The sequence below is a fragment of the Eulemur rufifrons genome, chromosome 11, assembly GCF_041146395.1.
Source record: "Eulemur rufifrons isolate Redbay chromosome 11, OSU_ERuf_1, whole genome shotgun sequence".
In the NCBI taxonomy this organism is placed as follows: Eukaryota; Metazoa; Chordata; class Mammalia; order Primates; family Lemuridae; genus Eulemur; species Eulemur rufifrons.
In genome coordinates this window covers 1,452,186-1,595,621 of record NC_090993.1, presented here as the reverse complement: position 1 = coordinate 1,595,621, position 143,436 = coordinate 1,452,186, and the positions used below count along the sequence as shown (strand labels likewise).

Here is a 143,436-nt window from a genome sequence, read left to right as displayed (position 1 = left end):
AAAGTTCAAAAATTAATTTAGAGGACTTGTTTTCTTTTGACCCCTGAGGAATTTAAACGATGGTTACTTTTCAGACTCTAACACGAGCCATCGCTGAAAATTCTGAAGCCCGTGCAACCCAGCTCGGCCACACGCCAGCTATGTGGTTTTCTGTGCCTCAGTTTATCACCTGTAAAACGGGACCCATAAAAGCACAGGCCTCATGTGGCTGATGGGAAGATGGAGATAGCACGGCGGTCTATGTAAAACACTTACAACAGCGCCTGGCCCACAGCGGTAGGTGTTGGCTCTCACAATTATTTCATTACTGTGGAAGCCCCGCTGTGGACATGGGCCGCCCCAGGAAAGAAAGGGTACGAATGGAACAAGTGGGCACTAGGAAATAAAATGAAAAGAGCAGTGTTGTTGGAATTCCTAAGAACACATCTATTTCTACTCCATAGTATTTGTCCATCATAGGCTGGGCTGCGGTGGCTCACATACCCTTTGGGAGGCTGAGGCAGGAGGATGGCTTGAGGCCAGCAAGTTCAAGACCAGCCTGGGTAAGACAGTGAGACCCAGTACCTACAAAAATTTAAAAATTAGCTGGGTGTGGGGGTGCAGGCCTGTAGACCTCGCTACATGGGAGACTGAGGCAGGAGGATCATTTCACTTGAGCCCAGGAGTGTTCGAGGCTGCGGTGAGCTATGATGGCACCGTTGCACTCCAGCCTGGATGACAGAGCGAGACCCTGTCTCAAAAAAAATAATAGTAATTTGGGGATAGAGAAAAGAACATTCTGAGATAAGAGGTCATCGGTATAGCAGGAAAGTGGGGATCCTTACTTTTCATCAATGTATAGAGAAAGGTACTCTTGTGTGTGAGGACACAAACGCATTAGTAGGAAGGGAACCAACAAACCTTTAAAACTCTGTTAGTTCTGGGGTAGCCAAGCACCCTCCACCGGCCACAGGAAGCTAAGGGCTCCTGTTCTGCTCTTCTGCTGTGAATCACTGGCGCTCACGGCCTCACATTCAACAGACCTTTTTTAAAATTTAGGTGATGATAATGTTTCATGTTTGCTTATACATTTATTATTATTTAGTAAAGAGCACACTTTTAAAGTCAAAATAATTAACTGAAGAAGTTTAAAGATCCCTTTCAACAATTTTTGAAACTTTCTAAACAACTAACCTACTGTAGTCTTTAAAATTTTTCAGTTTTAAATGTCTGATCATGGGTTTGTGACTATAGGGGCTGCATATCCTTTTTCAGAAAACTTATTTTCTCGTAATAATTGGAACGTGTCTGTGAACAGTCACAATTGTATTTTAGCATTATTACTGATGATTTTCATGATGCCAAAGGATGAACGGCACATTTGAAACTGAGAAGAAGGGAGCACAGTCCATGCAGGGACTCCCAAGGCTATCAATTATTAATCTACTTTTCAAACTTAATAAATAGGAATGTCTTTTTGCCCTTTATTCCCCAGACGAATTTAACCAAATGAGAGATGGGGTGTGTGTGCGCAAGACAGCAGTCTGAGAATATAGGAGGCACAGGGAATGGAAAGGAGGAGATTTTAGGAAAACAAATATATTTAACGTCCAAGAAATCGGTATACCATTGCTTTGTCAGGCTTGTTGTCATTATGATTAAGCTCTCATGAATATTTTGATGGTTTTTGAGTGTTCGTTTAAAAACATGAGCGCTTTAAAAGTATAACGTTAATACAAAAAAGAAGGCAAAATTGTCTAAGCTTATAACTCAATAACCCCTGTTGACACTTTAAAAAAAATACTTATACTATAGTTAGAAAATTGAAACACTGAAGAACAGGATAAAATGAAAAATAAATAAGAACTTCCCTCCTCACTATCCCAGTCTATCCAACCAAACACAAACCACTGTTTATGCTTTTCTGTGCTACCAGAGAAAATAATGTATAAATAGATATATCTCCACTTATTTACCAAAATGAATCATATTATGCACTGTTTTGTAACATGCATTTTTCACTTAATAACATATCTTGGCACTATGTCCTTATCAGCACACGGTGATCACCACTTGCCTTTTGCTCTTAAAATAAAGCTTCAGTGACGGTCTCTGCACCCACAGCTTAGCGTTACATGTGTTGTTTTTAATGTGACCCTACCACAGAGTCAGCGCAGCAAACCCAAGCTACTCACGCCGTCTATCCCAGCTGTAGGGCGGGAAAAGAACAATCTGGTTTCTATGGTTCATTTCAGTTCCTCCAGAAAATTTCCTGAGACGTTGTTATTTGCGCCAAATTGGGTCTCAGCAACAGCTCGAGATGGCTGCCGAGAAAAGGATCCTTTTCAGCTGAGAGGAAGGTGACTCTGTCCACCTGTTCACTTCTGGCTGCAAAGGTTCCCACGGCGAAGCAGTAGTCCCGTCTTGGCATTTAATCTCCCCGGTGTGCCACCCCACCCCTGCTTGCAGAAGTGCACCGAATGCCCACGGCGCACGGCGCGCACGGAATGCTTGCAGAAAGGGAAAATAAGCAAGCACCGGATCGACACGCACAGAACTGCAGGCGAAACCGCCGGATGACCGTGGCCCTCATCTCGTCACGAAGACCACAGCATGCAGAGCTGCCCGCCAGAGCAATGCAGGACGCAGCCGGGTGGCGGAGTCGGGGTAAGAAAGTGACTGCAGTCCGGCTCAGAAATTTCAATAATAAAAAACATTTATACCTTTGCATTGAACTGCCTGAAATCCTTTCTAAATGGTAGAGGATTTAAATTTTATTTTGAAGGCCGGGCGCGGTGGCTCACGCCTGTGATCCTGGCACTCTGGGAGGCCGAGGCAGGAGGATTACTCAAGGTCAGGAGTTCAAGACCCGCCTGAGCAAGAGCGAGACCCCGTCTCTACTAAAAAAAATAGAAAGAAATTATCTGGACAGCTAAAAATATATAGAAAAAAAAAAATTAGCCGGGCATGGTGGCGCATGCCTGTAGTCCCAGCTACTCGGGAGGCTGGGGCAGGAGGATTGCTTGAGCCCAGGAGTTTGAGGTTGCTGTGAGCTAGGCTGACGCCACAGCACTCTAGCCAGGGTGACAGAGCGAGACTCTGTCTCAAAAAAAATAAATAAATAAATAATTAAAAAAATTTATTTTGAAACATTTCAACATAGTACTTTTCCAAATATCTGTTATATTTGTGATTTCATTAGACCCACACATCAAGCCTCTCAGGCTCGTGGGGTAGCGTCATTGTCCCCGCTTCAAGATGACATGACTGAGGGGCAGCAAAGTAAGGTGACTTGCCCAGGATCAATCAGCTGACCGAGCCCTCGGGCCCAGGAACTGTGCTGTCCTGAATTCTCCTAAGCCTTCCCACGTCCAACAAGCCCAGCTTGCCAGTTTGAGAGTCCTAAACAAAAACGAGCTAGGAATGAAGCTGAAGATGCAAATATAAATGTTAATATATCCCTCCCCAGGGACACCTGAGATCCTGAAAACTCTCTCTTCCTAACAAAAATCTAATAAACGGAATATTGTTGTTGCTAAGTGCCAGGCTGACGTGCCAAACTTACATCCTGACAGCAGAATTGCCGTCTCGACTGGTTTTACAAAGACTTGTGAAAATCTGGTTTTATGTTTTATTATAAACACCCACATGATGTCAGCTTTTTTAAAATATAGTGGCACTTAATTTTTACAGCTAAGATTTTGCCGTGGACAGTACTAGTTGTCGTTTATATATCCAAGGCTCATACCTGTAATCCTAGCACTCTGGCAGGCCGAGGCAAGAGGATCGCTTAAGCCCAGGAGTTCCACACCTGCCTGAGCAAGAGTGAGACTTCATCTCTATTTAAAAACAACAACAACAACAGAAAACAAGCAGCCTTCAAGATCGAGGGGCTTAATAAATTATACTCACAGCGAGGGACAGGAGGATAGAATCCAGGAAAGGCTCCCCTGTGGAGGTTCAAAATGAGCTGAGTCTAGAAAGATTGGAATCCGACAGGGGGAGAAAAGATAGAAGACTGTGGTCAAAGCTTCCTAAGAAGAAATGAGCCCAGTACATTTGGGGGACGATATAGCGATGGGCTCAAGAGGAACAGTAATAGATAAAGCCAAAAAGAAAGACTGAGACCAATCTATGGAGAGCAAGACAGAACTTTTTTTATTCATTCATTTAGACAGTGTCTGATTCTGTCACCAGGGCCAGAGTGCAGTCATGTCAGCCTAGCTCACAGCAACCTCAAACTCAAGGGCTCAAGCGATCCTCCTGCCTCAGCCTCCTGGGTAGCTGGGAACTACAAGCGTGTGCCACCAGGCCCAGCTAATTTTTCTATTTTTCATAGAGATGGGGTCTGGCTCTCTTGCTCAGACTGGTCTCAAACTTGCTGGCCTCAAGCAATCCTCCCGCCTCGACTTCCCAACAAGCTGGGATTATAGGCGTGAAGCACTGCGCCTAGCCAGAATCTAGATTTTCTCCTGCAGATAATACAATCAATATTATTGAAGGTTTCTGAGTGTGTAGAGTGGCATTTCAGAATCATTCATCTGCATGCGGACCTGAAGCCTGGCTCTGAAAAGACCCAGAGTTCAGATAGCAGGTTCTGAAGCTGCGTTTTAGTATAGGAGAAAAATGTGTGTACATTAGTTCATAAATTCAGAACTCTAATAAGTAGTCTTAGTTACCTACAAAGTAGAAAAGCAAGGGATATATGTTTTGAGTTTAGACAGCAATGGAATCCAATTTCTTTTTCCTTTTCCTTTTATCAATGCAGTGCGAGCCTTGTGTGTAGCTACCACTAAGTGATCGATTGTTTCCTTTATAACAGCTATAAGGCCGGGCGCGGTGGCTCATCCCTGTAATCCTAGCACTCTGGGAGGCCGAGGCGGGTGGATCGCTCAAGGTCAGGAGTTCGAGACCAGCCTGAGCAACAGTGAGACCCCCGTCTCTACTAAAAATAGAAAGAAATTATCTGGCCAACTAAAATATATATAGAAAAAATTAGCCGGGCATGGTGGCGCATGCCTGTAGTCCCAGCTACTCGGGAGGCTGAGGCAGGAGGATCGCTTAAGCCCAGGAGTTTGAGGTTGCTGTGAGCGAGGCTGACGCCACGGCACTCACTCTAGCCCGGGCAACAAAGCGAGACTCTGTCTCAAAAAAATAAATAAATAAAAAAAATAAAAGCTATAGACTTTACTCAGAAGCAAGTCCTCAATGCTGCTAAGGGCCTAATAAATTATCTTGCAGAAATTACATTGTGCCTAAACAATAACACCACTTTGAATAATAAGGTTGTCTAAAGTTTACACACAAACAGGGATCTCTGAAAGTGTTAACTATCTAGTAATTCAGGCTCTGCTGGATACAGGAACAGTGCCCTATGAACCTCAGCTAGAACTCAGGGCCGCCTCAGGTGAACATAAACATCCTATGTGAGTCACCTTGCAATTACAGCTGCCACCTGGAAACATATTTAAGGAGAGCTACAAAGCTAAATCTCTGTAAGATCCTGCGCTGGTCTTCTTTCTTTCAGTCTAAGGATCAATAAAGCCCAAGATTCTTTCCTAATTTGTCATCCGCATCATTTTTTTTATATTTCCAAATTTAGAAATGACTGTCTCCAAAGGCCTCAAAATTACTTTGAGTTATTAATGTTGTGTAAATTTCAGAGATACAAGATGTATTAGTTAGGTCTATGTCTTTCTCCCCCCCCCCCCCCCCAGAGAGACTACTTCAGGGAAAGATTTTTTTAAATTTCTGAGAAAATGTTCGTACTTACCAGGTATATGTGCTATGAACCACATACATGCACATCATTGCTTGGGGGTAATGTAGCACATTTGCCAGTGATTAAGATTCAGCCTAGTTTTTTGTCCCTGCCTTTCTACATCCACGTCCATTGGTAAGTCATGATGACACGGAAGCCTCACACGCCAAGCAAAAACTTCAAGCCCGGATCCGAATTGGAGCCTGAATTCTCCTTCGGATGCATGTTTTGGAGGCAACTGTTTGGTCTACGTTTCTGCTCCCTAAACTGGGCAGTGACTCAAGAGGCAGTTGGAAAGGAGGAGGCGCTGGGCAAGAAGCCCCAGCAGCCAAGTCCCTCCCCTTCTCCGCACACTCACGGCCTTTTTGTGGCTTCTTGTCCCCATCGGATACGCTCCTATAGACCAGTCCGCCTTTGCAGGGTGGAGCACGGAGTCTCACCTGCGCATGATCTCCAACCTCCCGGGATGGCCCCGGATACAACAACCGTGTGTGGCACCTGGCCGTGGAAATTCAAGTTTTTTCACCCTAACCCGAGGAGGCTGTGAACGCTAAGTTTCAGCCCTGGTCACCACTAAGCGGGCCGACAGGAGCCTACCACACCCCTGGGCCTGGAAGCGCTCGCCGGAAAAGCTCGCCACCTGCGCGCCCCCCACCTTCGGCCCGCGACGGGGCAGGTGCGGCCCCTCCGCACATCTTACATTTCTAGGTCACACTGGTGCACACGCGCACGCACGCAAACTCTGCCGTCCCGTGCACGCCCGGCCTCGGAGGGCGGCCCCGAACCCGCCGCCCGCGGAGCCGGCCCCGCCGGCGCGCAGAGGGAGAGGCCCGGGCCGGGCCGGGGCCGGGGCGGAGCCGGGGCCGGGGTCGCGTCGGACCCCGCCGGCCCGCCGGCCTCCCTCCCCTGCGGCCCGGGCCTGCCCCCGGCGCACGTGCTGGGTGACAGGCCCCCTATAGGTTCCATACCTGCCACCGGAAGTGAGTGAGGAGGGCAGTATAGGCATTTCCTGTGACGCGAGCGCCTGGACTCCATTAGGCAGCAGCTGGGGGAAGAATCAACACACCAGGGAGCAGAGCGGAGCGGACCCGAGGACAGAGGCGGCAGCTGCCTCCGCTGCCGCCCGCCGCCGCCGCCGCCACCGCCGGGGCTCAGCCCAGCGGCGGGCCCCGCGCCCCCGCAGCCGCCCCGCGGCGCCCCCCGGCGCGACCCCCAGGCCGCGCACCCCGAGCTGCCTCCGGGAGGGGGGGGGGAAAGGGCCCGGATCCTCCTTCTCCCCCTCCTCCTCCTCCCCTCCTCCCGCCCCCACCCTCCTGCCCCGACCCCCTCCCCGCCTCCCCGGTCCCCCCTCACCCCGACCCTCTCCCCGGCCCCCGCCTCCCCTCCCCCGCCTCGCCCCACCGGCTTCCCACCACGGCCTCTCTCAGCGAGGAAACTCTGGCCTCCGCTTCCTCCTCCTCCGACTCGGACACCGGCGGAGCCTCCCCGCCCCCGCGGAAGAAACCCCGAGCCTCGGCGGCGGAGGGAGCAGGAGAGCCCGGGGCTTCGGCAGGCAGAGCAGGCCTCTCCCCTCCGTCCTCGTCGTCCTCGTCCTCGTCCTCCTCCTCCTCCTCCTCCGTGGTGGTAGTGGTGGGACTCCCCCCGGCTGCTGCCCCTTCCGCCGCCGGTGCCGTCCCCCACCGAAGTAGCGGCCACAGCCTGGTCGGCGGCAGCATCATGCAGGCCAACGGGGCAGGAGGAGGAGGAGGAGGTGGCGGCGGCGGCGGTGGAGGAGGAGGGGGCGGCGGGGGCCAGGGACAGACCCAGGAACTCGCCTGCCTGTCGGCCCAGAACGGGGAGTCGTCCCCCTCGTCGTCGTCGTCGGCGGGGGACCTGGCCCACGCCAATGGGCTCCTGCCTTCCGCCCCCTCCGCCGCCAGCAACAATAGCAACAGCCTGAATGTCAATAACGGGGTTCCCGGCGGGGCGGCCGCCGCAGCCTCAGCCTCCGTCGCAGCTGCCTCCGCCACCACCGCCGCCTCCTCCTCCTTGGCCACCCCAGAGCTGGGCAGCAGCCTCAAGAAGAAGAAGCGGCTCTCCCAGTCGGACGAGGATGTCATTAGGCTAATAGGACAGCACTTGAATGGCTTAGGGCTCAAGTAAGTATCCCTTCCCGGCAGCTGGTGATGGACGGACCGAGGGACGAGGCGGCGGGGGCCGGGGGCGGGGGCTGCAAAGAGCTCGGGCGGGGAGAGAATTGCTGCTGGGCACGCAGGGCCCGGTCCCTCGGAGGCCGACCGGGGAGGAGCAGCGGACCCGAAGGGAAATACGGGGAAATCAATCACGCTGACGAATTGTGAGACAAGACAGGCGGTGGAGGGGTCTGGGGAGGGACAGGAGAAGCCAAAAGAATGACTCCTCCCCACGCACCTTCGGAGCTTAATTGTCTGTCAATAAAGACAGATGCAGGAGTGTGTCTCTGTATGTGTTGGGGGAGGGGTGGATTAGAGCGGCTGGAAATAATGAACCTTGGAGGATTTGTTTTTCGAGTATATCTTAGAGGCATCTTTGTGGGACACCTCCCCACCCCCAGCCATGACAGACAACAGCCCAGGCAAACTACCAATCAGGAAAGACAATCCCCTACAAGTGTTTATGGGAACTGAGGGGCTGGGATAATTTGGAAAGAGGTGGCTGAATAAATCTCATGGGAATAATGAAGATACAGTGTTGATGTCATTTGAAGGCCCTTGTGTGTGTGTGCAGGAGGCCTAGCGTTAACTAGTTTGAAATCCCAGTTTAATGCCGAGAAGGTGATCGCCTCTGAAAAAGGCACATCTGATCTGGCGAATCACTTGTTTTCAGATACAATTTAGGTGGCCTTGTGTCCCCAACGTAGGGTGAAGGTAGACAGCGACCTTGGCCAAAAACCACAAAGAAAAACCAAGAGGGTGGAAGGTAGGATTGGTGGGTGTGCTCTGGAGCCGGATGAAGGAGGTGCAGGAGACAGAACCAGAATGAGATGAAGGGGGAAAAAAACGTGCAACGGTCAATTTCCTAGCTTCAAAGTGTAGACTAAAATAAGCCTTTAGGCTAGCCAATGTGTAGTTTGGGATTTATGGATTTGTTGAGAAGGTTGGCACTTCTAAAAAGTGGCATAAGTATTTTGATTTTCGGGCAGATCATCGCGCTGTTTAGCTGAAAGTTAAGTAGAGCTGAATGAAAAGGCATTGAAACATAAACACAAATATGTAAGACTGATAAATGAAGGTCCTTAGATATCAAAATACATGAGGGAAGAAAATACATTGATGAGTCTTTTTAGCTCTCAAAGAGAAATATGCTGTAGGAAGATTTCTCTTTATTCCCTAAGGAAAAGGATTAGTACGAAAACAGATTTTGTAAATGCTAACAGAACATATTACTGAGACAAGAAGCAAGCTGACAGCAGCAGGAGGAAATAACTCGTGACTGTTTGGAACCTACACCATAGTAAATTTGCTATTTTTAGTATAGAGAGAAAGGGAATGATTTTTTTATGCTGGATTTATTTTAATTTTAAAGATTGACCTACTAGAATTTTTCTATGCTGATACAGTATCTGGATGTAAGCTCTAACCTAACACGGATCATCTCTTTTCACCTTGTATGGAACTAATATGGATGATTTTTATCTTTCAAAATGTAACAGTAGTAGTATGTAGATCCTGGTTTTTCATTTATTTTGCTAGTTGGTTACAACACATTTTTAGAAATTTTATACTTCGTTAAACTTCTGAGGCATTAAATGGCAAAAGTAGGAAGAACCGATTTTGATTCTGGTTTCAAGAAAGGTTTTTAACTTGACTAGGAATAAGTGTAGGTGGTAGCTTTAAATCAAGTTAGTTTAGCCAAGCACATCAAAGCTTTTTTTTTTTTTTTTTCCCTTCATCATGAGGTTAGCTTAAAACCTTTACAACCGTGTTCATGGACATGAGTTTATTTGGAAGAGTAAAACCCTAAAGTTGGTCAGGTCTGTTTTACACTGTATCTCTCCTGCAGCCAGACTGTTGATCTCCTCATGCAAGAGTCAGGATGTCGTTTAGAACATCCTTCTGCTACCAAATTCCGAAATCATGTCATGGAAGGAGACTGGGATAAGGTAAAGTAGGGCATATAGAGCTGTGTGACTGCTGCTAAAATTACATATTTGATGTGCATTTTGTGACATTTCTGTTTTTCTTTTATACCAATTTTTACAGGCAGAAAATGACCTGAATGAACTAAAGCCTTTAGTGCATTCTCCTCATGCTATTGTGGTAAGAGGCGCACTTGAAATCTCTCAAACGTTGTTGGGAATAATTGTGGTAAATACACTTTTGTTCTTAGTTTCCCATTTATGCTTATTGTAGTAGGTTATTGATAACTCTAGGCTTCTGCCTCTTATGCAAGATAAGGCCTAAAAGTAGTTAAAATTTCATATAATTAAGTTTGTAAACTAAGATGAGTGTTTATGATGTTTTAAAGTATGAGTTTTGTATTTTTAAAATCATACTTAAAGTGTTGTTTGAACCTATTTTACGAAGTAAGCTCTACAAAAATTATATGGCAATATCTTCATGCTTTTAATGCTCTCGATAGGAGTTTTATATTTACAGAGTTTAGGATAAATTATAGTTTTATGTTACTTATAATACTGAATGTGCTATTTGAAGAGAAATGTGTTTGGGTGTGTGTATATATCCATACTGCCTTGAGAAGCTGATATGTTACTTATTTTTTTTTTTTTTTTTTTCAATCTTTGGGAATTGTGATTAAGTCAAACCAGCTCCCTTGGTGTGCTCCCCATTTTCCACTCTTGCATTCCAGTTGTGTGCATTGACAGTGTCAGAGTTGGTGTAATTGTGTGTCACCCTGCTGGAGGGTTTGCGTGCACATTTGACCCACCGGGCCCTGCTTACTGGCCTTATTTCCCTGACAAGATCAGTTTAGTAGTTTAACCTGTTGGCCTCTTCCATAAATCTTAATGAATCTTTTATACTGCTGAGCTTAAATTCTTCAACTGTTGGTGAGGAAAAGGAGGGAATAAGTTTTTTCTAAGTGCTGGTGATTAGAAACCGGGAAGAATCGGCTGCTAGCTGCTGGCTTTTTAACTTCTAGCTGATTCATTTGTTGTCAAAAGCAGTTTCCTGTCTGGTGGGGGAGGGAAAGAAGGTGAATAGGAAGTGAAGTAGGGAAACCAGCTATTTGTTAAATATTAGTAAATGACTTACATTTTGGGCTTTTTAAATTGAGTCAAACATTAATCTTTCCTGTCTGTCTATAAACTTAGCCTTGTATTTTTTTCTTTTTCTTTCTTTTGAAATCTTATTACAAAAGAGTTTTAAAACTCTTACTACAATTCTATACAATAGTATTAATCCTAGACAGAATGAGTTTCAGGTGAATTGAAGGTGCAATCAAGTATGGACAAATACAGACTCATTTAAATTGATCTAGGGTATTATTTTTAGTCTTTCAGTAAATATTTAAAATATTAAAAGTTTAAAACTACTATTGGGTCAGATGATTGATAATAAATTAACTTATGTAATAATCAATTCCACAGTAAAATTTAAAAATAAAAAGAAGCTAAAATAGTTAAACACTTGTATTCAAATGAGTTACAAATTTTTCAGTAACTAAAGTTTCCCCAGTCAGTGTTTGAGGGTTAAAAGAAAGACAAAAACTAAGTATATTTTATTGGGCAGTCTCTCATAAATTTTTAGCTCTGAATGACCTACAATAAGGACAATTAAATGGCCAAAATAGGAATTTGAGTTCCTTTCCCATTGGGCAAGTAGGCATGGTTTGTGAGGTGACAGTAAAGAACTTGCCTGTGGACTATTTTAAAATGTATGTGATTTCTTGGAGGTCGTTTTCCTTTTTTAAGCTTCACCCAAATTATATATGTAATTTAGTGACAATTTTATAGGCTTACTTCCTGTTTTTTTCTTGTTTATCTTCCTGTTTTTTTATTGTTTATAGTAATTTCAGACTTCTATATTGGATTTAGATCATACCTATCTCATTAGAAACCTTCATTAGAAGTAACATGTAAACTGAAGAAAGGGAGTTGTAGATAATAAGGAGGAATCCTTTTTTTTTTACAGCCTGTTCAGTCTGTAGAACATTCTAGGATCTAATAAACGATGAAGATTAAATCTCTGGCTGAGCCTCACATCTTCAAACTGTTTAGGTATTTATGCAAAGAAAGGGGTTCCAACTTTTATCTCACTTTAAGCATTGATGAATCAATCGCTTTTAAAGAGTCAGTTCAGCATTTTTTGAAGTTGCTCTTCACTTTTCTAATTGTGTTTAAATTTACTTCTCTTCCCACCCCATCTCCAGAAGAAGAGAATGTAATACAAGCTTAAATTTGTAATAATATCGTAGACAACTATTAAGGTTTTTTTAAACATAATTGTATTAGTTATATACCCAGACACATTTGATGACTTAGTCTAGACTAAAATTGTACTTTATTTTTTAAACGTGAATGTTTTTATTGATCCAATCCATTTCCCCTGCACCCCATCCCCCATTTTTAAATGGTTTCCAATCAGATCATACTAGGAATAGCAGAAGTTGCTGTCATGAATCAGCATTTTTAGTTTGGGTCAAATATGCTTAGCCATGTCTGGGCAATTTGGATGGGTGTTTGAGACCAATAACAGAAAACTTTTGTATGTCTAAAAATGTTTGGTTCTTTATTTTTAATATAATAGAGATATGCTTAACAAAACTGTTCCAAATATTGACTTGACATATAAAAATTAATACATTTTAAAATCAAATAAGGAGTTTTGAGAGTCATGGTTTAATGTAATTCATTTCCCCTTTCCTCTGAGTCATGATTTAATTGATAAAACTTCCTTACAGCCTTACTTCAGAGTTAGTCAGAACCACCACTGAGTTAGCTAGGAGGCTGCCCTTGACGGCCAGACTTTCTGTGTTTCATAACTTCTGAGTTTTTCTTTCATGTTGAGTTCAGTTTACTAACATGGGAGGAGAGGATAGAGCAGCTCAGTTTGGGTGGGGGCTGGTAGGGAGGCAACAGCAGAGTTGCCTGTGTGAAACTGTCATTCGAGTATCCAACTCACTTATCAATTTCAAGTTATTAGATACTAAAATAGAGAAGGAAATATTGCAGGGCCCAGAGATGTTGAAAAATCATCAGAGACCAGAACTAATCTCTTGAAGGTCTAACTGAGAGTTGGAGGAAGATACAAAAGAGAGTTTATTTCCTCAACCTTTTTTTCTTTTTTTTTTTAATCATTTTTTTTTTTTTTACATTTACTGGTTTATTATACAGGATATTACAAAGCAGACAGATGAAGAGGTGTGTAGGGTGAGGTGTGGGGGCGGGGCCATGGAGCTTCCATGCTCTCCCTGGTGTTTTTTTCTTTTTTCTTTTTAAGAAGCTCAAGATCTTTTAAAAATATATATACACGAGTAGAGAGAGCCCTGTCCCCATCTCAGCAAGCTGTAAGCAAGCCTGATTTTTTTACAACTTTTTCAGTAAATGACATTATTTGTTAATTAAAAGGACTTTATTTCCTTGAGATTATGTTTACATTTTAGTGTTTTAAATTTTGGGAGGTAAAATACAGTTTTACTCCCCATCCTTATCCTATGTGTCAAATACTTAAGGTTGAACTGATTTTTAGGAGAATAAACATTTCTTTCTCAACCAACTCTCTAGCTGTGCTTGGCTGGCAGCATGTTTGTTGCCATGCACAATACCAGGATTTGATATCTGTTTGAGGATATTCTTGGTCTTAATCTGGATAAAATGACTCAGAGAGAAATGCTCTTACGCTACTTTTATAGCATTCCCTGTATATACAGAAATATGTGTTTATATTGGCATCTCTCAAAGTTTTGGTCTGCCTTCCTCTTCGCTCCTGCCCTGCCTCTGCCCCACAGAAAGAGAGTAACGTGCTCTGTCAAGATCTTGGTGGGAAAATAAGGGAGAAACAGCACTTAGGGCACTGTCCTACACACATTGGAATGGAGGAGAGGGTGGGCGTGGGACCTAATGATTGATACAAATAAATAAACAATAAGTAAATAAAAGATTTTCCCTGAATTAGAACAAGCATTCCCCAAATTCCCAATTGCTAAGAAAATTTAGTGAAGAAAATTAAATGCTCTGGGCAGTTCCATGTGGCATTTAAATGAAAAAATTCTGCAACTAGATATATCTCAAGTTTGAATCAAAAATATCATAGATGAAATGAGACTTTTGTATATTGACCAATGGAACTATATGAGGTCTTCATTTCATAAAAAGTTGAGGTTTTTTTTTTTTTTTCCCAGAAGATAAAATGGTGAGAATATCCAGAGTAACTTGAAATATAAAATCCATTGATTTTTAGATTTTTTGTTTAGTTTTTGGTTTTTGTCACTTGATGAACTTCAAAGTATTTTTTATTTGACTATAAAGGTTAACTTCAGGCTACATATACGGCAATATACTTTTCAGGGCATCTTGGTAATTAAATCTATTTCTGAAACATTAAGTCAGTCTAACTTTATGTGTAAAAATTGGTAAGTGTAATTTTCCTAGATTTACAGGAACTTGTCTCAGCTTGAAATTTTTTCTGTTCTTTAGCTATAGATTTAAGGTTAATTATTAAACATAAGCAATGTATCTTATTAAGGATGTATTTAAATATATGCCTAATTTATATGAGAGAGTTAATTTTTGTTTACTTTCCCTAAAAACAATTTTTATAAGCTTGTAGTTTATGCTTCTCTTCTAAATACTCCTTGATGGAAAATCTTGTAGAGCAGTTGATTTTGCTCTTAATTCTGCAAATGTAATTTCTCCACACCATTTTGTGACAGCTGTATATTTTTGATGGTTTAAAAGTAAACATCTTGCTGAAGAAGAAAAAGCTATAATTTAGGTTTTTATTCTAAGTGGACTTGAGATCTTTACCACTATATTCCTTGGAGTCTCTGAATATGGCTAACACTTCCTACCTGCTAACTTTTCTCCATGTATCAGTTGGCTTGCTCAAGCTCCACAAGCAGCAAATATGATGAAAAAATCCCTCCAAGCAAAGGTCCTTAATTAGGTTTAAGGTTTAAAAGAAATTCTGAACATGCTATTCATAAACATCTCTTTTCTGTAGTAAAAAACTGCCAATATTGTGATGATCACTTTCAAGTTAAAAGTAAAATAGTAAAGTAACATTAAAAAGTATTAAATAGTCAAACACATTTCAGAAAAAAAACTAAATGTGAAAATGCTTCACAATAAGCTAGAAAGTGGTTTATCCTTTGTGGGGAAAAGAGCAGATAATAATTGTGCTTTAGAGTTAAATGCATCAGTGATCAGATTATTACAAACACACAAATACAAACATTGAATCTTTTTGAAGACTTTTAAGTGCAGCCTTCTGATGTCGGCAGCCCTTTATATCGTCCTAGAAGAGTGTCCATCACACTTAGCTTGTCCACTTTAGTCATGGGAAACTCAATGCTTTGCACACCAACCTGTAGTCCGTTTGTTGGACAGCTCTTTTTACTCTTGATAAGCTAAAATCTGACACTTTTCTGCTTCTGCTGAGTAGCTCTAGTTCTGCTTTCTGTTCTACTTGGTCCATCTTTCATCTTGTGACTTTTAAACAACTCCTCTATTAACTGGTTTTTCTCCAATCTTTTCCAAACTTGTTGCATAAAACCCCGCGATGTCCTAGTATAAAAGTCAGTATTTTTAAAAAGCAAACTTAGAATATTTGGAATAGTTGTAAATTTTCATACAAGAAATGTATTTCCAGGGGAATGTTTTGAGAACAGAATTTAATATTTTCCCATATTGATGCCTTAGTCACTAATGATCTTGTCTGATTTGAGTTTATTCATTCAAAGCAGAGTTTTAGTAAGATGTGGAATTGATCAAAGTCCCATTTAATCTACCGTAGCTCTATTAAACCAAAATATTTTGCATCATCTTGACGCTTTATGAAGTTATTTTCAAAGGGCGTAGTAGAATGCTTTCTACTGTTCTGTTTAGGCACAAACATTTTCTGAAACTTCCATCAACCTTTTTCCCCTGACTGCTGCTTTCTGTCATGTCAGAGGATGAAGTTTTTGCTGCTGCAGCAGAAGTACCTAGAATACCTGGAGGATGGCAAGGTCCTGGAGGCACTTCAAGTTCTACGCTGTGAATTGACGCCGCTGAAATACAATACAGAGCGCATTCATGTTCTTAGTGGGTAAGGAGGCTGAGTTCTTAGACTCAGGTCGATGAAGGGGCTGTTACGTTTACAAGGGTTACCACGGGCCAAAGTTACATTTCCTTAACATTTTTCCAAGATACAAATACCTAATTATTGCTAAATTCTGAGACTGATATTTGTCTGGGTAAATTCACTTATCTGTGTACAGACTATTTTTGTCATCCTTGGAAGCTATCCCTATTAAGATAGAGATTTAAGTGGGTGAAAGGAAGAAGGAATATACATTAGCTGTGAAATGCTATTTCAAAATCTTTCATAAACACCCTATGACATAGATCACAGTAGGCAATGAAGATTCCAGTATTGGTGCATACAAACATTTTTTTAAGTGAATACTTGTCATGTTGTCAGGTCCTTGTTAAGCATTTCATTTACAGAGTCTCATTTTGTCCTCACATCAGTACTTCAAATGTTAGAATACCCATAGTCTTGGTCTTGGGCCTCCCTGTATTCTCTAAGTGCACACTCTTTCTAAGTAATCTCATGCTGTACCATGCCTTCACGTACTATCTGTTTGCTAATGGCTCAAATCTGCCCTCTCGTCTGAACTCCCAGGGTGTGTATCTACTAATATACTTGGCAGTCTCCACCTGGATGTGTAATAGATGTCTCAAAGTTGTGTATTCAAGATAAAATTCTTGAATCTGGTTGTACGTCTACCTGTTCCACCCCTATAGACTTGTAAATGGCAAGACCTTCTACCCAGCCGCTCAGAGGAAAAACCTGAGCTTCATCCTTGCTTTTTCTTTATCTTTTAACTTTGACATATATGGCCTAACATCCCAAATTCGTAAATTTCTCTCCATCTCCACAATTTCTATCCTAGTGAAGTCATAGACATCTCTCCTAGAATATTATAGTAGCTTCCCACCTAGTTGCATTGCCTTCACTCTTAACCCCCTAACATTGCTCTTTTCACACAGCAGCCACAGAAAGACATAAGTAAAACCATAAAAAAGTCCTTTTACTCCCTTGCTTAAAACCTTCCACTGGCTTTCCCGTACACTAAAAACCCAAAATTGCTACTCAAGTCCACAAGATCCCTGGTCCTTTCCTGTTGTCTTTTCCTTAGTGACACTAATGTCTATCTGTTCCTTAACTTTCCAAGCCTTAAGGCATTTCCACTGCCTGTCCCCTCTAACGTAAATGCACTCCCCCCAATCTTTGCATAGCTGTCAACTAGTTGCTAAGTTCCCGGCTCAAATATCCTCTCCGAAGATTACCTACTGGATATTCTCTGTCACATCACTCTGTTTTAAGTTTTTTTCTTTATAGCATTTTCCACTATATGATACAGCCCTGGCATCTAGAATAGTATCTGACACGTAATGAGTCTGTAAATACAAAACAATGGACAAAAGAATGGGCCCAAAGAGGTGCAGAGTTCATTTTCCAGAAAGGGAAGCTAAGCCTCAAAGAAGTTAAGTAGCCAGCCCAAGATAAAAGCTAATAAATCAGAGAGCTCAGACTCCAAGCCTGGTTTGACTGATGCCGGAGTCTCTGGTCTTGGCCCACCACTTCTTGATCCCAGCTTCACATCTTGCCATATCTGGGCCGTTTCCTTAGGTGAAAACCTCAGGGGATAAACTTAATGCTGAAATTCACTTCAGAAGAAAAATTACATGATTAAATTGTATGTTCTACAGGGGAAAAAATCATGTGCATGATATTTAGATGATAAAGAAGGCAAACTTATGAAAAGGTAATGAGAGCAAGATAATTTGTCAGCCACCTTATCAAGATACCTAGCAGAACTTACTATTTCAGGATGTGGTGGCGCACGCCTGTAGTCCCAGCTACTCGGCTGAGGCAGGAGGATGGCTTGAGACTGTAGCGAGCTGTGATCACATCGCTGTACTCCAGCCTTGGGCAACAGAGCGAGACCCTGCCTCTATTAAAAAAAAAAAAAAAAAAAAGAATGTGCATTTTCACAAGGGCACAGAAGCAATCAATAAGTCACTTTGCAAAATTTAACAGGTGAACAATTTTTTCATGTAGTTATTGATAATAAATTTTATTCCCAGAAAGATGCTAGAAACAAAATTTTCACAATATCCAACTTCCTATAGGGTGTTTTGAGTATAATTATTTGCCCTTTTTTTAAAGGTTTTTTTCATCAGTAAGGCACTATTTATGTATTAAATAGCAAAAGAACAAGTAGTTCTGTTGGATAAGAGGCTATTAAATCATTTAGAGTCCAAATGAAATATGCTTTATGCAGTTAAGAAGGGGGTGATACTTACGTTAACTGAGAGGTGTCTGATACTTACCATTTATTGAGCTTTGCCTGTAGAGCCAGTAGTAGACCAAGTATTTCATCTTAAAAAAATCCTCATTACCCTATTTAACATATTGATACATTTTTTAATAAGTGAGAAGAACAGATTTGTCTGGCAGAGTACCAGACAAAAGAGTAGGAGAGTTACTGGCCATGTTTGAATACTGCCTTTGCTGTTTTACTTTCAAAGCCCATTCTGAGAAGAGCCAAAATCAGGTCAGGGCCGGACCCCCAGCAGGGGGCCCACATGTATTCTGCACAATCTAAGACCTTTAGCGTTTATTCTGCCTTCTGCACAAATAATGAGTAATAAAGCAGTTCCCCAGTTTTGTGTTCAGGGATCTCAGTCCCTTTCACTGGATGACACTAGGATGATAATGCAGTTATACTGCTTCCTGAGTGATGTTTGCGGTAAACTCTTAAAAGTATGTTGTCTTTGTTTAATGTAGTTTAAATATTTTTAAAGGTTTTGTTTCACTGTTGAGAAGTAAAGTTAGCATAGTTAAGAACAAGTTGTATAGCCGGAGTGCCTGAGTTCATGTTCTGACTTTGCCTCTTAACCCTTGGCCAATTACTTAATTCCTTAAGCTTTCTGTGCCTTGGTTTCTTCATTTGTAAAAGTAGAATAATAGTACTTGCTTCTTACAGGGTTGTCATAAATATTAAGTGACTTAATATATGTTGAGTGCTCAGAACAGAGCCTGGCAAGAATGATAATATAAAAATATATTAATACATTGCACAACAATAATACATCTTTAGCTACTATTGTTACTTGACATTTTAGTAATTGTATGTAGGTACCTGGTTGTATCCATGAAGTGGGTCCACTGTAGAAATTTCTTTGTGATATGTATTAGTAAGAACTGGATAGCCAAACAGTCAATGTTTTTCAGTTATGTTTATTTCAGATACATGGGTTTGATATTTGTTGTCTTTGCTGATGTATTTGTAGGTATCTGATGTGTAGCCATGCAGAAGACCTACGTGCAAAAGCAGAATGGGAAGGCAAAGGGACGGCTTCCCGGTCCAAATTGTTGGACAAACTTCAGAGTAAGAGTCTTCATTTTCAAAGTTTCTGTGTTTTCTGTTAGATTAGAAATCGGTATTATGCATCAGTTAGGATGACTTGTATCGAGACGTACTTTCATTAAGTGATTACAGGAGAAGAGGGCGCATCCATTCAGAAGCCCTTTAAACCAAAGACCTTCAAACTCCGTCACGGAGTGTAAGGATCTAACCTCAGGAGTCAGTGAAGGGTGCTGGTCCCAGAGCAGTTCTTGCACTTGTATTACACAGTGATGCTCCTCTTGAGATTTTGCCTGGGGGAAAAGTGCTGTGGTTAGAGAAAAAATATGTAAACCAGAGCTTTAAGCCACGAGTGCTGGAAACATTTTCTTGATTTCAATAGTAAGGCCCAGATCTCTTTAGGTAAATTGTTTTACTCTCCCCCAAGTATATTATATCTTCCAAATTATAGTTAATTTTTGCCATATCTTTATGTAAACGACCTTCTTCTCCTCTGTGGTTAAATCATATTCTGTAGTTTTCATGATGAGATGAGAGTGGAGATGCTAAGCACTAGAAAGCCAAGCTGTTGGGAAGTATGAGGCATTCAAGGATTGCAGTGGTTGGCATCGATACCAAAGTACCAGTTATTCCCTGAATCTCCATGGCATCCTTGGCATTAGGAGCAATTTGATAGGATCTGGGAGTTGACCTATTCCAGCCTTTTGCCAAAATTTTGTTCCTTGATAAGGGGAAATTTTTCTCATAGCTAGTCTCCTTCTGGTACTTAATCATTGTTAGATTTGCTTTTCATTATTGTCTTTTTTTCTTCTCTTTGTTGTTGCTGGTTTGCACTCCCCCCAGAAAATACTCCTACAATATAAAGTCCTACCCAAGTGTGTATCCCATTCTAGTGGCAACATGGCTCTAGCTGCTGACAGATACTCACAAAGCTCACATGTTAAATGACATTACTCAGAACTTCCCTATTTAAGGGACACGGTATTACTGAGGTAGGGACAGGTAGAGCAGAAGATGACTAAAAGTCTTAAATAAAAGTTTATGGTTTATTATTTTTTGTTTCTCTTTTTCGAACTATCTTCCATTAAAGCCTATTTACCACCATCAGTGATGCTTCCCCCACGGCGTTTGCAGACCCTGCTGCGGCAGGCGGTGGAGCTGCAGCGGGATCGGTGCCTGTACCACAACACCAAGCTCGACAGTAGCCTGGATTCTGTGTCTCTGCTCATAGATCATGTTTGTAGTAGGTAAGTGGAAAATTCCGCGTATTCCAAAACAGGCTGACATTTCGTAAACTCGGTTAAGAACTTTATTAAAATGTGTTCTTTTTTAGAGTTCTATCCTGCAACTATGTAACAGTTCGTCTCTGATTTAGCATTTGTTCACAAATAAAACTAGAACTACTAAAATTGAAAATCAAGAGAAATTTATGTTTATTTGTATAGTAAACCATACCTTGAGAATTGAAGCTGGGAAGCTAGTTTTTCCTTACCTATAGGTTTATTATTCGTTTTCTGTGTCTGACAATTTAATTATGGCTGAGGTTATTTTCCGCCCATGAAGACCATGGAAATATTTTGTCCTTAATGAAAGTTCTGCTTTTTAGTAGCAAGTGGACTCTAAAAATGGTTAGAATAAAGGTATTTTTCTGAACTGGGTTTTATTACTATACCTACCTATGTACGTAATTTAACTTCGGAGAATGCAAGTTTCTCTGTTAATATTGGCAGTATTTTGACTAAAAATGTCCCTAATATTTTAGCAACAATCTCCAAAATTAAACCAGAGCTTTAATTTTAAGATACCAAAAACAAGTTGTGAAATCTTTCAAACTCCAGGAAGGAAATGATTTGGGTCTAGTGAACCAAATACAAAGGGGAACAGCTGCAGTGCACGTGCTCGACTGTTTTTGCCAAAGATCATTGAAGAACCAACGAAAGTAGCTTAAACAAGGAGGACACAAGTATACAAGTGCGGGGGTTTGGATAGAAGAGGAACTTCTGAGTAACCATAAAAATTATGCATATATGCATATCTGTACTTCGATTTAAGATAATTTTTAGGTGATCATAAACGACATTTGTCTGTAGTTTTCTCCTCACTTTCCCCACTTACAATAAAACAATAATAATTGCTCTATTGGCCTTAAATTACTTAAAAGTGTTATTTTATTTTAAAGTAATGAATTACCCTTGGTGCATATATTAGATGTTCTACAAGAAAGTGATTGGAGGTCCTTTTTCCTTATCCCATTTTACTCTTTAACACTGTTCTTTGACTTGTTTCTGAGAATTTTTAACTCTTCCCATTTAAGTTGAAAGGGGGGAGGAGAAAATAATACAGTAAGAGGCTGTATGGTTTTGTGGTTCATAGCTCCATTAGGGGATTTGAGAACAATGTTAAAATTAAGGTACTTGTTAACCCAAATCTTTTCTTTTGGCTCATAAATGTATTGCTGTTAGAATACATTGAAAAGTGATGGCCAGACTTTATGGTTCAAGAGGTGTCAGTGGGTTAAGGGCTTGCCTTCCTATTTGGAAACTGAAGTCTGTGGGACCGTGACCTATATTTGTCCTAAGTGCTTTAATTTCTTTACCAGGACCTGTGAAACTAAATGGTGAGACTGGGTGCGGTGACTGACACCTGTAATCCTAGCTCTTTGGGAGGCCAAGGCAGGAGTTTCACTTGAGGATGGGAGTTTGAGACCAGCCTGGGCAACATAGTGAGATCCCAACACATGTGCGCCATGTGTGGTGGTGTACGCCTGTAATCCCAGATGTTCAGGAGGCTGAGGCGGGAGGATTACTTGAGGCCAGGATTTCAGAGTTGCAGTGATCTGTAATTGAGTCACTGCCCTCTAGCCTGGGCAGGACTCTTATTTCTTTTTTTTTTTTTTTTTTTTTTTTTTTGTTTTGTTTTGTTTTGTTTTGTTTTGTTTTTTTTTGAGACAGAGTCTCGCTCGGTTGCCCAGGCTAGAGTGAGTGCCGTGGCGTCAGCCTAGCTCACAGCAACCTCAAACTCCTGAGCTCAAGGGATCCTCCTGTCTCAGCCTCCCGAGTAGCTGGGACTACAGGCATGCACCACCATGCCCGGCTAATTTTTTCTATATATATTTTTAGCTGTCCGTATAATTTCTTTCTATTTTTAGTAGAGATGGGGTCTCGCTCTTGCTCAGGCTGGTCTCGAACTCCTGAGCTGAAACGATCCGCCCACCTCGGCCTCCCAGAGAGCTAGGATTACAGGCGTGAGCCACCGCGCCCGGCAGGACTCTTATTTCTAAAAATAATAATAATAAATTATGAAAAATATTTAGTCCAACTTTTTCCAACCCTCGGGTCAGGGACCAGGCTCCCACAATCCTGTGTGGGAAAACATTCCAAAGTTTTACATAGGAATGAAAGAGTTCTCGTTCTTCAGAAATAACCATTGATTAGAAGTTCTTCTGTGTAATCTTAAAACTTGGACTCTATGCTCCTCCTAGTTACCACCCTCTCTCCTCTTCCGCTTTACAGCTGACTTCTTGAAGTCGTTGCCTACTGTACATGCACAATGTCAGTCTCCGTACTTTTCCTTCGTAGCGCTAGGGCTTGTGCAGCAGCCAGAACTGTTGGTGAGGAACACATCTTTACAATTCAGTGGGGACTTGCCAGCCTGTATCTTGACCTTACTATAGCTTTTGACTACTCTGCTTTGAAACTCTTCCTTTGACCCTAAAACATTCCAGACTCTTGGTTTTATTCCTGGCTATTCCTTAGGCTCCTTCCTCTTTACCTGTCCCTTTATTACATGTATGTTCCAGAATTGTTTCCTCCCTCATCTTTCTCTCGTCCTTAGATTATACTTCCATGGTTCTGGTGACTCCTAGAGACAGGCCAGAGCTACAGAATGTGTCCCCTCAGCCTTAGATGCTAATGCACAATTTGAAGGTTGCCCAGGCACCTTCAACACAGCACATCCAAATAGAACTTCATTCCCTCTCACCTGCCCTGCAGAGTCTGCTTGTTTTCTTGAATTCCCTGTCTCAGTGAAGGTCTGCCATCTCCCCAGTTCTCCCAAGCCAAAACCAGGAGGAGTCCAGCCCTGACTGTTTACTCTCTAGAGGTAGATTTTAAAGACATTAAGGGAGTAATGTTAGGCGTTAAGTCAGTATAATATCTTGAGAGAGAGTTGTACTCTTCATTGGTAAACTGGGAAAACAGAACCTGAATTTGATTCAATTCCTAGTATTCATTTAAAAGTCTTCAAAAGAAAAGTTGATCATTTTTATTGTCTGCTTTACTTTGTTTTAGAAACTAGATTTTAGCATTGAAACTAGAAAACTGTTTTCAGAAATTAAATCTTAGCATTAAAATCTAAATACCAGTTTTTCTTTCTAGAGATGAGAGAATTGATTATGAATAAGGAAATGATGACTTTTTTTTTTTTTTGAGACAGAGCCTCACTCTGTTGCCCAGGCTAGAGTGAGTGCCGTGGCGTCAGCCTAGCTCACAGCAACCTCAAACTCCTGAGCTCAAGCGATCCTCCTGTCTCAGCCTCCCAAGTAGCTGGGACTACAGGCATGAGCCACCATGCCCGGCTAATTTTTTCTATATGTATTTTTAGCTGTCCATATAATTTCTTTCTATTTTTAGTAGAGATGGGGTCTCGCTCTTGCTCAGGCTGGTCTCGAACTCCTGAGCTCAAACGATCCGCCCACCTCGGCCTCCCAGAGTGCTAGGATTACAGGCGTGAGCCACCACGCCCGGCCGGAAATGATGACTTTTTAAAAAAATCCTAATCAACCAATTGATTATGAATAAGGAAATGGTGACTTTTTAAAAAAAATCCTAATCAACACTGAAAAGTTTTCATTAAATTGTATGTATGTAATTTTTATTTTTCACAGTTAGTCTACATATATTTTTGGTTAAATTTGACCAGTAAGGAATAATGATTTAAAAAAAAATGTTGTGTGTTTTTTTTTAAACCAGTAACCAATGGATTGCTGTTTCCACAGCTAAGTATTAATTTTTTTAGTAAAGGATTATTATAAAATATTTATAGAAACTTACAATTAAAAGATTTAATTTGGTTAAAATGCTGCATATATTTAGTTTTATTTTGGAAGGTACTTTTTTTAAATGCCATTTGAGGTTTTTTTTTTTGTTTTTTTTTTAATTTAAAAACTTAAATGTTTAGTTTTTTCTTTTGAAACAGGGTCTTGCTCTCTTGCCTGGGCTAGAGTGCAGTGGCATCATCCTAGCTCACTGTAACCTCCAACTCCTGGGCTTAAGCGATCCTCCTGCCTCAGCTTCCCAAGTAGCTGGGAATATAGGCATGTGACACCCTGCCCAGCTAATTTTTCTGATTTTTGTAGAGATGTGGGTCTTGCAGTGTTGCTCAAGCTGGTAATGAATTACTGGCCTCAAGCGATCTTTCCACCTCAGCTTCCCAAATTGCTAGGATTGTAGGTGTTAGCCACATTGCCCAGCCTTATGTTTTAAATTTATATCAAAGCAAAGACATAATATCACTTGAATACATCTAAAAATGGGCTTTAATAGATAGGGCTGTTACATTAATCTTTTTTCTTTTTCACAAGCCTATGCTTTTCCTTGGGTATTAATCTTTTTAAAAGATTAAGTACTGGGCCGGGTGTAGTGGCCCATGCCTGTAATCCTAGCACTTTTCGGGGGGCTGAGGTGGAAGGATTGCTTGAGGCCAGGAGTTTGAGACCAGCCTGGGTAACAACAGCGAGGCCCACGGCTCTACTAAAAAAAATAGAAACATTAGTCAGGCATGGTGACACACACCAGTCCCAGCTACTTGGGAGCCTGAGGCAGGAGGATCGCTTGAACCCAGGAGTTTGAGGTTGCAGTGAGCTATGATGATGTCACTGCACTCCAGCCCAGGCAACAGAGCAAGACCCCATGTCAAAAAAAAAAAAAAGTTTAAGTAATGATAAAAAATGACTATCTAAATACCACTTTAGTGATGATATTCACATACAATTGATTGTCACTAGACTAGATGATTTGTGCCCTATAGTTCTAGTTAGGAATCAATCGTTCTTAAAGATATTTTGCTACCCTAACTTTAGATACATCTTTTTGCTCATGATCAACTTCAGCCATTTGAATTACTGTGTATTTTATACCTAGATATAAAGTGTTTCTCATTGACCAAATGATAATCACTACCGACAAACACAGGAGGAAAAATCTGTTTCTGATACTGAAAGTACTTAATTGATTGGAATTTTATCCAGGAGAGCCTTGAAAAATATGAATTTGAACTGCCATTTGGAAAGGAAACTGGAGTCAGTGATGGGTTCAAATCCTAGTTCACTTACTCCTCAATTTTATGACGTCTTGTAAGTTATTTGCGCTCTCTGAGCCTCATGCAAACGGGGGAACTAGCAATATTATATGGAAAGCATGTAGTACAGTGCTTGGCACATAGTAAGTGCTCAACCAATGGCAGCCAGTAGTGATTATGTTTCAATTCAGATGTAGAATAATAGTTTCAGGTGTATAAATTAAATTGCTTTAGTTTTAATTAAAGTTTAAAACAGCCTCCAGATAGCCAGCTGCCAAGGTAGATTGCCGTATGTACCAGATAAAGAATGTTAATTTCTTTTTAGATATATATCACTTATCAGGCTGGTGAACTGACAAAATATGTTTTAGAATTATTGATTGCTTAGGGGAAAAAGAGGGGAGACCATTTTTCAAGATAAACTTAAAAGTGTCTTCATTAATGTTTACTTAACTTTTTTTTAATAATACAGAGACTTTATAATATGGAGCTGTACTGTCCAAACAGTAGTAGCCACTAATTGCATGTGACCGTTTAAATTTAAATGTACAGCAATTGGGAGTAAATCAGTCGGGTTCCTCCAGACCACTGGCCACGTTTCACTGTTAGGGAGCCACGTGGGGAGGGCTGCCATTCTGGGTGACACGGGCACCTATACTATTTCTGCTATTCCAGTAAATTCTGTCAGCGCTGATGTGTAGCTCTGAGAAGGATAGAATGATTTCTGCCAGTGAGTGCTTAATGGGAATAGTTTCTGTCTGGCGTCTTTTAAGAGGCAGGTTCTCACTCTGGCGCCCAGGCTGAGCGTGCCGGCAGGATCGTGGCTCACTCACTGCAGCCTCACGCTCCTGGGCCCCAGCCCTGCTCCTGTGTAGCTAGGACTGCAGGCACACCGTCAGACTTCGCTGATGTTTTTATTTTTTGTAGTGGTGGGGTTCTCATGATGTTGCCCAGGCTTGGAATAATTGTTTTTACAGTAATTGTTTCCTCTTTAACTTGGTAAAGTTAATCATAAATCATAGAATTTTTTTTGCCTTTGATATATATTCATTGCTATTTATCAAGTACTCGCTAAGTGTCAGATCCAGTCTAAATGCTTTGCATTCATCATCTCATCCTCTTACTTCATCCTTGTATAAGGAATTCTCAAGGCAGGTACCATTATCTTTATAGTTGGAAAAATCGAGATTTGGCGAGATTAAATAAATGTCCCAGAACCATAGCTATAGCGGGTGGCTGAGCCAGGATTTGAATCTAAGTCTGTCAGACTCTACTGTCCCCACTCTTACGGCTTTGCTCTGAGCTACCGCCGCCCCTGCCGTGGACTGCACTTCTCCCGCGCTTTCCCAAAGGTGATGGTGATCATATTTTAGCATCCATTCTATTCTAGGAATTCTAAATATATTTCTAATACTTAAGAATTCTAAGAAACCTGTTAGGTGGATGTTACTCTCATTCTTTAGATGTGGGAACTGAGGCTCAGAGGAATTTATTGACTTGCCAAAGACATCAACGTTTGTGACTGAGACGGACCCAAACCCTCTATCTAGAACTACGGCGCCTGTTCTCTTCTTGTTATACCAGGTTGCTTTTTCAGTAAAGAAAAATTTAACTGGATTTTATATAAGTGAAAATGTTACATTATTCCTTCTAGAACAATCAGCTGATACTGTCCAATTTAAATGGATAAACACAAGGCCCTGATTATATTAATTTTTTTTCTTTTATTTTTCTACTGACTACGTTCCTTGCTTTATATTAATTATTTATATGAATTGACTTAGACCAATAATCTTCCAAAGGGGAAAAAACATAAATTATAAATTGAAGCAGATTTTAGATTACTGACTTCCCGTAAGGTTGCCTCGACTAGAAAGTTCCTAATGTTATATTTTATTTCTTAACATACCTATATAAACTTGATTTTGCATTAATATCTTATGTTTAAAGTTTGTGATGTGATCTTCAAAGAAGTTTTATCAGTTATTTCACCTTTTTCATTATTATTACTCTAACCTGTTTTAAAAGAATACTTTTGGACTTCTTTGTTTTAGGAGGCAGTTCCCATGTTATACTCAGCAGATACTCACGGAGCACTGTAATGAAGTGTGGTTCTGTAAATTCTCTAATGATGGCACTAAACTAGCAACAGGATCAAAAGATACAACAGTTATCATATGGCAAGTTGATCCGGTATGTACCCCAGTGCGAGTGTTTACATTGCAACAGGAGGTAATTTTGAATCTAATTCATTGATTACGTTGTAAAGTATATATATAAGAATTTCTTTTCCAAGAGCATTTTTTGTTATCTTTGTTATTTCTTACCTCTTCCTATGTTGTATAGATAATATATGTAAATTAATATTATCGAAATTGTTGAATATTTGTGATGTGATAGTGATTGTGCTAAATATGTGGGGGCATTATCTAATTTAATCTGCTAAATAACTCTGAGATGCTACCATCTCCTATATCCAGATGAGGAAACTGAGATAGGAGTTAAATGACTTGACTCTCACAGCTAGTAAATGGCAAAGTTTGACTCACATCCAGGAGTACTTTGACTCCAAACCCACCGCTGTGAACCTCTCTGCCAATTTCTGTCTTTGTTAAAACTTGATTTACACAGAAACGTAGTGTTCATTCTGTCCGGAGGTAGAAAAGACACATTACTGTTTTGCTTTCTGAAACCCTTCCTTACCTTGGATGACTCGTGGGTCCTGGGTGAGCCCTCCCCGCTCGGTGAAGCATATGACGAGTGTTACGTTTTGGATTTCAAATTCTAAGTTCCCTCTAAAGTCAGAATTGTCTTTGTTTGTAATCAGATGACCTCAGATTTTTTGTAGGTAATAAGTATTCTCATTTCTTTCAGCCAGTTGAACATTTATCAAGCAATCAAAGAAGTACATGACTCCAAATAGGTTAAGGAGCTATTTTGGCTTAGGAGTCATTCACCTAAAATCACGAAGTAAATAAACTTATTTTCAACTTTAGAATTAAAATATGATATTAGCCCAGGATAAAGTTTTGGGCTCCCATGTTGAAAAATAGAGAAAAGGAGCCATAGATGGAAATAATTTTTAAAAGAAGGGAATCAAATTTGAGAGCATATAGCAATTCTTGCATACCTGCAATATGCTATGAACGATGAAAGGCAAATAAGATACGTTCTTTGCTGTAAAGCCAGGTTTTCTTTACTTTTGTTTTTTTTTTTACCATGTACCCCTTTGGAAGTGTGATGAACCTGTGGACCCATTCCCAGAATGTTTTTTTAGTGGCGGTGGTTTTTATGAGTTTTTTTGAGACACAGTCTAACTCTGTCACCCAGGCTGGAGTGCAGTGGTGTCATCATAGCTCACAGCAACTTTAAACTCCTGGGCTCAAGTGATCCTTCTGCCTCAGCCTACTGTGTAGCTGGGACTGCAGGCATGTGCCACCACACCCAGCTAAGTTTTCTATATTGTGTAGAGACAGGGTCTTACTATATTGCCCAAGCTGATCTCTAACTCCTGGCCTCAAGCAATCCTCCGACCTCAGCCTCCCAAAGTGCTAGGATTACAGGTGTGAGCCACTGCACCTGGCTAGAATACTGTTTTTAAATGCGTGAACTGAAACACATAGTGAGCCCAAATATATTATATATTAATTACTAAAGAAACTCAATTATATTAAAATCTAGTTATCAACATAGTATAAAAACATGTATGTTGCTGCCTTATTAACACATTAAATAATTCTAGCTCCACATATAACTATCAGAATTTTCAAGTAGGGATGAATGTAAGTAGTATTTCAAGATATTTGCAACAACTGTAATATGATCGGAAAAGATTTGATATTCTGTTGTTCAGAATAAACTCATACTACGCTATTTACTACCTAATATACTACCTGTTACAGAATACTAATATACCTATACTACCTTGTTAATTGTCGGCTTTCAAGATTGAAGGAAATACCAAATTTCAGGCTGTAGTTAATGAAAATAGAGATGTACCTTTTTCCCATTTAAGTTCAAGGCCCCTTGATTCTCTCCCTGGACCCCTTCTTACAATCTCAGATTAAGAACTTCTGTGAAAGGAATGTACGGTTTAGACAGGGAAATAAAATGCAGTGAAATAAGCATCATGTAGTATATATAAGGTATCATGAAAGCACAAAGGACCTTCAAAGGCGGGAGCACCTCATTAGGGCTTTACTGTGCATCACACAGGTGGAAATAGGGAAAGGGCATTTAGGAAGAGAGGAAACATCTTTGCCTCCCTTCCCCTCTGGAAAAAAATAATACTAAGAGAATAGGATGAATAATGGCAAAGAGTGGGAAATAAGACTAGAAAAAGAGGCCAGGTGCAGTGGCTCACATCTATAAACCACCACTTTGGAGGCCAAGGCAGGAGGATCACCTGAGCCCAGGAGTTTGAGACCAGCCTGGGCAACATAGTGAGTCCCTGTCTCTACAAAAAAATTTTTCAATTAGTCGGGTATGGTGGTGTGTGCCTGTAGTCCCAGCCACTCTGGAGGCTGAATTGGGAGGATCACTTGAGCCCCCAGAAGGTGGAGGCTGCAATGAGCTGTGATCACACCACTGCACTCCAGCGTGAGCAACAAAGTGAGACCTAATCTCTAAAATTTGTTAAAAATTTAAAAAAGAGTACAGAAAGAGTTTGGGATCAAATCATGGCCTTTTGAATACTATTCTAAGGAATTTTGTATATATATAAATATATATATGTGTGTGTATTTTTTTGGGGGGTGGGGACCGAGTCTCGCTCTGTCGCCCAGGCTGGCGTGCAGTGGCACAATCAGCTCACTGCAACCTCAAGCTCCTGGGCTCAAACAATCTTCCTTCCTCAGCTTCCCGAGTAGCTGGGACTATAGGCATGCATCAAGACATCTGTCTAATTTTTCTATTTTTAATAGAGACGGGGTCTCACTCTTGCTCAGGCTGGTCTTGAACTCCTGAGCTCAAGCAGTCCTCCTGTCTTGGCCTCCCAGAGTGCTAGGATTACAGGTGTGAGCCACCATGCCTGGCCAGGAGTTATATTTTCATTCAGCAGTTATTTGCAAGGTAGCTGAAAGGAAGGCAATGATATCAAAACCATGATTTATTCAGTTTTTTTCTAGCAACAGTGTGAGTGCTACAGGAACTCATAGAAGAGATCCTACTGGAACTGGAAAGCTAGGGAATGTAAGAAAAGTAAGTCTCAGGTGAAGAAGAGAACTATTTAGGCAAAACTAGTTAGGAATGGTCCTTGGGTGAAAGAAAGCATGGTTTGGCATATGGGCGGTTTGGGGAGAGTTTTTGGTAGACTAAGAGTTAAGGTTAATGAAGTCAGTAGCAGCCAGATGAAGGAGGATCTCGTGTGTATTTTGCTAAAGCAGAATGAAATATGTGTTACATGCAGAGGGCTGTTGTGGCCACGTTAGCTTGGGAAATGAGGAGTTAATGCTTACATTATAATCCAAAACATATAAAGGTTTTAATTTATTTATTTTTTGAGACAGGGTCTCTCTGTCGCTCAAACTCCTGGGCTCAAAGGATCCCCCTACCTCAGCCTCCCTAGTAGCTGGGACTATAGGCTTGCACCACCACTCTTGGCTGATTTTGTTGTTGAGGCGAGGTCTTGCTGTGTTGCCCAGGCTGGTCTCGGACTCTTGGCCTCAAGCGGTCCTCCTGCCTCAGCCTCCTAGAGTGCTGGGATTACAGATGTGAGCTACCATACCCAGCCTGTAGAGGGTTTTAGAGACCATAATTTTTAGATACCTGTACTACAGTAAGTCCTCTTGGACTTTTTAACTCTTATTTTTGTTATGTCAAACACTATTTGCAAAAATACTAAGAAGATATGTTCTCCTTTTGAACATGTATTGTGTGTGTGTGTGTGTGTGTGTGTGTGTGTTTTAATGGATAGAAAAGAGGCCAGATGTGGCAGCTCATGCCTGTAATCCCAGAGCTTTTAGAGGTGGAAGCAGGAGGATCTCTTGAGGCCTGGAGTTTAAGACCAGTCTGGGTAACATAGAAAGACCCTGTCTCTACCAAAAAAATAAGAAAACTTGGGTGGACATGATGGTACAAACCTGTAGTCCCAGCTACTTGGGAGGCTGAGGCCAGGAGGGATGGCTTAAGCCCAGGAGTCTGAGGCTGCAGTGAGCTGTGATCATACCACTGCACTCCAACCAGGGAAACAGAGCAAAACCCTGTCTCAAAAAAAGAAACAAGAATACATAAGAGAGCCCTGAGTTGGTATGATTCCAATGCCTAGTTTCCCTTTAACAGTTTTTTGTATCTTTGCTCCCCAAAAATGAATTTCACCCACTGCCCCCAGAAATCCAAGCAAAGTCATGTGGACTCCATGATCATGATATTTCCACTTTGAATAAGTCAGCATAAAGGCACTGTACCTGGGAAGATCCTTGTTTGTTTTCAACTTTTACAGGATTTTTTTTTTTAATTAAAATGCATGAAAACAAGTAGTTTTTGAGTTAAATAATTCTAAAGGAGTTCCTCTTCAGTTTAAAAGCGAATTTTTGTGTTGATCTGGAGTACAAGATCTGTGAATGAAAGTTTGTTCCTGGAAGACCTTGAGCTAGTCAGAAAGATTTGGCTAGTAAATTATGTATGCTACTTTGACCTAATGATACTGCTGATCTAACGCAGTTACCTCATGCCTGTTGCCCCATTCCCAAAGAAAAATCAGTAGTAGTTGCATTGTTAACTATTTAAATTTTTCAGAACAATGGAGACTTGAACTAGATGATTTTATGAATGAATGATAAACTCAGAGCCCAGTGAGAAACAAAGCACAGTCCATTTCTCGGTGACATTTCTGGGGGGAAAATCTCCAACCGAATTTTATCAGATTAGTTCCAGACTTGCTTCTAACTGCTTGTAGGCCATCGCCGTTGGAATTTCCCCTGAGGCTCAAAGCCGGACTCAGTCCGTAGACTGAAGTCTAAAACTTACTGTCTCTGCCCACTTCGAGCCAAACTCTTACTTCCTCCGTAAACGTCCACTGATACCCTCTAAACCAGAAATCTGGAGGTTGTCTTTGAACATTTCTTACTACATTCTGTTGTGTCGTTTTTTATCTCTAACGTATCTTTTAATATGACCTCTTTTAGTCCCGAGCATTTCATTTTAGGGCCTCATTTCTTGGGAACCGTGACTGTTAACCGTGGCTGCTGCACGGGCTGGTTATTGCCGTACCTCTGTCTCTCCCGTCTGGTTCATCTTCCACAGGGTTGTCCTGGTCCTCTCCCTAGGGCAGTACCATATTATATATGTCATATATATGATATATACATATAAAATATATTCCCTAGCTAAAAATTTTCAAGTGGTTTTTCACCCACAGGATAAAATTCGAGCCCTTACCCTAAAACAAACACGTCAACTCTTCCAGCATAGTCCCTCGCCGTCCACATTCACACCTCACAGTTCAGCCTGCGGTGCCCACAGAGTGGGCTTTGCAGTTAGGCAGCCCAGACTCACATCCTCACCGTACCGTAAACAGGCCTGTTTCTGGCCTTTCTACATCTCTCTTTCCTTCCCTGTCATATGGGGGAGAGGATAATACCTACCTCTTAGATTTGTAAGAAATAAGATTATTTATATATAGTGCTGATATTGATTAGCACTAAATAAGTGGTAGCTTTGCTGGTAGGAATGTAAAATGGCGCAACCGTTTGGAAAACAATTTGGCAGTTTTTCAAAACGTGAAACAGAGTTAGCATATGACCCAGAAATCCTATTACATGTATAGACAAGAGAAATAAAAAGATGTTCACGTGAAAACTCATACATGTTCATAGTAGCATTATTCATGATAGCCAAGAAGTAGAAACAATCCAGATGTTCATCAGCTGATGAGTAGATGAACAAAATATAGTATATCTGTAAAGTGGAATGTTATTCAGCAATAAAAAGGAATGAAATACTGATGCAGTCTACAACCTGGATGAACCCTGAAAACATTATGCTAAGTGGAAGAAGCCGGTTACAAGAGACCATACCTTGTATAATTCCATTTATGTGAAATGTCCAGAATAGGCAAATCCGTAGAGAAAAAATAGCGTCTGCTGAGGCTGCAAGGAGAGAGGACAAGGGCTGCTGATGGGTGTGGAGCTTCTTTTGGGGGTGATGAAAATGTTTTAATATAAGATGGTGGTAATAGTTGCACAACTCTGTCAATATACTAAAACCGCTGAATTGTACACTTTAATAAAAGGATGAACTTTATGGTAAGTTATATCACAATAAAGTTCTTAAAAATAAATAAGAGCTCTTATACCCATGTGTTTTCAGTTCCCTCGAAAGCTTCCTAAGGGCGAATTCTGCGTCATCTTTATGTTTTCGTCTAGCACAAATGCCTTGTGCAGAGTAGATGCTTAACAGATGTTGCGGTGGGAACGAGTCTGTGTGCAGCAGGCTGTCAGAGCTTCAGCCGAGGAGAAAATCGTTTGAAAATCTCCTCAGATTATGTTATCCAAGTACCTCTTTGCAGCTATTTGAGTTCTCGTGCCAGAAAACAGGACTTGTGGTACGGGAGTTAACCGAGTTGTCTATTTTCCCTCCTAGGATACACACCTGCTAAAACTGCTTAAAACGTTAGAAGGACATGCTTATGGCGTTTCTTATATTGCGTGGAGTCCAGACGACAACTATCTTGTTGCTTGTGGCCCGGATGACTGCTCTGAGCTTTGGCTTTGGAACGTACAAGTGAGCGAGTTCCGTCCTTGGTTTCGCCGTTAAGTACAGCAAAGTCACAGTGCACATACGCATTACGATTTTATCCCTGGTTTTTAGAACAGAGCCATTCAACTTAAATTACTATAATGTATCTCTTGGAACAGATAGTTCTTCAGGTGGCACCCGAGTGTTCAGATTTATGCATTTAAATATTATGCTAAATAATAGTTTTTGAAAGAGTGATCGGTGTTGTGTTTGTGATTAGGTTCAGGGAGGTGACAAACCAGAATAGATGGCTTTCTCAGTAAAACAGAGCTTGAAGTAAACCTGATCTAAAAGATGAAAGGAAGTTTTTTTTCCATTAAAGCTTTTTTTTCCTCCAGTGGGACTACGTATGTAGTCTTGATCGTATAATAGAGATTTAATTTATAGTGCTAAATGTGCCTTGGAGGCAATTTTAAATTTCTGAATGGTTAAACTGTTGTTTTATGCAATACTTTATATAATTGTTCTGAAAAGGTGATCTTTTAATCCGTTTTCAGATTATTTGTGTTTTTGGGTAGGTTTCTAAGAAATAACCTCATCTACTCATTATTTTGAGTATAACAGAAGAAAAGACCATTCCTACCTTTAGCACTTAGTGTGTTAACATATTTGTGAATAGAAAATGCCAAGAATTTAGCTGTTGTATGTGTATTTGTTTGTGCTTTTCAACTTTTATGCTAACTGTTTATATCTATCAACCCAAAAGGGTAAATAGGTGAGAGTAGTTAAAAATTTGCAGGAATGATTTAGATCACTGAACTTTTTTTTTTTTTTTTTTTTTTCCGGTGTAAGGCAGACATTTGAGTTTCTGTTTTTGTGCCCTCTTTGCTTTTAGTACTTGGCCCCATTTCCTAATCATACCCTTGGTTTTCACTCTTTATTTTTACTTTTGATTACCCATTTCTCACAGGAAAATTATGCCCATGTACTTTTTATTATATCAAGGGCAGCTATTATCTCTCAGATCCTGTTTCTAATCCCTGAACAAAATGGAATCAACACTAGATTAAATGGTATGTGTGCACCTTCTAAGTTGAGTAACTTAGAAAATGTTCACAGGATGATATCTGAGGGTTGTAACCACTAAATATTCCGGCTTGGTTGGAAAGGCTGTAGAATGGCTGTGGGGAACAGTAGAAGGCTTCCCGTTTCTATTACTTTCAATTAAAATAAGGTTACGTGTCAGAAAAATAATTTTTCTTTTCCCATCTTCCCTAGTATATTGTAAACATTTGAATATGAAACTTAACATAATTTAGACTTCTCTTTGTCCTAGCGTAAGAACATAGTTTTTCTAGCCAGTAGTCAGTCATGTTTGTGAAGAATTGCTAATTGCATTAACTAGTTTTAGAATAAAATTTACAAAGAACTTTGGACTGAGAAGTAGAATTTCAGAAGGTATAGGTATGTAGCCTTGGGATTTTCATCATCTTGCTTGGGGAAAATTACATGTTTTAGTTTATGAATGTAATTGATTAAGATGAGAGATTTATTAAAGTTTATCTCATCATATGTACTCTTTGGGTCACCTATGCCAGACATGAAGTTCAACTGTAGGTTTTTCTTCAAGGCCTTAATTTCTTTTCTGAGTGCTATAGCCTTTTTCTTTTCTTTTCTTCTTTTTTTTTTTTTTTTTTTTGGTAGGACTGGTTAAAATACCAAATTCACTAGATATCCCAGTTACCTTTTTTTTTTTTTTCACATTCTTTTTTTTTCTTTACATATTCTCTTTAGAGGGTTATCTTGAAGGTCTTATGCACAGTTTTATTTCCTTGTAGACAGGAGAACTGAGGACAAAAATGAGCCAGTCTCATGAAGACAGTTTAACAAGTGTGGCTTGGAATCCAGATGGGAAGCGCTTTGTGACTGGGGGCCAGCGTGGGCAGTTCTATCAGTGTGTGAGTATTCGGTGCCCCTTCCCGATGGCTACTTGTTTAAAAGCAAATTTAGTTTTGTTTAAATAAAGAATTCACTTGACTCAGTATCTTTTACAAAATATACTACATAAAGACCTACTTTGCCATCCTCCTAGGCAAGCACCATCCTGTAGAATTTTCTGTTATTTTTTTTCTTCATTCTTTTAATGACTTCAAATGTTTGTGTAAGGTATAGACTTTGAGTTTAGTAAAACAAAAAATTTATTTTGCTAAACATTTTTGTTCTTATAAGCAAATTTCTAATTTATAGGAATGGAAATATTTAGCATTTGATTGCTTTTGAGATTTTCTGTCCTTTAAATTTTGGTAACCAAAAAAAATTGCTGAATTTCATGGATAGACTGTCTTAAATACTTGAGGGATATTGGTGACAAGTGCTACCAGAGAACTTTTCAATCTCTGGGTTATCTTCTGCTCGGTAGCTGCTCCGATTATCTTGGATTGTTGGAATGATAACAGTAACAGGTAAAAAAGTCTTAGGACAAAGTAAACACCGATACAAATGTGTCATTACTGTTTTGTCTAGATTCTGTCATATCACTGCCTTGAATAGTTCTAATAGGCACTTTCAGATTTTATTTTTTTAGAGACGGTCTCATTCTGTCGCCCCAGGCTAGAGTGCAGTGGTGTCATCATAGCTTGAACCCCTGGGCTCAAGTAATCCTCCTGCCTCAGCCTCCCAAGTAGCTGGGACTACAGGCATGCGCCACTGCGTCCAGCTAATTTTTTAGTTTTAGTAGAGATGGGGTCTTGCTGTTGGCCAGGCTGGTCTCGAACTCCTAGGCTCAAGCAATCTTCCCACCTCAGCTCCCCAAAGTGTTAGAATTTACAGATGCGAGCCACTGTGCCCAGCCCAGATTTATTTTTTAAACTAAAATTAAGCAAGATAGATAATAAATCATTTAATTTAGCTAAAACAAGCTACCAGTTTCTTTTATTAAGCTGGTTTGAAACACAAGGAATTTAGTGTCATATTATTGCAGCATTGATTATAAGCTGTTCTCAGTTCTCGGGGTGCGAGACAACAATGTGTGTTTCTTCAGACTTCCCTGTCCCATATGGTGGTTAAGCCCTCAGGGTACCGGACTTGGTGGTTCTCTAATCTGCGCAGTGGGAACAGTAATTCCTCTCAGAACTTTGAATATGCAGTAAGATAACGACTGTAAGAGCTTTGATCTATGGAGCACATTACAGATTTGGTAAAGTTTTGAAAAATATCATAACAGATTCCTAAGTTCTGTATAAAGCTGTAAGGTGTTTTCGTAATCTTTTTCAATATCATAACTTCTGAATATTATAGGACAAATTCCAGTATAGTGAATTTTAAAGGAGTTTTTTAATTTTTTTCTAATAAAAGTGAGACCTTACTTGGAAATTAGGATTGTTTCTTTATTTTGTTTATACATGGTGTGCTATTGAAGAAAAACAGATTTACACGTCTTCCCATCCACTCTTAGGTAATGTTGTAATGAAATTTGATCTATATTTAAATTCTTATGGTTAAAAACGCTTCTGGAACAATTAGGTAGAGACCACTCTCAGGAAAAAACAAACCTATTACTAAAAGATATTGTGAGGAGATTCTTTGGTTCTTTGTTTGCTTTCTGAGTGCTATTCAGTAGTGGAGTTAATAGCAGTTTTCTCCTGCTCAGGATTTAGACGGTAATCTCCTCGACTCCTGGGAAGGGGTCAGAGTGCAATGCCTCTGGTGCTTGAGTGACGGGAAGACTGTTCTGGCATCAGATACGCACCAGCGAATTCGGGGATATAACTTCGAGGACCTTACAGATAGGAACATGTAACTATTTTTTGTTTCTATTATACAGCAGTTATCTGATTTATATTAAAATATGTAATAGAACTTTTTCAGAACAGTTTTGATTATGTTTTTTGTTTGGGTTTTGATCTGATTGGTAATTTGTATTGTCGGTCAGGTAGTACTTAGTAATCGTTAACGCAGATTCTTTTTGGTTGAAGTATAGTGCATGATAATGATTGCAGGCAAAATTGCCATATTTAAGCTGGAACATCTTATATTTATAATTTGAATGTCTTCATAATATGTTGCTTTTGACAAATTTATTTTCTGGTTGCAGAGTACAAGAAGATCATCCTATTATGTCTTTTACTATTTCAAAAAATGGCCGATTAGCTTTGTTAAATGTAGCAACTCAGGTATGTTTATTAATATAATTTTCAGAAAAAATTTAGCTTAGTATAAGTTTTATTCTAATTATGATATTAGCATATACCATATTTCTACTTCTTAAATTTTATTGCATGTTTGATCCTTAAATATGTAGAATCAATCATAAATTTATCAGAACATTGGCATTTTGCATAAATAGAAAATAAAAGTGTTCTATCAAGCAAAGAGATTCACAGATTACTTTTTAAAATTATTTTGAGTGGAGGTAGAATAAATACCTGTATTTTCTTTTGCCTGCAGGGAGTTCATTTATGGGACTTGCAAGACAGAGTTTTAGTAAGAAAGTATCAAGGTGTTACACAAGGGTTTTATACAATTCATTCGTGTTTTGGAGGCCATAACGAAGACTTCATCGCCAGCGGCAGTGAAGGTAAATCGTGTCCTGTCGGTTTACACGTGTTATGGTTTTTTAATTCTCTCTCCATTTATGAAGGTAGTCATGTCTCCAAGAAAATTCAAGACATTAAATTAAAAATTTTTTGAGTTATTTATCCAATATACTGTTAATTTCCCTTTTTTGTAATGACTTACGCCCTCCTTATTGTTACACGTCTATAGTGCCTGTTCTGACCGTGTAGAGGCGTGTTGGGGCGTGTATCAAATCAAGATGGAGTGAAATCATTATATATTTTCACGTACTAGGTTGTTTTTTCATGGGACTAGTAGTTTTCAAGGGTTGGTAGCGTCTAAAAAGTTAAAATTAGTTATGTTTTACCTGAGCTTGGACAGAATTGACTATAATGACTATAGATCTTCAGTATTTCTTCATTGGCCGTAGAGAATAATTCAGTTTGATAATTCTTATGGTTTCAGAAAAACTGAAATTAAGAGAATCGTCCGTACTCTTACTCTCTTGAATAAATTTTTTCTCCAGTCTGAAAACATCAGTATTCCAGGCAGGCATGTGTCTTAAGTCTGTCTAATCTAAAATATGAATTGTTCTGGATTCATAAAAGGTGGTGACGTAGAAAAGACAATAGTAGACAAGAAAAAATAAAATAAGAATTGTTTAAAAGATGCAAGCACAAATAAGTGAGGCAGTATTATAACTTAGTGTACTTTTAAGGTGATAGGAACATAATTAATGGCAAATTACTGGAAGTTTTCATTTAGCACATTTTTCTTGAGTACCCACTATACAGTTCTAGGTACTATAGAAGCAAATTATTTAAGGCACTTTTAAAAATAGTTTTATAAGATAGACCAAGGAACTATATTACGTTGGTAAACACTTTTGGTTATGTTCCATTTATTGTAGCTGTCCCTATCTTGACCAAAAACTGATTTCAATAGATAAGAGGATCATAAAGTAACACGAGTTTTTCCTTTAAGAATAATGTATATTTAAGGATTGGGAAAAGGGAGTTATTTAGGGATTTAGATTTTAAACATCAAGCGTATGAATTTCTCTATTCTTTCTTTACCCAAAAAATCGGTGTCAGACAAGATTGGGAGGAGAAGAGGAGTGGTTCGTTAGTCACTTTTTTCCAAATTATTTTTTACCTGTGTAAGCATGTCATGGTCTTCCAAATTCTCCATTGGTTTCTAATTGACTTTTTCTATGGTCTGAATATGCTAACGCCTTCTATTTGCCTTTTAGTTCCTCCTGTCCCCATGGTCTGTTCAGTCTTGGTTCTGCTAGTTTTTTTTTTTTTTTTTCTCTTAATTGTGCTGCAGAATCCCCCATAGCTCTCTCTAAAAATATGTACCCTAGAGGTGCTTATAAGTATGTACAGCTACCATTATCTCTATTGATGACACACTTTTTTTTTAATCTCAAACTAACTTAGAACCAAGCCTGATGAATCATGTAATTAAACCACATTTTATTCTGTTTAGAGCTAAAAATGAGACAATTATGAAGTAAAGAGATGAGATTTCTCATGACTCACGTGCTTTACAATGGTTCTGAAAATGTTTTGAAACCAGTCAGATACAGTGAATATACTATCTCCCAAGATGACCACAGTAATCCATTTGCCACTTACTTGCAGGGACCCTCCAAATCCCCACATATTCATATATAAAATGCTGGTATAAAACAGAGCCATTAGAAAACCTTTTCCCCAAAACGTTGTGCCACACTCAAGCTTTTTCACTGTGCTGGCAACATATGGGAAAACTAGACGTGGTTTTTACGCTGGAAGAAGCAGCGGGTTTCCCAGGCTGACAGAGCAGGCAGCGCTCGGTCATGAAGCCCGTCACTCTGGCCTGGATTCCATCGAATCCTGTTTTTGCTGCTTCTGCAGCTGCAATCCTGCTTGCACTGTGTCTTCACAAAAGCGTTTTCCTTCGAACCTAGGAACGGTTCAGTTGTGTCGCACTTGAACGCTCTCTTTCTCCTTTAGACCTCTTCAGTTCAGGGGAGGGAAACACGGCTAATCTGCCCCTTCTCTTTTTCTTTCTAATTTCATTTTATGCAAGAAAAAAATTATTTTCAAATTTATTCAATACCAAATGCCTTCTAAGAAAGATAAATCCATTTCTTCAATTAGTGCCTCGTAGCTTTTGCTTCACACACAAAAAAGGTTCAGATACAGGCTCAGCTTTTTATCTTTACGTTGGAAGTTTTAAAACCAGGGCACATTCTCCATGAAGTTTCCTCAGTGTGTAGCACACACAGCCGTGGAGTTTCCACGCTGACCACACAGTGGACGGGTAATCCTCAGAGTAAACACCCGTCCAGTCCACCCTGAGATCTGCCTTCTGTTCAAGAACCACCACCTGTACTTAATCTATTCACAGTGACATGGTATTTACTCTGTTCAAAACACCTTTTCATACACAAATGTATTTAATCCTCTTATAACAACAAGATAAGGTAACTTTCCCATTTACAGATGAAGAGTTGCAAAGAATGAGTAACTTGCCCAGAGTTACACAGCTAGTGACGAAGTTGGAGGAAGGATGTGATTTTGGGTAGTCCGGTTCCAGAGTCTGTGCTCTTCACTAATACTCTGTACTATTTGGTTGTTTTGGTTTGTTTTTGAAGATTAGTTTATCACAAAGAAAGAAAGCTGTAGGGATCTTGCATTGCTTGGTTGGTTTGTAGAGACAGGGTCTCACTCTGTCACCAGGCTGCAGTGCAGTGGTGTGATCATAGCTCTCTGCAACCTTGAACTCCTGGGCTTAAGTGACCCTCCCATCTCAGCCTCCCAAGTACCCAGGACTACAGGCATTCGCCTCCATGCCTGGCTAATTTACTTTTTTTTATTTTTGCACAAATGAGGACTTACTATGTTGCCCGGGCTGGTCTCAACCTCTTGGCCTCAAGCAGTCCTCTTGTCTCAGCCTCCCAAAGAGCTGGGATTATAGGCGTGAGCCACTGTACCTGGCCGATACATTGCTTTTCTGTCACCTCACATTTCCATAGATTTTTATCATCACCCAAGCCTGGATTTGTTTATGTTTAAGGACCTCGATTTGTAATTATTTATTACTCATGTATTGACAGATATATTGTAGATAGTTTTTTTTTTTGGTGACTTGAGAGCTGATCATCTTTAACAAGAAAAAAGTGTATTTTATTAAAATGACTTTTCATAAGGTAATTTGTTAGACTTTTCATGTTATACTTGTTCTCCCTCTGAGTTCTAGTAAGCAAAAGTCATATGCTCTGTGTGCGGTGAATGATGAACTTAAGATCAGTTGGTTTTGTTAATGTAAAACGACTCCCTGACTTTTCTCTAAATTACTGTGTATTCAGATCACAAGGTTTACATCTGGCACAAGCGCAGTGAGCTGCCCATTGCGGAGCTGACAGGGCACACACGTACAGTGAACTGTGTGAGCTGGAACCCACAGATCCCATCCATGATGGCCAGCGCCTCAGACGATGGCACCGTTAGAATATGGGGACCAGCACCTTTTATAGACCACCAGAATATTGAAGGTAATGCTGTCGTGTGATGTTCCCGTGTTTTCTCCAAAAGAAACATTCTGCTTGTTATGAAATTGCAGCATTTGAAAGCAGTAATTTATTTAAAGGGTGCTTTACGATTTACTTTTTTTCTCTTTTAGAGATGGTACCCTCTCTCACTCTTAAAAAAGAGTTTAATCTAAGAGCCAATAGTGGTCATTGTTTTGCGAGGGACAGGGGCAAAAAAAAAAAGCTGAAATGTGACACCTCATTTATATCCATTTAGCTGTTTTTAAAGATTTTATTGAAAATCTTGCTTCATCGTGCTACCTAAATGTAACACTGCAGGAAGCATTTTATACAGGTGAGAACTAGACAGTATACAAAATTTGAAAAACTTCAGAAGATTTAATGATCTCGATTATGGATTTTACTCTTAAACGTCTGTTAACACTATGTAGCGTACTAACACGAGCTATGTTTGATAGGGAAAGAGAAGGAAACTGAAATTTACCACGGACCTGTGTAAAGCTGGTCCCTTTATATACACTGTCTTGCATGATAAATTGTTCATGTCCTATAAGGGAAGTATTCTTACCATTTTTAGGGGTAAGGAAACTGAAGCGTGGCAAGGCTAATTAACTCGTTCACTGCTGCCAGTCTTCCAATCTAGGTCTAAAAGGTTTTTTCCACTACTTTGAGATACTTCACCAAGAAAGCACAAAGTGTAAGGCTGATAGTTAAGGGCAAAAGCAATTAACGTGATATCAGTATTAAAAGAGGTAATGAGAAATTTTACGTAAATGACTTACCTCTTTTGTCAGATGGAGCAAGTCAAATGTTTAGTTTGCTTAGAAGGAAGTAATTTACCTAGAAACAGATAAACAGATTTTTTTTGTTCAGCATGTCCCGCCTTAACGTTTTATTAAGAAAAGATGACTAACTGCTCCCTGGGAAGTGAGTCTCAGTGGAGGAGGGTTGTCAGGGTAGCCTATATGGTTTGAAAAAGTACATTCTCTGTGCTTTGTTTTTGTCTCTGTGGTACAAACTGTAGGAGGCTTGACCATTTCTCAAGGCAGGTGAGGACATGCAGCCAGAGATGGGAGCACAAAGCATGGCGAGTGTGAGGGTCGAGACGTTTGAGGACTGCCATCCAGCGGCTCAGCCCCTGGCAGGGCCTTTTTGTTTGCAGATCACTACATGACATTCTAACGTTCCTCTGGGACATCAACTAGGACCAGAAATCGATACCCTCTTTTGTTGTCCTGTTTTGAGTTTTTCAAGGCCTGCTCTAAGATAAAGTCTTTATCGATGTACAACTGTGATTGTCTGTGTTTTTCTGATGTTATTAGTCATTTGGAAATTATTTCTTCAAATAAACGTTCATTTTGAAGAAGTAGGGAAATGCGAGGTGCATGGCGACAGACTCGCCCGCAGGAGGAGAGGCCGTGCCCCCCGCCGGGGAGCGGGAAGGAGCCGCCCTGCCCTGAGCAGCGTGGGTGCTCACTGGCCGGTGAGCCAGGTTTCCGCGCAGCTGTAAGATCTGGGTCCAGTTCAGCACCCTCGGTGCTTTGACAGCAGGGGGACAGCCCTAAAAAATTCATTTTCACCTGAAGTAGAAAAACAACTTCTATATAACCAAATATTTGGTGATGTGACTTTTTTGCACATACCTTTTGGGGTCTTTCCTCCTCCTCCTCCTCACACACATTTCTTTCTAATTAAAGCAATACCTGTTTGGAATAGAACATTTGAAAAATATAGATGAAGCTAAAGAAAACAACATTTAAAAATCGTAACACCATAAGATACTATAATAAATATTTCACTTGACAACTCCATTTCAAAAGAGAGAATTTGCTGACCTTTATAACAGTAAAGTTCTAGGCCGGTTTGGGTTTGGGGGGGGGTGGCGTTTGAGGGCTATATAAAATGGGGCAGGGTGCAGTACTGATACACCTGCTACCGTGTGGGTGAGTGACAGAAGCCAGATGCAAAAGGCCACGTGTTCTGATTCCGTTCATATAAATTGGTCTCGAATAGACAGATCCATAGAAAGTAAATGCAGTGGTTTCTTGGGGGTGAGGGGGGTGTGTGGTTACTAATTGGATGGTACAGATGTTCTAAAATGGATTGTTGGTGGTTGCACCTTCCTGTGAATACTTCAAAGAGGTGCACGGTGCAGTGTGTGAATTACATCTCCAGCTGCTCCACATCCCCCAGAATGGAGCAGGGTGAATTCCAGACTGAGCCACTGAAAGGAGAAGTATTAGCTACGTAGTTATGATGCATAGTTCTACCTTAGACTGCCAAGATCTTTCTTTTTTCTTTTCTGTTATGAGCTATCATAAAGATTTTTTTACTCTGTATAACTATTGCAGGGTTAATCTAAAAAGTATGATATTTCTAACACGATTGTTCACTTGGGTTTCTCCAGTGTTCAAAATAATCATGAGTTTAGACTGTAATATTTAGCCTAAAACATGATGCAGACACATTGTTTTAATGATTATGATGATGAAAGTATCAATAGTTTGCTGTGATGTGACTACTTTTTAATGTCACTGTGTTTTGTAATGTCATGATGCCGATTCTGAAACTTTCTAACTGGTAACTTTTTTCTCTCCCTCCCCTCTTCTCCCCCCCACCCCCAAAACATTTCATCTTGTCTTCATTCAGAGGAATGCAGTAGCATGGATAGTTGATGGCGAATTTGGAGCAGACGACTTCTGTTTAACTTAAAATTAGTCGTATTTTAATGGCTTGGGATTTGGTGCAAACAAACATGATTGATAGCTGGACAGACATGCTCGTCATGAAAAAAAGAACCATTTCTGAAGCCCGATTGGGGCCAAACATTTACACCTTGCTTCATAGTAACCGGTTGAGATGAAGCACGTCGTTAGAACGTTGTTGGACACCATGTTGAATTACCCCCATCGGTTGTGAAGAACTGTGCTACATTCAGGCTTACCCATTGAACTCAGTATATATATTTTTTTCCCTCCTGCCTTTTGTCTGGCGGGATACCATTCTTGTTGCTCTTCTGTGTAATGAAGTTTAAATGCTTGTTTGGAAAACTTTATTTAACAGTTTAGAAGGCTTGATAGAAAGAGTGCATTAGTCTGAAGAGTACACATTGGATAGGAAAGAATTTCCTTCTTTTGTTTCTCCAAATCTTTCCGCCTTATTTAGCTTGAGATCTTTGCAGCTTGGTTCATGGATTCTAGCCTTGCCCGTTGCGCAGTATATACTGATCCAGATGATAAACCAGTGAACTATGTCAAAAGCACTCTCAATATTACATTTGACAAAAAGTTTTGTACTTTTCACATAGCTTGTTGCCCCGTAAAAGGGTTAACAGCACAATTTTTTAAAAATAAATTAAGAAGTATTTATAGGATTAAAGTGACTTCATTTGTATACATTTGGAATCTAAACCAGCTTAAAAACAGTTTCCTGACTTAGATATGCAGTTTAACTGATGCTCTTCTGGAATACCACCTGAGACATGGTCAGAAACAGTGCTTGGAAGGACATTACACAGGAAATTCAGAGTAATACTTTGAAGGTTTTCCCCCTTTTGTTTTATTCCTGAAGGAACATCAGTACCCAACCTTGAAGAGATTCAAGATTCAAAAAGAGAATTTTAAATATACCGTGAGAGATCAGTAGCCAGTTCATTTTCAGTAAAGCTTATTGCAAGTTGTTCTCAACTTGGGAAGTCATTTTGGTGTGATCTAGCAAGACAGTGGAAATTGGCAGATAAACCCACTTTGGAAGTTTATAGTGTGATTGAAATTGTTGGAAGAATTCAGCAGGTTACAAAAACATACTTAAACTGGGATTGACACCTCATAGTCATTTTCTTAATGGCCCTTAATATTTTGACCTATAGGATACATAAATTTAAAGAATACTGCTTCTCAGTTTTTCAGATATTGCCACATTGAACCTCATTCTAAACTGGTGCTGTGGGTAGTCTTTCCCTCCCCCCTCCCCCCTCCCCTTCCAGTTAAAGGAAAGGTTTCCTTCATGGAAAAGCACTTTTCATTTTGAGAATTTCACACTTAAGCCAAAAGCCTGATGTTCACATTGTGCTTTTTAAACCCCATGACAGCTGAATACAGCATAGCGTCCCTGGAAACTCCCTCCCTTTTCAGTAGAGGATAAATAGGGCGACCACAGCTGTTCTGTGGGGGAGAGGAGTGGGGATACCCCCAAAATAAGGTTCTAGTGAAGACAAAGTCTTGGACTAAGTCCCCCTTCGGCCCTAGCCAAGTCTGTCATACTGCCGTGAGTAGACTCTGCAGGGTCCACACGGAAGAGAAAGGCTCGGGTGTCAGATTCTTCCACTGCAGGGTGGGGGGTAGGACGGCAGCAGGCAGAGAGGGGAAAGTCAGGGAAGGGGAGAAGAGAGAGAAACACATTTGGCCTTAAAACAGCATGCATTCTCCCAAAAAGCCCATAGTAAGAGAAAATGACAGATCGTGGTCAGCAGATTATTTTATCAAATCGGTATGTAAAAGATTTCTTTCAGCTCCATTTTGCAGAGACCACCACTTAGAGAATCAAAGAATTCCTGTTTTGATACTTCTAAGTTAAAATAACTATATGTTACGATTTATCTGGTACTTCATTTTTCTTAACTAAAATTACTTTTTACTTTAAGCTTGAATAAAAATCTTCATTGGTAACTGTATATAATTAAGTGGCAACTTCTCTTTACCTCAGTACAGTTAAAACCATTCATATTTTAAGTGATTCATGTATACCCTGAAGCCATTAATGCACCCCAGTCTCTACAGTAACATCACCAACAAAACGTGGGCGTAGAAACTCCACAGCTGTTTACAAATTCGGTTACAGTGTGCCATGGTGCATTTGTAACACTCACCGAGATTTGTGCCCGTCCAGGGGCCGTCTGGCACTCAGAGTCTATCTGCTTCACCCAGCCACCCCTCGATCTGAGTTTTCAGTGCGCTTCTCAAGTACCGTTAAAAACACTTTACCAAAGTGGAGTCCAAGTGAGGCACATTTTACAAGAACATAACTCCTATCAAAACGGAGTAGCAACTATGCAAAGGTTTCTGTAGCAGCTAGGTGAGTTTGTTTTCCAGGTCTGTCTGAACTGGCAGCTTCCTGTACATACTGGTACTTTGCCGTGCCAATTTGCTGTAAACGTCTGTTTCATACATTTGCCATGCGGTGACTGTGCTAGAAAGGTGACAATAGTGGAGAAAGCTAGGACTTTACGGTGTAAGAACGTGATAGCAGGATTTTCTAATCCGTAGGTATTAACTGAAAACTTCTGAATAGTGCTATAGACTATGGTAGGGTTAAGAGTGCGAATACTGTCAAGCCAGCCTCGAGATACTAACAAATGTATAATTTGAAAAGTACCAATACTTTTTGCACATAGATCAAAATAGAGTGGAGAATTTTGGCTCCAAAAATCAGGTTAGTAGGCTCATTTCCATGTGCTTAAAAATGTTTTTGTTATTGTTATACATTGATCAAGGGCTAGAGCAAGTATGAAATTAAATGTCTTTTTCCTCCAAATAATTGGTTTTAATGGTAAAATGTTGGATTTGGGGATTACTGAGATCGGTGTGTGGGTGGTGATAAAGAATTAGAGTGGGAGTAAGTTGGGAGGGATGACCAAAGCCTGTTTTGGTTTTTGTATTTCATTAGTATTCATAACAGCTACATTTCTGTTATTCTTATTGGCCAGATAAATGTGTTATATTAAACCAGGTAAGTAGTTCCAACAGAGGAAATTTTATTTGCAAATGTCCCTACAAGCTGGCTCATTTTATTGGGTGGGAGAAGAAAAAGGCATTCCCTAACTTTAATTAAAATAGCCTGCTAGCCAAAAGATTAAAAAATCCAATTTTGTCGATGTTTTCTTGGTCTGAAAAAACACAAGTAGTAGGATGTGGTGAGTTTTATTTTTAGGCGTGTTCTGCCTCTAGAGTGGCATTCCATGGCATTAATAGAAAATCCCTCTGTCCCACCCCTCCCCATCTTGAAATTTTCTTTTTTAGGATGTTGGTTCCTGCAAAGGAGAACTGCCCCTATCACCTCTGCCTCACGTGGGTAACTATGTCGCACATCTCTTGAAAGGGAAAATATCCATGTCAGTTTCTTTCACAGCAGAAGAATGGCTGCTTTTGCTTGGGGAGGAAAGAAGACATTTTTCTTAATATCCTTTTTGCCCCATTCTAAAATGGATTAAATATTTTGATTGAGTTTGACTTTAATTTCTCACTCAGACTTGAGCAGCTCTCCTTTTGGGCTGCTCTCGGAAACACACGTCCATTTCAGAAACCACATCTGATTTAACATAAACTACTAACTTTAAAAGAAGAGGTGAATTTGCATTTACACTTAAGACACCTTCTAAAAACAGGGTGAACTTAATTGAAATTTTTCAGTGTTGTTAAGCTACGGTAGCTGCCCTATAGTTCCAAACAAAAACTATAAAACCCATCCCCTGTCTACTTAATCCAGACAGCCTGGATTTAATAAAACTAATAGTATAAAAGTGCGTGTGTGTGTGTGTGTGTGTGTGTGTTGTGTTTGTGTGGGAGAGAGTACTTAATTCATAAAAAGTCCTGGAAACACGCTGTTCTAGGTTCTTGTCATTTTTACTAAAGGTCTTGTGCACATGTGAAGTGCCCTGAGTTTAAGGTTTGGTTAATACTGGTATATTTTTATAAGATTGATACTGTGTCCCCATCTTTAAACATTTTCATTATCAGGGTCAATGTGCTCGAACTGAATTGTAACATTTTTAGGCACAGATGGAAAACATGTTATTGGCTCCTTGAAAATGTATGTGTGTGGCGAGGGGAATAGATCCACAAAAGCATGTACGTACTTACAAACCAAGCTGTAGAGATCAAGAAAGAACTTAAGTGTTGATCTCAAGATTTCTAAATTGTCAAGATTTACATGGCATTGTGGTGGAACTAGTTAACACTTAGAGCTTTTGGTATGTAATAACTATTTGCTATGGACTGATTAAATGTTTCAAAGGATTGTGTTCTTAAATTTCGGGGGGTTTTGTTTTTTGTTTTTTTAACTGCCTCTCAGATTACATTTAGTAGTTTAAATTTCTTTGCTTTATTATTTCATTAAAGTATAAAAATTTCAGGTCTCTGATATTTATTTTCACTTGTTCTACTAATTATTTACAAAACACCCTCTGTTGACTTTTATTTTATAAATGTGTAGTATATTAAACGTCTTTAAAATTGTGTTCAATTGAAACTACATTAACTTTGATTTGCTTTACTGGGATTTTTTTTTTTTTAATACACCTTTTCCATGTCAGTGCGCAGCACTTAGCCAGTCGTTTGTATTCCTTCTTTCAATCCAATAAACAGAATGGATAACTGAGTACTTCTTGGTGTGTTATATCTCCTAATATCCATTAATCCGAGTGTTTAAATGGTACTATTTTTACCTAAAACAATTTATTTGATGAGTTTTTATTTTTATTTACTTATGTATTTTAGCGATGGAGTCTCGTTACATTGCCCAGGATGGACTGAAATCTGGGCTCACGTGACCCTCCCACCTCAGCCTCCTGAGTAGCTGGGACTCCAGGCATTAGCTGCCGTGCCCGGCTTTGATTCAACTTCCCTGTGTTTGCCCTTGTGCATGGTATCTAAAGAAGCAATGCTTGGTCTGTTGGGTTATCTTTTTAAGGGCCATTGTGCAATCATGGTTAAATTTAGACAGATTTTAGGAGCATTGCATTTCAAAGGAATTGCATGCCCCACTTTGTTCAAAAATATGATTGATTTGAACTTATTTATGCAGTTAGGGATCGCACATGTTGATTAGTAGAGAAAGTGTATTTCCAGTTTGAAATTAAAACCCATTTCATAATGAATAGAGTTCCATAGTTTTCTAAAGATTTCCTTGGATGTGTTAATGGTTCTCTAAAGTTCACCTTGGAGAAAGCACTGAATGTGTACAAAACTAAGTGTAGAGTTGTGTACAATAAAAGGAAGTTCAAATACGAACAATTAGTATTTGGCAGCTGACGATGGCAGGTCCACCAACACGGCAGTGCGGAGTTGAGCCTCCGTGTGCTGCTCACTGCTCGGAAAGTCACCGCTTGCAGCTTCTGATTAACAGGCAAGAGAAGGGAGAAGTTTTTCTGCTTGTTTTCTGTAAATACAGCTATGCTTTGATGGCAGATTTAGCTAATTTGGTCAGATTATTCATCTACATTTAGAGTTTCATGCCACATCGCAGCGCCAGGCATAGATATTTTCTGAGTCTTAACAAATCTCAGAGTACAGAATTGTATTTTAAAACACAGCCTAATTCTCTTGCACGTAACCAGAACAAAAATTGGCATTTAGTTACATCATTTAATCACTTCCACTTGAATTTTTTTCCAGAAAAACTTTAAACTGTTAAGGAAGATTGAACAAACAAAATGATTCCATCATCCTTTCACCACTTCAAGAATCTTAAGTGTCTGTTGCTGGTGGTGTGGCTGTGGGCTCTTTCCCCTCAAACCTGATTAGCCTGCTCAAGTTGGCTTGCTGTGTATGCAACAGCATTTTAATCATGTAGTTAAAATTATTAAATCAGCATACAAATATAGCTAACATGGGAAACAAAAGGCCAAAGAGCGAACTTTTTTTTTTTTTTTTTTGAGACAGAGTCTCACTCTGTTGCCTGAGCTAGAGCACCGTGGCATCAGCCTAGCTCACAGCAACCTCAAACTCCTGGGCTCAAACAATCCTGCCTCAGCCTCTCAAGTAGCTGGGACTACAGGCATGCACCACCATGCCTGGCTAATTTTTTTCTGTTTTTAGTAGAGACGGGGGCGGGGGGAGGGGAGTGTCTCTCTCTTGCTCAGGCTGGTCTCGAACTCGTGAACTCAAGCTATCCTCCAGCCTCGGCCACCCAGAGTGCTAGGATTACAGGCTTGAGCCACTGCGCCCGGCCCTATAATTTTTTTAAGAGTAGTTTAAAAGTTAGCATCACACCCGCCTGAGCAAGAGCAAGACCCCATCTCTACAAAAAATAGAAAACTTAATTGGGCTTGGTGGCACAGGCCTGTAGTCTCAGCTACTTGGGAGGCTGAGGCAGGAGGATTACTCGAGCCCAGGAGTTTGAGGGCTACAGTGAGCTATGATGACACCACTGCACTCTAGCTTGGGTGACAGAGTGAGACTGTCTCTAAAAGCATCACAGGAGATGCAGTCAGCAAAATCCAGAATATTAGAACACAACAAGTGATAACTTTGCTGACCAAGTTTCTTCAACGAATTGCAAGGAAAAGAGGGGGAGGGAGGAAAGGAACCTGATAGGGTAAGAGACATCAACCAAATAAAATGTACACACCTCATTTAGATCTCAGTGCGAACAAACCAACGGCAAAACTTTTGAGTCAATGGGGAAAATTCGAGCACTGACTGGATATTTAATTATAAGGAATTACTAGTTTATGTATGACATTCTTAAAACATGCCAATGGTTATGTATGTGTTTTAAGAATCCTTATGGAGATACATACTGAAATATTACAGATGTAATGATTTCTGGGGTTTGCTTCACCACAGGTTGGGGACATGTATGCAGAGGATTAGCCTCGTCCCACGAGTTTCTTTCCCATCTGTAATAGTGGCAGCCAACGTGTTTACTTTCAACTGAGCAACGCACGGTATGTTCGACTCTCACCCAGGTGCATCCACGCTGTGAAATGGAATCTAGAAAACGGGAACGTAAGTATCTGTTGCACTGACATGTTGACTAGTGCTGTTCAATGGGAACTGACGGAGATGAAACCGAGATTGCTCCGTGACGGATGCAGCAAACCAAACACACAGCAGAGGAAGCCATGGTCCAACCTCTGGGCTCTGGGCTCGCCGATTCTGACCACCCACCCACGCGCTCCGCCCGCCACGCCTCAGAGGGGAGTGATTGAAATAAAAGCAGCCTCTACCTAGGAACTGAAATCTGAAAAGCAACCTGAGCTCAGTGTCCACGTTAGCCCAGTGGACGATCATCGCGATTACTGCAGTGCAGAATGATCACCCTGAGGATTTGATTTAAAATACATAAAACCGAGTGGCAGAGATCTAGGTGATGAGCACAGAATTTCAAACTTACCTTCTCTATCTTGCTGCTTCTGTATATTAGAACAGGTTTATTTAGATTTCTGAGACAACGAATTACACCTGGTATGTGATACTGTTCGCCACAACCACTACTCACAAAATACTAGTGAGCAAAGCTAATTTCACCAGTCACAAGTGGACCAAACATAGTCATTAACCTCTCTCAGCTTAGCGTGTCTCAGAATATCTCGTCAGGTGACTGCCTTGAACACAAGGGTGGCTTTGATTCTGTTGCTCCATTGCTTCTTCTCTGACTTAAAGGCTACCGGCTGGACTTCCTCCTGAAAAAGCAATAGAATAACACAATCTGATTGACCTGTTCATTCAACAATCGTTTATTGTTTCTGTGTGCAAGGCACTATGCTGGGTGCCCGGAGAAGGAAGAAGATACAAGTATCAGCACGTGCACTCTGCCCTCCAGGAGCGTACAATCTAAAAGGAACACTCAATGGCATAAAAATAATACCACATAGAAAGTGGTAAGTGCCACAGGAGGCTTTCTTAGCTCTCAACTGCCAAGTAAGATCAGGTCGGGGAAGCAGATTTGGACTTTGATTCCACGGTCATCCGTGTGGCAGGCATGAAAAGGCGGCTGAGGGGGCCGGGTGGGCTTTGACGAACTGAGCTGCGTCTTAGCTCCTGCTTCCTCAGCTCTCTCAGCTGAGGGTCCAGTGATTATCAAGGGCACCTGCTACCACGGAAAGGATGGAAGGAAAAAGACAAGTGAAATGACACAGATAAAAATAGGCACACATTCAGGTTCTTTGATTAAAAAAAAAAAAAACACAGCCGGGCACCGTGGTGCACGCTTGTAACCCCAGCCATGCGGGAGGCTAAGGCTGGAGGATCCCTTGAGCCCAGGAGCTGGAGTCCGGCCTGGGCAACATAGGGAAACCGCATCTCTCTCTGTGTAAAATGAAATGCACGTAGCACCCACGGTGGTCTGCACTGGCGGGACCCCAGGTACTGCCCTTACGGAGGGACAGAGGACTGGCAAGGGGGAAAGGACGCTGCCCTGAACATCAGGATTCCAGGTGCTCACAGCTGCGGAACCTCGGGCAATTTCTACGCCTCGGTTCTTTGTCTTGGGGATGAGGAAGTTAGACCAAACAATCTTTAAAGTCTTCTGCAACTCTCCAATGAAAAGCATGGAAAATTAACCTTTTGCATCTTAACCACAGCTTTTTTAAAGTCAGTGCTTTTGTCCTCCTTGTTATTTGTAGAAGAGCCCCCACAAGACAAAAAATCAGCGTGCCCCCCTTTCCTGGCTTTGACACAGACAAGCAATACAAAGGAAGAGTTTTCGTTTCCAACCACAGTTAATGCTTCACAAGTAGGGAACTCCTACCTCTGTTATAAACAAGGCACCTTTCTGATTTGCTTGGCCTCAGCAACTTATACTCGACAATATGCACACTGACAGCCCAGAGGCTCTCTTAGCTACATCAGTTTCTATTTTGTCTATTAAGAATACCTGAGACCAGGTGTGGAGGCTCCCACCTGTAATCCTAGCACTCTGGGAGGCCGAGGCGGGAGGGCCGCTTAGGCTCAGGAGTTCAGGAGTTCACGAGCAAGACCCCATCATTACAAAAAATAGAAAAATTAGCCAGGTGTGGTGGCGCATGCCTGTAGTCCCAGCTATTTGGGAGGCCAAGGCAGGAGGATCGCTTGAGCCCAAGAGTTTGAGGTTGCAGTGAGCTATGATGACACCACCGCACTCCAGCTGGGGAACAGAGCAAGACCGTCTCCAGAAAGAAAAAAAGAGAACACTTAAATGAGAAGATAAAACATTTTGATCCACATAATATGCTGGAAGAGAGGGGAAATAACAAAAAAGAAAAACAAAAAAACATTTTGATCCAAAGTCCCCCACCACCTTTAAGTTTCTTTAAGAAGCTTGTCTGGGCCGGGCGTGGTGGCTCACGCCTGTAATCCTAGCACTCTGGGAGGCCAAGGCGGGTGGATCGCTCGAGGTCAGGAGTTCAAGACCAGCCTGAGCAAGAGTGAGACCCCCGTCTCTACTAAAAATAGAAAGAAATTATATGGACAACTAAAATATATATATACAAAAAATTAGCCGGGCATGGTGGCGCATGCCTGTAGTCCCAGCTACTTGGGAGGCTGAGGCAGTAGGATCACTTAAGCCCAGGAGTTTGAGGTTGCTGTGAGCTAGGATGATGCCACGGCACTCACTCTAGCCCGGGCAACAGAGTGAGACTCTGTCTCAAAAAAAAAAAAAAAAAAAAAAAAAAAAAAAAAGAAGCTTGTCTGTCTCTCAGTTCTAAAGTTCTCCAACAGCTTCGCTGCTTTAAAAGCTCGAGCAGACCATTAAGAGGCGCTGGAAATTAGGGGAGGAGGCAGAGTGAAGGGACAGTTTTAAACAGAAGGTGCCTCGGGGAAAAGGTAAGAAAGATGCAAGCGAATATTTTCTATGGTACCGCTCCCTGGCCCTTTGCATGAGGAGCAATTTCTGTGACCCCGCAGAGGCCACCAGAACCAAGTTTGCTCTGCCTACCAGGTCGCTGTCCCCTCCATGCGCTGCCCGGCACCACTTCCATCCTCGCAACGTGGTCTCTCTGTAGCAGGAGCTCAGCTTACTGGATCCCTCGTCTGCCAAGCCTAGACTCAGTCCAGGGCTGAAAGGACACGTAACGTTTAATCTTTGGGGGACCACACACCTGTTTAGCCGCCCAATTCTGTCCCACTGAGGGAAGAATCCCTTTGGACTCGGCCATACAACACAGTCGTGTTTTGCCTAAACGCCAATGCTTAATTAAGATAGCGACATTAACGCACAAACTAGGACTGAGGATAAACCGCCAGGTTCGCTCTACACCACGAGCGTTGGCAAACAGAGCCAAAGCGGTGAACCGCTCTCGGAAACTCCAAGAGTTCGCAAATACAGCTCCAAGGAACAGTTTGGTTGACACTGCTGTGTCCACGAAACGGCCTGTGTTGGGTCTCCCGGTCCCCAAAGGGGCCAGGGCGGGACAGAAGGATTAATCCGGCACCACGCAGAGCACTAACAGGCTCCATCTCACTGACAACGAACGACGACGATTCCTGCTTCTAATCTGATTAGCATTTTCTACCCAATCTCTTCTCCAAACCCATTAAAATATATACCAGAGAGATCAGATACAATTGGAACCATTACAATACAAAAACAAGACCAGCAAGAGCCAGTGGGACTGTATGGCTTTGGGGGTGACTGTCGAGGCAGTGGCTTTGAAATGAAGCTCTTGATAAAATCTCAGTTGTTGATTTATTTTTCCTTTCTGTAAGCAGGAGTTGCATTGTACCTGGGCAAATGGCTTATGAGGTTTCACAAATTCTGCAGAGATATATCTATATATATCTTTGCTATATATAGATTGAAAGGTCATTTTCTGTTAACATTCTTACAGAAGACTTGTAGCTGACAGTCCCATATATCTTTAAACTGTACTAAATGAAGTTGCCACAATATAGGCAAAGAGGGTAATTAACTTTTTCCTTTTGTCCAGATTAACGGTGTTGTTTTGTATTCTGACTTTTCATTAGACTTGAAGAGTAAGTAGCTTCGCTCATCTCTTAAATGTCCCCTTTAAGCTGTGTCCTTTGTGTCTTTGGCCTGCTAGGCTGGGGTGGCAGTCCTGTTCCTACACACAGTAACCATCTTCCACATACAGATGATGAAAACACCTTCAAGTGTCGGGCTTCAGACCACAGTTGAGAACCAGAAATCTACAGAAACTCAATTCATGTTTTTTAAATACTTTATATGGTAAAAATACAGCAAAAATAGTTTTTTGTTCAAGGAGGAAAATATATACTGCTATGGTCACGATTCTAAGGATGATTTAAGTAGTCTCTGGCTCCCCGACTGTGCTGCAGGTTGACTTCAACCACGGCTTCTCCAGCTTCAGTCATTTATCAAAGCTAGAATCATACTGTGGAAAGAAGAAATTGATGTTACTAGTGTTTCCTCAGGAATGTTCCTACAGAGTCTCGTCTGTTCAGACTTGCATCCCTAAGATTCATCAAGGCACACTCATGTCAGTAAAAGATAATCATTTATACCTAAAGGAAAGAATATCTTTATTAAGGCCTCTCAATAGCCTAATTTTTTCATTACAAAAAGAATAACTAGGGGTGGGGTAGGGTGGGGAGAATACAACCTAAAACCAACGTTGGGCTACAGTGTAAAAACATTAGGCTATGTCCAGGGGAAAAGCCCTGAATTCTCTCGCCAGACCTTCGTACACATTGTCACCACGCCGGGCATCTCTTCTCCCCATCCCACCCCACCCCAGCAACCCAGCAAACTCCTACTCAGGCGTCACCACTGGGCTCTAAGGCACCTCCTGGGGGAAGCTGGGCTCTGAGCTCCTTCCGCAGCTCGTCGATCCTGCCCTGCACGTCGGCTCTGCCGCTGCAGCGTGAGCTGCTCTGAGACGAGAGCAGGATCCGGGCACTGCGCTTTCATGCTCTACTACAGCACCCCAAACTGCAGTCACCAGCCCTGAGCTTTCACTGTAGGGATTCTGTGCTGCTGCTCTGTGTCATCTGCAAGTGCCTTACACGATGTCTGCCACAGCAGCCACCCAATAAATACCACTCTGCTAGAACTGGCCCAGTTAAACCATGGTAACAAAACCAGCCTTTCCTTTCCAATACTGGGATCAGCCTTGCTCTGCTGAGACCGAGCCTAAAATACACAGAAATAACCGTACATGAGTCACGGCATAAATGATTCCTTGTCCAAATTTAACCATACTAAATTTGTTCAATGCACAACACAAATTAATGGTAATAACTAAGATTTCTGAAAGATTTTTAAGAGTTTACTACAGGTCAGCATAAACCTAAGCGTTTTACACGCTTTATCCCACTAGTCCGCGTTACAATCTGATGAGGCAGGTACTAGTAACATCCCATTTCTGGATGAGAAACTGAGGCAAACAGAGGTCACGAAACTTGCCCCGGGTTACACAGTAAGTGGCAGAAGCCAGATTCCACTACGCCAGCACCTAACCAAAAAACCAAAGGTATAAATTCCACTATTCTCTAAAGATGATGAGCATTTTTTTGAGACTTCAGTTCTATTTAACAAGCCGTGCATGTCTGCTGTGTGCAAGGTACCACGCAAGGTGCGGCAGGGACAAAGAGGCAGCACATGATCCCTGCCTCCAGAAGCCAATGATCCGGTCATGAAACCACTTTTGAGCAACAGCAACCAAAGCCACGAGAAAAGGGCTACAAGGACATCTTCTGAGACTACTCTTTCATCCTGACCCCTTGAACTATGAGTGACAGCAAAGAGTGAGGTAATGGCTGAAAATGACAAGGTGAGAGGGAAGGGAAGAGAGACAAGGAAGGGAGGCAGCCAGTGAGGAATGCAGCTGCCAGGCGAACCCGTCACATGAGTGGCCTACCTTTATGCAGCTGTGAAGAACCGCACCTTACCCTGCCCCCGCACTGCTTCTTGATGCCGCCAGCCCATCGTTCCACTCCTTTAAGTTCAACAACTGAGAACTCAGACACTCTTGTACATTTTTAAATCCTAAGACTTCGGGTCTACTGAGCAAGATGCCGCTCCCCAATCCCACACTTACTCCCTAAAGTGGGACCCCATAGGCTGTACACACAGCACGGCCCCAGGAAAGCTCATGTTACCAAGACCCAGGCACCGTCTGCTCGAGTTGACTCTCCAACACCGTGACACCTATGGGGTGCGGAGCATGAAAACGGCAACCTCAGCTCAACCAACGCCAGCTTGTCTTGTGTCTCTTCAGAAACAAATATAAGGGAACATCTATGATGGTAAAGATACCTTCACATATTAATACTCTGACCTAAAAAAGTAATGACAATGAGAACAGCTACATCGCTATGTTCTTAATATTAAATTTTTTTGCTCAGTATTCTTCATCTTTGGTACTTGCATTAAAAATTAAGCACGTTAGTGCTGAGGTAGGACATGAGAACCAGAAACTGACACCAGCGTGCGTTCTCTGTCCTAGTTTTTAAAATACAGAAAAGCCAATAAGACGAATGGTGAAAAGGCAACTATCTAAACTCTAATTTTAATCTAATCTACACTAATGGGTGGATTGGCAGAGGGAAAGGATTTAGGAAGCCTGCTTTATCAGACAGAGGCTAAACTGGCTCTGACTTCTCATCTATTTCAAACAAAATAGCAATTCTTAAAAACTGGTATCTCTACACAGTTTCCCATCAGGAATCTTCTGAGCAATAGTTTACTTCAGCACAAGTTTTTACTAGCAGTCCTTATGCCTATGTGAAATATTAAAATGTGCCAAATGTAAAAAATAGGAATGATCTAATTAAAGCTTTGATACAAAGGTTAAGCCTGGCTTCTAGCCTCTTAAAGGCTTAATCAAATCATACACACAAATGAATTTTTTTTCTCTCCTTTGCTGTCTTCTGTGGGTCTATGATGGATAAAGGGAAAGGAGGCACGTTCACTTCTAAAATGTAAGGGGATGAATTTACATTTAAAGCAGTGCTACATAAGACCCCCAGTGTTTGACAGCCAGTCCCGCATACCTACATCTGACTTCCAGTGGGTTACAGCTGGAGACTGACGCAGTTTCACCAAAAGAGACCACTTAGCACGCTGGACAATCAGCATCACACCTAATTCCTCACGGCCAAGAAAGATCAGCACGATCTAGATACAAGTTGTTGAGATTCCCCCAAAACTCATGAGTGAGGTTGTCTCTGAGGGTAAATACCTTAATGCTACAACAGGCAGTGAAAGCTCACACCTGGATATTAGCGGATGAAAAGAGTAGCAAAGACAGTTTTAACCAAGTTCAAAGCCTCAGCAGCTAACACGTAACTAAGATACCACAGACTAAATCTATTGTAGGTCAGACAGAATACTGATACAGTGACATACACCAACCATCTGCACAGCCACAAGAAATTCACATGATCCCCCCAAGTTCTGAAACATTGATGCAAAATCCCACAGTATAGTAGTATCTCACCCACCAAGAGCAAACCTGGCATCTAGGAAAATGCTACACTTACCTATAAAGATACATGAAGAAACAGAGCAGGTGGAAACCAAGCTTGATCATGGCTTCTTTCATGTGTGACTTCAGCTGCCCTCTATTGTGTATTTCTGTTGGATCAAACACTCCCATGTTACCACTTGGCACCATAATGTATCTGATAAATTAAAAGATACACACATTAGAAGGAAAATCAATCATAGGCATAAATATTAAAAAATAAGTAAACAGCAATAATCAACCTCTAAAAGTGAACCACAATCAGTGAAACTCAGAAGTAAAAAATATATATATAAAAAATATGTTATGTTATGTAAACAGCCCAACTATAAAATTATATCCAATTAGTGTTTCTATTGAGCTATTTTTGAAAAAATTTCCTAAATTTATTAGGTCAAAAATTTTGATGTTATCTAATTTTCAGGCTTTAAAATGTAATTTCCTTTGCAATATTCCAAGTACAGTCTAATTAAAAACTGCAGATATAAACAATAAGGACCTTATATTATATTCTCAGGCTTTTCACCATTCTTTAAGGACAATTATATCCAAGGCCATGAAAAAACAATTCACAAGTCTTAAGACATCACAACTATACATTACATATTTCATAAATGCATACATGCAAATTGGTGTTTTTACTACAAGACTGAGCCATGCATATCGCCGCTTGCCCAGGTCACCAAAGTGAACAAAAACTTACGCACTCTGCTGTTCTTTGTTCTATTACTGGCACATATTTTAGTGGAGAAAGAAGGCTGTGAAAATTTTTTTTAACTGCTCTGACACAAAACATTAAACAAACTGTACTCACCGATATATATTCCAAGTGGCAACAGGTAAATTGAGAAGGAAGATGAACCAGTGCAATGAAAGGAGCATTAACACAGTGACAAGGGTATGGCCAATCAATTCTGGAATTACCCACTGCAAGAGAAGAACACAGTGTTACAGCTCACCGCCGTGTCCTTCCTGACTGTATGTGTTATTTGAAACTAAATCAGTGAATGTACAGGGAACCCACAAGCTACTGTTTCAATATTATTTTTAGGCTCCCATGTCCCAGATTTGCATACTGCTATAACTGCACACCCCATGCAAACACATCAAGGCACAGCTTAAAAATAAAGCACTTAAATTTTAATTACTTTTTATCCTAAGCAAAGGCTTAGATTCATTCATGAAGCAGATCTGAATAACGACTAGGGGAAAAAATAGAGTGTTTACTTCCCATTCCAGCATCTATGCTAAAGCCTCTTAGTCTAATCTGGGATGGTTGGTAACCATACCCATGTTGCCTTTCAAGTCAGAATATCTACCTTAAACATTTTCCAATCCCCCAAATCCTGAGGAAACCATTTTACAGTCAGGAAAAAAAAAAAAAAAAAACAACCAAAATCCTTAAAAATAAGTATTTAAAAGCTTACAATAACACCTCAACGTTGACCAAATACGATAATGAACCAGAATGCCAGAATCCTGGCCTGTTGGCTTTACAGTGCTGTACGCCCTTCTCTGTCTTGTTTACTCTGTAATTTTCTAGTTCCTGCATCAACATCTATTGTGGCAGGAGTCTCAATTCACCAATGGTCTTCCTCTCCTATGAGTACACATTTTCCTTTTAATGGAAGAAACTGGCCCACCCCACGTTCAGAAATGAGGAAAACAAACCTCAGAAAACTCAGGTACATGGCCCCAGGTCACACAGCTACACAGTGGGGAAGCAATACAGTGTAAGCCTAGGCACCCTGATCCCAAGTCTCTTGCATTTAGATTTTACATTACTTTTTTGGTAAACAAAGAAGTAGAGATTTTCTGAGCCATGAACGTAATTTACAATCAACTGGAACTTTCCAGTATGTAATAAGCATTTTAAAAAGTGTAACCAGGCCAGCCCTGGGGGCTCACACCTGTAATCCTAGCACTATTGGGAGGATCACTTCAGCTCAGGAGCGAGACCAGCCTGAGCAAGAGCAAGAGCAAGACCTCATCTCTACTAAAAACAGAAAAAACTAGCCGGGCATGGTGGCACATGCCTGTAGTCCCAGCTACTCGGGACGCTGAGGCAGGAGGATCGCTTGAGCCCAGGAGTCTGAGGCGTGAGCTAGGCTGAGTCCATGGCATGCTAGCCCGGGCAACAGAGTGAGACTCTGTCTCAAAAAAAAAAAAAAAAAAATACAAGAAAATGTCCCATATTGAAAGACCCTACCAGATGTCCAAAACAATGAATGGAAAAGGCCCATACAAAGGTACACAAAAGTATACCACTGCAAAATTTCAAAACACCAAGGATAAAGAAAAGATTCTAAAGTTTCCTTTAAGAAATCAAAATGGCATGAGACTTCCCAACTTGAACCAACACTGGAAGTCAGAACCACCAAGCAATGTCTTCAACATGAAGAAAGAAAAATCTTTTCCAACCTGGAACCCTGTACTCAAACTATCAGTCAAGCATAAAGGTGAGATAGTTTAAAACATGGAGGCTTCACAATGTAACTACCATGTATCGTATCTCAAGAAGCTACTCCGGCACAATGAGGTAGGAGGCCAAGAAAAAGGCAGGCAGGAGATCCAAGAATTAAGGGACCCAGAACAGGAGTCCCCGAACGAAAACTGTGAAACAGGCCTGAAGAGCAGCCAGCAGAGAGTGCAGCGAGAAGACAGAGGTCTCCAGGAGAAATGTCACCTGGGAAAAAACTTACCTGATAAGTTATTTTCGTATGTTTTACCACGTAGAAAATAATACTGAAGGGCTTTACAGATGTATCTGAAAAGACTTAGTAACAACAGAAAGCTAAAGGAATACATAAATGTGGCAATCATTGGCACTGGAAAAGATTAAATTACCCAGATAAAAAAGAAAGAAAAAAAAATATGATCATTGTCTACTAGAAGTCTCAGCAATAAAAAATATTAATACTATAATAGCACATCATAATGATACAAACAATGAATATCAATTAAGCCCAAAAAGGAAAATAGGAAGACGGGAGAGCAGACGTTTAAGGAAAGGGAGCAACTAATAACTAGATCTTTCTCTACCATACTGAGACGTCAACAGATAATATTTAAAACTGATAAACTAAGAAATAGCGGTGCAAGCATATAAAAGAGAAATATGGATATAAATACCAGAAAAAAATGAACAGCTCAAGTGTTGAAATCAGTTGCTCCTAAAAGCTAGCTAGATGGGATTTAAAGGGGTCAGGAAGGAACTGCTGTTTCTCACTCTGAGCTTTGCAGTACCACTGACCTTAGGTATGTATGAGTGTAACTTTTATGAAAATAAAAATTAACATAAAAAACTACTTAACTTCCAATCCAAAGAGTAACTTTCTCAGAAGAATGTTATATACATTTTTATTTTTTATTGTATTTATTTATTTATGAGACGGGGTCTCGCTCTTGGGCTCAAGTGATCCTCCCAGTTCAGCCTCCCGAGTAGCTGAATTACGGGGCACGTACCACTGCGCCCAGCCAGATTTTTATTTATGTAAAAGAAAACCCACAAAGTACAAAACATATCAAGTGAGCAAAAATACAAAAAGAAGTAACAATCCAACTGAGAAAAAAATTCAAGCATTCTTCCAAAGAACAGGAATATAGTTTACAAAAATTTTAGTTATCCCTATAGTTGTACTTTTTGCAACAAAGTATAACTTCATTTTCCTCATAGGCCGGAGAAACTTAAGTAGACTAAAGATGTGAAGACTCACTGAAATCGTTTTTAGGTCAAGCCAAAAGCACCTCTCAGCGTTGCATTTTTATATGAACTTTCACCCAGAAAGCCGTTCTATCTGCTCATCTCATAAAATGAACCAAGGCCAACGAGTTTCCCTGTATCTAGACAAGCTGTGCAATTCAGAGTATTATTGCCAGTATAAAGTTCTGACTATACCAAAGGTGAAATGACTTTAAAACAGATCAACTAACTAAATCCATTTCTCGGCAAGCCACACAAGGAAGGTCTTTCATTAAGCAAAAGACAGACTGAGCTATTTTCCATGAGTGTGGGAGGATGGGGTTTGAACACAGAAGACAAAAACAAGTATCCTCATAATGAACCTTTCTCTGGTCTGAGTAATGATGTCCACTGTGGACAAGGGGACAAGGAACATGCAGAGTAAAGAGACAAAATTTCAAGTCAGATATTCTAGCATGATTTCATGGTTTAAAATATTGTAAGACACAGTAGTTCTACCAACATTCCAATGAATAACGTGCCCTCTAAAACAAAATGAGCAAAGAAATATCTTACCTTGTTTAATTTTGAGCAACATGATCTGGCATTAATGTAATCACACTCTAAATCAGACAATGTAATTATCTGATGATCAAGATAAGGAATTATGACATTTCTCTTATAACAACTAAATATTTAAGTTTCAAAAAGCAACCCCAGTTGTAAGGCAGAATCGGATTTGACCTGAAAAAAATTTAGTTACTTCCTGAAAGTTTGCTCATTAGACAACTCAATTTTCTCATTTAGGTTCCTTCAACAGGTTATTTTCACAAAATAATCCTGCTATGCCCAAGTCTAATCTGACCCATACCAGAACATTTAGTCTGAGATCCTCAAATGTGGAAAAATGGCAATAAAATGGAAAATAAGACTTACAAAAATATTTTAAAAGTTAAAAATCTGAATTTCCAATAGAAAAATAGTGTTTATGATATATCCATAAAATCTTTATTTTTTTAATTTTTTTCTTCATGCCAGATGGGTAACATGCCCACAAGATAACAAGCTTTGAGGGAGGGACATCTCATCCACGTGCGTGAAAACCCAATCATGATGATCAACTACAAAAGGATCCATAAAATATCTTTAAAGACTTACGATGTGACTAAAGCAAACAGGATACAAAACTGAAACTATACCATACTCACATGTTGGCAATGCTTATGTTTTTAAAGTTGAATTGCAGGTGATTTTTTTTTCCCCTTAATATTTTTTTCTATTTTCCAGACTCTCCACAGTAAACATATCATACTGGAACCAGGCCAAAAAAAAAAAAAAAATGCTTTTTTTAGTACAAAGTATAAAGTCACAAATAAAATTTGAGGGACAGATGGACATAAAGGAAAAAGTCAATTGAATGATAAAAATTTCTGGGATTTACTTTAAAATGTTCTATCCTCCCTCCCAATAGTTGGGGGAGAGATGAAAGAGAATGGCATGACCAGGCGTGGTGGCTCATATCTGTAATCCCAGCACTTTGGGAGGCTGAGGAGGGAGGACTGCTTCAGGTCAGAAGACCAGCCTAAGTGCAAGACCCTCTACTAAAAATAGAGAAAGTAGCTGGGCTTTGTGGCATGTGCCTGCAGTCCCAGCTACTCCAGAGGCTGAAGCAGGATGGCTTGAGCCCAGGAATTGGAGGTTGCTGTGAGCTATGCTAACACCACTGCACTCTAGCCCGGGCGACAGACCAAGACCCTGGCTCAAAAAAAAAAAAAAAAAAAAAATACATCTAAAGTCAAATTCATCACTTTCTCCACAAATTATTCCTCCTCCAATTTGTTTTATTTGTCAATGACACAAGCATCATTTGCCAGGGCTCAAAATATGGAAAGCTATCTCTGCCTTCTATTTGATATCTCACAATCAATCATTAACAGGTCCTAGCGATCATTTCTTCCTAATAACACTCACATTACTTCCTTTTCTCTGCCCACAACTAAGTACTCCATTTGAAATCCAGATGAACCTATCCCCTACTGGTTTATCTTCCAGTCTCTCCTATTTCCAATCCACTCTGCAGATTCATCTTCCTAATAAACCACTTTGCTCATGTCAAAAATTTTCAATGGCTCCCTGCTGCCTACAGGACAGGACAAAAGTGAAAGCCCTCCCTTACCCCCTTAACATTCAATCCCTCCTTACTTCCCTACACAGGTCCACAGGAGGAAAAAAACAATAAACATTCAAGCTCTCCAAAATCTGCTCAAATCTTACCTTTCCGATCTGAACTTCCACTACCACCAAAAATCAACCAAATGCTCCAGACGGTCTATTTATTAACTGTCACCCAGAAATGCCACAAATGTACCTGTCTCTGCACCTTTGCTCTTGCCAGTGTCTGATTTTGAATATTCACCCCTTTGCCTTTCTGTAGGTTTTGTCCACAGTTCAAAGTCCAAAAAACGCCTATATTCCCTACATGAAATCCACCTTGACCATTTTCCATCTCTTATCTCTAATACTGAGTGCAACTATCCTAAAATACAGAAATACAGTACACTGAATTTCATCAAAACATATCCTGAATGCACCTTAATGTGATGTCTACCAAGTCAAACATTCCAATTAACATTTCTCTACATACATAAATTGGTGTAAGCCAAGGCTATTTTAAATTATCAAACCTAGTTTTCCAAACTGCAAAAATGACAAGCCCCCCAGAAAAAAAAAAAAAAAGTTTCATTTCTCTGAGTATAAGCTCTAGTTCCTTATATCACAAGAGGGACATAAGTCATCAAAACTTAGTCAAGTGGCCAGGTGCGGTGGCTCATGCCTGTAATCAGCACTCTGGGAGACTGAAGCAGGAGCATCCCTCGAGGCCAGGAGTGCGAGACTGGCCTGTGCAACACAGCAAGACCTGATCTCTAGAAAAAATTTAAACATTTAAACAATAGCCAGGTGTGGTAGCACATGCCTGTAGTCCCAGGTACTGGAGAGGCTGAGGCAGGATTGCCTGAGCCCAGGAACTTGAGGTTGCTGTGGCTATGAGGACACCACTGGACTCTAACCTATAGAGTGAGATCCTGTCTCAAAACAAAACAAAACACTTAGGCAGTGCTCACTTCGGCAGCACATATATACTAAAAATTGGAACGATACAGAGAAGATTAGCATGGCCTCTGCGCAAATAAAAAAAAAAAAGAAAAGAAAAAAAACACTTGGGCAAGTGATGCTGCCCATTCAGTCAGCTCCCCAAATCTAATAAAATTCAGGGCTCTTTTCATTAGAAATCATCACAGTAAAAAGTGCTGCTCAGTTGGGGAGGGCGGGGAGAGGAAGGCAGGGCGATAGTTACTGAACATCAGCCATGGGGCAGGCTCTGCGCTATGGTTTGTAACGTGTTCGACTTATCTGGGACATGAACATTTCCCATCTCAAGAAAACTGACGGTTACAGAGAAGAAGTAATGTGCACAGCAAAGAACTAGCTGAGCAGGGAGTCCCGATTCCAAATTTTGTCCCTTTCCACTACAACTGGCTGCTTGTCCACAGTCAAGCCTGAAGCCACAGTGAACGCGTACCCTGCAGAGTTAACCTACAGCCGGCATGTTCTGACAAACAAAACGTTTAATTCGATCAGAAAGGGATGCATGTGATTTCCAAAGAAAGACGACAAAACTCCGAGCTCCTCATACGTGTTTCCTATCTCATATTTAATTACTTCAAACGGGATGTGCATTGCAACCCTGAGCAACAAGGAAGGGCAGACGCTCCCTCAAGAGCAGGGAAGACTTGCAGCCCACGTGGCTGCTACGTTCTAGTTTCAACCACCATGTATCTGGAAAACACGGTTCCAACATTGTAACACGCACAACCACATAAAATACGGAAGTTTTAACACGGAGCGACAGAAAGATTTAAAAGTTGAGAAACGACAGGGAGCTAAGTCACGTGTAGTTATTGAATTTACAAGCGTGCAACCACCGGGGGCAACCAAAATAATCACTTTGCAGATAGTTTTTTTTTTTTTTTTTTTTAATAGCTCCTTCCCAGCAATCCCTGCAAAACGGCATCGTGAGAAGAGCGCTTCGCCCGTCTCCGGACCGCGGCAACTCCCGGACGCGAAAGGTGCCTGCAGGGACCGGCACCGCGAGAACAAAGCGGCGGCGGCGGCTGCCCGGGAATGACAGCCGGCGAGTTCCCTCCGCTCGTCCCGGCACCGGCCGCCCCTGGGACCCCCGGGGCGCGACAGGGGCCACGGCGCGGGGCTCTCCAGGGCAAACGGCGACCTCCCTCTCCCGAGGGCCGGCGGGGAGGCCGAGGGCGGTCGTGGCTCAGGGCAGGGCTGGTCCGGGCGTCGTGGGGGCGGGCGGTGGGCAGGCCGGGCCGGGGCGCGCCGGGGAGGCCCAGCCGGCCCCCGGGGAGGGGCGGCCGGCGGCCCGGGCAGCGCCGGGCTGGGCAGGGCCGCCGGGGCTCTCCTGCCCGTCCCGGGCCCGCGCCGCCCGCGCCGGCGCCCCCCTCGCTCCCACACACCTGCCCGGGCGCCCCCCGCCCACCCTCAGCCCTGCCCCGGCCGGCGGCGGCGCCAGGCCGGCCTCCGCCCGCCTCAGGCAAGGATACGAAGTAGACCGAGAGGAAGATGAGCGCGCAACAATCGAGGAGGGAGAAGACGAACACCACCGCCTCCATCCTCCTCCTCCTCAGCCGCCGCCGCCGCCGCTCCTTCCGTCAAACCGGCTCGAGGCCCCGACCCGCCCCCGAGAGGCCCCGGCCCGGCTTGCTGGGGCGCGCAGCGCTTGCCGCCCGCACGCGGCATGCCGGGAGTTGTAGTCCTTTTTTTTAAAATCCCTCTACCGCCTTAATTGTGATGCATGCTGGGAAATGTAGTTCCTTAGTAGGAAGACACAAAGAGGCGGGCAGGGCCTAATAATAATCTGATTGATTATCTTCAGAAATAGTGACAAGCAATTAGTCAACGAGCATTTACTGAATGCTTTTAATCTGGATATTCAGTAGAATTTATTTGCTATGTGTGAAATTTTCTTAAGTGTCTTCTCTCAACCCACTGCATTCCCCGAATTGGGAGTTGCTTACGAAGAAGCACCATCAGCTCAAAAGCACAAATCTAACCTTAATGCTTTTAGCGAGACAACTGAGATTTGCCTCTCCTCGCCTGATCTCAATGTCTCTGGAGGTTCCACAGTCCTTTCTTTATCCTCTGTTGCAACAATGTTTACCTCCCTCTAGAGTTTAAGATCTTTAAAAAGTAAATACGATGTCTTATTCATCCATTCATTCATTTAACAAATACACTAGTCCCCCCCTTATCTGCAAGGATACGCCCCAAGACCTCCTCTGGATGCACGAATAGTGCCAAACCCTATGTATACTGTTTGTTACTAAAATATATGCCTACAATGAAGTTTAATTTATAAATTTGGCAAAGTAAGAGATTACCAACTAATAATCAAACATAACAATTATAACAATGTACTGTAATAGAAGTTATGTGAATAACTCTCTCAAAATATTGTACTGTACTCTCTTCTTGTGATGTGAAATGATAAAATCCATATGTAAAGAGATGAAGAGGCAAATGCAGCCTTTCCAGTAATTTTTATATTTTTCACTCCAAACTTATTCCTGAATCTGTGTAACTATCCCTTACTTGCAGTAAATGGCTTGGTAGCCCTGATTTCAGGGGGTCCCTTGCTGAAGCCTTTGTCTAGGCTTAGTGTTTTCTGGTGCAACATGTTGCCATCACTTGAAACATGTTTTTTGTTCATGTCTTCTGCCCACAAATTTAATGCCTTCTCTATCCTAACTGGGCACTTATCACACACTGTGGCCGTAACTTTTGCAGTTTAAAGTTCAACAGCAAAACTGGCATTAATTTATTTTTCCTTCTTCACAATTTCATGGATAGAAGATTTGTCCTTACCATAAATCTTACTAACCTCATCATATGATTTTTTTTCCCTTAAGTCAAGAACTTTCACCTTTTCACTTACATGAAGCATTTTACAGCTTCTCTTTGGTGTATCTGAATTGCTAGCATCAGTATTATTGTACTTTGCGGCTTTTATTAGGTAAAATGAGAGACACTGGAACGCAAGCACTGTGATACCTGGACAGTTAATCTGATAACCGAGATGGCTACTACGTGACTAACAGACAGGTGGACAAAGCCACGATTCATGTCCCAGGCAGGAATGGACCATGATGGTGGGAGATTTCATCACACTACTCAAACCAACACACATTTTAAAACTTATTAATCGTTTATTTCTGGAATTTTGCTTTTTTTTTTTTTTTTTTTTGAGACAGAGTCTCGCTCTGTTGCCCGGGCTAGAGTGAGTGCCGTGGCGTCAGGCTAGCTCACAGCAACCTCAAACTCCTGAGCTCAAGGGATCCTCCTGTCTCAGCCTCCCGAGTAGCTGGGACTACAGGCATGTGCCACCATGCCCGGCTAATTTTTTCTATATATATTTTTAGTTGGCCAGATAATTTCTTTCTATTTTTAGTAGAGACAGGGTCTCGCTCTTGCTCAGGCTGGTCTCGAACTCCTGAGCTCCAGCGATCCGCCTGCCTCGGCCTCCCAGAGTGCTAGGATTACAGGTGTGAGCCACCGCGCCCGGCCTGGAATTTTGCTTTTAATATTTTAAAACCGTGGTTCACCAAAGGTAACTTAAGTTGCTAAAAGCAAACCGGGTATAAGGGGGACTCCTATATTTACTTACAATACCCCTAGTACCGGCCAAAAGCTGCTCTAGACTCTGGAGATACAGAAATGAACAAGGCAAACAAGATGCTGGTAGGGTGAATAAGAGGAACAGGCAATAAAGTAGCAACTAAGTAAGGAAAAAGATAACTTCAAGGGGTCATAAGCTCTCTGAGTCAAAGTTATTCATTCAACCAATATTTTCTGAGCAGCTAGAATATGTAGCATACTATTTCAAACCTTAGAGATACAGGGTAAACAAGAGGGAAAATGTCTCTACAAGCCTGTCGCTTACATTACAGTGGGGAAGACAGACAACAAAATAAATCTACTAACGGCAAGTACTTTGTCATTATAAGTACTTTGAAGAGGATGGGGAATCACCTGGAGACGGAGTGATCAGAGAAAGCCAAGCTGAGGAACTGACATTTAAGTAGAAATTGGAAAATAGCTATGTGAAGATGTGCAGGCGGAAATGTTTCAGGCAGTAGGAACAGTGATTCCAAAGGCTCAATTGCATGTAGAAGCTTGCTGTGTTTAAGGAACAGAAAAAAGACCAATGTGGCTAAAGCACACTAACTAAGGGTGAGATAGTTTTGAGAGGAAATCAGAGGGAGGCAGGGTAAGGTCACGTGGATTTGTAGACCCCTTGGCAGGGAATATAACTTTTATTCTAATACAATGAGAAACCACGGGAGAGTTCTAAGCAAGAAAGTACCTTGATTTGATTTATGTTTTAAAAATATCTTCCTGGCTGCTTGGTGCATTGAATGTACGAAAGCTGGACAAGCCTGGCAGCAGAGAGATCACTCAGATTAGAGGATGGATAGGGGAATTAGTACAAAGGGAAAACCAACTGGATTTGCTCGACACAGCATAGGCTCAGAGAGTCATAAAGGGTTCATAGGTTAAAGCTAGATATACAATTAACAGATTATTCAATGAAAGAACTAAAACAGCTATCACTACACTCCCATTGTACCTTGCACATGCCTCTGTTGGAACACTCATCACATCAACTGTCTTCCTTACATGCTTAGGCCAGCCATACCTTAGATTATGATAAAAGTAACAAATTTTATTAGTTTTTACATCCCCTAATGTCTTCTATCCTGTAAGTAGCTGGTGCTTAACAAATGGTTGCTGAATTAATGAGCCATACTGATTATAAGGAGAGATTTTATTGAAATTACTCCAGAATTTATTAGAATTACAAACCTTATCTCACACATGTTCCCCCTCAGACGGTAAGGACTCCATTAATAAAGAACAGCTTCTCTAATTTTTATACCTCTCAACACAGGACCAAAGAGAAAGCCAAATATGCCCCCCCCCCCAACAAAACACACAGATGCCCTGGTTCTAGTTAGCCCACTACAGCTTCCCTGCGCCAACAGTCTTCCATTAGGGCATCCCTGAAGCCTGTCCCTTGTTCCCACTATACAGCTTGCCCATTCCTCTGCCTGCCTTTAAGCCTCTGCCAAAATCCAAGTGATGGTGGCTGACTCCCTTGTTATAGCAAAATCTGAACAAAAGTCTTATCCTGTTCTCATTTGTTTGGTCTTCATTTATTTCCACAAAGAAGATACTAGTAATAATTATGCTGAGTCAACAGGCAAAACCCAGGACTGGTCCTGAGCAAATCTGGACGTAGATCACCCCCTAATTATGAAGCGCAATTAGACAAGAGGCTGTTTGCTAGTGAGATACCTTACGAAGTTTGCGAGAATGAAGGGTAGGGGACAGAAGGTGAAACGTGCCACCACCACTAGGTGGCGTTGCACCATTCAAGAATGGAGGACTTTTCAATTAATGCAGGAAGTGCTTGAAGTGTATATGTACTCAGGTTACTGGCCAGTAATCTTTTTGGTGTAGATGTATGATATTGTAAATCTGAATACTGGAATAAATGTAAAATTGTCTTCAGGGGAATACTTACTGGAAATAATACCAACAAAAATGTTCAAGCATATTATTATCTGATAGCTAGTTTTAACTCACTTTCAATTACTGGCCACTGCACATGACACAGTAATGAGGTGTACACACCCCCTACCCTTAAGAAGCAGGCATTCTAGAGTACTCGCAGTCCATGTGTGAAAGGCTGGTTACATAATTCGCAAGACCCAGTGCAAAAGGAAAATAAGGGACAAGTTGTTCAAAAAGTATTATGTATCTCAAGATGGAACAGCAGAGCATTAAACCAAGTGTGGGGCCCTTCTAAGCATGGGGTCCCGTGTGATTACACAGGTTGCACACCCATGAAGTCAACCCTAAGTGTAGGATAGTATTCTATGACAACTTATAGACTAATGAACTATGTTGCTTGGTATATGCTGTGATGCTGCCAGGCCTTTCAACCTGTTTTTCTAATTTTTTTTTATGTTTAGGCCTGCTCAGCCAAGACCTTTCAACCTGTTTTTATTCTATGTAGCACATTTGGCAATGCATAGAATTAAATTATATTTTAAAAATTACTAGGCATTGAGTATATTTGTGGTATTTGGTGTAGGGAATCTTTGCTAATGTTTGATATAATCAAGCACATATTTATCTAATCTAATAAAAAAGATATTACAAAAAGTTGCAATTATAAGTCTTCTTTTCCCCACATGGCAATTTCTCAAAAGGTTAAACACAGAGTTACCATATGACCCAGCACATGATTCCTAGGTATGTGTAAGTGTATACCCATATGATGGAATTAATTTATTCAGCCATAAAAAGAAATGAAGTACTGATACATGGTACAACATGGATGAAATTTGAAAGCATGTTAAGTCAAAGAAGCCAGCCATAAAAGAGCAGATAGTATGTGATTCCATTTATGTAAAATGTCTAGAATAAGTAAATCTATACAGAAAGAAAGTAGGTTCGTTTCCTGGGCTTGAGGGAGGGTGGGTAGTTCCAGGGAAATGGGGTGTGGCTGCTAATGGGTACATGGTTTCTTTTGGGGGTAACAAAAATATGACAAAATTGATTGTGGTGATAGTTGTACAACTCTGTGAATATATGAGAAACCATTGAATTGTACTTTAAATGGGTGAATTATAATATATGTGAACTAAGCAGTTTTTAAAACCTTTTAAAGCTTATTAAAGTTATACCTAAGGTTTTTATAATTGAAAGAAGAGAAATGAGTTCCACTGTTGCACAGGGAAAACATAAAATCTCAAATGTAAGATTGTCTCGAGAATAGTTGGTTTTAAAAGTTCTGATTAATATTTAACTATTGTCTATTTGTCTTGTGAATACAAATAATTTTTGACTGATTAAATATCTGAAAACTCTTAGTAAATTTTTTCAAAAAAAAATGTTTCAGATGGTAAATTTTGTTATGTGAATTTTACCACAATAAAAAAACCTCAATAAAACACAGTACCTATAGTAAAGAGGAAATGAAGTTTAAGCCACGTAGACTATTATTTTGAATACCAGCGTGGGAAATCTATACTTAATTCAGTGGACAGTTGAGAACCATTGAAAAGAACAGTGATATGATCTGAACTCTTTTGATGGACGTCAGCAGTATGCTGAGAAAATAAAGTTATCTATTACCATCTTCTCACACCCTTCTCTTAATTCCATTTTCTCTCCACCCCTATTCCTCAATACACTGCACTTAATATCATCATAAGGCAAGTAAGACCTGAAATAAGAATATTGAAAACATGATTAAAACACACACACACACACACACACACACACAGAAACTAAAGCCTGCAACTTTTTTTAAAATGAATGATAATTATCCCTTTGTATCTTTGGGTAGATACAAACGTTTAATAAAATTCTGGCCAGGAGTGGTGGTTGTCACTTGTAATCCTAGCTATTGGGGAGGATTGTGTGAGGCCAAGAGCAACATGGCAAGAACCCAATTCCCAGGCGCGCACCTTTAGTCTCAGCTACGTTGGAGGGTGAGGTGGGAGGATCCCTCGAGGCCAGGTTGGTGACCACTCTGGGCCATATAGTGAGATCCCTTTTCAAAAAAAAAAAAAAAATTCTGGCCAGTTTCTAAGCTAAGTAGTCTCGCAATGGAGGTACTCAACTATTACAATTATCTATTGATAACAGCGTGAGATCAAACGACTTCTAAAAGTAAAGAATGACTTAGTTTTTTGGGTAAACCAGACTCTCCTTTTTTTTTTTTTTTTTTTTTTTTTTTAACACCTAGCCCCTTTGTCGGGCCTCAATAATGTCGGTATTTAGCTGGAAAAGCAAGCAGCGGGGGGTGGTGTGTTTTTATCCTGACTCAGCCACTCCAAGTATCCCCAGGTTCAGGTTCTCCGTCAAGATTAATTCTGCATGGAAAAGGGTGTGGTTCGAACGGCTGTAATGTGACAAACCAAACCAAGTTTACCAACAGACGCTGGTGACGAGTCTCCGCGCGACAGGGTCGACACCTCCCGGCGGCCACGGCGGGCTTGTGTGCGCCCAGCTGGGAACCAATAAAGTTGCGCGTATTCAAAGAGGTCCTAATCGTCCCAGGGCCTGTTGGATAAGCCTGCAAAATAAAACTCCAAGAAACTCCCTGAGGTTTTCAAGTCTTCTCCTTCTCCTCGGGTTCTTTCTTTCTTTTTTCGCATTCGCACTACTTTTGTCCTGAGGAGAACGGCACGGGCCAGGCCAGGCGGGCGCATTGGAGCGCAGCTGGTCCGGCAATCACGGCGGGCAGCCCCACGAGGACCCCGGGGTCACGTGGAGCTGGCGGCCCGGGCTGTGGCCGGGGAGACGGACGCGATGAAGCCCAGACCCGCCGGGTTCGTGGATAATAAACTCAAGCAGCGAGTTATCCAGGTGTGTATTCTGCGTAGCTCGGCTTCATGAGGCCCCGGGCGCTGCCCCAGGGCGCTGCCGCCCTTTTTGGGTTGCGGGTTGGGAGTTGCGGGTCGAACTCCACTAGCTCTGGGTTGGGGCGCGGGTCTGTTCGACTCCGGGCTGGTGGTGCGGGAACCTTTGCTTCCCACCGTGGGGCGGAGCCTCAAGGGGTCACCCTTCGGGTGGGAGGGTGCAGCCTGGTTGGGTGTCCATTCAGGACCGCGGAGTTAGCCTTGGAATTACAACCCTTTTGTAAAGTTGGGACCGAAACATTCCTCTAATGCCCGCATTGTACGCGGCCCTTTGGGAGGCCCTTAATACGTTCGTTCCCGTCCTCAAGGAACTTACACATAGTAAAAATAGATAATGTGGATCTGACATTGGAATAGACACTTTGTTTACGGTTTTTTCATTTTCATAACCATCAGAAAGCAAATGCCAGTGTGGCAAATGCCTTGGAATGGTACAGTTAGCGAGCAGTCTGAGTGTAGTGGCATGATCATAGTTCACTGCAGCCTTGAACTCCTGGGCTCAGGGGATCCTCCTTCCTTAGCCTCCCAAGTAGCTGGGACTATAGGTGCACACCACTGCACCTGGCTAGTTTGGTTTTTTTTTTTTTTTTTAATTTTTTGTGGGGGGTGGTGTCTTGATTTGTTGCCCAGGCTGGTCACCTTTTAAAGCTTCATTTAAACTTCTTCATCTTTAAAATGGGGAGACTAATATCTACCTCATAGGAGTGTGAGCATTAAAAGAGATAATGTGTAAAAAGGCCCCTACAACAGTACCTAGGATAGAGGTTCCCAAACTTGTTTGATTCACAGGGCCTTTAGTTTCTTAGTAACTTTTTTATGATTCTGCTCAGCCAAAAACAATACTTAATAAGTAATTCTGTTTATTAAGTCTTTAGGTTCAAGTGACTTAATAAGTAGTCAGTCTTAATAACCGAGTAGCTATTTGAAAGATAATATAAAAGGCTGGGCATGATGGCTCACATCTGTAATCCCAACACTTTGGGAGGCTGAGGAGGGAGGATCACTTGAGGCTAGGAGTTTGAGACCAGCCTGGGTGACATAGGGGGACCTTGTCTCTACAAAAATTTAAAAAATTAGCTGTGCATGATGGCATGCGCCTGTGGTCCCAACTACATGGTAGGGTGAGGCAGAAGGATTGCTTGAGCCCAGAAGTTTGAGGCTGCAGTGAGTTATGATCATGCCACTGCGCTTGACCCGGGGTGACAGAATAAGACCCTGTCTCAAAAAAAAAAAAAAAAAAAAAGGAAAGGAAAAAATATATATATACACACACAAAAATCTAAGGACAATTTAATATATTTGTATTTCATTCTTATATAACCACACTTACTAGTGGGCTTTGTGTGCTCATTGGGCACTATACAGTTTCTTATACCTTGGAATCAGATTGACACCGTCACTCTCATTTCCTCTTCTGCATTGATTTTTGCATAATATTTGCTTTTTAATCACAGCAACCTCTGAAAACCCAATTTTGCAAAAATGTGGCATCATGAAAAGGTGATTTAATATTGAAACTGAATTGCCTCAAGCTAGTAGTTTCTGCAGTGTTTGACATGTCAAATTTCATTGTGTTCCTTCAAATTTAAAATATCCCATGGTGCCCTTGTGAGTTTTCCGTTGTGTCCTGGGGTGTTTGGAAACCTAGGAAAAAGTAAGCCCTCACTTACCACCTTGTAGCTGTTCTAGTAATTGTTATTGTGTCATAGTGATTAATAACGTTAATTCAATTTTCTGATTCTAGACTTGACAGTTATTTGGTGATTTTTATTTATGTTTCTGGTATGCTTTATTGAAGAGTTTACATTGATGGATAATGTGTTTGAATAGCTCAGTCTGTTGTTCATTGATTAAAATCACTGAGTTTGAAATATTGAGTGTTCTATATTTGGCGAATTTTCTGTTTTAGTACCTCGCCAGTAACAGATGCGGCAAATATGTGGACATTGGAGTCTTAGCGTCTGATTTACAAAGAATGTACAGGTAAAGAAATGTCATTTCCAGATCCTTGTCTTTTATCCCCCTACCATTTTTAAAAAATTATTATGGGTACATAATAGTTGTATATCTTTATGGGGTACATGTGGTGTTTTGATGCAAGCATACGATGTGGATTAATCAAATCAGGGTATTGGGGTATCCATCACCTCAGGCATTTATCCTTTCTTTGTGTTAGGAACATTCCAATTCCACTCTTAGTTATTTTAAAGTATACCCTAACTTATTGTCGATTATAGTGACTTTGTTGTGCTATCAAGTGTTGTTCCTCCCTACCCTTTTATTAGTTTCCATCCTGATTAATTTTCCAATTGATAGCAATAGATGCTGACATTCGTTCACCAATCCATAAGCCTGGAACTCAGTTCAGTTATACAAACATTTATGAGGTACCTATTATATGCAATGAGCTGTCTTTACTACGGGGAACCGCTACTTCTTATCTTTGAGTACCTCATGGTCTGCTCAGGAAATAAAGATGTTACTAAATTACTTTCAGTCCTGCTTCATTAGACAATTAAAACCGTCAGGCCTGATCTTCCCCAGTTTCCTGACCCATTTTCTAGAAGTGTATCCCTCACTTAGTCTTCTCACTGAAGATTACATTCTTCTCTTCTGCCTCTAATCCCTCCTCTTCTGATATCTCGTTTCATTAATTATCCCTGCTTTGTATGTGTCAATGTCTCTCTTTTCTTTTCCTCCTTACACTATGTGTTAGTTTGCTAGGGCTGCCGTAACAAAGTGTACAGACTGGGTGGCTTCAATAACAAATTTGCCTCCTCACAGTTTTGGAGGCTAGAAGTCTAAGACCAAGGCATCAGCAGGTTTTCTCCATGGCTGGTAGACGGCTGCTTTCTCTTTGTCTTCACGTGGTGTTTCCTCTGCGCATACATGTCCATGTCTTAATCTCCTCTTCTTACAAGCAGGCAAGTCATATTGGATCACAGCACACCCGTGTAACTTCATTTTGCCTTATTTCTAAAGGCCCTGTCTCCAGATACAGTCACACTCTGAGCTACTGGGGGTCAGACAGTTCATATTCTTCAACATGTGAATTTGGGTGAGACACACTGCAGCCCACTGGGCTCTGTTCTCTGGCTCCCCAAATTTCATGTCCTTCTCATACTAAAATAAATAAACTTTTTCCATTCCAGCAGCTCCTAAAGTCTTAACTCCTTTTAGCATCAATTCAGTCCAAACTCCTATCTAAATATCATCTTAAGTCAGATATGGGTGAGACTCAAGGTATGATTTATCCTGGGGCAAAATTCCTCTCCGTCTGTGAACCTGGGGAACCAGACAGCACGTGACCTGCTTCCAAAGTGCAGGCACGCACCGTATAATGTTTTGGTCAGTGATGGATCACATATACTGTGGTGGTCCTGTAAGATGATAATACCGTATTTTTACTGTACTTTTCTGTGCTTAGATGTATTTAAATACACAAATACCATTGTGTTATAGTTGCCTGCAGTATTCTGTGCAGCAATACGCCATATAGGTTTGTAGGAACAATAGGCCATACCATATTGTCTAGGCTGTGCCACCTAGGTTTGTGTAAGTGCACACTATGATGTTCACAACGATGAAAATACCTAATGACGCATTTCCCAGAATGTGTCCCCACCGTTAGGTGATGCACGACTGCATAATGGTGGAATAGACAAAGGCATAGCGTAGACATTCTCGCTCCAAAAGGGAGCAGTTGGAAAGAAGAAAGGGGTCATGGATCCCAAGCAAGTCCAAAACCCAGCAGGGCAAATTTCATTAGCTTTTAAGGCTTGAGAATAATCCTCTTTGGCTCGGTGCTCTGTCCTGTAGGCTTAGTAGGGTGGTGATCCTGCCCTCTGAACCGGGAGGAGATGGCCCCGCGAGCCGGGCCTGTGCCTTCTGGGCACATTGAGGCTGGGGCAGCTCTGCTGATGTCTGAGCCTCCTTCAGAGTCATTCTTCCCTTGCCTGGAGGGATACTTCGTGTTCACAGCTTGACAGTTTTATTGGCCGTGTTCTATAGAATCCCAGAAGTCCAGCAGCCTTCCTTTTGTGCCAGCTCTGTCCCTTCAGTCCAGGCTGGCAGTTTCTGTTGCTGTATAACCCAGTCTCCATTCCTGGCTTCTGCTGAGATGGCAGATTGGATCCAGAAGTCATATGCCTGTAAGCGCTTGAGTGAATTGTGGTGAAGCCACACCCTTGATGTTCTCTCCAGAATATGCTTTCTCATTTTTTGCAATATGGATAGGCTGAGGATTTTCCCAGTCTTTAACTTCTGGTTCCCTTTTTGTTGATGAGTTCGTTTTTTAATTTATCTGTCTCCTCTCACATTTCACTATAGGCAACAAGGAGGAACCAGGCCGTATTTCAACACTTTGCTTAGAAATCTCCTCAGCTAAAAAACAAAAAAACCCCAAAAACCAAACCAAACAAACAAACAAAAAACCAAAGAAGAAACATAACCCCCCAAAAAGAAAAGAAGAAATCTCAGCCAAATAATCTAAATTGATCACTTACAAGTTCTACTTTCCACAGAGCAGTAAAACAATTCAGCTAGATCCTTTGCCACGTCATAGCAAGGACTGTGTTTCCTCCAATTTGCAATGACATGCTTCTCATTTCTGTCTAAGACCTTACGAGAAAAGTCTTTTTTTTTTCTTTTTGAGACAGAGTCTCACTTTGTTGCCTGGGCGAGTGCCATGGCGTCAGCCTAGCTCACAGCAACCTCAGACTGCTGGGCTCACGCAGTCCTCCTGCCTCAGCCTCCCGAGTAGCTGGGACTACATGTGTGTGCTGCCGCTCCCAGCTAATGTTTTCCATTTTTTGTAGAGACAGGGTCTCCCTCTTGCTCAGGCTGGTCTCAAACTCCTAACCTCAGGTGATCCTCCCGCCTCTGCCTCCCAGAGTGCTAGGATTACAGGCGTGAGCCACCGTGCGTGGCCTGGAAGCATCTTTAACATTCATATTTGTACCATAGTTCTATTCGTGATTATGTATGTATATTTCTAAGACTATAGAAGCTTCTTCTGTAGCTCTCCTCTTTTCTCTGAGCCCTCATCTGCCTTCAGTGTCCATACTTCTAACAACAGTCTCTTCAAAGCAATCTAACATGCACCTCAAAACTCTTCTAGCCTCTGTCCATTACCCAGTTCGAAAGCCATTTCTGCATTTTTAGGTGTTTGTTACAGTAGCATTACACTTCCCAGCACCAATGTCTGTATCAGGAAGGAAGAAAAGAAGAAAAACTAAGACAAAAGGCTTTCTTAAAAAGTTGTGTGCCCCACTGCGGTTACCATTCAATATTTCTTCTCCTTTTCATCCAAATTTACTTGAAGAGTGGTCTAAGTTTGCTACTATCCTTGCCACTCACTCCACTGAAATGGGTGAGTCGCCGTTTTTTGTTAACTTTTTTTTTCTCTGGTTGATGGAACAACCAGCTACCTGCTCCCTCAGGCGAAGCATCTACATGTTGTTTACCTCCTTCTACCTAGCCTTCCATCCCCTGCATGTCTACGTTAAGTCACCATGCCTTGCTGTTGTCGCCCCTTAAATAGTTCATGATTTCTATTCTCTCCTTTTCCTACCCATTGCCAGCCTACTCTAGATCCTCGTTATTTCTCGTTTAGTGTTCCAGCTTCTGAACATTCTCCCTGCATCTAGTCTGCCGTCTTCTCTCATCCAGATTTTGGCAAACTATGACCCTCAGACTAAAATCCTGCCTGCCACCTTTTTTGTATGGCTTGCGAGCTAAGAAGGATTTTCACATTTTTAAATGGTAGAAAAAATGTTTAAGAATAATATTTCTTTGATTTCAGTGGATCTGAAATGGAAAAAAAAAAAGATAAAAAGAAAAAAAAAATAAAAAATATAAAAAATAAAAATAAAAAAAAGACTGTAATCCTAGCACTCTGGGAGGCCGAGGCGGGTGGATCGCTCGAGGTCAGGAGTTCGAGACCAGCCTGAGCAAGAGCGAGACCCCGTCTCTACTAAAAAAATAGAAAGAAATTATATGGACAACTAAAATATATATATACAAAAAATTAGCCGGGCATGGTGGCGCATGCCTGTAGTCCCAGCTACTCGGGAGGCTGAGGCAGTAGGATCGCTTAAGCCCAGGAGTTTGAGGTTGCTGTGAGCTAGGCTGACGCCACGGCACTCACTCTAGCCCGGGCAACAGAGTGAGACTCTGTCTCAAAAAAAAAAAAAAAAAAAAAAGAATACTATTTCCTAGAACTCTGGGAGGCCAAGGTGGGAGGATCCAGAGGAGTTCCAGACCAGCCTGGGCAATGTAGAGAAACCCCTGTCTCTACAAAAAAACAAAAAAGTAGCCATGGTGGCATGTGCCTGTAGTCCCAGCTACTTGGGAGGCTGAGGCAGGAGGATCGCTTGAGCTCAGGAGTTGGAGGTTGCTGTGAGCTATGATCAGGCCACTGCACTCCAGCCTTGGCAACAGAGCACAGACTCTGTCTCTTTGAAACAAAAAAAAAAGTAGTTTGAAAATAAGTTCATGGCCAGTGTGAATACAGTGACATAATTAAATATTCATGCAAATTTATTTGATCCTTTTATTTTTTTTTATTTCTTTTTTTTTCCATTTTTTTATTGCCACTTCCTTGCTGCAATTTGATCCTTTTAGATTGAGCTTAATGGAGAAATATTGGCAGAGACCATAGTATTAAACTTATTCTTTTTTTTTTTTTTTTTTTTCTTTTCCCAAAACTCTAGTAGTGTTATGTATTAAACTTTTTGTTACTTTTTTCAGTATAGACTATGGTCGAAGAAAAAGAAATGCTTTTCGGATTCAGGTAGAAAAAGGTGAGTCTTTTAATGTTAGTGCTAAATTATCAATAAAGCTATAGAAGAATTATTTTAGCTCATGGCATTTTTCTTTTTATTTCAGTATTTAGCATCATTAGTATTGAGAAGGAATTTAAGAATCTAACAGAATTAGAAGATGAACATGTGGCTAAAAGAGCAAGACAAGGTGAAGAGGATAATGAGTAAGCATTACAAAGTCGAGCTTTTTCCTGACACGTGGACCTAATGACGTTACGTTCCTACTTGTAAAACTTTCAGTGGCTCCTCATTTCCAAGATGACCCTTCATAATACTTACCTGACCTTGTGCAGACCTTTACTTCAGCCGTACCGAATGCTCATTTATTCCCCCAAAGAGGTCAGATTCTTTCTTGGGATGTGCCTTCGTTTGGGTGGTTTTCTGTCGCTGGAGTATTCATTTCCCATTCACAAACTCCCACTCAGCCTTTAAGAGTCGGTTGAAATGTTACTGCCTTTGTTACGCCTTCCTAGACTCTGTTTTCAGTGTTTCTTTAACTTCTAGTTACAGATATTTATTATAGTCCTTATCGTATCATACGGCATTGAAATTATTTGTTTACTTGTTTGCGTTACCAGGGGAAGTGTCTCATCATCTTTGTTTCTTTCTGTCCTAATCCAACCTGGGTACATAAAAATATGCTAATTAATTTTGTGGTTTACAAAATATTGTCTGGGCTCGGTGGCTCACGCTTGTTATCCTAGTACTTTGGGAGGCTGAGGAGGAAAGATTGCTTGAGGCCGGGAGCTCCAGACCAGCCTAGGCAACATGGTGAGACTCCGTCTCTACCAAAAATTTAAAAAGGAGCCGAGCATGGTGGCGCATGCCTGTAGTTTTACCTACTTGAGAGGCTGAGGCAGGAGGATCGCTTGAGCCCAGGAGTTTGAGGTTGCAGTGTGATATGATGATTTCACTGCACTCTACCCAGGGCAATAGAGCAAGGCCCTATCTCCAAAAAAAAAAATTGAAGCCTTTTGAATAACTTTGGTGATGTACAATTGACATATAATAAGGTGTACATTTTTAAAGTGTATAATTCGTCAAGTTTTGACTTAATGTATATACGCATAAAACCATCACCATTAGCAAGATACTGGACATTTCCATCAATACCGCAAGTCTTCCTGTTCCCCTTTACAGTTCATTTCTCCCTCCACCCCCATTTCCAACCAGCGCTGGTTTGCTTTCTGTCATTGTACGTTAGATTGCATTTTGTAGAATTTTATATAAATAGAATCTTACAGTATATGCTTTTAAGGTGTGGGTTCTTTCACTTAGCATAATTTGAGATTTATCAATGTTGCGTGTATCAATAGTTTATTGTTTTTTGTTGGTGAATATGTGTGAATATGCCACGATTTCCTTACCCATTTATCTCTTGATGGACAGTTGGGTTGTTTCCAGTTTTGGGCTATCACAGATAAAGCTGCTGTGAACGTTTATGTCCAGGTCTTTGTGTGGACAGTGTTCTCATTTTCCTTGGAAGTACATAGGAGTGGAATGGCTGGGATATGTGGTAAACGCATATTTAACTTCATAAGAAACTGCCAGACTGTTTTTCAAAGTGTTTGTACCATTTTACTTTTACATTAGCAGTTTATGAGAATTCCACTTTTTCCGTGTATTGACGTGTGGCATAGTCAGTCTGTAATTTTAGGTAGTCTTCAACTATGTTAGCTGCGGGGGCCGGGGGAGGGTGGTTTGTAGATGCCCTTTATCAGATTGTGGAACTTTCCTAATGTTCCTAGTTTGCTGAGAGTTTTTATCATGAATAGGTATTATATTTGTCAAATACTTTTCTGCATCTATTGAAAAATCTTATGGCTTTTCCTCTTTATTCTATTATTTGGTAATTACATTGATTTAAAGTGTTAAGCGAGTCTTTCATTCCTGAGATAAAGCCTACTTGGTCTTGCTTTTTTTCTTTTTTGTTTCATTGAGTTTCTGCCCCAAGGATAGTCTCTTTTATATATTGTGGGATTCAGTTTACTAATCTTTTTCCACAGATGTTTGCATCTATATTCATATTGGTCTGAAGTTTTTTGTTCTTTTTTGCAATATCTTTGTCAGGTTTTGGTATTAGGGTTCTGTCAGCCTCATAATATCAGTTGGAAAGTATTCTTTTATTCTCTATTTTATGAAAAAGAATTATGAAAATTCTTTTGAATATTTTTTAGAATTTACTCAGAATTCATCTAGGCCTAGAGTCTTCTTTTTACAAAGGAATTTGGTAAATTTTAATTTTGCTAGATACATGGCTCTTCCTTATGTTTTTTCCTTATGTCAATTTTGATAAATTGTTTTTGTTTTGTTTTTTTTTTTGGTTTTCTTTTGAGATATAATCTCTTTCTGTTGGCTGGGCTAGTGTGTCATGGCATCAGCCTAGCTCACAGCAACCTCAGACTCCTGGGCTCAAGTGATCCTCCTGCCTCAGCCTCCCGAGTAGCTGGGACTACAGGCATGCGCCACCATGCCCAGCTAATTTTTTCTATTTTTAGTAGAGATGTTCCTCCTGAACAGTCTTGAGAGGTTGTATTTAGTTACATGGCTTGATTATGTTGACTTTATAAATTTCTTACTCAGAGTGCTTAATGATGGCTAAAATATTCCCTCGATCTGAATCTGATATTCCTAAATGAGACCCTTGTGTCTGATGGGAATTTGTTCACTTTTATTTAGTACTAGGGTAAAGATAACCACAATTTATTAAGAATTTACTATATACCATGCTAAGGACTTCGTAAGCATTCATTTAATCCTGTAACAACCCTGTGAGGTAGACGTTACTTACTTTCTCTGTTTTATAGATAAGGAAGCTGATACTCAGGGACATGAAGTAGATAGAGGCTAGCAACTGGTTAAGCTGGATATGGAATCCTGGTTTCTCTAATTCCAGAGCTTGGACTCTTAATCGCCATAATATTTTGCCTGAGTATATTTTACTTGTTTGGGGTAATAATTTTTTTAGGATACAGATGAAAAGCCTTTAAAAACATTTTTCCCTCTTTTTACTGAGGTACACTGAAAGCTACTCTGATGATGATTCAGATGTGGAAGATTACCCAGATCCACAGGTAAGCCAAACAGTTAACGGGGCCACTTTCATTTTTTTTTTTTTTTTAAATCGTTATGATCCTTCCGTAGAAAAAAATCAGCAAAGAATAGAATAAAAGACTTTGGACATCTTCCTCAGTAAATAATTGAATACTTCCTATGTACAGTGTTGATGACGGATTAGCCATCCTCCCACCATTTGTGTTTATAGTCAGTTATGCAAGGAAAAACAAGGGAAGAGAATAGCCAGAAATAAGGGCAGACAGGAATAGAAAGGGGAATTGACAGTAAAAATGGAGAAAGGGATATATTTTTTGCTCAGGAGCTACCATTATTCATGAATAGGCTTGATTAAAGGAGGTCATACAGTCGTCCCTTAGTATTCAGGGGGGATTGGTCCCAGGACCCCCACCATGGATACCGAAATGCACAAATGCTCAAGTCCCTTATATAAAATGATATAGTATTTGCATATAACCTATACACATCCTCCTGTATACTTTTAATCATTTTTAGGTTACTTATACCAAATACAGTGTAAATGCTATGTAAATAGTAAATTATACTGTATTGGTTTTTTATTTATATTATTTTTATTGTTGCATTATTATTTTTTTTTAATTTATTTTTTGAGACAGAGTCTAACTCTGTTGCCTAGGCTAGAGTGAGGTGGTGTGATTATAGTTCACAGCAACCTCAATCTCCTGGGCTCAAGCAATCCTCCTGCCTCAGCCTCCCATGTAGCTGGGACTACAGGCCCATGCCCCCATGCCTGGCTAATTTTTCTATTTTTTGTAGTGGCGAGGTCTTGCTCTTGGTCAGGTTGGTCTTAAACTCCTGGCCTCAAGCAATCCTGCTGGATTAGAGGTGTGAGCCACTGCACCTGGCTGTATTGTTATTTTTTATTTTTATTTTTTTTCAATATTTTCAATCCAAGGTTGGTTGAATCCGTGGATGCAAAATCCTCAGATACAAAGGGCCAATTGTATGTCAGATTATTTATAACTTGCTCTCTCTTTTTTTTCCTTTGGTAAGTTAGTTTTTTAATTTATTGACAAAGTAGTGATGATTGGCCTGGCATGGTGGCTCACACCTGTAATCCTAGCACTCTGGGAGGCTGAGGCAGGAAAATTGCTTGAGGCCAGGAGTTTGAGACCAACCTGACTAAGAGCAAGACTCCATCTCTACTAAAAATAGAAAAATTAGCAGGGTGTGGTGGTGTGCACCTGTAGTCCTACCTACTTGGGAGGCTGAGGCCGGAGGATCGCTTGAGCTGAGGAGTTTGGGGTTGCAGTGAGCTATGATGATGCCACTACACTCTAGCCAGGGTGACAGAGCAAGACTCTGTCTCAAAAAAAACCCACAAAAACCAAAGTAATGATGATAGTTATATTTGATCTAGTTTTAAATTGATGGGATAGTAGTGACTCTCATTGACTACCAGCTCATTTTCATACTTATGTATTTTTTAAAGTGACCATACTTGGCCAGATGTGGTATCTTACACCTATAATCCCAGCACTTTGGGAGGCCAAGGTGGGAGGATGGCTTGAGGCTAGGAGTTCAAGACCAGCCTGAGCAACATAGTGAGACCCCATCCCTAAAAAAAAATTTTTTTTTTTTTTTTTTTAAGAATTCGCTAGGCATGGTGGCATGCACCTGTAGTCCCAGCTACTCAGGAGACTGAGGTGGGAGGATCGCTTGAGCCCAAGGGTTTGAGGCTACAGTGAGCTATGATTATGCCACTGTACTCTGTCCTGGGTAACAAAGTGAGATCTTGTCCATAAAAAAGACCATACTCATTTGATTTTATTTAATTATCGCTTATGAATTTGTTCTCTATTAACTTGAAGTGGTGGTGAGGGTACATCTTTTTGAATAGTAAATGCTTGTTTATGAATCATCTTGTGAATGCCTATATATTGTGACGGTAAATATTGCGAGAGAAGTTGTTGAAAGCAAAATTTAGAAAATTTCAGTATAGGTAGGCCGGGCGCGGTGGCTCACGCCTGTAATCCTAGCACTCTGGGAGGCCGAGGTGGGCGGATCGTTTGAGCTCAGGAGTTCGAGACCAGCCTGAGCAAGAGCGAGACCCCATCTCTACTAAAAATAGAAAGAAATTATATGGACAGCTAAAAATATATATAGAAAAAATTAGCCGGGCATGGTGGCGCATGCCTGTAGTCCCAGCTACCCGGGAGGCTGAGGCAGGAGGATCGCTTGAGCCCAGGAGTTTGAGGTTGCTGTGAGCTGGGCTGACGCCACGGCACTCACTCTAGCCTGGGCAACAGAGTGAGACTCTGTCTCAAAAAAAAAAAAAAAAAAAAAAAAAAAAAAAGAAAATTTCAGTATAGGTAGTGGAACTTTCAGGAGTCCCTATTGAGTAATTTATGCTAAAATCATGTTTCATGTTTCTGCCAGTCAGCAAATCACATGAACAGTTCCCTGCTCTGTTTGTATCGGAAAGGAAATCCTGATTCTGTTTCAAATACTCCTGAGATGACGCAAAAAGAAACCATCACTTCAGGACCACAGATCGCTTCCAAAACAGGCTCCATTTCTGTGAAGACGCCTGCCAGAGATGCTGAGCGAGGATGGTTTATTGACAAAACTCCCGGTGGAAGGAAAGATAATTTTTCCTGGGACCTATCATGTGAGAAAAGTAATCATAAGAAGCCAATAACTGAAATGCAGGTATCTTTGCAGTGGAATTTTAGCTCCACACAGTTGAAGTATGTTACAGCATTTTCATTGAATGTAATATCAAGCAGATATGTGTGTTTTGTAGAAAACATAGGAGTTTTGAAATACAGAATTTTATCACTTCATAGGACTTGCCCTTGTTTTTATCCCAGCCTAAGCCTCCACTCTTGCGTGCGCTCCGTGTTGAAGTAGTCTTCCAGCCGGAGTCCGCGTCCGGTCTTGTTGCCTTAGTTTATTCTTCATACAGAGATATCTTTTTTACAAGTTGAGTGAGGTCATTTTCATTCTTCTATTTAAAAATCCTTCAGTGGCTTCATTCAGTCTCAAATGCAAAGATCTTGCAATTGTCAGGAAAGCCCTTTGTGATTTGGCTGCCCTCCTGCCTCTCTAATCTCCTCTCCTGCTGTCCTCTTAGATCTGTGCGTCTGGTTTTCCAGCTGCAAATTTTACAAACTAAACACAAGTCAAGTGTCTTCAATGAAAATTTAGGATCCAAATTGAGATGTGCTATAAACTTGAAGTAAACATTAGACTTTGAAGCTTTATTACTACAAAAAACAGAATGTAGAACATTCTATTAGTAATTTTTTATATTGCCTGTATGTATGTGGCTCACCTTATACTTCTCTTGTACAATGATGCTTTAAGTGGTTTCTGAGAACCAAGCCCTTTGATTTGGCAGAAGCTTTCCCCTTTTGAGTTACTGATGGGCCGTTTCCAAATCTCTTTGCTTTAGTCATCCATCTATAGAGAACATTATTATGATTGGCAAGAACTTGACTCTTATGTTGAATTATACTTTATTATTATTATTTTATAGACAAGGTGTCCCTGTGTTGCCCAAGCTAGAGTGCAGTGGCTGTTCACAGGCACAGTCATGGCGCACTACAGCTTGAGCTCCCGGACTCAAGTAGTCCTCTCGCCCCAGCCTCCCAAGTAGCTGGGACCACGTGTCCCTGTGCCTGGCTGAATTATACTTCTTTATGGCTGTCAAAGCAGCACTGTAGTCATGTTTTATTTACTGAATCATCAGATATCAGATGAACACCAACTATGTAGAAGACTCTGAGAAATAAAAGGTGAATATGAGCATCCTAAATCAAGAAGCTCACAATTCAATGAGAGAGACATAGATAAATGAATCACTCAAATACAAGGCAGATTATGGTAGCCTGTAATATATTTGCAAATGCAGTTTTCTAGGGCCGTGAGGAAGAGATTAAATCTAACTGAAAAGATTTGGAAAGGAAGTTTTCAAACGTGAGGGTTTAGAGGGAGCTTTATAGCAATAGGGAAGGAGGACGTTCCCAGTAGACAGCGTTCTTGAGCAAAGAGGTTGGGAATAGCTAACAGAGGTAAAACTGCTAGGGCAGAAATGGATTTTTTTTTTATAATGCCCGTATTTTAAAATCAATTACTGGCATTATAATTTTAAGCATGGCATATTTAAATTTGTTTTCTTCCCAGGATTCAAAAGATCCTTCTCTTTTGGAGAGTGATAAAAAAAGGAAAGGCAGGCTACGGAACAAAGGAAGCAAAAGGAAGCAAGAAGATCTTCAGGAAGTCGATGGGGAAATCGAAGCCGTCCTGCAGAAGAAAGGTGAGATGCGAGTCTTGGTGGCAGTGGTCATGTTTGCTTTGAAAGAGGCATCACTTTATTCCAAGCTGTTTTTCTTGAGGGACCTTCTATGTGCAGAAATGTTTATAGAAAACATTTTTGTATCTGATGGACCTTCTTTGTTTACTTAAAGACTATTAAATATAATTTTAAGTTACTACTGAATCATTAATCTTTTCACCTCTTTCTTTGTTTACTAGCAAAAGCCAGAGGGCTAGAATTCCAGGTCTCCAGTGTGAAATTTGAAGATGTTGGAGGCAATGATACGACACTAAAAGTGAGTTCAAATTCAGAATCTTACCTCAGATGGGTATATTGCTAATAAGTTGTGCAAACAAAGCTTACCTCTTTGTTTCTAATGTGAGCTGGATGGAGGAAAGAGACTGGGAAGGTGAAGGGGCAAACCTGACCTGTCCCCTTAAGGGTATTGAGAGGGAAAAGAATTATAGTGTCTTTAACTTTTTCACCATTTTATTTATAGTGTACATAAGCTACATGCCTTGTAAGTAACATTGTCTTAACGGTACTAATGGTAATTATAACTGTTTATTTTTAATGTCTCCTCCGTTCCAGTTACCATGCTAGTTACTTTTCATTACATCTTCAAGGTAGATAATGTTATACCTTAGGAGATGAAAGCTCAGAGAGGTTGTTGCTGAAGTCGGACAGTAGGTCCCAGCACCAGGTCTCGGCCTGTAGCCTGTACTCTGTCTACTCTATTTTGTTGCTCAAAAAGTTGGACATTTCATTCTGCTTTGATTCTCTCTGTCTTGAAAGACATCTTTTGTGCTTACTCCCTTCCAGGAAGTCTGCAAGTTGCTCGTCCACATGCGTCACCCGGAGGTGTACCACCACCTGGGCGTCGTGCCCCCTCGGGGGGTTCTCCTTCACGGGCCCCCAGGCTGTGGGAAGACGTTACTTGCACATGCCATTGCTGGGGTGAGGCTGCTAACACTTGTTTGTTTTTGCTGTTTTCCTTGTTAATATTTGTTTGTTTTTATTTTTTCTCTTTGGTCAACTTAAGCCAGACCTGGCGTCTTTAAGGAAGAGAATATGGTCATTGAGAACTGATGCTTTCTTCTTTACTATACCTCTTTCATACTGGTATTTTTGGGATTTATTTTTTAATGTATATAATTGTGTATATGGCAAGGGTTAAGTGGGAAGTAAAATAATATAGTTTTAAACAACTTTTTTTTTTTTAACACATGTTTTACATTTTAGTTTTTCTTCTATTAATACTTTAACCCAGTGGTTCTTTTTTGATTGTTTGTTTGTTTGTTTTGTTTTTTCATGTGTGTGTGTGTGTGTGTGTGTGTGTGTGTTTTAATTTCAGCATATTATGGGGGTGCAAAAGTTTAGGTTACATATATTGCCGTTGCAATCCAGTGGTTCTTAAGGGCAGTAAAATAAGAAAACTATAGACAGTATTGTTTTTTGTAGAGCTAAATTTATTCAGAATTTCCGTTCAGAGTCATGTTCTTATACTTTTTAGTGTTAACATGTCCTTTCTAAAATGGTAGTAATAGATACTCACTTGGCAAAATAAAAAAAAGTTAGCAATCTTATTTTTAGCCCTATTAGATTTTTCAGAAACTGTATTAGGTGGTAGAATGCAAAATATATAACTTCAAGAATGCATACTATGCCACTCACTAATAGATTAATGCTTAATGAAAGAAAATCATTTTAAAGGGGAATTTGATTGGTTTGCTTCATTTTTGTTGGATAAATCTGTCGCGTGACTGCTGCCTGCCAGACGTTGGACTATAGTGTTCAGCACCACAATCCTGGTTCTGATAGGAGACGTTAAACAGTCATTCATGTAAATACATGCTGTGCGAAGTAGCAGTTGTAGTAAGTGGCAACAGAAATACTAAATGCTCCGCGGTATATTGGGGTACCTAAGTTAGAGTTGGGGATCAAAGAAGGTATGATTGAAGAAGTGAGATTTCAGGCTAGGCAGAAGCATGAGCAGGAATTAGCCGGGGTTGTTGCCATTTGTGTCCGTGAGACAGCGGGTTTTCTTCCTTTTCTTAAAGAACCTCCCTCCTCTGACTAGCAATAGGCTGCTGTGTGTGTGTGTGTGTGTGTGTGTGTGTAACATGTGTTACAACCCCTGCTGTTTCCTATTCAGCAAATGAATAACAGAATTCGGGAAAACATGTCTTGAGAGTCAAGACCATTTATTCAAAAGAGATAATAGAGTTCTATAGTGACATCTACAATGTAAAAACAAGTAGAAAGTATCACCTTAATGTATTCGTATAAAACCATAGGTTTGTTTGTTTTTTTTTTTTTTTTGAGACAGAGTCTCGCTTTGTTGCCCGGGCTATAGTGAGTGCCGTGGCATCAGCCTAGCTCACAGCAACCTCAAACTCCTGGGCTCAAGCGATCCTACTGCCTCAGCCTCCCGAGTAGCTGAGACTACAGGCATGCGCCACCATGCCCCGCTAATTTTTTCTATATATATTTTAGTTGGCCATATAATTTCTTTCTATTTTTAGTAGAGACGGGGTCTCGCTCTTGCTCAGGCTGGTCTCGAACTCCTGACCTTGAGCGATCCACCCGCCTCGGCCTCCCAGAGTGCCAGGATTACAGGCGTGAGCCACCGCACCCAGCCAAACCGTAGGTTTTTAAATAGTGTTTTTCACTGGGCCAACATAAAACGGTGAAGTTCCTCAGGAATTTAGTCATTTAAAAAATGTAATTTTGAGAGGACCGGATAAAGAAAAGGTAGGGAAATTGAAAGTTGAATATTTGGTTTTTTTGTGTGTTTGTGCACAGGAACTTGACCTGCCAATTCTGAAAGTGGCTGCTCCGGAGATTGTGTCCGGAGTATCTGGAGAGTCTGAGCAGAAGCTGAGAGAACTGTTTGAACAAGCTGTGGTGAGTCAGCCAGCGACCAATGCCGGGTTGTCAGATGTTACAAGGTTTTATTAAAGGTCCTGTTTTCTCTGACGCTAGTATTTGTTAACCCATTCCCTGACCATTCTTTTATAAACATGCTAATTTGCAACACATGATGGCTATACCTTTAAAGTAGATTTAATGATCCAGACTGTTGGAGAAATAATCTATTTCATTTAAAATGTAAACATAACTGGTGAGAAGTTCTCGGTTGTCATACCCAGTAGTTATATGTAGAAACTTATTTTATTTTATTTATTTATTTATTTTTTTTTTTTGAGACAGAGTCTCACTCTGTTGCCCAGGCTAGAGTGCCGTGGGGTCAGCCTAGCTCACAGCAATCTCAAACTCCTGGGCTCAAGCCATCCTCCTGCCTCAGCCTTCCGAGTAGCTGGGACTGTAGGCATGTGCCACCATGCCCGGCAAATTTTTTCTGTATTTTTCTTTATTTTTAGTTGTCCATATAATTTCTTTCTATTTTTGGTAGAGATGGGGGTCTCGCTTTTGCTCAGGCTGGTCTCAGACTCCTGAGCTCAAGCGATCCTCCCACCTCTGCCTCTCAGAGTTCTAGGATTATAGGTGTGAGCCACTGCACCCGGCCCATATCTAGTTTATTTCTAAAAAAAGACTGAAGATGATCATTAACTACACTGATATATTGGAACTTTCTCATCCTTGATTGTTCAAAGTGGTCTTTAAAGTAAGCCTCTGATAGTTTCATTATGAGAAGATGAAAAAGTTCTGGAGAAGGATAGTGGTGATGGTTACACAACAGTGTGAAGTACTTAATGCCACAGAACTGTACACTTAAAAATGTTTAAAATGGTAAATTGTGTATATATATTACCACAAGTTTTTTAAAAAGCTTCTGGTGCTTCTCAAATTCCTCTATTGGCAAATCCTAGAGAAAAACTTCGAGATTTTATGTTGGTAGAAACATTCATAACGTTTCTAGTGAGCTTGGATTTTCTAATTTAAAATTTGTAGACTTCTGGCCGGGCGCGGTGGCTCACGCCTGTAATCCTAGCACTCTGGGAGGCCGAGGTGGGCGGATCGTTTGAGCTCAGGAGTTCGAGACCAGCCTGAGCAAGAGCGAGACCCCACCTCTACTAAAAATAGAAAGAAATTATATGGACAGCTAAAAATATATATAGAAAAAATTAGCCGGGCATGGTGGCGCATGCCTGTAGTCCCAGCTACTCGGGAGGCTGAGGCGGTAGGATCGCTTGAGCTCAGGAGTTTGAGGTTGCTGTGAGCTCGGCTGATGCCACGGCACTCACTCTAGCCTGGGCAACAGAGTGAGACTCTGTCTCAAAAAAAAAAAAAAAAAAAAATTTGTAGACTTCTTATTCATATATCATAGCATAGCAAATATGTCTAATTAGAAAAGAATTTCAGTAGATTTATCACAAAACACGGACTGATGAAAAGACTATAAATGTGTTGTTACCCTGTCTGCAGTCTTTTACTGTTCTATTTTAGGCATCTTTGTCTCTTAAGTCAAATAAAAATCAGAAGTAATACACTGGGCACTGCATTCATTAGGATTATTCTTTTGGGTTATTCTCTTGGTGAATGATCCTTGAAATTTAAGATTTTTTTTTTAATGAATATTCTTAACTATACTTCAGTGTAAGGGATGTATTTATGGTCGTGTTTTTATGATATTTTTATTTCTAGTCAAATGCACCATGTATCATTTTCATCGATGAAATTGATGCTATAACCCCCAAAAGAGAAGTTGCTTCAAAAGATATGGAACGGAGAATTGTAGCCCAGCTCCTAACCTGCATGGATGGTCAGTCTGAAATAACATATTCCTTTTAAGATAATAAATTTTTTAAAATAGTGTAATTAACACATGAAGATATAAAACATTCAGAGTAAATCTCAAATAGTGTAAAAAAATAAGTCTGTCTTTTTTATTTTCTAGAGACAGGGTCTTGCTGTGTTGCCCAGGCTGGAGTGTAATGGCTATTCTTAGGCGTGATTTTCACACATTATAGCCTTGAACTCCTGGGCTCAACCCATCTTCTTTAATCTCCTGAGTAGCTGGTACTACAGGCACATGCCAGTGTTTCTGGCTTGTTTTTTTCTCTTCACAAATGATTATTCCATTAATTTTTTAGACTACATCTTAAGTTATTTTTAATGCATTTACGTATATATGCATATGCTAATATTGGCTTGCTTTTTACAATACTAGGATTGCACCATACGCACTATTTTACAACTTGCTATTTGTACTTTAGCAATATGTCTTGGAAGTATTGCCATTTTAATGCATTTATGTTTATCTCTTTTTAACTGCCACATGGTATTCTTTAGGGTAGATGTACCATATTGTATTTAAGCGTTCCCATATTGGTAGATATTTAAGTTGATTTTAATTTTTTGCTTGCAGCAAGCTTCAGGGAATATCCTTAAATAGGCCTTTTTGGCACACATGTATTTTTCTAGGATAAATTTGGGCATACCTAAGCAATGACATGGGCTTGGGCCCAGACCACTGTGATAAAGTGGATATTGCAACAAAGTGAATCACACAAATTGTTCTGGTTTCCCAGTACATATAAAAGTTATGTTTACACTATACTGTAGTCTATTCAGTGTGCAATAGCATTATGTCTGAAGTCCTTAATTAAAAAATATTTTTTTTGCCAAAAAATGCTAACGATCATCTGAGCCTTCAGCCAGTCATGTTTTGCCGGTGGAGGGTGTGGCCTCAGTGTTGATGGCTGCTGAGTGATCAGGGTGGTGGTTACTGAATATTGGGGTGGTTGTGGCAGTTTCTTAAAATAAGACAACGATGTTTGCCACATTGATCACCTTTTCCTTTCATGAAAAATTTCTCTGTAGCACACCATGCTGTGTGATAGCATTTTGCCTGCGGTACAACAACTTTCAAAATTGGAGTCAATCCTCTTAAACTCTGCCCTGTGTTATCAACTGAGTTTATTATGTACTGTCCTAAATTCTTCGTTGTCATTTCGTCAGTGTTCACAGCATCTTCAACAGGAATATATTCCATCTCGAGAAACCACTTTCTTTGTTCATCCATAAGGAGAAGCTCCTCATCCATTCAAGTTTTACCCTGAGGTTGCAGTAATTCAGTCACGTCTTCACGCTCCACTTTTAATTCTAGTTCTCTTGCAATTTCCACTACAGCTGCAATTACGTCCTCCACTGTGTTTCTTAAATAGTAAGGCTTGAAAGTTATTAATGGAATCATACCTTGATCCATGGACTACAGAATGGATGTTATGTTATAGGCATAAAAACAAAACTCACCTCCTGGTTCACCTCCATCATAGCTCTCGAGCGACCAGGTGCATTGTCAGTGAGCAGTAATGTTTTGATACAAATCTTTTTATCTGAGCAGTAGGTCTGAATAGTGGGCTTAAAACACTTAGTAGACCATGCCATAACCAGATGTGCTATCATCCAGGCGTTGTTGTTCCATGCATGGAGCGCAGGCTGAGTAGATTTAGCATAATTCTTAAGGGCCCTAAGATTTTCAAAGTGGTAAATGAGTACTGGCTTCACCTTGAAGTCACTAGCTGCATCAGCCCCCAGCAAGAGAGTCAGCCTGTGCTTTGAGGTTTTCCAGCCAGGCATTGACTTCTCCGTAGTTATGCAAGTCCTAGATGGCATCTTCCAAAAGAAGACTGTTTCGTTGACATTGAGAATCTGTTGTCTAGTGTATCCACCTTCCTGAATGATCTTAGCTTGATCTCACAGATAACTTTCTGCAGCTTCTGCATCAGCACTGGCTGCTTCCCCTGCACTTGTGTGTTACGGAGATGACTCCTCTCCTTAAACCTCACGTGCGGCCCCCGCTGCTTCCAGCTTCCTCCTGAAGCTTCCTCACTCACCTCTCTCCACCTTCACAGAACTGAAGAGAGTTGGAGCCTCGCCTGTTTGAACCTCTGTGCTTTCACTCATACCATTTCTACTGTGTAGCATTTCATTAACCTACATCTCTGATTATTAAAATTATATTTACCCTTCAAAGTTCTTTTTTCAAATATTACCATCTCCATGAACCCTCATTTATTCTCAGTGGGAATTCATTATGTCTTCACTTGTATAACCATGGTACTTTGTTCGTATCTGTTACTATATTTCACAAAATTTGTCTTATGCCCTGTGTTCTTATTTACACACTAATGTTTCTCAATAAATTGTGAACTGGTACGAGCAAAGTTTGTGTTTTATCTTCCTCATACCTTTTAACATATTTGATATTTATGATCTGAGAGGGTAGAAGAGCAAAAAAACCCATATTTGACATTCATATATACATGTTTCTGTTAAAATGTATAATACTTTCTCTCTAATTGTTAAATGATTTGTGTGAACATTGTTGCCCTCAATGTCAAGTGCCCTGTTCATCGCTCATTCTGTGTCTGGTCCTCACTAGATCTGAATAACGTGGCTGCCACTGCTCGGGTCCTAGTTATTGGAGCTACGAATCGACCAGACTCGTTAGACCCTGCTTTGAGACGTGCAGGAAGATTTGACCGAGAAATATGCCTAGGTATCCCAGATGAAGCATCCAGGGAAAGGTGTGTTTTTATGGAATGAAGTTTGTAGGCCACTGAGTCTTCCAAACTAAATGCTTTTAAAGTAAGGGGTGAGAAATACCTGTAGCCTTTTCTTTCTCTCTCTCTTTTTGTACCAGTGAAATTGATTGGGAAAGGCCAAAGCCCACATTAAGATAACAATTTACTCATCAGTAGGATAAGTGTTTCAGGTTATTTTTTCAGAAATGATAATGGACTTAGGTGTTCCTGCTCATCTGTCTGGTCTTATTAACGGTGGCTTGTGTTTTTTAGTTGCCTGACCAGCTTAGGGACAGTACATGGAGCTGTGGAATAGCCCAGTGCCCTCTCTGGTCCATATGTAGGTTAAATCTGAGTTCTGTACTTTACCCTGTTAGGCTAACCTGCCTAAGACCACTGGTCGCATGAACAATAATAAAATGACAGCCAGAGAGATGAAAGCTATCTGTGTTCGCTGTAGGACCAGCCTTTCCTAGTAGCTGGGGTTGAATGTCCGTAGAGCAAATAAACATCCACCAATAACGAAAAATATAGCTCAGTATAAGTAAGAATATCTCAGGAACCACAGTTCAGGTAGTGGAGTAGAAATCTTGTTAAGAAAAGTTCTGAAATATCCCCTTTATAATGGCTTTTGGCTTCAGTTAATGACACTGACATGGGTGTACATGATCACCAGCAACTTTTAGCAAAAGTGGTAAATAGTGATGGGAACTAGGCATAGGAACAGTGAGGAAGGGGAGAGATGGAGAACAGGAGAGTTCATGAATGCAGGAAATAAAAGTGATCAGAAAGCACCGTGAGTAGGACGGCGTAGGAGGGAGGCCATTGTTCTCGGCTTCCCAGTACCCAGTGTAGCTTTACCTTTTGATTATTGGACAGTTTCTTCTTAAGCTATTGCATTCGTGTATCAGGTGAAGCTGACGTGGTCTGGGCTTCTGAAAGGCTTCTTTTAGGACATGGTGACTTGCAGAATAAATAGCAACTAACTGATCGCGTGATGCAGCAGTATTTTATGAAGGAATAGCATGTGTAAAGGCCCTGAGGTAATTCAGAGCTCAGTGTGTCCAGGGAGCTGGGAAAAGAACAATGTGGCTGGAGTTCAGAGAGTGAAGAAGGGTTAAGATGTGGAAAGGCCAGAGAGGTGTGCAGAAGCCAGTTCATTCACACCTTGGTAAGGATTTCGGACGTGCTCCGTGAGTGGTGGGAAGAATTAAAGCCGTTAATTTAAGCAGGACAGTGATGAAAACAGGTTTTTGTTTTGAAAAGATCGCTGTAGCTGCAGTATGAAGAAGGGGTGACAGGAGGTCGGGAATGGGTTCTGGTAGCCCAGTGAGTGGGGCATTGTGGCATCCACAGGTGTTGGTGGGTAGGCTTAGGGAGGTGGGAGGGAGTATAGACACACCTGAGGAATTTGGAAACATTTAGGAAATAGAAGCAATAATTCATACTCATTAGCATATATGGGTGGGGAGGTGAGGGCTGTGAGCAAGAGGGAAACATTTTCAAGTTTTTGCATCTGTGTAGTTTGTTTCCTACTGAGGGGATGGGAATACTACAGTATAATCCAGTCGCAGAAGAGGATTTGGGGGTGGAGAGAGAGGACATGGTCAGCTGAGTTAGAGGTACGTGTTGGATGTCCAGTTAGAGATGCCACGTTGGCAACTGAACAAGTGAGTCGAGCTCTGATGTCGTGACGATTTGGGAGTCATCCAGGTGTTGATGGCAATAGCAGTTATGAAAGTGGACAAGATTATCCAGAGGGGATGTGAAGAGCAAGTGTTGGAAGGTCTGGCACAGGCTCCAAGAGGCGAACAGGCTGGGCAGACAGAAGGAACCCCAGCAGTAGTAGGACCATCGAGAATGTTGTGGAGTGGAAGCCAGGGAGGAGGGAGGGGTCGTGCTAATGAGAGGTCAAGCAAGGGAAGGCAGGAAATTGTTTGTTTTTTTGAGACAGGATCTTGCTTTGCTGCCCAGGCTAGAGGGCTGGGGCATCATTGTAGCTCACTGCAGCCTCAAATTCCGGGGCTCAAGCGATCCTCCCATCTCAGCCTCCTGAGTAGCTGGGACTACAGACATGTGCCAACATGCCTAGCTAAAGTTTTTTGTAGAGACAGGGTTTCCCTGTGTTGCTCAGGCTGGTCTTGAACTCCTGGCCTCGAGTGATCCTCCTACTTTGGCCTCCCAAAGTGCTGGGATTTACAGGCATGAGCCACCAGGCCTGGCCTATTTTTCTGTAATTTATTCTCAATTAGCTTGACATTTGAAAATACTGGTCTCCTGTACAAATTTGTTAATTTCACAATGTGTTTGCTTTTCCTGGTTAGTATATAATATCACCATATGTAAACAATAATTAACATTTATTGGGCAGTTACTACAGATCAGCCACTGTTCTAAGTGCTTTGCACGTACTCATTTACAACAACCACCCTATAAGTAAGTGCCATTATAATACATATTTAACAAATGAGAAAACTGAAGCACAGAGGTTAGGTAACTGGCCCAAATGACACAGAATGACAGAGCTGGTATTCAGACTCATACAGTCTGGCTTCAGACCTTTCATCCTGAATGTCTTTACTGCTTTTAAGTTTTTATTTGATACATCTTACTGGAAATTGTTCAAAGTATTCCTTTAATAATAATCTAGAAGTCCACACTTCATGGACACATACCATGTCACCATTGGGTTGAATAAAAGTTTTCATACATGCAATACAGGAAATGAACACTAGGGAATGATAAAGTTAGAGAAGTAACTGCCCTAATGTAAAATTGCATGTTAAAGTATATGTCAAGATAGCTTTTAGTGATGAATAGAATTAATGGGTTGAGTATGGTGGCTTTTATTTCTGGTAGATGTCCATTTAAACTACTCTAAAAGTACCCCCCATAAGTTATCTTATTCCCCCTATAATATTGTAAAATTCTTTTTTTTTTTTTTTTTTTTTTTTTGAGACAGAGTCTCGCTTTGTTGCCCGGGCTAGAGTGAGTGCCGTGGCGTCAGTCTAGCTCACAGCAACCTCAAACTTCTGGACTTAAGCGATCCTACTGCCTCAGCCTCCCAAGTAGCTGGGACTACAGGCATGCGCCACCATGCCCAGCTAATTTTTTGTGTATATATATATATTTTAGTTGTCCATATAATTTCTTTCTATTTTTAGTAGAGACGGGGTCTCACTCTTGCTCAGGCTGGTCTCGAACTCCTGACCTCGAGCGATCCACCCGCCTCGGCCTCCCAGAGTGCTAGGATTACAGGCGTGAGCCACCGCGTCCGGCCTGTAAAATTCTTTAGGCAGAATATTTTTTCAAAATCTAGGTATTCCTCACAGCCCTTAGCACAGTTCCTGCCTAACAAAGCAGATATTTACCGTAATCCTTTGTGGAACAAGGTGGGACATGTAATAGTGATTGAGCATTTGTTGAATCAACTATTTGATCTTATATAATGTCCATTATGATACCACTGACAGAGATGAAGGACTTCAAATAAATATATTTGGTGACTTGTCTGTACTATTACATTTTTTCCCGTCTTTTCTACAGAATACTTCAGACTTTGTGCAGAAAACTGAGACTTCCTGAGGCTTTTAATTTTTGTCACTTAGCACACCTCACGCCAGGCTTTGTCGGTGCTGATCTGATGGCGCTCTGCCGGGAGGCGGCCATGTGTGCCGTCAACAGGGTCCTGATGAAGCCACGGGAGAAGCAGGACGAACCTGAGACTGAAGCTTTGGCACCTGAGGGAGCCCAGGAGGAAGCGCTGAGAACCGAGCCCACTTCTAAAACACAGGTGCTTTCTTTAAAGGCAACCTACACTGTCCTTCTGATGTTCTTGATGTTACCTTACACTCAAGCAAGGGTCATTGTAGTTGAGGTTTATGATGTCCTGTTTAATTGGCATTTTATCTGTAGAATAATTATTAGTTACACCTAAGATGTCTATAATTTTAAAGATACCAGTTTTATTTTTTAGTTTATTCTGATTAAACTCACTTTACAGTAATGATTATGTAATTCTAGAGTGGGGCTGGCATACTTTGGCCCACCTGCCTACCACTTGCTTTTGTAAATTAGGTTTATGCTGGAACACTGTCCTGCTCATTTGTTCACAAGGAGCCCGTAAACAGGCTCTGTTTTGACTTCCACACTTCACAGCAGGATTCACACAGGAGTCTGCAGCAGAGAGCGTGTGGCCCGCCAAGCCTGCAGTGTTCACTGTCTGGTCCTTCACAGGAAAAGTTTGCCAGTGTCCTTGTCCTTAGCTGCAGACAGCCCTGAAAGAGAGTTGGGTGAATATGAGAGGATCGTTCCTTAGTCCAAAATCACGGTTAAGTTTTTGAGTTTTGTGAGTTATGAAAACTCAATATAACATTTATGTAGCATTTTATAATTTGTACAGGTGGCTTCTCTACATTATATAATTTGATCCATATAATGTTATGAAGTAAATATCACTATTTTCCCCACTTTATAATCAGAGACACTAGGTGTAAGAGGCTGTGACTTGCCCAAGGCCACACAGCTTCTACTTTAGAGAGCGGGGACTTAAATCCAGGTCTTTTGTTTTCATATCATTTGGTTTTTTTTTTACTCATTTGCAACCACAATTATTTCTATAAACTCATTGCTTTTATAATATATGTAAATTAGCATTTCATAAAGTGAGTTACTGAAAGTTACTTAGTATTTTTTACACATATCCTTTCATGTTCACAAAGCAAGAAATCAGCCTTTTAAGATTGGTAGTAATAGGAAAATTGCCTCCTCTCTATTTGGTTGATAAACCATCAAGGAACCACATTAATGAAATTATTCTACCACCAGAGTAACTTTGTTTTTTTTATTTCTTTTCTTTTCTTTTCTTTCTTTCTTTTTCTTTTTCTTTTTCTTTTTTTTTTTTTGAGACAGAGTCTTGCTCTGTTGCCCGGGCTAGAGTGCCGTGGCATCAGCCTCGCTCACAGCAACCCCAAACTCTTGGGCTCAAGCGATCCTCCTGCCTCAGCCTCCCAAGTAGCTGGGACTACAGGCATGCGCCACCATGCCCGGCTAATTTTTTTCTATTTTTAATGGAGACAGGGGTTTTTGCTCTTATCTCTCTCTTGCTCAGGCTGGACTCCTGAGCCCAAGCGATCCTCCCGCCTCGGTCTCCCAGAGTGCTAGGATTACAGGCGTGAGCCACCACGCCTGGCTGTAACTTTGTTTTAATTTCATCAAAATGCACCTGCTTCTTGAATATTTATGAATGAAACATGGGACATACCATGGTTGTTGAAACAGTATTTGCCAGCTGTTTGTGTTTGCTGTATGTAGCCCTAGTAATTGTATATAGAAATCATTCTTATATATTAATACTTGATTATAGTTGTATACCTTTACTTGACCACAGCATATGACCCATTTAGAATAAAATGCATATAAGTCTCATGTCAAAGAAAAATTATTAAAATACATAGAGTTTGCTTATAGCTTATAGAAATATCATGGTAATAATTTTTTAAAGTAGAAAATGTAACCTTTTTTTTTTTTTTCACGCACACACACAGAAAATGTAACTTTTTAATAAATGTTATGTGTTTTTTTTTGTCCCCCTCAATTATTCCCTTTAAGGATGAATTGCGAAGCCTGCTGGGGTTGCTAAGAGACCAGGATCCCCTCTCAGAGGAGCAGATGCAAGGACTGTGCATCGAACTGAATGATTTCATTGTTGCTCTATCCTCAGTCCAACCCTCTGCCAAAAGGGAAGGCTTTGTCACTGTCCCTAATGTGACATGGGCAGATATCGGTGCCCTGGAAGATATTAGAGAGGAGCTCACCATGGCAATATTGGTAGGTTTATCAGCTGCGGAATATCGTTGGCATGTGTGATAGATGAAAGACCAGAGATAAATAAAGCTACATGCATGTGTACCAGCTTGTATGTCTAAACTGGCTTGACTGTATGTTTCCTTGTAAGTGCTAAGCCACCGACAGTGGTTATTTATTCTTTTGAGATCTGTTTTGTTTATTTATTTTAAAAGTTGATACACCATAGTGGTACATATTTCGAGGGGTACATGTGATATTTTAATATATGTATACAACGTGCAAGGATCAAGTCAGGGTAATTGGAATGTCCATCACCTCAAATAGTTATCTTTCCTTTGTGTTGGGAGCACAACGATCTGTTAGTTATTTTGAAATGTACAGTAAATTATTGTTACTATAATTTCCCTACTGTGCTGTCAAATACTAGAACTTATTTCTTCTACCTGACTGTATTTTTGTGCCCATTAACTCACTTCTCTTCATCCTCTCCTTTTACTTCCCAGCCTCCTGTAGCCACCGTTCTACTCTCTACCTCCATGAAATCTACTTTGTTAGCTCCCACATGTGAACGAGAACGTGCAGTATTTGTCTTTCTGTGCCTAGTTTATTTCATTTAACATAATGACCTCCAGTTCCATCCATATTGCTGCAAACAATTTCATTCGTTTTTATGGCTGAATAATTCTATGGAGATCTGTTTTATACTGACTCTTTCGATTGTGCTTGATTTCTATAGCAGTGAGTTAAAAACAAAAAAAAAAAAAAAAAAAGAAAGAGAAGAAAAAAGTTCAGGTTTTAGCCAAGACCAGATTATTTGAGAACCACTTTCTGAACTCAATCATACTCTCAAAGGCAAGGCAGCTTTAACGCCCATGAAACTTTGAATTAATTTTCATTTACTTTACTTTTCTATTTTGCTAATCATTCCATGATTCATTAATTGAAGTGTGATCCATTTAGAGATTTGTACAACTAAAAGAGAAAATACACAAGAGTACAGTGAACAGGTATCTCTGACATTTGGCTGTGTGAAGGGTGTTGCTGCTTCTGATTTCTTAGAGGAGACCATTGCCTACAGTTTTTATAACCTAGAAATTTAGATGCTTTTCTAAAAAGATCTTGATTTTAAAGTGTTGAAATATTCTGTCTTTACATCTAAAGTGTTCTCTGACCTGACATTTAAGTGTAAATTCCTCAAGGGTAAAGACTTTTCTATTTGTGACCTCATGCCTATAATGGAGTATGTGCAGGTGAGCCAGGCACTGATCGTATCTTTGGGCCTCACAGTGTTGAAAATATGTGTCTGGAGGTAATTTGAACACGCAGTGTAAAATGGACACCTGTAATGGTCGCTATTGGTATTCCTTCCAGGCCCCTGTCCGTAACCCGGATCAGTTCAAAGCCCTTGGATTGGTGACTCCAGCCGGAGTTCTGCTTACTGGTCCTCCTGGCTGTGGGAAGACTCTGCTGGCGAAGGTATGGTGTCAGTTCAGCCACATGTAACTTATTTCTTACTATCACTACCAGGTAGGACGATACGAATTTAACTTTAAATGTTACAGTGAGATAAATCTTATGCATAATTTCTGTTGAAGTTCATTTTAGCAAAACTCAAAACTTTTCTCCAGGAAAGCTTCCACTTTTTTTTTTTTTAATTACAAAAGGTACATGATTGAAAAATGTTTAAATCAACCATAATTCTATCAATTTTAACACAGCAGTTATACTTTCTGTGTATTATACTTTAGCTTTCTAGTGAGTATTATTACGTGGTTGTAGTTTGCAGCTGACTTAGTTTCCTGCTTTGGTATAGTATTATTTGTAACTTACGTATTTTTCTCTATTTCTTACAATTATTTTTAAAAATTGTTTTTTCACAATAGAAAATATGAATAAGCAAAGGGAAAAGCATTGTTTGTAATCCTCCCCCTACTACCTACTACTAACCACTGCTGCTTTTATTGTCAATCCTTCTAGATACTATTCTGTGCATAAATATCAAATAATGTATATGAATTTAGCACACATTTTTACAAATATGAAGTTTTTAAACATGCTTTTCTCACCTAGCTTTATTTCTTGGACATCTTCCCATGTCAACATATATTGACAGACATCAGTATTTTTAATGCCTGCGTAATGTTCTACCATAAAGATGTTCTATAATTTATGGAAATTATCCCATATTAAAACAACACCACATTAAATGGTCTTGTACTTACATTTTTGTACCTTGACTGATAGTTTTATAGAATACATTCCTAAATAATGTTTCAATAAAAGGAGGGCGTGTGTTTAAAGCCTTTGAGCTGTTCCTCCCTCAAGGTTTGTGCCAGTTTCCACTCGCCCTCGTCAGTAGGCTGAGTGTTCGTTTCCCGCACCCTGCAGTAGCGATAGCCATCGTCAGTGCTTTTCATATTTGACAACCGGGCAGGTAAAAATGTTATAGTTTATGTTAAGTTGCATTTAAAAGATTACTAGTGGAATTTTTTATATGTTTATTGGCTCTTTTGTGTGTGTATGTGAATTGTCTTCGTATCCTTTGCCTGGTTTTCTATTGGCATACGTGTGATTTTCTTTCTTACTACTCTCTATATAGTAAGGTCTGTTATTTGTTTTGTTTTGTTTTCCCTTTAGTTTTCTAGACTTCTCCAGGTTCTGAAGACCTATTACATTTGTAAATACGTTTATCGGTTTACCTTTTTTTGGCTTTTTCTCCCTTTTGGAATCACGCCTATGAGAACCATCTTCCCTATCTGTAAAGTATATTAGCAAACATTTTTAATGTCTGTATAATATTCCATATATTTTTCACTTAACCCTTATAACTTCTTTAAAATATATTGAATTACTTATAAATACATTAAAATTAGTAGCATTTTTAATAAGAGCCACAGCAGCCAAATAATTTGTGACTCCTCGGTAAATATCAAATATCCATAGTGCCATGTGTAAAACTTATTTTTACTTATCTTACTAAGTTTTCTTGCTTTTGGTACTCATGCAAGGCATTGCTTTCAGGGAACTGGATATGGAGGAGGGAGGGGAGAACAACAGTCATTGATCTGCATTTTTTCACAACAGTTTTGGAAAAACATAGCCAGAAAGAGGGTTCTACTTTCCAGTGTATGAATTCCCAGGTAGATAGAGTTCCCCCTCATGCAGATCTCCTAGTGTTTGTTTTTTAATTAGTTACATCTGCCTTTGATGAGTCCTGTTCACAGCAGAAGGGAGGCAGCTTGGCTGATTTGAAATGTGTAGATAATGTTAAAAAATCATAGATTTTTCCTCTTCTTCCCACTACCAAATTGCCAACAATTTGATACCACTCTGTTTATAAGATTTCTGGTAGCTGACGTTTTGGAGCAGGTTCTCTTACCTGGGAATCCGTGGATGGACTTCACAGTTTCACTGGATCTGTGAGCCCAGGCAGTGTATTGTGTGTTTGTTTCTGGGGAAGAATGTTCACAGCTTTCATCAGGTTCTCCAAGGGGGTGCATGACTGCACGCCCAGGAACCCAGAAGCAATAGATGGCGTCCTTGCATGGCAGAGGCAAAGTGTTTCCTGTAGTAAAGTCATGGAATCACGTATGGGTCAGTACTTGGTGACCTAGCGTTGGATATTAAATTATGTTTTTGGCTAATCTTGGTTGTTTTGTTTACTCATGATAACAATAAAATACTATTTTTCTAAGTACCAGCACATACCACGTTTGTACATAGCATTAAGTGAGGGGATGTGATTACTGAAGCCAGCATCCTGAAAACTGATTGTTGACAAGAAGGAAACAGAAAAGAAAATAGTAAAAAGTATTCAGTTTCTGGAACTAGTATATAGTATGGAAATAAAGAGACCCTGACACTGAATGCAAGATTCATGATGATATCCACCAGTCGTAGTGAAAAAAAATTAAATTTTGTTCAGATTTCATCACAGCATTCAGATTATAATTCTGGCTCTTTTACACATGTAACTGTTTCTCAGTGTGGGCTCTTGGTAAAGACTGATATTGATGTTTTTGAATTTTGGTTTGTAAGTGAATGAATGGTTGCTGTCATCACAGAAGGCATTTCTTGAGTACAGAGACTAGGATTTCACTGGAATTCTAAGCTATGGCTCTAAATGTATTTACGTGGGCATGTTTAGGTAAATAAATATTTACATAAATATTTTGTGTCCTTCCCATGTGATTTATAGCCTGTCTTCGTAATTCTTAGAAAGTTGTAATTTAACATTTATTCCTTTGATTTTTTTGTTTACCCATTTGTCTATGTTCCTTCTGATAAAAAAAAAAGAGAGAGACAACTACAAAAAGGGAAAAACAGGCGGGGTGTGGTAGCTCATGCCTGTAATCCTAGCACTCTGGGATCGCCTAAGGGCAGGAGTTTGAGACCAGCCTGACCAAGATTGAGACCCCCATCTTTACTAAAAATAGAAAAAATTAGCTGGCCAACTAAAAATAGAAACAAAAAATTAACCAGGTGTGGTGCTGTGGTCCCAACTACTTGGGAGGCTGAGGCAGGAGGATTACTTGAGCCCAGGAGTTTGAGGTTGCTGTGAGCTAAGCTGATGCCACGGCACTCTAGCCTGGGCAACAGAGCAAGACTGTCCCTCAAAAAAAAAAGATAAAAGACAAAAAAGGAGAAACAGAGCTCAAACCTCAAAAAGTCCTTGCCTTGTCACAAATTATTGTTATTATTTTATTGTATGTTGTCTTATTTGTGTCTTTTTCCCCCTCTTGCCAGGCTGTAGCAAATGAATCTGGACTGAATTTTATATCTGTCAAGGGCCCCGAATTACTAAATATGGTAAGTTGTTGTCGCATTGAACATTGTTTTAGATTAGCAAACGTAATGGTCATGCAGAATTTCAGGGGAAAACTTCTCAGGTCTTTGAACCCTGTGGCATTTTGGTAAAATCACTGCTGTAGGAGTGAGGAGGTTTAGCTTTGCTCTGCTCTACTATTTAGGGTGGACAGTGCCTCCTTAATTAAGTCTGTTAACCTCTGAGCCTGAATTTTCATACCTGCAAAATGGAAGTAATTTATTATAATTATTAACGTTTTAATGTGTTTATTTTGTGCCATCTATTGTCTAGCACTTTTACATCTATTATTCTTCAGCATCCCTGTGAGGGAGGTGCCAGTTACTGTTTTCTCCGAGTCACTGATGGCTCCCTTCTGTTGCTGTCTGGACCTCTATTGCTCCCAACCCACTAATACATTTTCTTCAAAAATATCTAGTGAGGCCAGGCGTGGTGGCTCATGCCTGTAATCCTAGCACTCTGGGAGGCCGAGGCGGGTGGATCGTTTGAGTTCAGGAGTTCTAGACCAGCCTGAGCAAGAGCAAGACCCCGTCTCTACTAAAAATGGAAAGAAATTATCTGGCCAACTAAAATATATATAGAAAAAATTAGCCGGGCATGGTGGTGCATGCCTGTAGTCCCAGCTACTCGGGAGGCCGAGGCAGAAGGATCGCTTGAGCCCAGGAGTTTGAGGTTGCTGTGAGCTAGGCTGACGCCACGGCACTCACTCTAGCCCAGGCAACAAAGCGAGACTCTGTCTCAAAAAAAAAAAAAATCTGAATATTTTGGTTCAGCATTACAAATACAATTTTTGCTTTATTAGATTTTTCAGGAAAATCAATCAGTCTACTATATATGCTGTGCGGGGTGGCATAAGAGAGAAAAATTTGAATGGGATGTCTGCTTTAAGAACTTTGTAAGATAATAGTGAAAGTAGAAGAGCTGAAATGTTGTAATAGTACAAAGTGCTTTAAGAGCAAAGAAGAGGTAATGAGAATAAAGTTGAGGAGGATTTTCTAGAACGCAAGAAGAAATGTCTGGAGATAGGTTGGAAAAGCAGCTCAAGTTAGGGAAGCAGAATGAGCAAAAGCTGAAAGAAAAGTACTGGGAGGATGTGAGCTAAGGGAAGTTCTGTTCAAGTGAGGAAAAAATACTTAAATCGCTGTCATCTGTGGTGTAGTCTTGCCTTGATTAAATACTATAAGTGCTATTTTGTTAAATAGTTGGCACTGTAAAGATGCTTTTGGACTCTTATTTAACAGTTTTGTTAAGAAAATAACTGCTCAGTCAACCAATTCGAAATTTTACAAGAATAATTTCTTATAGCTGTTCATATTACTTAGTTCTAATCTTAGAGCTGCTCTTGAATGTCTGTTGACTGGTCATAATGTCTTACATTTTTATTTAGATTTTAACATACAGTAAGCCCTTGTAACCCTGCCTCCTCCAGTGCTGTGTGGCAGCGTCGCTCTTCCTTTGTTTAACAAGATTACTGGTGTAGAAATAACAGTAGAACAGTAATTTGACTTGTGTGCTTTTAAAATATGTTTGAATTAATGAAAATCAGTGCCGGATATTTTATATGCCTAAGGTTTAGCATATCAGTTCTAATATACAGTGGAGTTATGGGGTCTTTTTGAGTTAGAGAAAACCTTACATCCCATTTAGTCTTCATTTTATGAATGATAACATTTATAATCTTAAATAATAGCTAATTTTATTAAGTTGAACCATATACAATTGGCTATTACAGGTCAAAAATAATTAAATGTCAGCAATTGTATATGATTTAACCTAATACTTTTTGGAGTCTGACACATAAGTGTCATTTAAAACTATTTTTGCTCTCATTCGGCCCAAACCCCAAGGCTGAACTTTCTGCATTTCATTTCCTCTCTGTTTATATTTAGTATGTTGGTGAGAGTGAGCGTGCTGTGCGACAGGTTTTTCAGCGAGCCAAGAACTCGGCACCCTGTGTGATTTTCTTTGATGAAGTGGATGCTTTATGTCCTCGAAGATCAGACCGAGAGGTAAATATCGTAGAGTAGTGGTTTACAGATTCTTTGGGCACCATAAACCTTCCGTTGTAAGTTCCAAGCTAGGTATTTGTCATAAAATCATTCCTTTGGAGCATTGAGACCCTTTAAATGAAGAAACCTATTAATAGGATTTGAAATCAAAGCTCAGAGATAACAGTTGTATTCTGTATCTGCCTGGGTATCCATTTTTTTCCTGTATGTTATTTTGGTCGCACCGTGTGTGGGTAATCCTGACTCACACAGATGAGTAGTTGGGAATAGAAATAATATTAGTTTTGAATAGCTTTCTTTGTAATCCTACAATACTCTTGAGTTAAATGCCTTTTGAGACACGTCAAAATATAACAGAGCCCTTGCTCTGTTGTCTGGAGACAGCTCAAAATAGGGTTCGGTTATTAGCTTTGAGGTCCAACACCATGACTAGCTGGGAAGGCGTAAAATTGATCAGCATTGAACATCACCTGCGTCAACCACACGGAGTCATAGTTCGTTGACTGACAAAAATAAATGTGGCTCACATCAGAGCCGTTTTGTTTCCTGATCCCAGTAGTCATTGGTACCGTCACAGAAAATCCTTATTCCAGAGTTATTTGTGATGGTGCTGTCACTGGCTGAGGCGGGTTCCCCAGTCGTATTCCGTGAGGTCCAGAGCAAAGCACTGCGTTTTGATGCATCCGCTGCTTGAGGCATGGTTCGCTCCGATTTTATTCCTTTTTAATACCGTCTCTTTTGCCATGAATTAACCCTTCTTTTGTCCACAGCCCCTTTCATCATTTTGCAGCTCCCTGTTATCAGCTGGTAAATTTGAATGTATTGTTTTTAAATTGTACTAATCATATATGAATACATGCTTGTGAAAAATTCAAATAAAACATAAGCATAAAAAGAGTGAAAATCTTTCTTCCCATTCTCCTCCCTATTACCCTACTTGGAGGTTCTGCCATGCTGCTAATAGTTTAGTGTTCAGTGTGTATCATTCTAGAACTTTTTTCATAAACTTAAAACACATGTGTAGTTTAGACTTCTTTTTTTTATGTAAATATAGTCATTCTGTCTTGATGATTTTCCCATATTAATAATTTTTAAAAAACTATTGTATAACATTCTATAGTCTGTATATAGCAGAATTTTCTTACTATAATAATTCTCCTGTTTTAGACATTTCCAGTTTCCAGTTTTGTCTCTGTAAACAGAACTGTGCTAAACATTTTTGTGCTCATGTGGGAGAAATATGCAAAGTGGAGTTTTGGAAGTGGAAATCAGGGTTAAAGATGTATACATATTAGAGTTTGAAAGATAATACTGTGTCATTCTTCACAAAACTGCCAGTTGAACATGTGCCCACCACAGTGTGGGAAAATAACCGTTTCCCGTGCTTTTGTCAACGGTGGATAATACCCTTCCAAACAGCCCCAAGTGTATGGAAAAAAAAATAATAATGGGTAATACTCATCTTTTTTGTCAGTTTTATTGGCAAAACATATTACATTTTAGTATGCACCCTTGCTTACTAGTGAGGTTGACCATCGTCCGTGATTTTGTATTTCATCTTCTATAAATTACCTGATCATGTCTTTTGACCCTTTTGCTGTTGAAATGGTCTTCTTTTTTTTAAATATTAATTTATTGGTGGTCTTTGTGCATGATGAAAATTAGCCCTTTATTTCTGTGTTTTGATACTATTTTCCCAGTTTTATCACTGATCTTTCATTTTGTTTATTATATAGGATGTTGTTTAATGCAGTAAAATCTATCATAGTTTCCTATATTTTGACCCGTCCTTTTTTTTTTTTTTTGAGACAGGGTTTCACTCAGTCGCCCAGAGTGAGTTGCAGTGGCATGATCATAGCTCACTGCAATGCAACCTCAAACTCCTGGGCTCAAGCAGTCCTCCTGCCTGAGCTTCCCAAGTAGCTGGGACTACAGGCACATGCCACCACGCCTGGCTGATTTTTACAAAACTTTTTGTGGAGACAGGTTCTCTCTGGGTTCCCCAGGCTGGTCCTGAACTCCTGGCCTCAGGTGATCCTCTGGCCTTGGTCCCCCAAAGTGCTAGAGGATCACAGGCATGAGACACTGGGGCTGGCCCAATTCTGACTTTTTTGTCTTGGTTAAGTAGGGCAATGTTTTTTACCCATTACTTTTTTATATTTTTGAGTCTGGATTACGGTTCTGTTAGTGTTACGTTGTTGAGTGATAAGAAGCAGCACTGAATATTTCTGTCTGGAGAAATAATGGGTTAAACCCGTCACCACCTCTTGTACATAAAATTCATGTTGAAGAACAGCAGTTAATGACCAGAAAAACCACAGCATCACTCTTCTAATTTCCTCCCTTTACATTTTTTTCTTCCTTCCCTAAGTGATTCATCCCTCTAGTTCACAACGCCCTGAACCTTTCTCTTGGATATTGCCTTGAGGTAGACGTAGGTTGAGAAAACACCTGGGTGTCCCAGGTACTCTTGTATGTATTACGCTGAAAAGGTCTGGAACTTCTGATAAACTGGGGAATCTGGAGTTCAAAATGTGAGTCTAGATTGGCCTGGAGGGAAGTTTATTGTGACTGTTAGATCTTTGAGCAACTCAGAAGCGTCAGACTTTGGGATCAGCTAGGCTCGAGATTGAGTTTTCTCTCTTTATCTGGCAATGAGACCCTGGACAAATAACCTCTCTAAGCCTCGGTTTCCTCCCTTAGACCTTGGATTATAACAGGATTGCTGAGGAGGACACATTTTGCATGGTGCCTGCATATAGTGACGCCTCAGAAAATAACTTACCTCTTTGGAAAAAGCTATCATTTAAGTTAGCAAATGTATTGTCTTTATTTAAAAAGTGGGTTTTTTTTTTCTTTGTACTGAGAGCTGATGAAGTTGGTCCGGCGTGCCAGTGGTGTTTACAACTCATTGATCACAGCCAGTTACAGATTCCTTTGTTCCTTCTCCACTCCCAGTGCTCCACTTGGCCAGCCTCTAAAAGAAAAAGAGAGAGATCTGATGAAACTGTTAGGTGGATAGGAAGGGAAGTCTGAGACCCTCCTAGGGACAAAAGTGGGAGACTTGCCTTGGTGCTGTGTTGAGCAATTGCCCCACCTGGGAACAAGGACAAGGGCGCCCCTGTCTTGGGGCTGCCCCACCTTCATCCTGCCCAGAGCAACTGCCACACCCGGGGGAAGGAGGAACCCTTGCTAATCTGCAAAAGAATGCAGGCAATCCCTAGCCTGCAGGCCAGGCAGCCTAGGCACAACAGGATTTGGTAAGTGACCTAGAGTTATCTAAGGCTAATTATCAAGTCATTAACTGTCCATCAGAGTGGCTCAGTGGTGACTTCTGAACCATGGGGAGGGCCCAATCCAGACGTGAAACAAAAGCCCAGACCATTACCAGAGCCCTCCTCTTAGGCAGGGAGTCCATTTGTCACTGTTTGTGGGGACCGTATCTTGCTCTTGCTCTGTGAACCTGTATCTTCTTGCTTTTGGTCAATAAACCTATCTTGTCTTTCCTCCATAAACTTCGGAGTCACGCTTGCCTTGATTTTGGTGTCTGGTCATTCTTCCGCCAAGAGCACACCAAGAACTGAGAACAGAACAGACAATTACAACCCAACAAAACCAGATTCATTTCTTTTTAGACAGGAGCGAGTGTCCGGGTGGTGAATCAGCTGCTTACGGAGATGGACGGTCTGGAAACAAGACAGCAGGTGTTTATCATGGCAGCCACCAACAGGCCAGGTGAGCGACAAGAATATGACACAGATGAATCTAAACACTTGCTGCATTTATAAACAATATAGTTTGTATACATCCTAGTAAAGGAAGATTATATATTTGGGCAATCTGTTTTTTTATTCATAAAATTGAAATAAAGCCTTAGAAAGATTTTGCATAAGCTAAAGTAACAGGCATAGTATCATTGCCTGGATCTCCTGAGATTGATTTTCTGTGTTGGTGTCTAGAAAGTTGTCTGCTGGCAGAGAACGGCTGCGGCCTACACTTTTGACCACAGATGTATTTTCAGAATTTATGTCCTGTGTTTCTCTCAAGCTTGTAAGGAACAAGAACCAGAGACTCCTGGATCTGAACGTCAAAGCTAGAGCTTTGCAGTTTTACGCTGGCGCCATGCCCGGTACCTGCCCTCAACTATTACTTAGAACCGTCTTCAAGGTTAAACATTCCATGAGGGATTTAGAAAAGGGCCCAAAATTTCACAAGTGCTAAAGGCAGCTGTTATTTTGGATCCTAAATTCTCCGTATACTCTGAGCCATTCTGTCGTACCTGCTCCTGCAGTGATGCTAGTGGTAACCGCGTCTGCTAGAATGATACGGCACTTTAGTTGCTTAAATGGATTTATCAGTTGTCAAGATGATACAGTTTTCTATTTCTTGGAAGTTACTATGGAAACCAAAACCTTGATGAATTATATATCATTTTATTTTATAATAAAAAAGTATGAAAGTTTTTATTGTTTATAGGTTGACTATGGCAATAATGAAATACTGTCTTTGGAATCAGACGGGACTGGGTTTGAGTCCTGTCCGTAGCACTTTATTGTGTTGATCACTGTTCTGCTTCAGCCCCAGCTGGTCTCATGCCAGCTGGGTGTGCTGTAACCAGTTCTGATGCTGCTGGAGTTAAAGGCTCAGTGCTGTGCAAGACGCACATAAGGCACCAGCTGCAGGTGGTGTTCCCAGGACACTCGCACTTCTGACCAGCCCGCTGCAGATTTGGGGATTCCCATGACCCCGTCAGGTTCGATAATTGGCTACAACCACGCAGAGAATTCAGGAAAGTGCTGCATTTAACGGTTACAGTTTTGTCGTAAGAGATACACAGAACGTGAGATCTGGGAGGGAGCACAGAACTTCCCCTGTCGAATCAGAGCTTGGGACCCCCCCTGGCCTATCAGTGTGTTTACCAGCTGGGAAGCTCAGAGTTACAACCCTCTGGTCACGTGCTTGGTTCTCCTGGTGACCAGTCCCCATCCTGAAGCTCTCTGAAGTCATCTCATTAGCACCACAAAGACACTCTTGTCACTCAGAAAATTCTAAGGATTTTTAAAGCTCTGTGGCCAGAACCAGGGCAAAAACCATTTGTATTTTATATTATGCCACAGTGACCTCAGGCATAGATTACTTATTCTTGCTGACCATCATTTTGTCGCTTATAAAATGGGATAATGGTACCTAAATGTCAGGATTTTCAGAAAGGTTAAATGATGTTGGTAATGTATCTCCCACAGTGGCAGTAAACAGCACATAGCTGTTTGGTACGTATTACCATGGTTGTGAGCATATTACTATTTGGTAATAGTAGCTGGAGCAGTCATTAGGCCATAAAATCACAGAGTCATCTTAGAAGAATGCTTGAAAGTCCCTCAGATTTGGACAGAATCACATCCTGCCTTTCCCAAACAGATACAGATCTTTTCTAACATATTTCAAGAGACAGTTGTCTTACTCTGATTTATGTTACTATAACAAAATACCTGAGATTGGGTGATTTATAAAGAATAGACATTTATTTCTTACTGTTTTGGAGGCTGGGAAGTCCGAGGCCAAGGGGCCTGCGTCTGGGGAGGGCCTTCTTGCCGCGTCATCCCGTGGTAGAGGTGGACGGGCAGAGGAGCACTCGTCAGAATGCAGGAGGAAAGGGCTGAACTCATTCTCTTATCAGGAGCCCACTCGCAAAATTACTAACCCCCTGGATAACAGCATTAATCCATTTATAAAGGCAGAGTCTTCATGACCCGATCACCCCTTAAAGGTGCCACCTCTCAACACTTGCACTGGGGATTAAGTCTCCAACACATGAGCTTTGGGGGACACACAGCGACGGTCTCTGATCTCTTGAAATAATCTATTCTGCCTTTAACAGCTCTCACCATTTTTGATGCTTGTTTATTGTAAACACCCCTGTCTTTTAGTTTAATCTCAATAGATTATAATATAATAGGTCCTAGATTTTGCTTAAAAATTCACATACATTACCTTTTCTATTGGGTTTCTCACCCTGATCTCTCTCTTCATCTTTACACATTCTCCAGACTCGTCTTAGTTGTAAAACCCAGTACTGAGTGAATGCGACAGTCTGTATTTACCTTGACCCATGTTAAGAATAACAAATGAATCATACTGTGGCACCTGTGTTTTGCTTTTACCCATGGATGTGGATACTGTATTCCTTCCCCGCACCTCATGCATGCCCTTTTCTCCCCCCCATAACAAACCCCATTGCATTGAAGGACTACATAAATTTAAAAATAAATGCACTAGATCTTTTTCACTGGTTTTCATGGATATTTGGCAGTTCTGTTCCATTGTATACTATCATGTTATATTGTTTTGATTGCTTATAACTTCTTTTTGTTTAGCTTTAAGAAATCCTTTCTTTAAAAAAAAAAATGCAGCTCTTTTGGTCAGTGTTTAAAAAAAAGAAATCCCTTCTTGCCTGATGTTCTGTTTAGCTATCCATATGTTGATTGGCTCTATTTGGCCATTTAACAATATATACATATTTCAAAACATTGTATACCATAAATACATATAATTTTTCTTTGTCAATTTAAAAATTATTTAATAAATTTTTAAAATAAAAAATAAAAATGGCCAAAAGATTTGTGTAGACACTTCACTATAAGGGTTATACAAATGGCAAATTAGCACAGGAAAAGATGCTCAACCTCATTTGTCATTAGGGAAATGCAAATTAAAGCCACAGGAAGATAGCACCACAAACCTTAGAATAACTAACAAAAATTTAAAAGACTGGCTATACCAAGTATTGACAAGACTATGGAGGAATTGAAACTGTCATACTGCTGATAAGCACATAGAATGATACAACTACTTTAGAAAACAGTCTGGCCATTTCTTAAAAGTGAAGCACACACCTACTAGGGTGTGTGAGAGTCATACCGCCAGTATCCCACACTTAGGTATTTACCAGAGAGAAATGAAAACACGTACAAAGGCTTGTGCAAGAGTATTCGTAGCAGCTTTATTTGTAGCAGCACAAAACTGGAAGCAAACCACATGTTTATCAACAGATAAACAGAGTGGGAAAGTAAATGTGGCACATTCATACAATAAAAAGGAATTAATTACTGACACATGCAACAACTTGCATGAATCCCAAAATAATTGTGTTGACTGAAAGAAAGCAGACAGAGTACACAACTGTAATTCCACCTGTATAAAATTGAGAAAATGCAAACTCATCTATAGTGACAGAACAGATAGGTGGCTACTAAGAGTGCAAAGGGATTCTGGAACCGGAATGTTTGAGGACCTCTGCCCTACAGGGTTGGAAGACCCTTAGACAGGCTTGTTGGACAATGCCTGTCTAATATGTCTGATAATATCAAAAGTGTTACGCAATAATCTTTTATCTGCATGTATTAAATCCTGCCATCCCAAGAGAAACTTATACAATGTGTTGAATATTGATAAAACTATTAAGTATATAGCTTCCATAAGGTGACTAAAGAACAACACTAACAGGCTTGGAATTTTAGCTAAAAAGAAAATAATTCTGCCTCTTTATAGAGGAGTAAATCATTGGTTAAGTCTTAGTATATTTAGTAGAGACATGAGTCTCATTATTTATAAATATTAATAGGTAAGCCTGTGTATGAACAGTGGTCTGTCTTATCACTGTGAGCTATAAGAATCCTCCCATCAGTGGTTGAGGGACTGTTGGAAATTATTTGACTTTAAAATGAGCTTTTTGTGGAGGAGCCGGGAATGTTCATAATGAGCTTCAGTGTCAGGTGCAATGTGGGACTTGCCCTGTGCTCCTGGTACCAGGAGCCCGGCAAGCCCAAAGGGAGGTGAGTTTCTTAGGAGGACCTCAACGAAAGCTGCCTAGAGGAGGTATTCTTTGGAAATTCCACTAGGTATAAATGGGGAAGAGGGCATTTCAGGGAAGGAACTTCTGAGAGCAAAGTGAAGAAAGCATGAAGCCACTGGATTGTTTAGGGAACAGCAAGAGATTTGGTAAATAGGGTGTGGGGGTTGGAAGAATATAGAAGGAAAGATAAAACTAGAAAGGAAGGCGGTGAGATCCTAAGGGGCGTTCTTGCCATAGTGAAAACTTTAGGCTCCGGTCTGCAATGGGGAGCGGGAGTTGAGAGAATTCCATTTGTATTTAAGGACAGAACCCTGGCGGCATCGTAAGGAGGCCCAGAGAGGGGAAGTCCAGAAGCTGGGCTTCTGCCAGTTAAGGGGGGTTCCATTTGGCCTTAACTGAGGGTTGAGGGGATCAGAGGCAGAGGCAGACTTGATGGAGATGTTCCTGGTTAGAGGGAAGGGGGAAAACTGCCTGGGATTTGGGAGTTGGGGGTGACCTGGGGTGGTGATCATCATCTGAGACGGGGAATCCTAGAGGAAGAGCAGGTTTAGGGCCAGGAGGTGGGGGTAGACTTTTCATTTTCTTAAGAATATATTTTGATGAGCAGAAGCTTTTTATTTTAATAAAGTACGGTTTGTTAATTTTTTATCTTTAAGAAAAAGGGTTTTTCTTGTCTTTTAGTTAAATTTTTTTAAAAATTAATTTTATTTAAGACTTTTTCCTCCCCTGCTTAGACATCATCGACCCAGCAATCCTGCGCCCAGGCCGGCTGGACAAAACACTCTTTGTGGGGTTACCACCTGCAGCAGACCGTCTTGCCATCTTAAAAACTATCACAAAAGTGAGTAAAGGAAGAGGCGTGTTTTTGTGTGTGTTTCTCTTGTTTTAAACAACAGGGTGGCTAATTGCTTTCATTTCTTTAGCTTTAAATATTTGCTCAACCTATATCTCACAAAGGGAAAGCGAATTGTTTAAACTGGTGAGGAGTTCAGGAGCGTGCTCCAGCTAGGTTATATTGATGGTTTTGCCTGTCATCAGCACATAGTTGGTGGTCAGAGCCATGAAAACATGTTGTTTTAGTTCAGTGGTTTTCAACCTAGGGCAATTTCACCACCACCCCACCCCAGATCCCCTGGGGATGTTTGTTTATCACTGGACAGGGGACTGATAACACTGCTAAGTATCTTACAATGCACAGGACGGCCAACAAACAAGAATTATCCAACCCAAATGTCAGTAATGCCAAGGTTAAGAAACCCTGCTGTAGTTTTGTAGAGTTGTTTCTTTGTGTCAGGTGAGTTTGATGATGAATGCATCATGGCATTTTCTCTCCCTTTCCTTGGCTCTGTTATTAGGAACTCTGATAGTGAGATTTAGTTTGCTTTGACACGTGTGTGTGTGTGTGTGTGTGTGTGTTTATGTATGCACCAAGAAGCACACACATATAGTCCCAGTTTGTTTCTATGAATTTCTTGTAGCCACGTTGAGGTGATGATAATGCCTTCACACTTGCCCTTGTGGGATATCATGGGTAAGATTGGAGCAGTATTCGTTTCTAGACATGTCAGACATGAGCCTTCTTCTGAGTATCATTACACAAGAGCCACTTATACATGATATTCAGAGCCTTATAGATTTGGACCCACAAGAATGATTGGCTCATTCTTCCAGATATGTTTCATTCACAGTGTGATATTCACACCATGGAACAACTTTACACTTCCTTCATCCAGAATTTCAGTGCTGTTTGTCAAAATCGTGAGCCCTCCGTCCAACGGGTAATTACTCAAAGTACAGCACTTCAAAGATAAAATGATTTTAAAAAATAAGATAATAGAATAAAAGACTAAAATCGTCTTTTAGTTCAACAAGTGTTTATTATAAACTAAATATATCCCAGATTGTGTGTGTACTGTGACGAGACTGAGATGTGACCGCCATGTAACTAGGATGTGATTATCACATGAATATCACGTGACTGCCACGTGACCAGGATGTGATTATGATGTGACAGCCACGTGACTATCACACGATTGTCACGTGACCACCACGTGACTATCACATGATTGTAATGTGAACGCCATGTGACCAGGACGTCATTGTGACTGCCAGATTACCAGGATGAGATTATCACGTGACCGCCACATGATGATCACGTGACCAGCCACATGACTGGCCATGTAACCATGACGTGATTATCACATGGCCGCCTCGTGACTATCGCGTGACGACCACGTGACCAGGATGTGACTATCACGTGACCGTCACCTGACTGCCAGGTGACTATCACGTGACTGCTACGTGATCAGCACGTGATTATCACGTGACCAGGACGTGCTTATCGTGTTTCTGCCACGTGATGCTCACATGAGCAGCCACGTCACCACATTACCAGCCCGCATGACTGTCCAGTAACCATGAGGTGATTATCACGTGACCACCACGTGAAGAGCACCTGGCTTTCATGTGACTGCCGCGTGACTATCACGTGACAGCCACTTGACAGCCAGGTGACTATCACGTGAACAGCATGTGATTATCACGTGACCAGGTCATGATTATCGTGTTACTGCCATGTGACGCTCACGTGAGCAGCCACGTTACCACATTTCCAGCCCACATGACTGTCCAGTAACCATGACGTGATTATCACGTGACCACCACGTGACGGTGATGTTATACTGTGACCGCGGCATGATTATCACGTGACCAGGATGTCATCACGTGGCCGCCACCTGACTATCACTTGACAAGCCACGTGACCACGTAACCAGCCCAAGCTACCACGTAAGGAAGGCATGATTATCACGTGACCGCCACATGATTATCACGTGACCACCGCGTGTCCAGGACATGATTATCACGTGACTGCCACATGATGATCACATTAGCAGCCACATGATCACCTAGCCAGCCCACGAGACTGGCCACGCAACCATTACGTGATTATCACATTACCTGTAAAGAGCTTGCCTCTGAGATGAAAAGGTAGTATGAATACACAAAGTTGTATGCTTACAAATGGTTAAGGTGGACTGGGTATGGTGCTCATGCCTGTAATCCCAGCACTTTGGGAGGCTGAGGCAGGAGGATTTCTTGAGGCCAGAAGTTGAGGCTGTGGTGAGTTATGATTGTGCCACAGTACTCGAGCCTGGGCAACAGAGTGAGACCCCATCTCAAAAAAAAAAAAGAAGAAGAAGAAGAAAAGAAAAGGTTAAAATGGTAGGTTTTATGCCTATTTTACCACAATAAAAGAGAGAACATTCCCAGACCTATAAAAGCTGCCCTCCTGCCTCCTTCCAGCCACTACCCACCCCTCCCTGCCCCCAGGGTTGACTACTATCCTGACCAATTGAAAATCATTTATACTAAAAGATACTTATGGATCGTACAGTCTGACCCTCTAGTTTTACAGCTGGGGTAAATAAAAAAGCACAAAGATTGTTTGCCTAAGGTCATAGGGTTTATTTTTCAGGTCAAAATGGATTGAGTAGGAAGTGTAACCTGAACCTGTGTCAAGGAACGTGTCCGTTTTATCCAGTGGTAGTGGCTGGCGGATGTGGGTCTTGCACATGCCCTGCTGGGAGGCGGGGAGAGGCCGGTGTGCCGGTGTGGGCAGAGTCTCAGGTGACTGCGTAAGGGGGGCAGCTCCGGGCCTCCAGTCCAGGTCTTCGGAACCCTGCGCCCGGAGCACCCTGCCGGGCTGATGTGTCACAGGAAGATCAGCTTAACGGCTTTGCTTTATTCACTTTTGTGTGTTTCTTCTTAAAACAGTTATTTCATAATGTAACATTTGCTCCAAAGGAAGGAATATATGCACTATATATGTAAGTTATGCATCAGAATAATAAAGCAAACACTCATGAACCAGCCATCTGCCGTACATTTCAAATCATTAAAAACCGTGTTTTGTTTGCCTCTGCATTTTGTCATTAAACATGTTATCAGACATGTACTGTACGCATGCAAGGTACTGTGTTAAATGTTGAAATTCGAAGAGTTCTATACTGAATTGTGTGCTTTTCATTTCTGGCATCTCTTGACATAAGCCCAAGGGAAGCTGGCACCAACGTCAGGATTGAGTTTTAGATAAAGGATTAAGGAGGAAGATAGTGAGCTCATTGGGCCCTGGGCATCTGTCGTAGAACAAGTTACTGCTCATTCTCTCCTAGGTTCAGTGTTAACTTCTCCCTTCCTAGGCAGCCTCACACCAAAACTAAGCATTGCGTAAATATCTGCCCTGTTTCAGCAGGCAAAGGAAATGTATTTCTTCACCTTGGGAAAGATTGAAGTAGTGGTTTTTGTTCTTCTTGGTGGTGATTTGTTTTTGCCGCAACTGCACACAAATTCTTCAGACTTCATGAACATAAATTGTTTGCTTTTAGCTTTCCCGAGTTTGGAATCTGCCTCTGAACCTCATTTCTCGAAGTTTAGAAATCTAACAGCACTGGTCTGGGAGGCAATAATACTCAGTTAGTCAAGCAGCCATTGTTATTAAGAGCTGCTTATGTGGATGAGTATGGGTCCGTAAAGTTTCAGTGAAAAGTCATTTTTCTCTTTTGTTTAGAATGGCACCAGACCTCCCCTGGATGCAGATGTAAATTTGGAAGCAATTGCCGGTGACCTTCGCTGTGATTGCTATACGTAAGTATTTAAATCTTAAGTCAGTTAAGGGGCTGGATTCCCTCCTCTGCAGAACGAGAGGCAATGAGGCTGACCTAGCAGATGGATGGGAGGACTAAGGAGGCACCCTGTGAAGCTCCCAGTGCAGTTTTCTACCTTCTTGCGTCTTCTTTCTCACAGAAGGGAATGCACGTTCTGAGGCTCTGGAGGGATTCCTGGAAATAGGGGAGTCCTTTCGTATGTTGACTTTTTTTTTTTTTTTTTTTTTTTTTTTGAGACAGAGTCTCACTCTGTTGCCCAGGCTAGAGTGAGTGCCGTGGCGTCAGCCTAGCTCACAGCAACCTCAAACTCCTGAGCTCAAGCGATCCTCCTGCCTCAGCCTCCCGAGTACCTGGGACTACAGGCATGTGCCACCATGCCTGGCTAATTTTTTCTATATATATTTTTAGTTGCCCATATAATTTCTTTCTATTTTTTTAGTAGAGACGGGGTCTCTCTTTTGCTCAGGGTGGTCTCAAACTCCTGACCTCAAACAATCCTCCCGCCTCGGCCTCCCAGAGTGCTAGGATTATAGGCATGAGCCACCGCGCCCGGCCTACATTTTGGATTTTAATGCCACTATTGTCATAGTTTGAGAGACATGATACTACTGTAGTCTTCAGCTACCTGTTTGCATTAGTTAATGGTGTCTGCACCAATGTCAGTTTTAACATTAAGGGAAGGAATGAATACCCAGTATGTATATGATTATTAAATAACATTATTAAATTTGTAACAATTAGCCAACAGAAACAATGGATTTGGTTAATAATCTCTGTGGATCTTTAATTTTATATATTTATATATTATATGGATCATTATATAATAAATAAGCTTAATGTCCAGAAATGAGGTTTTTAATCCCCAAATTCACAAACTTTCTTAAAGAATCTCTAAGAGTCCTCTACAGCTGTAATGTAGTAAAACCCCCGTCAGTACCAGTGTCTTTAATTTAATTAAACTGGCCGGGGCGTGGTGGCTCACACCTGTAATCCCAGCACCCTGGGAGGCTGAGGTGGGAGGATCGCTTGAGGTCAGGAGTTGAACACCAGCCTGAGCAAGAGTGAGACCCGATCTCTACTAAAATAGAAAAATAAGTGTGGTGACGTGCGCCTGTAGTCCCAGCTACTCAGGAGGCTGAGGCGGGAGGATCACTTGAGCCCAGGAGTCTGAGGTTGCTGTGAGCTAGGCTGACGCCATGGCACTCTACGCAGGGCAACAGAGTGAGACTCCATCTCAAAAAAAAAAAAAATTTGGTTAAACTCATAAAACTGTGCTGACTCAGTATATTACTACATAGAATAATTAAATAAATGAAGACTTCTTAGTTCTTGTCATATTTCAAGTAGTTTATGATGTGTCGACTCTGCTTGCGCTTGAGTCAGGTGCATCAAAGACTTTCTTGTGTTCGTATTTTTTCCCTTTTGAACTTGGAGCCATAAATGATTTTTTTATAGGCTTATTTTAGACATGATGTAATACATGAATGTGCTAGTCAGTACTGTAACATGGCCCTTATGAATGAAAATAATACTGTTTAAGTTTCTTTCTACTGAGTAGACATTTTATATTAACGTTAACATTAATATCTATAGCTATTAGTCTGGGAATGTTTATGATTCACTGTATCACTTCCTCCATAATTTCCTTTCTTCTAAAGGTTAGAAAGATTTTAAGTGAAAGCTAAAAGTTTTTTCCTGTTGATCATAATCAGTTTATCTCACCTTTATTGGTCAATTTCTTTCCTGTTTAATCTGTCACTTATAAGAAAATTGCAGTCACTTCTTTCTGAGTTTTTGCAGTATTGCAGAATAAATAAATAACTCTTCTTTTTTTATAGGGGTGCAGATCTCTCTGCTTTGGTACGGGAAGCTTCTCTATGCGCCTTGAGACAGGAAATGGCAAGCCAGAAGAGTGGAAATGAAAACGGTGCGATTCTCTCTCTAAATTCTTTTTTTTTTTTCCTTTAGTTTTTTTAAGAGACAGGGTCTCACTACATTGCCCAGGCTTGGCCGCTCCTGGCCTCAAGTGATCCTCCGCCCTCAGCCTTCCAAAGTGCCGGGATTACAGGTCCTGAGCCACTACACCAGGCCAGATTTTTTAAAATTCTGATTCTCACTCTGGATACTTAAAACGACTGTTTTCCTAGGAAATAACCGTTTTCCAGCATCTGTCATCTCTGATATTAAAGCTGACGTTTTTCTGATGAGACCTTTAAAAGCTGTTCTGAAATATTATGTAACTTGTGTCACTGACAATTATAATAAGAGCAGAGTTATTTAGTACCTCTCTTTTAATAAAGAGTATCTTGTAATCATATACAAATGAGCAGATAGAGGTAAATGGGTTCATTCACTGTCAAAATACCAAGTCCACGTGTTATGTGATAACTGGAGGCCATCTCAGTAGCTCTGCACCATCTTTCACATTTGATACTGTCTTTGGTTTCGCTATTTTGGTGTGTGTGGCCAAAAAAGATTCATTTGTGACTCACCACTCCAGCCATGCCAAGTACAGAAGCACCTTTACTTTACTTGGTTCCTGTGACAGTTGTTGATCAGTTATAGTTTATGGGTATCTTTGCAACACTACAGAATACCTTTCCTCAAAAAGACCTACGTTAGGGCTGGGCCCAGTAGCTCACGCCTGTAATCCTGGCACTCTGGGAGGCGGAGGCAGGAGGATGGCTTGAGCTCAGGAGTTTGAGACCCTATCTCTACTAAAAATAGAAAAAAAAAATGAGCCAGGTGTTGTGGCACATGCCTATAGTCCCAGCTACTCGGGAGGCTGAGGCAAGAGGATCACTTGAGCCCAGGAGTTTAAGGTTGCAGTGAGCTATGCTGATGCCACTGCACTCTACCCAGGGCGACAGAGCAAGGCTTGGTCTCAAAAAAAAGTGTAACTCCCTTCTAATCCAGCGTTGACATTATTTTATATTATACATAAAAAATATATTATTTATGACCCCGTAACTTCCAACTACCTGTTATCCACTCTTAAATACTATGTAATCCTACTTTCTATTCCCTGTTAAATTTATCTGCATTATCTTAAAATAGAACAATTCTGGTTATTCTTCATAAACATCACCATTAAGTTAGGTTCAGCAGTACAAAAGGTACCTACTTATGAGTGAATGCGTGCTGGGTCTCTTTGGGTGGTGCTGTATTAAAATCTGATGAGCAGAATATATCAGGCTTGAATACGGTTCTGAAAAAGAATAGAGCCCATTTCATCGGTAATCTCAGTGGTCCCCTTGTAGGCTTGGAAGTCTTTCAAGGGAAACTGAGTCATAAACCACAATTAGAATAACATACTGAGGTATGTATATTTATGCATTTCCTCCACAGGTAAACTCAAGATTAGTCATAAGCACTTTGAAGAAGCTTTCAAGAAAGTAAAACCATCTGTATCAAAAAAGGTAAGATGGGCCGGGCGTGGTGGCTCACGCCTGTAATCCTAGCACTCTGGGAGGCCGAGGCGGGTGGATCGCTCAAGGTCAGGAGTTCGAGACCAGCCTGAGCAAGAGTGAGACCCCGTCTCTACTAAAAATAGAAAGAAATTATATGGACAACTAAAATATATATACAAAAAAAAAAAAATTAGCCGGGCATAGTGGCGCATGCCTGTAGTCCCAGCTACTCGGGAGGCTGAGGCAGTAGGATCGCTTAAGTCCAGGAGTCTGAGGTTGCTGTGAGCTAGACTGATGCCACGGCACTCACTCTAGCCCGGGCAACAGAGTGAGACTCTGTCTCAAAAAAAAAAAAAAAAAAGGTAAGATGTATCACATTGGAGATTAAAAAACAAAAAAAGGTAAGAAATGCTCTTAAAACGTATGAAGGAGACTAGAATTGAAACCAGTAAATATTATTTCATGAATTGTAAAACTCTGTTTTATAGATTATTTTATATATCATTTCTACTTCCTGACAGAAATTGCATGTTTCATTTTGGCCTGAAAAACAAACAAAATAATTGTCTTCATGAGAGTGTTCTTGAAAGATTTTAATTTTGTATTTCTTAGTGACTGGAGCATAGTTCTCCTAACGAGATTCTCTAACAACTACTTATTCAGAGAGAGAATGACCTCTTGTGTCTGTTTCCACAATCTCAGAATTTGTAATCAGTCTCACTCAAGTATTATTTGACCTACTCCGCCCTTTTTGACAAATGGTTTCTTATCTTCTTGTCGCTAGATTGTACCCAAACTGAGCCATAGGGACTTAGCTACCATGTCAGGGAAGTAAAAATACCTTCACCATAAGGTAGGAGAAGGATGAAAAAGTTACGCCAGGTTTGACATGTTTATTTCTTACCATGTTGAGGTATTGCTTGTCCTAAGTTAAAATGGTTGCTATTAAATAAAGTCAGGTTATATACTGTGACACTTACAAAGAGTGATACAGGGAAACGGCCAACCCTGCGAAGTGTCTGAATTGGATACTGTTGTGGTAAGTTTTGTTCACTTGGGTATTATACTGTTTCCAGATTCCTAGAGGTATGATACGCCTTAGCCAAGGTACACTGTTTATTGACTATATTAAAACTTCCTTTAAATGATTAGCCATTTATTACCCTGGGCTCAACGTTTCTCATGATTATTGATTGAAAACTCTTAAGTCAAAGTCTGAAACAGTTGTATGAAATGAGTGGCTGTGTCTCGGTGCCACCGTCCTGGTCTCAATGTTCTCAGGTCACTGACTGTCTTCCCACTTTAAAATAAATTCCAGTGTGAGGGGTTTGGGGTGGCGGCGTATCTTTTTAGGCACATGACTTTTTCATCTAGAGTAAAGTTAAGAGTCTGCAGAACCTGGACTGAGTTAGTTAGTTTGTTTGTTTTACCATATGCGGAGAAACCTTTTTCTGCCTTGACTTCTCAGGCATTACTCTATACCAGCAAAAATGTTTTTTATTTTACTAAACCTCTTTGAATAGAATACAGTTTTATTAATTAAAATCAGCAGTAGTTTTGCACTTAGTATCATTGGCCCTTTTCATTCTAATGAAGAGATAGTGATATGTATCTTCCCGAAGATTTGGTTGTTTAAAAAATTTATTTTAATTGAAATTATTTCTTACCAATACCCTGAGGTTTGAGGTTTTTCAAGTATTGAGACATATTGGCATAACTCCACGTCTGCCACTCTTATCCTTTAACCTTTTTTAAAACTGAAATTTAATTTATGTACAATAATGCATAAGCTTAAGTGTACGATTCTGTGAGTTTTGACTGATGTAATTGGCATTGCGCTCAAGATACAGAGCATTTTTCTTTTTTTTTTTTGTTTTTTTTGTTTTTTTTTTTTTTTTGAGACAGAGTCTCACTCTGTTGCCCAGGCTAGAGTGAGTGCCGTGGCGTCAGCCTAGCTCACAGCAACTTCAAACTCCTGGGCTCAAGCAATCCTCCTGTCTCAGCCTCCCGAGTAGCTGGGACTACAGGCATGCACCACCATGCCCGGCTAATTTTTTCTATATATATTTTTAGCTGTCCATATAATTTCTTTCTATTTTTAGAGGTGGGGTCTCGCTCTTGCTCAGGCTGGTCTCGAACTCCTGAGCTCAAACGATCCGCCCACCTCGGCCTCCCAGAGAGCTAGGATTACAGGCGTGAGCCACCGCGCCCGGCCCAGAGCATTTTTCATCACTTTAAAAACACTCTGTCTCAAAAAAAAGTAAAAAGTTGGACTCATACTTCATACTCTATACCGGGATAAATTCCAAATGAATCAGAGATTTAAATATAAAAACTAACTCCATTAAAGTTCTAGAAGAAAATAAGTAGGCTTTTCCATGACCTCCTGTAGGGAGTACCCTTTTAACTTTGACACAAAATCCAGAAACCATAAATGAAAAGATGGCAGAATTTGATACATAAAAATAAAATAGTCTGCATTTAAAAAAAACTGGTCAAGGAACAAACGATGAACTAAGAAAAAAAAATTTATATATATATATATATAAATTTTTTTTTTTAGTCTCTCGCTCTGTTGCCAGGGCTAGAGTGCCGTGGCATCAGCCTAGCTCACAGCAACCTCATACTCCTGAACTCCAGCGATCCTCCTGCCCTGGCCTCCCAGAGTGCTAGGATTACAGGCGTGAGCCACCGTGCCAGGCCCTAATCTCCTCTTCTTATAAGGACACCAGTCATATTTGTGTAGAGCCCACCTATCTGAGCTCATGTTAATGCAGTCACCTTTGTAAAGACCCTGTCTCCAAATACAAGCACATTCTTAGGTCCTGCAGGGTAGGACTTGAGCATGTGAATCTGGGGGGACGCCATTCAGCATATAACAGTGATCGGCCCTGTGTCTTGTTTCCTCCCCTCCTTTCAGGATCAAGTAATGTATGAACTTCTGAAGCGGTCCCTCGGCCAGTGACGTCCCCAGCAGCCTGTGCGTGGAGCTGGCAGAGAAGCGGACACACTCTGAGGTGTCCACTTGCAGCTCGACACAGATGTGGGCTCCTGTGGTTCCACTTCTTTGTCAGCTTACTGAGGCCAAGCTGGAGCTGAAGGTTCTTCCCGTCTGACCAGCCTTGCGTGAAAATGCCCTACTTCCTCTTTTAAAAAAAATTATTTTTTAACTGCTGACATAAAATAACTGATAAATTTTTTTGAATAAAATTTTTATTTTGAATAATCTCAACCATACAGAAAAGTTACAAAGAACTCTTTTTCCCCTGGATGACCTGGGAGCCAGAGGCCAACCTGCTGCCCCGTTCCGCCCTTTCATGGAGCACTGTGTGCGGAGCACTGAGGCGTGTGTTCCACCCGGCCGGCTGCTTTCTCTGTTTTCAGTAGAGACGGGGTCTTGCTCTTGCTCAGTTTGATTTCAAACTCCTGGCCTCAACCAATCCTCCTTGTTCGACCTCCCAAAGTGCTAAGATTACAGGCGTGTGCCACCATGCTCAGCCTTTACTTATTAATATATAAAGTTCAAACGGACCAAACTAATTGATGCCATTAGAAATGAGGTTGTCAGGTGTGGTGGCTCACACCTGTAGTCCCAGCTACTCCGGAGGTTACGGCAGGACGGTCCCTTGAGCACAGGAGTTTGAGACCAGCCTGAGCAACATATCGAGACGCTGGCTCTAAAAAAAGAAAAGAAAAGAAAAATTGCCCGTGGTGGTGCACACCTGTAGTCCTAGCTACTCAGAAGGCTGAGGCAGGAGGATCCTTTGAGCCCAGAAGTTCAAGGTAACAGTGAGCTGTGATCATGCCACTGCACTGCAGCCTGGGTGACAGAGCCAGACCTCATCTCTAAAAAAAGAAAAAGAGAATAACAGGTTGGTGATTGCGTCGGGAGGAGCATGAAGAGGGCAGCCTCTGGGGTGCCGTCCTGGCCCTGCTGGAGCAGAGTGATGGTCCCACAGGTGAGGTGCCTTTGTGAAGGTTCATCCTGCTGTATGCTTATCTGAGCTCTTTTCTGCAAGTGTGTTCACTTCTGTTAAAAAGTTGAACACCTTCAGGTGAAAATTTTTATGTATAACTTAGGATTCTTCATCTGATTTTGAAAAAGTACTATAAACTATTTTTTTTTCCTTTTTTTTTTTCAGCCATAGTTTATATCAAACTATTTTGAAAATCAAAACCAATAGGGGTATCGATGTTGAAAATGTGGGTCACTTTTAAGTAAAGAACCATATAGAGTTTAGCATGCCTGGAGGATGTTAGCCACCCTGTCCTGCCTGTTTTTCCCCTACCCCCAGTTACTTACTCATGCTGTTCTGATTACAGTGAGAAAGTAAGGCTGGACGGGGGGATGGGGAGCATGGGCAATGTATATAGCCTGAACTTCTGTTCCCCCATAATGAGCTGAAAAACAAAAAAATAAAATAAAATGTATGGGGGGAAAACAAAAAAAAAGAAAGTAAGGTTGGAAAAAGTGAGCAGTGGCTGACCTTTATTGATTAAGTTAGCCTGCCACGAATGCCATTCTCTCTTCCTGAGAGAACTCCATTTGTGCACACGAGCTTCCAAAATGTACGCAGCCAGCAAGCTTATCTGGATAAATGTTGCCTTCTGGAATTTTCCTTGGAAGCATGTTGACAGTGCTTACCCACCCACTACCAAGTCAGCCTTGCCCCTGAGAGGAGGAGAGAGACTGGTGTTCGAAAGGACTCTCAGATGGGGAAGTAGACAGTCCACGTTACGTCACAGCCGTTCACCAAAAGGAAATCTCCAGGGGGAAGACCGCAGGTGGACCTCGTGAGCTTCCCCTCCACCTCCGTCCTCCCGCCCGCCCTTCCTGCCTTACTCTGCGTTACCCAACCTGGAAATCTTGCCGTAATCTTCAGTTCTGATTGGCCAGCAGCCATTCCTGATTTGAAACGTTTCTGACATCTGTCCCCTTTGTGCTCACAGACACTGACTGACCTGGTTCATAGTTCAGGCTGCCGTCCCTTTCATAACTGTTACTGTAGCCTCCTAGTTTATCTCCTGTTCCCGTCTCTCAGACGCTGAAACCAGGGTTGCCTTTCCGAAATACAGAGGAACCGTGTCCCTTGTCCACCGAACGTCCTTCAGTGGCATAAAGGCGGCAGTCTGATTATGCACGGACTCGGTAGCCTCTCGTCAGCCCACCATTGCCACCTGTCCTTCCTCTTGCCTTAACTGGATTTATTGCCTTTGCCTTAAAACACCGTGTTCTTTCCCCTCCCCGAGCCTGTGCTCATGACGTTCCCGCTTCCCGGAAGGCCCCCTCCTCCCTACGACCCCCAGGGCCAGCTAGGACTCAAGTATCACCCTGAGCAGCTTTGCCCCGCCCTGCTCTCGGCTCACACCGCATTTTGTGCTGACCTGGACTGAAGTTCTGCGCTAGGTTAGGCGTCTCGTGGCAGGGCCGCTGCTCAGGTTTGCATCTATAGCACTGAACACAGAGGAAGAACAAAGTCACCTTGTCATCGAACAGCTGCATCTCTTTATTCCGTGACACAGAGCACAGTTACCATGGTTAACGCTGGAGAGGTTTGATGGAGATTTGATGTTCCTACCCGCCAGGTGTCTGCCAGGCTGGGACTTCACAGTTGTCTGAGGAGAAGCCAGCAAGGCTTTGGAGGGGGGCTTCCTCTGGTGGGTTCTTAGGTATTGCCGGTCGGAAGCCGTTGTAGCAATGCTGAGGAGCCAACGGTGGCCAAGGCATCCGAAAGAAACTGTTTCTAAGAGCCTGGCCTGCATGAGCAGTGTCTAAACAGAAAGCTTCAAAGAGGAGATTACAGATATTTATTACAACCGAAATTCTAATTACCTTTTCTCCTGCACAGACAGGAAAGGCTGCTTTCCCATTCTGGCTGATTGTGAGCCGATAAGCAGATCATGGGTCTTCTTTTCAGACTCCAGGCAGTTTTGCTAGCTTGAACTTCCTCAAAACCAATATGGCAGAAGGCTCCATGACCTTCCCAGTAACCAAGGACTTTAGAGATGGAGATACTAGGGGAGGGAAGTAGCTTCATTGAGGGAGCTACAGAAATGCTGTTTCACATTATATAAGGAAATTGGTTTTTCAGATTAAAAAGCTCTGTTAGAAAAGGGGAAGGAAAACTAGTTAATTCAACAAACACTTTTTGAGTACTTGTGTCTGATTTTTTTTTTTTTTCCCCAGTTAAGAGTGTCCCTCCGTTGCCCCATGTAAAGTGGCGTCATCATAGCTCACTGCCACCTCAAACTCAAACCCCTGGGCTCAAGCAATCCTCCTGCCTCAGCCTCCCGAGTAGCTGGGACTACAGGCATCAGCCACCATGGCCAGGTGATTGTTTTTTTCTATTTTTAGTTGCCTGGCTAATTTTTTTTTTCTTTCTATTTTTAGTAGAGACGGGCTCTCTGGCTCTTGCTCAGGCTGGTCTTGAACTCCTAACCTCTCAAGGGATCCTCCCACCTCGGCCTCCCAAAGTGCTAGGATTACAGGTGTGAGCCACCGAACCCAGCCTCCGTATGTATTTTAAATAAGTGATTTTTAAGTGAACAGAGTGAAGGTGAAGAAATAGCCATCGCATTGTCTAGCTAAGTGAAAGAGTTAAAAAAAACATGGGCACATGTTTAACTCTAGGGACAGTCAAGAATGCTCACGTCCCTCCTAAGGCATAATCAGAAGCCAGTGCTTTGCATTGTAGTTTTTAAATCCTCTTGGATTCCAGAGAACAATGGCTATTTTTTACAAAACTACTTTTCAGGGGATCTGACGTTACCTAGCAACGTTACCATTTGGATTTTATTTTTGAAAATATTAACCTACAGTTTGCTTATTTCCTCATCAGAACTTTTGGGTCATAATGCCACAAAAATCCTTAGGATCATCTGTCGGTGTTTCTCAGCTAGATGACACCAGAGTCAGCTAAGGGTTCTCAGAAACGTGCTGCCTGGGCCTCCCTGCGACCGGCTGTCCCCGCGTCTCCAGGTGGGGCCTGGTGGCTGCAGCTGTAATAGTTAAATCTCAAGTGACTCTGATGCCCGTGAGAGTGGAGAACCCCTAAAACTCCACTGAGGAAGCCTAACCCCCCAGGGCACAGATGATGAACTGCCCAGGAGTGGGACCTGAGTCCTCTGCCCCCGGGCCAGCGTCCGTGCAGTAAGACGGCAAAGGCTGCCCTGGGTGTGAGGTGAGGGAGAATGACGACTGGGGCTCAAGTTCAGATTGCTTTGCTTTGGTCCCAGCACCAAATGGGCAGTGCTGGGGGTGGGAACCAAACCGCATGGGGTGTGGCTCCTGATGCCTCTCTTACAGCTCAGGAGAAGCCGGGCGCAGTGGCTTACGCCTGCAATCCCAGCACTCTGGGAGGCCGAGGCGGGAGGATCGCTTTGAGGTCGGGAATTCGAGACCAGCCTGAGCAAGAGCAAGAGATCCCGTCTCTACAAAAAATAGAAAAATTAGCCAGGCAACTAAAAATAGAAAAAAAAAAAAATTATCTGGTCATGGTGGCTCGTGCCTGTAGTCCTAGCCATTTGAGAGGCTGAGGCAGGAGGATGGCTGGAGCCCAGGAGTTGGAGGTGGCAGTGAGCTGTGATGATGCCACTGCACTCCAGCTGGGGGACAGGGCAAGGGCCTGTCTCCAAAAAAAAGAAAAAAAAAAACCTCAGGAAGACACAGAGTGCAGAGCCTTATCAGCACATAGATGGGGAGAGGTCTGCCAGGTGGGGGGCAGAGGTATAGACCTGCCTCCTGTGCCCCCAGGCTCCGCAGCACCTGAGAACAATTTTCGCTGCCTCACGAGGCCCAAATGCTGCCACCGGGGAGCCCTGGGGCCCTTGATTTGAAATTCTTGCAGGCAGCTGATTAGATATACTCTCCTTATCTGTGATTTAGGGTTTTCCATTGACGTGTTCCTAAAGGCGCTCCAAGGGCAGGCCAATGCCAGTTTAATTTCCTCCACGTTCTATTCTTTAATCTTTTTTTTTGTTTTTTTTTTTAAGAGACGGGGTCTCACTGTGTTGCCCAGGCTGGAGTGCAGTGGCTCTTCACAGGCTTGGTCTTCACACACTTCTTCACCCTCCTGGTCTGCTGAGACTTCATCCATCCCCTTTGGTAGTTTCTGCTGAGCGCAGGTTAGAACATCCCAGCTGGTGGGCTGTGTCCTGGGGGGCCCCAGAGCGGAGTCGTGGTCTGCGGCTGGAGCCCCCGTGGCCTCTGCCTCCAGGCAGCCCTGGCTATTCACAGACTTCCAGCTTTTCTGGGGAAGCTATCAAATGAGGAAGTAGTCCCAGGAGAAAGGAGACAGGGCCTGGAGGGACCCCAGAGAGAGGAGAAGGGAGCTATGCTCCCCCGCCTGGGCCAGCCCATTCAGGCCGCAGCCGTGACTCAGATGGATGATGAAGGATCATGATCACGGAACAATGGAACAATGGAGCGCCCCTGTCCATGAAGACAAAGTGCCCAGGTGAGCCCGGGAGGAAGAAGTCAACACCCTGCTTCCCAGAGCACCTGGGAACAGCAGTAATCTGTCCAGTGGCTCCACTCGCTGCGGCCTCGCCAGGCCGGAGGCAGAAAACCCCAAGCAGCCCCTGCCCTTTGGCCAGGTGTTCAGGCAGCACCTGGTTCACGCTGTGCCCTGCTACCTGCCCCGAGGGTTTCTGGAGAGTTCCGGGGGAGGCTGAAGCCGGGTCCGCCCAGAGCCTCTGCTCCGGTCAGCCTGGGGAGCTGGCGTGTGATGGCGGCGTGGTCGCCTTTCCTGGCAAAGCTGAGTCTGCACCTGCTGCTCAGCTTTTCCAAACTAAACAATATGTGTTTTAAAGATTCACAGACAGGTGCTGCTGAGAGCAAAGCAAGGGTGTGGTTAGCACACCGGGCAGGGGCTGTGGGGGGAGGTGCTCGGGGCCTGCTCTGTCTCCTAACCCACTGTGGGCACATGGGGTTCACTCTATTCTTTAAACTGTACGAGTTAAGGATTGCTTTTGGGCGGGGGGCGGGGGGGGGGGGGGCGGACCTTTCTACTGAAATAACTGGCTGAGGTAGAGGTGATTATGTTCTAAATTATCTAGATAATTTTATAGCTGGCTGCAGCCTCAGCCAGCAGAAAGCAAAAGCAAGGTCTGTAAATCTGGCTTCCTGCCAACCTTGACTCAGTGAGCAAATGAGTTTCACCTGCAAGAATATACGGACTCCAGATACGCATTTGGGCCAGTCTGAAGTATGTTTTGAGAACCGAGGTGAAAAAAAAAAATGATCCCTTTTCTCTGCGCACTGTCCACGTTCTCCTTCCTCTGCAGCCCCGTCCACGGAGCTGACGGGTGAGTTGGCACCTTAAAATTGGAACTTACTTCCGTGCACTTCATGGGGTCTTGTTCGTACCTGCAGAAGAGCTGAGAGGCATTTCGCAGTCAGCAGGAGCCACTGGCTGGCCGGCAGGGAGCATCATGTGGCGAAGCAGCGAAGGGGATGAGGGACAATCCAAAAGCCTCCTTACCTCTGCTTAGCACGTATCCAAGCCCAGCAAGAAAAGGGCGGGATTACTGTCTTTCCAGTGTGGAATACCAAAGGATTCTGTATTTGTTTTCACCCGGAACTTGAAACACATTCAGTAGGTAGATTAAAATCAAGCCAAGTTGATTCTAATGACTTTTTAATTAGCATCAGGACACAGTGTGGTAATTTGCAGTTCATAGTTCACTTGCAACTTGAAATTAGAAACTGCAAGGGCAGTAATGTAAGTGGGAGGAGAGATTTCATTAATTCCTTCGGCAAATATTTATTGACTGGCAGCCGTGCTGGTTGGTGGCAAGACAGCTAAGAGCCAGGCAAAGTCCCTCCCCATGGGCCTTGCTTCCCAGTGGGAAGGGGGCAGAGAGTAAAATCCAGGTCAGCTGCTCACGCCTGTAATCCTAGCACTCTGGGAGGCCGAGGAGGCAGGATCGCTTGAGGTCAGGAGTTCGAGAGCAGCCTGAGCAAGAGCGAGACCCCCGTCTCTACTAAAAATATAAAAAATTAGCCGGGCATAGTGACATGTGCCTGTAGTCCCAGCTACTCGGGAGGCTGAGGCTGAGAATCACTTCAGCCCAGGAGTTTGAGATTGCTGTGAGCTAGGCTGACACCACGGCACTCTAGCCTAGGCAACAGAGTGAGACTCTGTCTCAACAAAAAAAATAAAGCAAAACCCAAATGTGTGTGTGTGTATATATATATATATGTATATATATACACACACGTAGAGAATACAGCAAGCCACACGTGCTGTGAGGAGAACGAAGCGTGGGCTCTGGAGAGGGCTGGGTGTGTGTGAGTGGGTGGTCATTTCAGAGAGATTGGCCGGGAAAAGCATCTGGTAAGCGGACGTCTGACGCAAGAGGGAGTCGCGCAGCCTTTCGGGGGAAAGACTGTGCTGGGCAGAGGGGAGACCAAGGGCTCTCTGCATTCCATGAAGTCCTAGACAGAGGGTGACATTTGGCCGTCACTCCCCAGGGGCTCCTTACGGTGACTCACAGGAGCCGCAGAACTTAAGTGCTCCTCAGTCCGAGGCTACGCCCTGCCCTGGAGACACCTGCAGTACAGAGAAGGGGACACAGCCGGCGTGATAAGACCCCCGAGCTGGCCTGGGACGAGGCTGACTGGAAGAGGCTGGCCCAGCATCCTCCTGTGCAGGCTCTGACGGCGCAGCTGCTACGAAGGTGAAGGGCCAGGAAACCCCAGCGCTTGGCCTCCGGTCAGGCCCTTCCACCTGAGACCCTTTACCTCTTGGGGGTCCGTGATTGCACTAAGGCAGGTGGGTGCCAGGAAGGACGGGACGGGGTACGCAATGAGACCCGCTTCACACCAGCATTTGGGCGCGGACAAAAATCACCCCAACCCATCTGGCCAGAGAAAACCTTACAAGCAAATGTTACAGAAACGTTCCCAGGGCTGGTCTTGGAGAAGTGGGATGATGGATGACTTGTGTGCCTTTTTGCTACCTTTCTGTGAATTTCTACGAATTATTTCAGCAACAGAAAAAACGAACAAAGCTGTCCGCAAGTGTGTCAACAGGCCGCTGTCCGGCACCTAAGCTGTCACTGCATCCCGGCCCGTGCACTCACTCCTGTCCTGTGCTAACCCGCAGCCAGTACCTAGCAGGACTTAAGTCCTCTCCCCTTTCCTGAGTCACTCCCTGTTGCCTTCTTACCATACTTGGAGCATTATTGAAACCTTTAAACTTTTCATAATTGTGTTCTGTTTCCTTAGAGATTAGGAGAGGGATTTTCGGTGGATAATGGCCCTCCCGTGCGGCCGCGTAGCCGTGGGCAGGTCCTTTCCGCTCACGGTGCGTCACAGTGCGTCACTCTGTCTGTCTGTACCCGGGGTGGTGGCAGCACCTCCTCCCGCGGCCGTGGGCGGGACGCGCCGTGAGGGCCTGAAGCTTAGGCCCTGGGATTTGGATGGAGAAAAGCGTGGCCCGGGTGGGTGCGGCACGAGCGGGTGGCTCAGCACACCCACGAGGGCCCCTCCTGTCCTTGCCCACGGGAGACGGTGCCCACCTGTGCAGGCTTTCCTGGGCCCCTGCCTAAGGGCCTTGTCTGCCCTGCCACCCCAGCAGGCCAGAGCGTCCCTGGGGCAGCTCTCAACCCGAGAGGGACAGGAGTTGGTGACCGTGCACCTCAGCCTCCTCACCTCTGAGAGGGACTTGTTAAAACTCCTGTATTGTAAAATGCACATAAGAAAAACGCACAGAGCAAACATGTGGCTTAACGTTTGGGTCACTTGAAGGCAGACGCCTGTGTGAGCCTTGGTGGGACCTGCCGAGGCCTCTTCCCTCCGGCTGCCCAGGGGTGGCCGCGGGGACGCGTCCCCGTTGCCCGCGGTGGTCACCTGCTCCTAGACGCACACACACTCTGTTGGGCTGCTCTTCCTGACTTCTTTTCTCACCCTTTCCCCCACTCTCAGCACCCTCCCGAGATCGCCTTCCACACAAGCCGCTTACACCCAGATTCTTGTCTCAGGGTCAGTTTTTGGTGAACGTAAGAATCGGGCAGGTGCTGAGGAAGCTTCTTCACGGAGCTGGCGTCCGAGATGGGAGCCGAGCGTCGAGAAGGCGGCTTTGTGAGACGCAGCGTCCACACGGGGAAGAGGTGGCCCCGGTGCACGGCAGGCCTGCGTGGGCGTGGGGCAGACAAACCTGCCGCGGCGGGAGCACGGGAGAGGCCGGTCACGCAGACCTGCAGTCCCACGTGTGGGGATGTGAGCGACGTGTGGGTCGTGTGGGGTGAGAGGTCTCGTTTCCTCTTCCCGGCCCGCTGCCACCCGACACCCGCGCTCAGACACACCTGCACAGGAAGTCACGTTTTGCAAACCCGATTTTATATGGCCAGGCCGGTCCTAGGACAAATACCTGTTCAGACCAGGTAATTAAAAAGCCAAATCATCTCAACACGAGCCACACTAAGTGCTCAGGCCCGTGAGTCATCGGGGTGCAGCTGTAAGCCTCCCGTGTTGGCTAATGGGGGAAGCACAGCTTTCCCAGCCGGAGCTCAGGCCCAGACGCGCTGGAGAAGGAGCGGGCGGCGGCGCGTGGTTGGCGCACAGGCAGCGCCGGGCTCAGATGCCAGCACAGCCCTGCCACCTGCTTCTGCAGCACGAGCAGCCGTCCCGCCAGTCTCTCCAGCTGCCAAGGGCGGGGAAAACCACCCACACCCAGGGCTGGGGAGAGAGTGACTCCGCCACACCCCTGGCTACCGCAGCGCGAAACAGGCCTGCTCTGGACTATCTGCTGTGTGTGTTGACGTGCAAGGTTACGAGTTGTCCTGATCTATTCAAGTCAGATTCATAGAGACAGAAAATAAAATGGTCATCGCCAGGCGCTGGGGCATGGGAACTGTGGAGCTGTTAGTGGGTACTGAGTTTCAGTTTTGCAGAATGAGAAAGTTCTGGAGATTGGTTGCAAAACAGTGTGTATGTACTTAATACCACTGAACTGTATCTTTAAAAATGGTATAGTATATTTTATGTTATGATCATTCTTAGTTGTTTTTTTTTTTTTTTTTTGAGATGGAGTCTGGCTCTGTCACCTGGGCTAGAGTGCTGTGGCGTCAGCCTCACAGCAACCTCCAACTCCTGGGCTCAAGCAATCCTCCTGCCTCAGCCTCATGAGTAGCTGGGACTATAGGCATGAGCCACTGCGCCCGGCCCGAGGTGGGCATTTGGAGTCCCACGTGCACCCAGCATGAAGTGGCCCAGCTCTGCAGCAGGGCTTTGTGGGCTGGGGCCTTATTAGTGCTGGAGCAGACATCCTGTCAACAGATGGAAAGGTGACAAGGCAGTGCCTCTAAAGACTACAACAAAAAAGAACCCACTTTCTAGCTTATTTAACGCCCAGTTTGGGGGGGAAGCAGATTGTGTGGTTATGGCTGTGGGGGGAGACCACTGCTCAGAGTATAAAGGGAATGAGACACCCTTTGTGCCAAAGAAAATCTGAGCTGCTAAATGGGAGGGGCCCGTGAGGCTCAAACCACTGACTGGACAAACGGCGGGTCCCTCTGGCTCTTAGTAGGCCCTTCCTGAAGCCTGTGAGAGCAACACTGATGATGAACAAGCGAGGGAGATTACAGAGGTCCTCCTTGGATTCGCAAATTGTGGATCTACGAGGATTTAGAAGCCAACATTGAGAGCAATTCAGTTCTTCCAGGCCTTTTTCACAAAGCATCTATTTAATTCCTTTCCCAAGGATTACAAATACGGGGTGTGCCTAGTAACCGGGTAATCCACTCTTGGCTACAAAAAAGGTACTTGTGTTTCTTTGGGTTCCACCTTTCTTCCCAGAAGGGGACGGTCCTTCGAAATACCCCCATGCAGTTACAGAGAAACCCCCCTCCCCAGGACACTGCCCTGACCCCTTTCTTGCTTTTGGTCCTGTTGCCAATTCACACGTGCTTGTGGTGGCAGCTGCCTTTTATTTATTTATTTCAATAGATTTAGGGGCTACAAATATTTTTTGTTACATGGGTGAACTGTATAATGTTGAAGTCAGGGCTTTTAGTGTACCCGTCACCAGAATAGTGTACGTCGTACCCGATAGGTAGGTTTCTATCCCTCCACCCCCCTCCCCCTCTGGCCTTTAGTTTTCAGTGTCCATTACGTCACCAGTGACCATTCCCACCTCTCATTCAGCGCCCACCTAAACGTGAGAACGTGGTATTTGTGTCTCCATTCCCGAGATACTTCCCGTAGGATGAGGGTCTCCAGCTCCCTCTGAACCGCAGTGATGCCTTTACTTGTCGGCACCTGGAATCTTCCCCCTCGGTTGAATCCAGTTATTAGCTTTATGAGCCATCTACCAATTCAGAAGAAACCTGGCGAAAACAAAGCTGTCCTTTCTCAGATGACACTCCCCATACTTCTTTTTCTTCTACCGTGTCATTAACTTGCCAACCAAAATGTGCCTACATGATCTGGCCTGTATATCCATCGACTGCCAAATCCTGCTCCTCTTCTGAAATTGGGAGCCTCCCTGGGCTGCACCGGCTCCCCCACTGGCTAACACCCCGCTGCAGACATCGCCCTCAGCTGCTGCGGGGCTCCTGCAGTTCCCATCAGCCTCCAGGCCTCTACTCCGGGCGGCTCAGCCTGCTGGTCCCGTCTGTCTCAAGTGAATGTACTGCGAGGGTTTTAGGGGTTCCTAGTGCTCTGGGCTTTTTTTTTTTTTTTTTTTTTGAGACAGAGTCTCACTCTGTTGCCCGGGGTAGAGTGCCGTGGCGTCAGCCCAGCTCACAGCAACCTCAAACTCCTGGACTCAGGTGATCCTCCTGCCTCAGCCTCCCGAGTAGCTGGGGCTACAGGTGTGTGTCACCATGCCCTGCTAATTTTTCTATTTGTAGAGATGGGGTCTCGCTCTTGCTCAGGCTGGTCTCGAACTCCTGACCTCAAGCGATCTTCCTGTCTCGGCCTCTCAGAGTGCTAGGATTACATACAGGTGTGAGCCACCGCACCCGGCCTTTTTTTTTTTTTTGGCTCTTGGCTTTCTGAGGGTACTGTTTTTCAGAGCCTTCCCAGCCCTAGGTCATCAGACTGTTCTTCTTTCCAAATCACTAAGGCTCCTGTATTTTCAAAAACTAACAAGGAACAACGCATGAACTTGTCCAAAGAGCTTCCAAGTGGACGAGCAGAAAGCATTGGCTCTAACCCACCTGACTGCAGGCCCTGGCTCAGGGGTGTGACCTCAGGCTGCTTACTTGCCTGACCCTCAGTTTCTTCATGTGGAAAGACGATACCTAGCTGCTCGAGCTGACGTGGAGTAGAATGATAATCTGCACATACGTGTAGCCTGGCAGAGCGCTGACCCCTTATCAGTGACAGCAACGTGTTCTGCGCTCAGGAGTCCCAGCCAATCCTGACTGTCCTGTTTCATGTGTGAAGTCCTTTGTTACTGAATTCTGACTTACCATGCCCAGCACTAGAGCATCAGCTCAAGTTGGGACATTTTGTCTTTGTAGCCTAGCTCCCTACAATGCCTGGCAAAGTACCTGCAGAATGAATAAATGCATGTTTGCTGTGGATTTAAATGTTGATGTTTCATGCTAGAATTTTAGATTAAGAGTTGAGGAGAACCAGAGATCGAGCCAGAACTGCTGGCACACAGGGAGGGGTCAACAAGGCCAGCAGAGTGAGCATGCACTTGGTAATGGGAACGTGTGTTTTTCATTCCCATTCCTGTTCTAGGACCAGCTCACTAGACAAGCCAGGTGGATACAGTCAAGAGTTTTGGAGCCAGCATGGTGGCTCACACCTGGGAGGCCGAGGTGGAGGATTGCAAATTAGCCAGGCGTGGTGGCGAGCGCCTGCAGTCCGAGCTACTCGGGAGGCTGACACAAGAGGATCACTTGAGACCAGGAGTTTGAGGTTGTAGTGAGGTAAGATGATGTCACGGCACTCTAGCCTGGGCAACAGAGCAAGACTCTGTCTCAAAAAAAGAATAGTTTTGGTTCTGTCGTGACATAGTCCGAATTTCAGATTGTTTCTGCAATTTACAAAGTGTGATCTTGGGCCAGTTACTTAATCTAAGCCTCAGTTTTCTCATCTACAAAAACTAAGGTATGAATAATAGTACGTACGTCATAGAACTGTTGAGACTTAAAATAATGCACGTAGAACTCTTAGTGCAGGGCTCTGTGAAAAGTAAGGATTCTCAGTAAATGTCCACTGTTTTCAGTGTACCACACTTACCTGAGGGTTATAAAATGCCCTCTGTCTTTGGCTGTTTCTGTTTTAGATAAAGCTTCTCAAGTTCAAGGACTCTCCCTGCTGGTCTCTCTCCATTTATCAAGCACTTACTTTAAGTCAGGCACTGACCCTGCTAGGTTTGGGGAACAGAGAAATAAATGTCTTTCCTGCCCTTGAGGAGTTACAACCTCATGGGGGACCACGCGGAGCCTATTTACAGAACAGTACGGTTAGGGCCAGGAACGAGGTCACCGTTCGTTCTCAGAGTCCAACAAAGTGGCACCAGCAGGCTGGTGTGAGCCTTGAAGGACAAGCAAGCCAGACCAGAAATGGGGGGAGGAGTCTAAGAAGAGGGGAGAACTTGGGCAAAGCCACCGAGGACTTCTCAGGACTTAGTCTGTAGAGGTTGTGGGGCCCAGCCTTCCTGCTGCCTGGCGGGTAGATCTCTTAATGCACGGACGGAGTTGGCAGGTGGGAGCCAGACTGCGTAGGACCCCTGCCAGGAGTGCTGGAACCGCCGAGCAGATGAGGAGTGGTAATGTAGCAGCAGGCAGCGATTTGGGGAGGGATGACAACGTCCTCTATACCTCCAGCAGGTGGAAGAACCGAGAGAGACGAGCTGACAGGAGATCGGGCGTTTTCAGCATTTACAGGGCCGTCGTAGCTACTGGCTAGGGTGTGCAGGCACAGGGAGTTGGGGGCTCGGTGGGAGGACATGATCTATTTGATGTCCAGCATCACATCCAGGTGCTATGGTTTTCACTTTAATTGTTTTTTTCTAGAGATAGAGATCTTGCTATGTTGCCCAGGCTGGTCTTGAACTCTTGGCCTCAAGCAATCCTCCTGCCTCAGCCTCCCAAGTGCTGGGATTACAGGTGTGGGCCGCCGCGCCCAGCCTTACTCTACATTTTAGATCAATGGTTCTTTGAGCCACAGACTCAAGGACACTGGGACTTTTCCCAGGCAAGAGGGTCGAGAAGGGAAAGCAAAGTGCTTTGAAGATGAAATTAGGTCTGTAAAGCAGGTCTGCCAGTCCCCGGGGGATCCACTCTCCGCCTCAGCAGTCAGGGTGTTGCTCTCTCCTTTACTGCACTAAATCTACCCAAGTGACACATCTGAGGTTTCCAGGACTGCCTGAGAGCCCACGATACCAGCTACTGGAGACCAGCTGTCCCCCGTCAGACCACAGCCAGTCCCCACCGTGAAACTGTCGGCAGTTTCTACCGCAGGGTCGACACCTCTGACAAAGGAGTCTGAATGTTGGACGTGGTTAGATTCAGTAAGTACTTTATTCATGAGTAAGACTGTACAGGATTCCAGTGTCTACTTTAGGTCCTATGTACAACAGTAAAAATGAAAAATGAGTAATTCAGCTTACAATAAAAGCTATTTCCATCTTAACGTTTTATAACATATGGTGTTAAAGCAGACCTTTTTAAAATTATTTTTCGGATGGAATTTTAAAGTAAGTTCCCCCAGTACCCAGGTTACCGTGTTATATAGTATAAAGAAAGTGAAATACAAAAATACAACAAATACTAATACATTGCGGTTAATAATAGCTCAGTTTACTAGCTGTTTTAATAAAGTAAAACTTTATAATGAAAATAATGTACTAGAAATGGCTTTTTAAAAGCCTTCTTTTATATGGTTACAAAATGATATGCTTACAAAATGACACATGGGCGAAGACATCCTCAGTGATGATAACACAGAAGCTTCCCGTGAGTAAAGCTGAGCACAGAGACAGGCGACCGTGAAAAGCCAGGGCCTGCTCAGGGTAGCTCCTAAGCGTTACGGGTCTTGAGCTTAACGATGCGCAGATCTCGCTGTATCACCTACTGGGACGTTGCGAGAGGAATTCCTTTGGCTCTGGTGACCCTTACTCCAGTGTCACCTTGCCTTTTTGATGCCTCTTCATTCTTGAGTAGGGACTGATTGTGTCGTCCGTCACAAAATCGTACAGGACTTTCACCCAGGAGTTGTAGTGGGGGAGGTTGTCGTAGTATTCAGCTGCTATTTTCCTCACCTGGAAGGGGAAAAACACAGCACGGTGAATGAGCGTTACTGGGTCCTACCAAAGATGACAGATGAATGTCTGACACAAACTCGGAGAAGGAAAACCAAGAGACCTCTCTCCCTGCTCCCTCTTTAAACAAACAAATAAAAATAAATGAAAGCCGACAGCTTAGGGAATTCTAAACAAAAAGAAGTCTGCATTACAACACCTGAA

At 41.8% G+C, this 143,436-nt stretch overlaps 4 protein-coding genes and 2 non-coding genes across 9 annotated transcripts in view; 3 read left to right on the top strand and 3 right to left on the bottom strand.

The window, feature by feature from the left end:
• The first annotated feature begins 6,715 nt into the window (after positions 1-6,715).
• WDR26 (WD repeat domain 26) lies at positions 6,716-45,929 on the top strand. Of its 2 annotated transcripts, none has more exons than XM_069484509.1 (14): positions 6,716-7,878; positions 9,761-9,860; positions 9,961-10,017; positions 15,830-15,966; positions 19,224-19,321; positions 20,388-20,544; positions 27,649-27,787; positions 34,175-34,315; positions 36,109-36,228; positions 37,920-38,065; positions 38,364-38,442; positions 38,717-38,846; positions 42,183-42,368; positions 45,015-45,929. In XM_069484509.1, exons 1-14 carry the CDS (start codon positions 7,457-7,459, stop codon positions 45,038-45,040), a joined length of 1,938 nt encoding a protein of 645 aa, XP_069340610.1. In that variant the 5' UTR covers positions 6,716-7,456; the 3' UTR covers positions 45,041-45,929. The 2 variants fall into 2 exon arrangements, with proteins under 2 accessions (XP_069340610.1, XP_069340609.1); XM_069484508.1 differs by having other exon boundaries at positions 9,961-10,065.
• Positions 45,930-56,264: 10,335 nt separating this feature from the next.
• On the bottom strand, positions 56,265-67,979 carry CNIH4 (cornichon family member 4). 2 transcript variants are annotated; one of them, XM_069484598.1, is made up of 5 exons: positions 67,813-67,979; positions 63,770-63,838; positions 60,326-60,438; positions 59,528-59,668; positions 56,273-56,418 (listed from the first exon to the last, which is right to left on the bottom strand). In XM_069484598.1, the coding sequence occupies exons 1-5, from the start codon at positions 67,879-67,881 to the stop codon at positions 56,391-56,393; spliced, it is 420 nt and encodes a 139-aa protein (XP_069340699.1). In that variant the 5' UTR covers positions 67,882-67,979; the 3' UTR covers positions 56,273-56,390. The 2 variants fall into 2 exon arrangements, with proteins under 2 accessions (XP_069340700.1, XP_069340699.1); XM_069484599.1 differs by lacking the exon at positions 59,528-59,668 and having other exon boundaries at positions 56,265-56,418.
• LOC138393538 (small nucleolar RNA U13) lies at positions 64,226-64,326 on the bottom strand. The gene has a single exon (XR_011235217.1). It is a non-coding gene; the product is annotated as a small nucleolar RNA U13 (small nucleolar RNA).
• Positions 66,308-66,417, top strand: LOC138393527 (U6 spliceosomal RNA). Its single transcript, XR_011235207.1, has one exon. It is a non-coding gene; the product is annotated as a U6 spliceosomal RNA (small nuclear RNA).
• A 6,668-nt stretch (positions 67,980-74,647) lies between the features above and the next one.
• Positions 74,648-129,124, top strand: NVL (nuclear VCP like). Of its 2 annotated transcripts, XM_069484505.1 has the most exons (23): positions 74,648-74,710; positions 76,673-76,746; positions 81,514-81,566; positions 81,652-81,751; positions 84,604-84,661; positions 87,063-87,335; positions 88,812-88,944; positions 89,163-89,239; positions 89,767-89,901; positions 91,750-91,851; positions 93,553-93,670; positions 96,296-96,440; positions 99,984-100,230; positions 102,048-102,266; positions 103,617-103,721; positions 106,992-107,054; positions 108,960-109,079; positions 112,715-112,814; positions 117,666-117,772; positions 121,499-121,575; positions 123,434-123,522; positions 124,944-125,014; positions 127,926-129,124. In XM_069484505.1, exons 1-23 carry the CDS (start codon positions 74,654-74,656, stop codon positions 127,968-127,970), a joined length of 2,568 nt encoding a protein of 855 aa, XP_069340606.1. In that variant the 5' UTR covers positions 74,648-74,653; the 3' UTR covers positions 127,971-129,124. The 2 variants fall into 2 exon arrangements, with proteins under 2 accessions (XP_069340606.1, XP_069340607.1); XM_069484506.1 differs by lacking the exon at positions 87,063-87,335.
• Positions 129,125-142,478: 13,354 nt separating this feature from the next.
• The window catches only part of DEGS1 (delta 4-desaturase, sphingolipid 1), a 7,789-nt gene continuing 6,831 nt past the window's right edge, over positions 142,479-143,436 (bottom strand). Inside the window, exon 3 of the mRNA XM_069484597.1 lies at positions 142,479-143,232. Coding sequence (XP_069340698.1) covers positions 143,086-143,232 — 147 coding nt within the window. The 3' untranslated portion in view covers positions 142,479-143,085. The remainder of the gene's footprint in view (positions 143,233-143,436) is intronic.

What these genes read in the sequence shown, in the direction of transcription:
- WDR26 (XM_069484508.1), top strand. Translation starts at nt 7,457, where the DNA reads ATGCAGGCCAACGGGGCAGGAGGAGGAGGAGGAGGTGGCGGCGGCGGC. An exon ending in TGGAAGGAGACTGGGATAAG is followed by an intron (nt 9,861 to 9,960) that starts GTAAAGTAGGGC and finishes CAATTTTTACAG; the next exon opens with GCAGAAAATGACCTGAATGA. An exon ending in ATAGATCATGTTTGTAGTAG is followed by an intron (nt 20,545 to 27,648) that starts GTAAGTGGAAAA and finishes TCTTTGTTTTAG; the next exon opens with GAGGCAGTTCCCATGTTATA.
- CNIH4 (XM_069484598.1), bottom strand. Translation starts at nt 67,881, where the DNA reads ATGGAGGCGGTGGTGTTCGTCTTCTCCCTCCTCGATTGTTGCGCGCTC. An exon ending in GCCACTTGGAATATATATCG is followed by an intron (nt 59,669 to 60,325) that starts GTGAGTACAGTT and finishes TTAATTTATCAG; the next exon opens with ATACATTATGGTGCCAAGTG. An exon ending in TTCTTCATGTATCTTTATAG is followed by an intron (nt 56,419 to 59,527) that starts GTAAGTGTAGCA and finishes TTCTTTCCACAG; the next exon opens with TATGATTCTAGCTTTGATAA.
- NVL (XM_069484505.1), top strand. Translation starts at nt 74,654, where the DNA reads ATGAAGCCCAGACCCGCCGGGTTCGTGGATAATAAACTCAAGCAGCGA. An exon ending in TCTTAAAAACTATCACAAAA is followed by an intron (nt 117,773 to 121,498) that starts GTGAGTAAAGGA and finishes TCTTTTGTTTAG; the next exon opens with AATGGCACCAGACCTCCCCT. An exon ending in GAAGAGTGGAAATGAAAACG is followed by an intron (nt 123,523 to 124,943) that starts GTGCGATTCTCT and finishes TTTCCTCCACAG; the next exon opens with GTAAACTCAAGATTAGTCAT.